The sequence below is a fragment of the Mus musculus genome, chromosome 7 (genome assembly GCF_000001635.26).
Source record: "Mus musculus strain C57BL/6J chromosome 7, GRCm38.p6 C57BL/6J".
In the NCBI taxonomy this organism is placed as follows: domain Eukaryota; kingdom Metazoa; phylum Chordata; class Mammalia; order Rodentia; family Muridae; genus Mus; species Mus musculus.
The window spans coordinates 86,886,151-86,987,415 of record NC_000073.6 but is presented as its reverse complement, the minus strand read 5'-3'; the positions used below and the strand labels follow the sequence as shown (position 1 = coordinate 86,987,415).

Genomic DNA, 101,265 nt, shown 5'->3' with positions numbered 1-101,265 from the left:
TGAGGTGCTGAGAAGAAGGTATATCCTTTTGTTTTAGGATAAAATGTTCTGTAGATATCTGTCAGGTCCATTTGTTTCATAACTTCTGTTAGTTTCACTGTGTCCCTGTTTAGTTTCTGTTTCCACGATCTGTCCTTTGAAGAAAGTGGTGTGTTGAAGTCTCCCACTATTATTGTGTGAGGTGCAATGTATGCTTTGAGCTTTACTAAAGTGTCTCTAATGAATGTGGCTGCCCTTGCATTTGGTGCGTAGATATTCAGAATTGAGAGTTCCTCTTGGAGGATTTTACCTTTGATGAGTATGAAGTGTCCCTCCTTGTCTTTTTTGATAACTTTGGGTTGGAAGTCGATTTTATCCGATATTAAAATGGCTACTCCAGCTTGTTTCTTCAGTCCATTTGCTTGGAAAATTGTTTTCCAGCCTTTCACTCTGAGGTAGTGTCTGTCTTTTTCCCTGAGATGGGTTTCCTGTAAGCAGCAGAATGTTGGGTCTTGTTTGTGTAGCCAGTCTGTTAGTCTATGTCTTTTTATTGGGGAATTGAGTCCATTGATATTAAGAGATATTAAGGAAAAGTAATTGTTGCTCCCTTTTATTTTTGTTGTTAGAGTTGGCATTCTGTTCTTGTGGCTGTCTTCTTTTTGATTTGTTGAATGATTACTTTCTTGGTTGTTCTAGGGCGTGATTTCCGTCCTTGTATTGCTTCTTTTCTGTTATTATCCTTTGAAGGGCTGGATTCGTGGAAAGATATTGTGTGAATTTGGTTTTGTCGTGGAATACTTTGGTTTCTCCATCTATGGTAATTGAGAGTTTGGCCGGGTATAGTAGCCTGGGCTGGCATTTGTGTTCTCTTAGTGTCTGTATAACATCTGTCCAGGCTCTTCTGGCTTTCATAGTCTCTGGTGAAAAGTCTGGTGTAATTCTGATAGGCCTTCCTTTATATGTTACTTGACCTTTCTCCCTTACTGCTTTTAATATTCTATCTTTATTTAGTGCATTTGTTGTTCTGATTATTATGTGTCGGGAGGAATTTCTTTTCTGGTCCAGTCTATTTGGAGTTCTGTATGCTTCTTGTATGATCATGGGCATCTCTTTTTTTATGTTTGGGAAGTTTTCTTCTATAATTTTGTTGAAGATATTAGCTGGCCCTTTAAGTTGAAAATCTTCATTCTCATCAATTCCTATTATCCGTAGGTTTGGTCTTCTCATTGTGTCCTGGATTACCTGGATGTTTTGAGTTAGGATCCTTTTGCATTTTGTATTTTCTTTGACTGTTGTGTCGATGTTCTCTATGGAATCTTCTGCACCTGAGATTCTCTCTTCCATTTCTTGTATTCTGTTGCTGATGCTCGCATCTATGGTTCCAGATCTCTTTCCTAGGGTTTCTATCTCCAGCGTTGCCTCGCTTTGGGTTTTCTTTATTGTGTCTACTTCCCCTTTTAGTTCTAGTATGGTTTTGTTCATTTCCATCACCTGTTTGGCTGTGTTTTCCTGCTTTTCTTTAAGAGCCTGTAACTCTTTAGCAGTGCTCTCCTGTAAATCTTTAAGTGACTTATGAAAGTCCTTCTTGATGTCCTCTATCATCATCATGAGAAATGTTTTTAAATCTGGGTCTAGATTTTCGGTTGTGTTGGGGTGCCCAGGACTAGGTGGGGTGGGAGTGCTGCGTTCTGATGATGGTGAGTGGTCTTGATTTCTGTTAGTAGGATTCTTACGTTTGCCTTTCGCCATCTGGTAATCTCTGAAGCTAGCTGTTTTAGTTGTCACTGTTAAGAGCTTGTTCTTCAGGTGACTCTGTTAGCCTCTATGAGCAGACCTGGAGGGTAGCACTCTCCTTAGTTTCAGTGGGCAGAGTATTCTCTGCAGGCAAGCTCTCTTCTTGCAAGGCAGGTACCCAGATATCTGGTGTTCGAACCAGACTCCTGGCAGAAGTTGTGTTCCACTCACTAGAGGTCTTAGGATCACGTGTGGAATCCTGTGTGGGCCCTTGCGGGTGTCAGGCGACTCAGCCGGCAAGGTAGCCGGGGCTCGAGTGGAGTGGAAGGGGTTTGTGCCCCAGATCAAGCCCGGGTAGCCTGCTTCCCTATGTACCGCAGTCTCAAGTTCCACGCGATTGGATTGGGGTAGGCGCTGTGTTCCACTCACCAGAGGTCTTAGGGTCCCGTGGGGAGTCCCGTGTGGACCCTTGCGGGTGTTGGGCAAGACTCTGCTGGCAAGGTAGCCCGGGGCTCGAGTCTCGAGTCGAGCGGAAGGGACTTGTGCCCCAGATCAGGCCCGGGTAGCCTGCTTCCCTATGTACCGCAGTCTCAAGTTCCGCGCGATTGGATTGGGGCAGGCACTGTGGTCCACTCACTAGAGGTCTTAGGGTCCCATGGGGAGTCCCGTGTGGGCCCTTGCGGGTGTTGGGCAAGACTCTGCTGGCAAGGTAGCCCGGGGCTCGAGTCTCGAGTCGAGCGGAAGGGACTTGTGCCCCAGATCAGGCCCGGGTAGCCTGCTTCCCTATGTACCGCAGTCTCAAGTTCCGCGCGATTGGATTGGGGCAGGCACTGTGGTCCACTCACCAGAGGTCTTAGGGTCCCGTGGGGAGTCCCGTGTGGGCCCTTGCGGGTGTTGGGCAAGACTCTGCTGGCAAGGTAGCCCGGGGCTCGAGTCTCGAAAATTCTTATATAGGCATATAATACATAGTATAGTAGGTATAATTTATATTATAGTATATAATTTATAAGATGTATATAAGTATATATTATAATATTTTTCTTACCTTATAACACATGTCATACTTATATTAATATCATGTTGTTACATGCTGAAAAGTTTTGATAAAATACAAAACACAATATTTGTGCATGTTAAAATTACTGGAGAAAGCCGGGCATGGTGGCACATGCCTTTAATCCCAGCACTCAGGAAACAGAGGCAGGCAGATTTCTGAGTTCGATAGCAGCCTGGTCTACAAAGTGATTTCCAGGACAGCCAGGGCTATACAGAGAAACCCTGTCTCGAAAAAACAAAAACAAAAACAAAAAAAAAAAAAAAAAAAAAACAAAACAAAAAAATAAAAATAAAAAAAAAATAAAGGTCTTTAGATGAAATCTCCTAGAGTGTGTAGCGTGAACTTTTAGATTTTACAAGTTTTCAGTAGAAAGACAGGGAATCAAATGCAGTGATGAGGTTGCCAAATGTTTTAGATCAATACCTGGGTAGTTTCTCTTTATTCTCTAAACTAATCTGGCTACAGGTGGGAACTAAAAAGGGGGCAGAGGGAAGAGGGGGAGGGAGGAACCATGACCAGCCAGAGTTCCACCTATGCTCTGGACAGGCAGATGCTGGAAGGCTGCCAGAAGCTTTCCACTCAGCCCCAGGTGGGCATCCAAGCCTCTGACCCACTCAACTGGGGGTGGACAAGGGGCAGCCCTGACCTAGGGGACCAGGGACACACCCTGTAGCACCAGGGTTATGGGAGAGAGGGAAGAGGGAAGAGAGCTTCACACACTGGTGAGAGTGAGTGCAGCCTTGGTGAGCAGAGACTATGGTTTTAGAGCTTTATTATAGAAAGGCAGGGCGAAAGAGAAAAGGTAAAAGAGAGAGAGAGAGGAAAGGCTAGAGAGAAAGAGAGTAAGAGAGTTAATGGAGAGGAGAGGAGAGGAGAGGAGAGGAGAGGAGAGGAGAGGAGAGGAGAGGAGAGGAGAGGAAAGGAGAGGAGAGGAGAGGAGAGAAGACAAAGAGAGGAAACAGAAGTGAGAGAGGAGTGAGAGAGAAGTAATGGAACAGCAGAATGAGAGAGCAGTGAGGGGTCAAACAACCCCTTTTAAAGTGATTTGCTATCTTTTCTGTTGCTAAGTAACTGGGGAGGAGTTTATCCTGATTGTCAGAAGCTTGGGACATTGCCTATGTGACTTCTAGCCATGCTTCTCTTTTGGGGGCTGGGGGGGGGGGCAGTAACTTAAACAGGAGCCAGAGTTCCAGGAACGTGAGGAAACTTCTTCTGTCCCATGTAGGTAAATTATGACCACTGGGTCCTGGGGTTCAGTATCTCAGCTCAACTGGAAACCAGCGTGTCTGTGCATAGCCTGATGCCCCACAGCTATCTTCCATAAAAAATCTCAAGATATTTGTATTTTATTATGAGTTTGACTTTCTGTGTTTCAGATGTGTTTTCATGACCTCTCTCTGCATTCCTTGGTCATGACTTCATACTCTAACCCACCTCTCCTCTGTATTCCCTCACTGGTCAAAGTTCCATCCTACTATCTTTTCTGCCCAGCCATTGTGTTTTCAGCTTTTATTGACAAGTTAGAGAATAAATGATAAAAATGTTTATACATACCTGAGACAAGAGATTCTTGATTAAGCATTACAGTCCCATGTCCTGATTGTAATAAGAGTGGAGGGCAAAGAAATCAGAATTTGAATAATACAAGGATAACTTTTATTTGGTGCATGAAAATTTTATGGATATACTTTCCTCTTTTTGTCCCTATAAAGTTTCTTTTTCTTATAATAGTAATCTATACAAAATAAGTGCAATTATTAATAATATAATGTGATATTTACAGTATCATATATATAGAATAAACATATGGAAATTCTTTTGTCAATCTTGTCTTTGGGAGAGTAGAGTTGGTATCTAATTCATTTTCTATCCTAATATGTATTACTAACATAAATGATATTCTTATAATTAAATGTCTAAAAAAGCCTTTTCAAATCCTAAACAAATTAATTATGAGACTATAACTATCTAGTTCTGAAAACCATGAGAGACCCAAGAGGAATAATTATTTGAATATACAAGAAGTATATGTAAGCAGCATTCAAATTACTGAAATGACAGACAGAGTTGGGGCAAACAATCCCAGTGAAATATCTCTATAATGTTAGAGCATCTATCTTTTTGGGATTGAGTGGCAATCAACTTTGCCTACATACAGGTTTTGTCTTTTTGGATAGCATTAGACATACAGATGAAGTTACAGTTTTTTATTTGCACAATGGCAAGCTTGCCATAATTAAAGTGATCTCCAAATGAATGTTGTTCAGTGTTCATCATCATTTTAGAGGTGAATTTTGGGGACTTCCAGAAGTAAGCCTGTCACATTGTCGAAAAAGATATTTTAGTAATGAAAGAACTTTAAATGCCATATTCTGTGGATCTATGAGACCCTATACTACTCTTTCTTCTTGAGACAGGAGATTCTTGAAATAAGCATTACAATGCTATGTGCAGATTCACACTAGGTCTGTGGACAGAGAATTCAGCATTTAGATAGCATAAGTATAACTTTTACACAGTGCATAAAAGCACTAAGATTTTATGTCTCTAAAGAGATTTAAATGCCAGGAGGCTTGCATTGATGTACTGCATACTCTACAACAACAAAGATGTCAGCCCATATTACTACACCCAGAAAAAATTGCAATAACTCTTGTCACAGCCATAGACCCTGGAAAAGGTGAGAGTCATGAAGCCAGAAGAGTTGCTTGACACAATTACTGTATGTCTGAGCAGACTGCAATAATTATATTTCTTCTATCTCTAAAAGATTGTCCTTTGGTCTTTTCTTGTTGTATTCTTGGAGATATTCTTCATTATAAATCACTTCATGTCTTTTCTTCAGGATGACATAACATGTCTAAATGCATTTTTAATTAGATATTTTCTTTATTTACATTTCAAATGCTATCCGGAAAGTCCCCTATACTCTCCCCCTGCCCTGCTCCCCTACCAACCTACTCCCACTTCTTGGCCCTGGCATTCCCCTCTACTCGGGCATATAAAGATTGCAAGACCAAGGGGCCTCTCTTCCCAATGATGGCCAACTAGGCCATTTTCTACTACATATGCAGCTAGAGACACGAGCTCCGGGGATACTGGTTAGGTCATATTGTTGTTCCACCTATAGGGTTGCACACCCCTTTAGCTCCTTGGGTACATTTTCTAGCTCCTCCATTAGGGGCCCTGTGTTCCATCCTATAGATGACTGTGGGCATCCATTTCTGTATTTGCCAGGCACTGGCATAGCCTCACAAGAGACTGCTATATCAGAGTCCTTTCAGCATAATCTTGCTGGCATATGCAATAGTGTCTGCATTTGGTGGCTGATTATGGGATGGAGCCCTGGGTGGGGCAGAAGTCACTTGATATGCACTCACTGATAAGGGAATATTAGCTCAGAATCCTAGAATACCCAAGATACAATTTGGAAAACACAAGAGAAACAAGAAGAAGGAAGACCAACACATGGATACTGCATTCCTCCTTAGAATAGGGAACAAAATACCCATGGAAGGAGTTATGGAGACAAAGTTTGGAGATAATTTGAAAGGATGGTTAAATGCTTTTAGAAAAATCCTAAAGTGACCTTTATCATGTCACTGTTTGAAAATCATCCTTATATCTTAGAGATCATTAAGTACAGATTAGCACATAGGTAGATGAGGCCGGTATTACCAGAATCTTAGTGAAGTATCTGTTCATGAGCAAATTCTAAGACCGGAATTGCTATGGGGTAAATAGATGAGTAAAAAACCTCTTACTGGCCAGAAAATTAGGTTACAGATTTAATGGTTTTTTGTTTGTTTGTTTGTTTTGTTTTTGATTTTTTGTTTTATTATAGATCAGAAATCGTTGAAAATGTAGGTTAAAGATATAGTGTCATAGAGTCTATCTCCCTCAGGGAAGAAAACTCATTAAATAAGATCGATTGAGTAAAATACACTTTTTCTGCTTTATAGCATAGATGATGAGACAAATAGTAAGATTGGCACTACTGTTTGCTACTTGTAGAAAGACTTGTTTGTATATATTTTGTTTGTCAGGAGTGGTTTAAAACTGCAAATATTGGCAGCACAAAGGTAGGCTGTCAAATATTGAATGTTTGCTTTGGTGAAGACATTACTTAGATTACTTAAATGGAGGAATAGGGATAACAATGATAATATAATCTGTTCTGTTTGTATTTTCTCATTGGAACTTAACCTGTAATCATGGCCATATCATGAAAAAAATCAAACACATGCACTCTATCACTTGAGAATCTCCTCTTTCTGTGACATTTGTATAATGAAGAAGCACCTGTGTATTAGTCAGTATCACAGAATCTGCCTGATTGGTAGTATCACAGAGATGCTAAATTCACTAGACCGTCACCTCACTCATTCTCTACCGTCTCTTAAATCTCATCTCCTTTGAAGCCATGCTGATAGAAATAATCCCAAGAAACTTTGCTAGGAACGGACCCCATAGAAATTCTTCCTGTACATTCTGGATGAAGAAATTAAAATATTGCACAATAAATTCAAATTTCAACAACATATATCTAGAAATTCAGTCCCACAGAAGATGTTAGAGAAAAGGCTATAACAATACAGAGAAATTACAGCAAATAAGTAAACTTACACAAACAGAACCAAAGGAAAACACGTAAACACACACACACAGACACACACACACACACACACACACACACACACTCCACAGCACTACCAACATGAACAACAACAAGAAAATAATAGAAAGTATCAATCATTGGGCCCTAAGAATTGATACCTTTCAGAAACAATGGACACAATTCTACAATTGAAAGACACAGATGAATGGGTTAGATGTGAAATCAGGATCCACCCTCTCCTGTATACAATAAGCACACTTCAAAATCAAGAAGTTATATTATCTCAGAGCAAAGGATTCAAAAAATGTATTCCATGTAAATGGCCCTATGAATTAAATGTTATTTTAAAAAGGCTAACAACAAAAATTTGTCAAAAGATATGGGCAAGGCCAGCTCCAGGCTGCCTTAGGCAAAAACTCAACAGAATTTTCACAGTCCTCAAAGGACTCAACAGGCAGCAAGCAGGCACCATAGCACACCAAGGATCTTAGGATCACTGGTGAGTGGAACACAACATCTGTTCCAAACTAATCATGACCGGCCTGTGCCAGCAGCAGGGACGCAGGAAACCTGCTTGACCAGGGGCACAGATCCCTTCTGGTGGGTGCCAGCTCCTGGCCACCTTGGACTCAAACTCAGCAGATGGTCCCATGGTCCTCAAAAGACTCTGCACACTGCAGGCACCCTAGCACTGCAGGATCTGAGGATCACCAGTGAGTGGAACAGAAGATCTGTTCCAAAAAAGCATGACAGGCCAGTGACAGCAGGAGCAAGGACATGGGAGCCCTGCCTGGCCAGTGGCTTATGATCCTTCTGATCTGTGTTGGTATATGTTGGTTTCAAACACACAAGACAGCCCCACAGTCCCTAAGGAGACACCACTTCCAGGAGTTGTAACACGCCCAGGATCTTACGATTTCAGGATACCAGGACACCAGGGGCTTGTTCACACCAGGATCTCAGGGTCCCAGAGGAAGCTTGACTGCCAAGAACCCAGATACACCCAGAATCTCAGGTTCACAGGATCCCAGATTCATAGGATCACAGAGAAAGCTAGACTCTGAGGAGTCCTGAATCAACTGGGATTATGGGAAGGACAGGCTCTAATCAGATATGTTGAGGGCAGCAAGCACTTGAGATAATCAGATGGTAGGAGGTAAGCTGAAGAACGTGGCACATACCTTTAATCCCAGAACTTGGGAAGCAGTGGCAGGCAGATTTCTGAGTTCAAGGCAAGCCTGGTCTACAGAGTGAGTCCCAGGACAGCCAGCTACACATCGAAACCCTATCTCAGAAAAACAAACAAACAAACAAACAAACAAAAAGAACAAAACAAAAAATAAAACAAACAAACAATAAAAGAACAGAAGCAACAGAAACCAAGGTTACATGGCATCAGAAACAAAATCACCCAGCATAGCAAGTCCTGGATACACCATCACAACAGAAAAGCAAGATATTGATCTAAAGTCATTTCTCATGATGATGATAGAGGACTTTAAGAAGGAAATAAATAACTCCCTTGAAGAAATACAGGAGAACACAGGTAAACAGCAAGAAGCACTTAAAGAGGAAACACAAAAAATCCCTTAAAGACTAACAGGAAACACTACCAAAGAGGTAAAATGGACAAAATTCTAGACAGATACCAGGTACCAAAGTTAAATCAGGATCAGATTAACTATCTAAACAGCACCATATTCCCTAAAGAAATAGAAGTAGTCATTAATAGTCATCCAACCAAAAAAAGCCCAGGACCAGATGGGTTTTGTGTAGAGTTCTATCAGACCTTCAAAGAGGACCTAATTCCAATTCTCCTCACACTATTCCACAAAATAGGAACAGAAGGTAATCTATCCAGTTCATTCTATAATGACACAATTGCTCTGATACCTAAACTACATAAATACCCAACAAAGAAAGAGAACTTCAGGCCAATTTCCCTTAGGAATATCAATGCAAAAATACTCTATAAAATTCTCCGTAACTGAGCCCAAGAACACATCAAAGCAATCATCCATCAAGATCAAGTAGGCTTCATTCCATGGATACAGGGATGGTTTAATATATGGAAATCCATCAACTTAATCCACTATATAAACAAACTCAAAGACAAAAACCACATGATCATCTCATTGGATGCTGAGAAAGCATTTGACAAAATCCAATACCCATTCATGATAAAAGTCTTAGGAAGATCAGGAATTGAAGACCCATACCTAAACATGATGAAAGCAATACACAGGCAACTAGTAGCCAACATCAAACTAAATCGAGAAAAGCTGGAAGCAATCTCACTAAAATCAGTGACTAGACAAGGCTGCCCACTTTCTCCCTACCTATTCAGTATAGTACAGGAAGTCCTAGCTAGAGCATTTAGAAAACAAAAGGGGATGCAAATTTGAAAGGAAGAAGTCAAAATATCACTATTTGCAGATGATATGATAATATACATAAGTGACCCTAAAAATTACACCAGAGACCTCTAAACCTGATGAACAGCTTCAGTGCAGTAGCTGGATATAAAAATAACTCAAACAAATCAGTGGCCTTTCTCTACACAAAGGATAAACAGGCTGACAAGGAAATTAGGGAAAGAACACCCTTCAAAAGAGTCACAAATAATATAAAATACCTTGATGTGACTCTAACTAAGGAAGTGAAAGATCTGTATGATAAGAATTTCAAGTCTCTGAAGAAAGAACTCAAAGAAGATCCCAGAAGATGAAAAGATCTCCCATGCTCATGGATTGGCAGGATTAATAGAGTAAAAATGGCTATCTTGCCTAAAGCAATCTACAGATTCAATGCAATCCCCATCAAAATTCCAATTCAATTTTTCAAGGAATTAGTAAGTGCAATTTGCAAATTCATCTGGAATAACAAAAACCCTAAGATAATAAAAACTCTTCTCAATGATAAAAGAACCTCTGGTGGAATCACCATACATGACCTAAAGCTGCACTACAGAGCAATTGTGATAAAAACTGCATGGTACTGGTACAATGACAGACAGGTAGATTAATGGAATAGAATTGAATACCCAGAAATGAACCCACACACCTATGTGTTGGGAACAAAAAAAGGGCCCTGGGGAAGAGGGGGTGATCCCACACCCTGCCAGAGTTCCATCTATTCTGTGGTCAGTCAGGCGTGGGAGGGCTGCTAACTACATTCCACTCATCCCTGGGTGGGCATTCATCTATCCTACTCTTCAGGGGGTGGCCAAGGGGCAGCTCTACCTGGGATTCCCAGAGCTATCTTGTTAAAGCCCTGGGGTTATAGGAGAGAGGGATGAGGGAAGAGGTTCCCAACACGTGTGAGAGTGTGTGCAGCCTTGATGAGCAGAGACTATGGTTTTAGAGCTTTATTATAGAAAGGCAGGGAGAAAGAGAGAAGAGAGAGACAGAGACAGAGACAGAGAGAGAGAGAGAGAGAGAGAGAGAGAGAAAGAGAGAGAGAGACAGAGACAGAGAGCGAGAGAGAGACAGAGACACAGGCACAGACAGAGAGACAGAGAGAGACAGAGAGAGCAGCTAGAGAGAAAGATAGATGAGAAAGGAGAGGAGAAGACAAAGAGTGAGGAGAGAAGACAAAGATGAGAGAAAACAAAGAGAGGAGAGATAGAAGGTGATAGGGAGACAAGTAAGAGGCTAGAGGAGAGCAGTGAGAAGAGAGCAACGTGGTACTGAACAGCCCTTTTTATGGTCTTCACTGTTGCTAGGTAACTGGGTAGGAGTTTAACCTGAAGATCAGAAGCTTGGGCCATTGCCTACCTGACTACTGACCTTACTTCTCTCGTGGGGACTGTGGGTGGCTGTAACTTAGGCAAGGGCCAGAGTTCCTGGAGCATAATACCTTGTCATATAGGTGAACTATCACCACTCTTGGAGTTCAGACCTGGGCTCAGTTGGATACCAGCATGCAATTCCCCACACCTATGGTCACATGATCTTTGACAAGGAAGCTAAAACCATCCAGTGGAAAAAAGACTGCATTTTCAACAAAAGGTGCTGGCACAACTGGAGTTTATCATGTAGAAGAATGCAAATTGATCCGTTCTTATCTCCTTGTATTAAGGTCAAGTCTAAGTGGATCAAGGAACTTTACATGAAACCAGAGACACTGAAACTTATAGAGGAGAAAGTGGGTAAAAGCCTCAAAGATATGGACACAGGGGGAAAATTCCTGAACAGAACAGCAATGGCTTATACTGTAAGATTGAAAATTGACAAATGGGACCTCATAAAATTACAAAGCTTCTGTAAAGCAAAATACACTGTCAATAAGACAAAAAGGCCACCAAGAGATTGGGAAAGAATCTTTACCAATCCTAAATCCTAAATCAGATAGAGGACTAATAACCAATATATATATATATATATATACAGATCTCAAGAAGATAGACTCCAGAAAATCAAATGATCCTATTGAAAATGGGGTACAGAGCTAAAGAAAGGATTCTCTACTGAGGAATACTGAAGGGCTGAGAAGCACCTGAATAAAAGTTCAAAATCTTTAACCATCAGACAAATGCAAATCAAAACAATCCTGAGATTTCACCTCACACTGGTCAGAATGGCTAAGATCAAAAATTCAGGTGACAGCAGATGCTGGTGAGGATGTGGAAAAAGAGGTACACTCCTCCATTGTTGGTGGGATTGCAAGCTGGTACAAACACTCTGGAAATCAGTCTGGTGGTTCCTCAGAAAATTAGACACAGTACTACTGGAATATCCACCAATTTGTCTCCTGGGCATATATCCAGAAGATGTTCCAACTTGTACTAAGGACACATGCTCCACTATGTTCATAGCAGCCTGATTTATAATAGCCAGAATCCTTAAAGTCCCCAGATGTCCCTCAACAGAGAAATGGATACAGAAAATGTGGTACATTTACACCTTGGACTACTACTCAGAAATAAAAAAATAAAAAAAAAACTGAATTCATTAAATTCTTAGGCAAATGGATCCATCTGAAGGATATCATCCTGAGTGAGGTAACCCAATTACAAAAGAAGTCACTTGCTATGCACTCACTGATAAGTGGATATTAGCCCAGAAACTTAGAATACCCAAGATACAATTTGCAAAACATAAGAAAGTCAAGAAGATGGAAGACTAAACTGTGGATTCTTGGCTCCTTCTTATAATGGGGAATAAATTACCCAGGGAAGGAGTTACAGATACAAAGTTCAGAGCAGAGATGGAAGGAAGGACCATCCAGAGACTGTTCCACCTGGGGAACCATCCCATATACAACCTCCAAACCCAGACACTATTGCATATGCCAGCAAGATTTTGCTGACTGGACCCTGAATTAGCTCTCTTTCATCAGGCTATGGCAATGCCTGGCAAATACAGAAGTGGATGCTCACAGTCAGCTATTGGATGGAACACAAGGCCGCTAATGAAAGAGTTAGAGAAAGTACCCAAGGAGCTAAAGGGGTCTGCAACCCTATAGGAAGAACAATAATATGAACTAAACAGTAACCCACAGAGCAGTGTCTCTAGTTGCATATGTAGCAGAGGATGGCCTAATCAGCCATCAATGAGACGATATGCCCTTGGTATTTCGAAGATCATATGCCCCAGTACAGGAGAATGCCAGGGCCAGGAAGCATGAATGGGTGGCTTGTTGAGCATGGCATAGGGAGGGTATAGGAAGCTTTGGGGATAGTATTTGAAATGTAAATGAAGAAAGTAAAAAAATAAAAACCAGAGACACTGAAACTTATAGAGCAGAAAGTGAGGAACAACCTCAAAGATATGGGCACAGGGGAATGATTCCTGAACAGAACATCAATGGCTGGTGCTGTAAGATTAAGAATCAACAAATGGTACCTCATAACATTGCAAAGATTCTGCAAGGCAAAGGACACTGTAAATAAGACCAAAGGCAAACAACAAATTGGAAAAAGATTTTTACCAATTCCAAATCTGATGGGGGCTAATATCACACACACACACACACACACACACACACACACACACACACACACACATATATATATATAAAACTCATAAAGTTGGACTCTAGAAAACCAAATAACCCTATTAAGTAATGCAGTACAGAGCTAAACATATAATTCTCAACCAAGGAATATCTAATGACTGAGAAGCACCTAAAATTTTTTTCAACATCCTTAATCATCAGGGAAATGTAAATCAAAATAACCCTGAACTTCCACCTCGTAACAGTCAGAATAGCTAAGATCAAATCTCAGGTGACAGCAGATGTTGGTGAGGAAGTGGAGAAAGAGGAACACTCCTCCACTGGTGGTGGAACTGCAAGCTAGTGCAACCATTCTGGAAATCAGTTTGGCAGTTCCTTAGAAAATTGGACTAGTTCTATGAGACGATCCAGCAATGCCTCTCCTGGGCATATACACAGAGAATGTTCCAACTGCTAATAAGGACACATTCTCCATTATGTTCATAGCAGCCTTATTTATAATAGCCAGAAGCTGGAAAGAACCCAGATGCCCCTCAACAGAAGAATGGATACAGAAAATGTGGTACATTTACACAATGGAGTACTACTCAGCTATTAAAAAGAACGAGTTTATGAAATTCCTAGGCATATGGATGGATCTGGAGTATATCATCTTGAGTGAGGTAACCCAATCAAAGAAGAACACACGTCATATGCACTCACTGATAAGTGGATAATAGCCCAGAAGCTCTGAATATTTCTTAGAAGGGGGAATAAAATACCAATGGAATGAGTTACAGAGACGAAATTCAGAGCAGACACTGCCCCACTTGGGGATCTATTCCATAAACAACCACCAAACCCTGACACTATGGCAGATAACAAGAGCCTGATGACAGGAACCTGATATAGCTGTCTCCTGAGAGGCTCTGCCGGTGCCTGAAAACTACACAAGTGTATGCTCACAATCATCCATAGGACAGAGCACAAGGTTCTCAATGAAGGAATTAGAGGAAGTACCCAAGGAGCTGAAGGGTTCTGAAGCCCCATAGGAGTAACTTCAATATGAACTAACCAGTAACCCCAGAGCTTCTTGGAACTAAACCACCAATCAAAGAAAAAACATAGTGGGACATGTGGCTCTAGCTTTATATGTAGATGATGATGGTCTAGTCAGCCATAAATGGGAGGTGAGACCCTAGGCCCTGTGAAGTTTCTATGCCCCAGTATAGGGGAATGGCAGGACTGGAAATGGGAGTGGTTGTGTTGGGGAGCAGGGAGAAGTGGGAGGGAATAGGGGATTTTTAGACAGGAAACTAGGAAAGGGGATAACATTTGGAATGTAAATAAAAAATAATAAAAAAGAAATGAGTTTTAATATCTGAGCTAATATCCATACAAATAGTGAGGACAGAATTCTGTTTCAGTAGCTATGCTGATGAATTTATATCTAATACTTAACTTATGAGCATGCTATTCCAAGAGATTGGCTATGATTGTCACTATGATGGGTCTAAAATAAACTTAGTAAACTCTGGCTGTTCCTTCTTTGAACATATTAAACCATTAATTTAGAGAGTTCTGCATAGTTTTATGTAGGCTTTTGGCAACTCAATTATGACTGCCCATGTGCCTTATATAGATTTAAAATCCCAAGAAATATCTATCTGTGTAAAATTATTCTTTGGGACTGAGAGATGTCTTATCCTACAAAGTGCTTGCCAAACAAGCACAAGGACCCATATTTGCAATTTCAAACACAGTATGAATTAGTTATAAATAGAATTTCCTTTTTCAGTTATAGCTAAATTTACACATACTCTAAATCAGTAATGGAGCATAGAAGAAAATACTTTTGAGTTTTCATACCCAAACTGGCCTCCTCAAACTGCTGCAAAAGGCTCACTGCTCATAATAAAATTGGTAGCAGATACACTATAAGGATAGACATATAGATGACAACACTAAAATTGGATTATTACATATATGAGTTCAATGTGGTATGACAGCTACACACACGACCTATTCCCGAAAAAGCCATACAAAATACAGTTTGTAGATTGAGGCATAAACAAAGCCAATCATGCATGAGAATATTTTTGGAATAATAACGGGATTAATTGTCAGTTTCCTTAACTATATTTTTGCAGCAATGTTGCTAGAATAAAGTATATAGAGTAACATTAATACAATTTGATTGTTTAAAGGAAATGATAAAACAAAAATTAGTGGGCATGTAAAGAGAGCAGCAACTGAAGGAACTGAAAAATATTTTAATATGACTAAGATTAATGTTTAAGATTTAACATAAATGTTTAAGTAATTCATAATTTTGAAACTACAAAATTATTTCGTTCTTTTCCCATTCCCTTTCCTTCTTACAATGTCTTTCCCACATATCGCAATGTTGTCTTTCATATTAATGGCATCATTTAAAAAATATTTTAAATATATATATACATATGTTTCTAAATATACCAATATAATTTGCTCAATCTGTATATAATAGTTACATGTATATATGATTGTAGAGCTGTATGTTTGGTATTGAATAATACAATTTTATATACCTATATTAGATGGATCTATTTCTCCTGCTTTCAGTACTCTCAGTAGATGGTAGATATTTATGTAACATTGAGGCCTGTTGGCCTTATTTTTCAGCACTTTTTTTATGCAGTCATGTTGGTAAAACTTCATGGGTACAGCTTCTGACATTACCATGAGATACTGTCTCAAAACGAACAGCATGATGCTCTGATTTTTACAATCTTTCTCTTCCTTCTTCTACAAAGATGTTGTGTGTACAAGAGTACATATACAAATGTTGCTTTTGGTGAAATAGAAACAATCGCAACTCTGGAACTCTTTAGTGACTCATCCTAAAATAATGAACAGTCCTTAACTTCTGTGAAAGACAAATTTTCAGCAGTAGAGTGAAGAGTCATTGAGGAACTCCCTGAACATAGGCCTCCAGAGTTATATTTACATGTGTCCACTGGCACAAATACATTAAACATACACAAAAACACATGTCTATTTTGTTACATATTTGAATGAATAGTCCAGCTTGTTACTTGGGTACATTTGCTTGCAAAACTGTTTCCAGCTCTTATCTCTGAGCTCCTGTTTATTTTTCTTGCCATGTGTTTCTTATATGCAGCAAATGAAGGATCCTGTTTTCATATCCATTCTGTTAGCCTCTGAAATTTTATTGAGGAATTATGTTCATTGATGTTGAGATATTAATGACCAGTGACCTGCATGTATGTGTATTTGTGTATGCTTCCCATGTTTTTGGTAGCATGGGATTACTTATTTTATGTTTCTTGGATATTGTTATTTTCCTTGTGTTGGAGTTTTCATTTAATTATTTTGGTTAGGGCTGGATTTCTGGATAGATATTGCTTGAATTTGGATCTCATTTGAAATGTGTTGTATTTATTCAACTATTAAAATCAATGAATTTATAAAATTCCTAGGCAAATGCATGAATCTGGAGGGTATCATCCTGAGTGAGGTAACCCAATCACAAAAGAACTCACATGATATGTACTCACTGATAAGTGGATATTAGCCCAGAAACTTAGAATACCCAAGATACAGTTTGTAAAACACAAGAAAATCAAGAAGAATGAAGACCAAAGTGTGGACACTTCTCCCTGTCTTCGAATTGGGAAAAAACACCCATGGAAGGAGTTATAGAGAAAAAGTTTGGAACTGATAGGAAAGGATGGACCATCCAGAGACTGTTGCATCCGGGGATCTATCCCATAACCAGACACCAAACACAAACACTATTGCATATACCAGCAAGATTTTACTGAAAGGACTCTGATACAGCTGTCTTTCCTGAGGCTATACCAGTGCCTGGCAAACACAGAAGTGGATGCTCACAGTCATCTATTGGATGGAACACAGGGCCCCCAATGGAGGAGTAAGAGAAATTACCCCAGTAGCTGAAGGGGTTTGCAACCCTATAGGTGGAGCAACAATATGAACTAACCAGTACCCCCGGAGCTCGTGTCTCTAGCTGCATATGTATCAGAAGATGGCCTAGTTGGCTATCATTGGGAAGAGAGGCCCCTTGGTCTTGCAAACTTTATATGCCCCAGTACAGGGGAACACCAGGGCCAAGAAGTGGGAGTGGGTGGGTAGGGGAGCAGTGGGGAGGAGGGTATAGGGGACTTTAGGGATAACATGTGAAATGTAAATGAAGAAAATACCTAATAAAAATTGGAAAAAGAAAAAAAGTAAAATAAATGTGTTGTATTCACCATCTATGGTTATTGAGAGTTTTGCTGAGTATATTAGCCTAACATAGCATCTGTGGGTTTTTTTGTTTGTTTGTTTGTTTGTTTGTTTTGTTGTTGTTGTTGTTGTTGTTGTTGTTTTTTGAGGCTGCTAGAAATCTGACTAGGCCATTTTTGTGTTTTGTTTAGGGTAAGGCATAAGGATTTTCTTTGCTGGGCAACACTACTTTGTATTCCATAGGCTTCATGAATGTTTATGGGCATCTCTTTCTTTTTTTCTTTTTTTTTCTTTTTTCTTTTTTCTTTTTTCTTTCTTTTTTAAACGTACTACATTTAAAAACAATTTAATAAATATTTTCTTCATTTACATTTCAAATACTATCCCGAAAGTCCCCTATACCCTCCCCCTTCCCAGCATCCCTACCCACCCACTCCCAATTCTTGGCCCTGTCGTTCCCCTGGACTAGGGCATATAAAGTTTGCAAGAACAAGGGGCCTCTCTTCCCAATTATGGCCGATTAGGCCATATTCTACTACATATGCAGCTAGAGACACGAGCTCTGGGGCTACTGGTTAGTTCATATTATTGTTCTACCTATAGGGTTGCAGGCCTCTTCAGCTCCTTGGGTACTTTCTCTAACTCCTCCTTAGGGGGCCCTGTGTTCCATCCAATAGCTGACTGTAAGCATCCACTTTTGTATTTGCCAGACACTGGCATAGCCTCACAAGAGACAGCTATATCAAAATCCTTTCAGTAAAATCTTGCTAGCGTATGCAATAGTGTCTGCATTTGGTGGCTGATTATGGGATGGACCCCCAGGTGTGGCAGTCTCTGGGTGGTCCATCCTTTCGACTCAGCTTCAAACTTTTTCTCTGTAACTCCTTACATGGGTATTTTGTACCCTATTCTAAGAAGGAATGAAGTATCCATGCGTTGGTCTTCCTTCTTCTAGATTTTCTTGTGTTTTGCAACTTGTATCTTGGATATTCTAAGTTTCTGAGCTAATATCCACTTATCAGTGCATATCAAGTGACTCCTTTTGTGATTGGGTTACCTCACTCAGGATGATATCCTCCAGATACATCCATTTGCCTAAGAATTTAATGAAATCGTTGTTTTTAATTGCTGAGTAGTTCTCCTTTGTGTAAATGTGCCACACTTTCTGTATCCATTCCTCCTTTGAGGGATATCTGTTTTTTTTCCAGCTTCTGGCTATTATAAATAAGGCTGCTATGAATATAGTGGAGCATGTGTCCTTATTAGCAGTTGGATCATTTCTTGGTATATGCCCAGGAGAGGTATTGCTGGATCCACTGGTAGTACTATGTCTAGTTTTCTGAGGAACCTCCAGAATGATTTCCAGAGTGGTTGTACCAGCTTGCAATCCCACCAGCAATGGAAGAATGTTTCTTTTTCTCCACATCCTCACTAGCATCTGCTGTTACTTGAATTTTTGGTGTTAGCCATTCTGACGGGTATGAGGTGAAATCTCAGGATTGTTTTGATTTGCATTTCCCTGATGATTAAGGATTTTGAACAATTTTTTTCAGTTGCTTCTCAGCCATTTGGTATTCCTCTGTTGAGTATTTGAAAAGTTTTCTTCCAGGATTATGTTGAGAATATTTTCTGGGCCTTTTACTTGGGACATTCACATTCTTCTATTCCTCCTATTGTTAGGTTAGTTCTTTTCATGGTACCATTGACTTTCTAGATATTTTGTGTTAAAAATAATGTATTTAACATTTACTTTGACTAATATATCAATTTCCTCTACTGTATTTTACATGCCTGAGATTCTGTCTTCTATCTGCTTTATTCTACTAGTAGTGCTTCCATCTGTTGTTCCTCTTCTCTTCACTGTTCCCCATTACCAGCATTTCCTCGGTTTGCATTTTCCCTACTGCTTATTTTTCCATTTTCTGGTTTTGCACAGTTCTATTTATTTCCTTCATATATTCAATTGTATTTTCCTGTATATCTTTAAGGGATATATTCATTTCTCTTTAAAGGATTCTTTCATCTTTATAGGATTATAATTATGGTCTTGTGTGTGTGTGTGTGTGTGTGTGTGTGTGTGTGTGTGTGTGTGTGTGTGTGTGCGCGCACGCTTTAGATGTGCTAGGGTATCCAGAGGTTGGTGTAGTAGGATAGCTGTGCTCTAAATGTGTCATTTTGCCCTCACTTTAGTTTACTGTGCTTTTTACAGGGACTTTACCATCTTTAGTCTCTGGATTAGTAGGTATTGGAATGGGAGTTAGCATCAGCTTTCCTGTTTGGCAAGCCTGTGATCAGTATCCTTGGGCTGTTCCTTGTTCCAGAGCAGCAGGTCTAAATTTGTCAGTATTATTCAGGATCTGCATGTCTGATTAAGGTGGGTTGAAACATGGCATGTGAATGGAGACCTGCCTGTGAAAGCAGGCTAGTCAGCATGCCACAGAGGACTCAGCAAACATCAAAGATCAATTGGGAAAATAATGTTAACATGTATGCTTCAGGATCTATGGGTCTTGTGATGTAGGCAGAGAATTTGGGGGAAGAGAGATTGGAGTTCCATCAGGAATAACAGACTGCTGTGGGTGAGACTTCCATTCTCAATGTATATAATTTGATGTATGAGAATTAATGTTTTTTTTCTAATTGATTTCTTATACATTTAACCATAGTCACACTCATTTTCCTATCCCCTCATTTCTACCATTTAAACTTGCAATGTCACTCCAAAAATATAACACACACACAAATAAACAAAGAAGTTTAACAACAATTACCAACAATAAAAGCATAATATACTTCTCATCATGAGAGCTTTAGTATATCATAATGTTTCTCAAAGGATTTCCCTCTGTCCATATTTATACTTGCAAATGCTTATTACAATGAGTCATCAGTCTAGTCCTAGATTTCTGGTACTTGTGACAATATTAAAATGTATTTTCACTAGGACCCCTTCATTTCATTGAGATCCTGGAGCCCTGAATTAGGAAGACTTTGGTAGATCCAGGTTTTTCTGTGGTTCTCAGTACTTGTGTCATCTCTGGATTTTGGGGTAGTGGTATAATATTTGCATATCCATGTACCAGAACTGTCTCTGATAGAACATGGGTTTTCTTCTGGATTTGTGGGACAAGATGTGGAGACAAGTGGACAAGGTTCAAGTGGAGAAAGCTAGGTGGCCTATGAAGAAACATTGAACTCTAAGGATAGGGTCTTTTTTGGAGTTCAGGGATCTGGTGTGCCCTCTGGTTTAGTACAATATCTTAATCACAATTCAGAGTCATGGGGTTATGAAACTGAGGGGAGAGAGGTTCTTGGGAGACACTGGGCAGATTTTGACCAAGTGTTGTTGGTCTCTGTACAGGTCTTATCTGGGTTTTTAATAAGCCATTGCCTCTGGTAATGCAGATGATATTTATCAGATTCGTAGTCTGGGATATGAAGATGAGGGGAATGTGTGATGTTGAGAGAAACTGCATGGGATCTAAGCCTAATATTTTTATAATAATTGTATTCAAGCATCAGAAAATGCTATTTCTATCACATATAATTTAAAATGTTCCCAGCAGTGGTTGTATATGCCCAACTTCAAACTTTTAGGCCCATACCAAAACATAATAAATGCAATATAAAGGTCCTTAGATGAAATGTCCAACAGAGTGAAGAGTGAACTTTTAGATTCTACACGTTTTCAGTAGAAAGACAGGGAATCAAGTGGAGCGATGAGTTTGCCAAAAGTTTTAAATCAATACCTGGGCAGTTTCTCATAATCCTCTAACTTAATCTGGCTACCTCCCACCCAAATTCTCAAGATAATTGCATTTATTATTGTTCTGGCTTTCTGTGATTCAGATGTGTTTCCATGACCTCTGTCTGCATCACTTGATCATGGGGCCAAACTCTAAACCACCTCTCCTTCCCTGTTTTCCTAACTGGTAAAAGTTCCACACTATTATCTTTTCTACCCAGACACTGTGTGATCAGCTTTTATTGACAAGTTAGAGAGTAAATGATAAGAATGTTTATTCATACCTGAGACAAGAGATTCTTGATTTAAGCATTACAATGCCATATCCTGATTGTAATAGGATGGGGGGGGGTGGCGGCAGAGAAATCAGAATTTGTACAATACAAGGATAACTTTTACACAGTGCATAAAATCATTGTGCCTACACTTCTCTTTTTGTCCTGATAAAGATTCATCTTCTTATAATAATAACCTATATATAATAAGTACAATTCTGAATACTATAAGGTTATATTTACAGTATAATGCCTATAGAACACATATATTGCAATTCTATTGTCAATACTATCATGAGGACTTTGAAGTTTGGTATCTAAATAATTTTCTATCATAATTTGTATTGCTAACATAAAAAATTCTTAGTCTTCAATGTAACATCTAGATTTAAAACAAACAAACAAACAAACAAACAAACAAACAAACTTCTTAAATCCTGAACAACTTTAAGATCAATTGTGAGACTATAACTATCTAGACTGGAAACCCATTAGAGACCTGTAAAGGAATAACTATGTGAACATGAAAGATGGGTAGGTAAGTAGCTTCCAAATTGCTGAAATGACAGACAGTTTTTTGTCTGAAGAGTCCCAGTAAAATATCTCTATAATGTTACAACATCTATCTTCAACTTTCTGGCCCAGTATAACTTATAAACATATCTGTAAAGCAGCATTTATGAAGAACTTGCTTAACAGGTCTTGGCAGAGCCTGGCAATCAACTTTGCCTACATGTATGTTTTATCTGTTTTGGAAACATCCCATCTACTGATGAAGTTATGGCATTTTATTTATCCAATGGCAAGCTTGCCATAACTATAGTCATGTACAGACTGATGTCCTTCTTTTCTCATCATCTTCATAGAAGAAAATTTTGGGTACTTCCAGGACTAAACCTGTCACATTATTGAAAATTATATTTTAATATTTAAACAACATTAAATGCCATATTTGGTGGATCTTTGATTCACTGCCCCTTTCTTTCTTCTTGAAACAGAAGATTCTTGACATAAGCCTTACAATGCCATGTCCAGATTCAAACTAAATACAAGAACAGGGAAATCAGCATTTGGAAAACAAAAGATTAACTTTTATGCAATGCATAAAAAATTATGACTGCATTTCTTTAAGGAGATTTAAATGCGTGGAGACATGCATTGGTGTGCTGTAGACTCTACAGGATAAAAGATTCCAGCCCATATTATAATATCCAGGAAAGTTTTCAAAAAGCCTTGGCACAGGCATATCCAATGGAAATGTTGAGAATTATGAAGCCAGCCCAGGTGCTTGACACAATTCTTGCTTTTCTGAGCATATTGCTATAATCACTCTCCTCCTATCTCTAACATTGTTTTTGCTCCTTTCCTATTGTATTATTGGTAAATTTCTGCATTAGTATTTACTTCTTGTCTTTTCCTGAACAAGAAGTATTATGTTTAAATGTTTCTGGGAAATCCTAAATAACCTTTATCTAGCAAATGTTAAAAATTTTCCTCATATCTTAGAGATCATCAAGCATAAAGAATCACATAGGTAGATGAGGCCATTACTAGCAGGATCTTAGTGAAATATCTGTCCATGAGCAAACTCAAAGAGAAGAATTGGTGTAGGATAAACAGAGACAAGTGACAAAACTCTGAGTAATCAGGAGAATAAGTTACAGAATTAAGGTTTCTTTTTATTATAGCTCAGTTTGAAATGTAGTTTAAAGATGGGGTGCCATACAGGGTACATCCTGGAGGAAGAAAGCTCATTAAATAAGATAGATTGAGCAAACTACACTTTTCCTGCTTTATAGCTTAGATGGTGAGACAAATAAATAAGTTAGGTACTACTACTTGTTAATCATAATGAAACTTGTTTATACGTTTTCTGTTAGTCTGGAGTACTTTAAAACTGCAAATCTTGCCAGCATAAAAGCAGGCTGTTAAATATTGAATGAGCTTGCTTTGAACAAGACATTTATTAGACTCCTTAAATTGGAGGTATGGGGATAATAATGATAATATAATTTGTTCTTAACCCTGGACATAGAATGAAAACTCAAACACTTAAATTCTACTACTTGGATAATAATTAGCCTCTCTTTGTCCTGTGACTATTCTGTAATTAAAAAAAAATCTAGTTTGTTTATTCATTAGTTAGGTCCACAGAATTTACCTGATTGCTAGTGACACAGAGATGCTAAATTCACTTGACCATCATCTGACTCATTCTCTTCCCTCTCTGACTCTTTATGAGACTTTGTTAGGAATAGTTCCCATAGGAAGGCTCCATTTTCATCATGGAAGAAGAAATGAAAATATTCCACAAAAATTCAAATATCAAAAATATCCATCTAGAAATTGAGTCTTATGGACATGCTAAAGACAAATATATAATATGGGTGTTAACAATACACATAAAAATTGTATCAAATATATAAACTTACACAACCAAAACCGAAAGAAAACATAAACACGCGTGTGCATGCACACACACACACACACACACACACACACACACACACTACAGAAAACTCATAGCATTACCACCATAAACAAGTATAAGAAAATAATAAACTGGGTGTGGTGGTGCACACCTTCAATCCCAGCACTCAGGAGGCAGAGGCAGGCGAATTTCTGAGTTCGAGGCCAGCCTGGTCTACAGAGTGAGTTCCATGACAGCCAGGGTTATACAGAGAAACCCTGTCTCAGAAAACCATAAAAAAAAAAAGAAAATAATAAAATTTAACAATCAGTGTGCACTGGGCACTGATATCTTTCAATAACAATGACCTCAGTTCTACTATTAAAAGACATAGATTAATGGGCTGGATATGAAATCAGAATCCATTGTTTACTGCATACAACAAATACACTTCAATATTAAGAGGAGATATTTTCTCAGATGAAAGGGTTCAAAAATATATTCTATGCTAATGGTCTTATGAAGCAAATGCTATCTAACAAAATAGACTTAAAAAATCGTCAAAATATATGGGCAAGGACACTACACACTTGTGAGAGGAAAAATTCACCAAGAAGAAAAACCTGAAATTTCAGTTTTCAACATCTGTTCATTAAATTCAGGGAAAGTCAAATTTTAATAGAAACACTACTTCAGCTTAAATAATGTACTGAACCTCACACAATTATATTGGGGCACTTCCATACTCAACTCTATTAATGTATAGTTCATGCAGTTAATTTAACCTGAGCATTGCTGGAGCTAATTGGTGTGGAAACAAAATAGTCCTAACAAGTAATTATAGAACATTACATTCAAACACAAAACTGTGGTCATCTCCTTAGATGCTGAAAAGTACTGGAGAGATCAGGAATTCAAGATACATACCTAAACATAATAAAAGCAATATACTGAGTCATTAGATAAAATGTTCAAGAGTGGATAGAGGAAACTTGTGGAGTCCACCTTCAGTAGAAAGACATTGCATTGAGGGGGAGGGATGGGGTTTTGATCCCACTGTCCAAAACTCTGACCTAGAAATGTTCCTGATTTAAAAAGCTGCAGGGACACAAATGTAGAACAGCCTGCAGGTAAGGTGATTCAGTAACTGGTCCAAATTGGGATCCATCTCAAGGAGAGGCTACAAGGCCTGACACTATGATTGATGCTATGGTGTGTTTACAGACAGGAGCCTAGAATGGCTGTCCTATGAGAGGTTCAACTGGTAAGATAACAAGGAAGGGTGGCTGGGTGGATTTCAAGGAAGAATGCAGAAATTAAAAATGATGTTACTGTGTTATAATCTCAAAACTAAAAGAAGCAAAAATAAAATAAAATAAAAGCATTGATAGTATAAAAGAAGGCAGAGCTAAGATGAAAAACATACTACCAAAATTATATACATGTTGAAAATATCACTTTCCACATTCTAACTCAATATGTGAATTTTCATAGGGCCCATTATCAGCCTTTCTTACTCATTACTGTAACATATAATTACCCAAGATGCACAATGTTGTGGTCTTTATTGAGAAATATCATGCTCAAATTAGTGATTCTAATATCTATTATACAAAATTATTTTTCATTATATTTTATTTAGTTACATGCCAAAAGTTTCCTTCTCCCATTCACACCTTCCAGATACCTTCACCCTATCACAATTCCCTTCACCTCAGAGAGGGTGCTCCATAACTCCAGGGATCCGCCTTCGTGGGGCATCAATTCTCTACAAGATTTGGCATATCTTTTCCCACTGAAGCCTGACAAGGCAGTCCTCTCCAACATATGTGCCTGGGACCTCAGAGCAGCCCATGTGCTCTTGGATTCATTTCTTAGCCTTTGGTGCCTCCACAGGAACCAGATTATTTGACACTCTTAGTCTTCCTATAGCGATGTCATAACCATTAGATCCTTCAAACCTTCCCCTAACTCTTCCATATGGTGCCTTACCTTTGTATTGTGGCTTGATGTAAGTACCTGCATTAATCTCAGTCCACTGCCTCAAGTAGACAGTCATGCTAAGCTCCTGTCTGCAAGCACAATGTAGTATCAGTAATAAGTGCCTGTTGATTGGGTGGATCTCAAATTGGTATGGTCACTGATGGGCCTTTCCTCTCAGGGTCAGTTTCATTTTTGTCCCTGCATTACTTTTAAGCAGGAAAATTTGGGGGCCAAAAATTATGAAGGTAGATTGGTATCTCCATCCCTCCACTGAGAACCCTCTCCAACCACCAGAGGTGATCTTTTCAGGTTCCATCAAACCACATTGGATATTTCAGCTAAGGTCACCTGCAAGGATTCCTGTGAGTCTCTTAAATCCAAGGTCTCTGTGATTTTTCTAGTGTCTGCACCCGAAACCCTGGCAGCCAAAATTTCCATTTATTCTCTTGGTCTTTTGGGCTACTCTTGTGCCTCCTTCATATCTCATCCAACACACTTTCTGCTTCTCCTCCTCTCTCCAATTCAGGTTTCTCCCTTGCTCTTCCTCCTCTTATTAGGTTGTTCCTTTTCTAAGTGGGATTGAAGCATTCTCATATGGCCTTTCCTTCTTTTATAATGTTTTAAGGTATGTGGGGTGTATTATGAGTATTCTGTATTTCACTGTGTAAATAAACCACATTTTTGTATCTGTTCTCTGTTAATGGATATCTGGGTTGTTTCCAGATTCTGGCTGTTACAAATAAGGCTTCTGTGAACATAATGGAGCATGTGTCCTTGTGATACAGTAACATCTTTGGGTATAAGCCTGATTTTTCAGGTAGATCTGTTTCCAGTTTTCTCAGGAACCTCCAGATTGATTCATAAAATGGGTGAACAAGTTTGCAATCCCACCAGGAATACAAGAGTGCTCCTTTTTCTCCACATTCTCATCAGTATCTACTGTTGCCTGAGTTTTAATCTTGGCCATTCTGGTTTGTGCAAGGTAGAATCTCAGTGTCACTTACATTTGCATTTCCCTGAAGACTAAGGATGTTCTTAATAGCCATAATCTCCATCCTACGAAAAGCAATCCAAAGACAGATTCACCGCACTCCTGAACAAAATTCCTTCTCATTTCTGTGAAGAATTGAGTTGAGCAATTCTCAACTTTATATGGAGTAACAAACAAAAATATGGAATAGCAAAAACAATTCTCCACAATAAAAGAACTAAGTGAAATCATCATGCCCTACCTCAAGCTGTACAACAGAACAATAGTGATAAAATCTGCACAGTACAGAGGACTCTCCATGCTGCAGGCACCCTAGAACACCTAGGAACTTATCATCACTGGTGAGTGGAGTGCAACATCTGTTCCAAAACAACCGGTGGGGGAGGGGGAAGGTCTGTGCCACAAAAACAGGGACAAAGGAAACCCACCTAATCAGCGAATGGGGTTCTTTCCAGTCAGCTCCAGGCCTGGGCCACCTTGGGCACGAACTCATGGGACAGTCCCAAGGTGCCCAGAGGACTCTCCATGCCACAGGCTCTATAGCACACCCAGGATACGAGGATCACTGGTCTGGGTAAAAGACTAAGCTTCCTAGAAAACCAAGAAGACAGAATTATAAGAAATGTTGACTGAGGATTACTCACCATGTAAACAAGCAAACAATCAAACAAAGATACATGTTGAAAAGTCTTTGTGGGTGAAGAAAGCAATCACCAGAGTGGAGGAGAGAGGGAGGAGACTGAGTGGGAAAGGGGACAAGGAAGAGAAGAGGGAAAAATGAACAGGTATTGGGTGGGGAGAACAAAACTGAAGTGCTGAGGGACAGCAGAAAAAATGGAAACATGCCTTGGAATGTAGAAGTTTGGGGGATACTACCATAAACAAGGTACTCAAAAAATAATGAGTTTTTCTGACATAGACATCTTTTACTGCCTTTGGCTTATTAGTATGCTTAGGGATCCCCAAGAAGATCTCCTGAGTGTTTGTTAGGATTAGCACTTTTTAGTCTTTTACAGATTTTTTTTTAGTAATCAGAACTCCAAGTGCAGTATTATATTATAAAGATAGCATTTTACAGCTTTCCTTAGTCACTAGCTATTAATTTCTTCAACATCCTATTCAAAGAATTTACCTAAGTCTTGATGGTTGGGGATTTTCTTAGCTATTGTATTAAAGTTGGATTGCCTAGTCTGTTACTTTTAGTACAATCAACCATTTTTGCTGCCAAGTGTCTAGATTAGTTGTCTCTGTGTGACTTCTGGAGGCCATGAATCATCTAGGTGTCTCACACTTTCCTGCAATTCTTTCAGAGAACACCCTGATCTGTGCCCAAAGTTTAGCTGTGGTTCTGTTCATCTGTTTCTGTCAGTTGCTGAGTGGAGCATCTCAGAGGATAATTATGCTAGGTTTCTGACTGCAAGAACAGTAGATTAGCTTAAGTAGTTTTCGGGATTGGTTCCTGCCCATGGGATAAGTCATAAGGGGACCCAGCCATTGGTTGATTATTTCCGCAGTCTCTGCTCCATCATTGTCCCTGCATTCAATGTGGTCTTCAGGACAAATTAGGGGTTGAAGGGTGTTTTTTTTAAGTTGGTGTCCACTTGGAGTCTTGCTTTTCTACAGGAGGTAGCTATTATATGTTCTGAATCACACAATTCCAGATTCTCAGCTAAAATGCCTCTACTATACTCTTTGGAGCCTCTCCCATCCCAGGTCTCAGATACATGATTCAGATGCCTCCTCCTCCTGCTAAGTTTTGTTTAATGACCTGGCTCTTTCACCCTTGCTGTCCCTATACCTGATCTCCCTAATCCTCACCCCATTCGCTCTCACACACAATTTCCTCCCTCTTCTTAGTCTGGGTGAGATTCAAGCATCCTCTTTTGAGCATTCCATTTTATGCTTATCATTGCAATTCCAGGGATACCTCATTAAATAAAAAAATTATGTTTTTTACATTTCCTTGTACTTCTAGATCAAAATATAGGTTTTGCTCATTAAATTCTATCTATATATACAATCTACACATCTTGCTTGTGCCCTGACTCGCCAGCAAGAACGATGCTGCAACAGGATCCTTCTGTACACGTTTATTGGGAGTGCTTGATTGCAGAGGCGAAGAGACCCCAAGCCCAGAACGGGTGCTGCTTATATAGGCCTAGGAGAGGCGTGTCTCACATCCGGATTGGTTGTGCATGGGTTATGCTTACCACCTCATTTGCATGCCTACATCTGATTGGTTAACTTCTCTCTCATCTGATTGGTTAACTTTTCTCTCATCTGATTGTTTAACTTGTCTCTCATCTGATTGGTTAATTTTGGTTAATTCTTAAAACCTCATCTTGGCAGAAAAAACTTTACTGCCTATGTATGCTTGGTGGCCAGTGGTAGCCAGCGCCACCCTGCAACGGCACATGTGGCTTCCCACATCTCCCCCTTTTTGGTTTAATAAAATGAGGCTGGACTAGGCCTGTGCAAATATGTCCATCCCCAGCGGCTCCTGTTTTAGGTAGTTTCTCTAATGTCACAGCCTTACAGCCTTACCCTATCGCCACCAGGCCATGTGTCTTAGGTTTGTCTGTGCATGAGGAAAGTTGCCCGTCTCTGGATACCACAGTGTTGTGTGACAGTAATTGCTAAATGACCTAGGGCGAACTCTACAAAAGAGGCCAGCCAAAAAATGAATTAGTGGGGAAATCATGATCATCCTATCGAGTGCAATGAGGAAACCTCAGTGATGTGCAAGGACTGATCAATGATCATTGAATCTCTCTCATCCCAGTGCAATGGATCCATAAATCCATGGTGTGCAAGAGCAGAGAACTCAGATGCCGACTAATTCTTATGCATAGATAACCAAACTTCAGGGGAGGCACCGTTTTCAATAGCTAAAAGTGTCTGAGTTATAATCACCTTGTCACGTTTTTGTTGGGTTCTGAATTTGTATACCAACCAGAGCATGAAAACCAGTCCACAGCATATGGCAGCACCAAACAAAATCACTCCCACCCATTCCTTAAAGTAAGATAAGGCAGAGGTAAGGCAAGAGGTAAAATTGCCAACAATGATGGGTTCTATTCGAGTTCCATTAAGGCTTAAAATCTGGCATTAGATGTAAAGAATGGAGGAAACACCCGAATTAGTCAATGGCATGGGTTCAGGAACACAGAGCTCTTCAGTTCTCACTAGCAGGAGCACCCCCAGCCACAGGAACATCCACATCCTCATAGCTCTGCTTGTTTTGAATTGCTCTGGTCAGCTGTTATGGGACCCACAGCTGTTGTCGGTGATCCTAGGGAAACACACAAACAGACCCTCTCGCCCATGTCAACACCATCAACATTGGTGGGCAATGATTTCCACGCCCTTATGGCAATCTGATTCACCTGCTCAAACACTTGCACTGGATATCCTGTCTGTGGTTGTGCAAAGCACCTTGACCAGGCAGCATATCCCTATCCCATGCTGGATTTCCTGCAGCGAGTTAGCCACTTCCTGTTCATTTGCAAATTCAATAAGGAAGGCTTTCCAATCTAAATACTGCCCAGGTGAAAGGCATGCCTTCACCAAGACTGCCCAATCGGATGGCGTCATGCAGTGTCTATTCAAGGCCTCTACTTGAGCCACAGTATAGGAGGCAGTTAAGCCTTATATCCACACGGACTCAGCCAAATTCCTGATTACTTTGAAATCTAGAGGCTCATGATATCTCTGCCCTGCTTGGTCAGTGAAAATAGGACATCCCAGCAAGGAGAATCTAACCTCTCTCCAAACCTCCAAACAGAAGGTCCGCCTATAGGTGGCTGCCGAGGAGGCATAGGGAGGGGTCACAGAAGCTAATTTGCCTTCTTCCTCTGCTTCGGCTCTTTTATTTTGTCCTTTCTGTCCACCTGATAACACTGTGTCTCCTTTCTTTTTCTTTTTTCTTTTTAAGCCCTTCTCCTCTTCCAACATACTTTCTTGTTGCTCTGTAAGTATTTTCTGACCTGTCATGACTGACTCTACACACAGTTTCAAACAGTAACAGAGTCCATATATCAGAACAAACAAGACAAAAACTATCAGACCTACCCACAAAGGGTCAATGGGAGAAAAAAAGCATAACTCATGAGCCTTAACTTGTTCCAAAGCCGGGAACCTTATTGTCTCAATCCTTTCTTTCCTTCCTTTCCTTTTTCCTTTCCATTCCTTTTTTTTTCTTTCCCTTTTTCTTTATTTTCCCCTTTCTTTTTCTTCACTATTTCCTTTTTTTTATCACTGATTCCTTTTATTTTTCCTCCCTTTTCTTTTCCTTTTTATCCCCCTTTAACCCAGGGATCAATTTGGGAGACTTACTGGTACCACAGTTCCTCAGCTGAAGAGTTCTGAATCCACGCAGTCGGATCCTTCTCAGCAGTCTGTTTTTCAGGAACACTTCATTACCACCGTTCCCCAGCTGAAGAGTTCTGAATCCATGCTGGATCCTTCTCAGCAGTCTGTTTTACGGGAACACTTTATTAACCGCTCCTTCCCTGAGATGCAGTTCTGAATCCTCCCTGTAGCAGGGGTCTTCGCTCATGCCTGAAGGTGTTTTTTTTTTCCTGGGTTTCAGCACCACTTCTTGTGTGCGCCCTGACTCGTCAGCAAGAATGATGCTGCAACAGGATCCTTCTGCATACGTTTATTGGGAGAGTTTGATTGCAGAGGTGAAGAGACTCCAAGCCCAGAACTGGTGCTGCTTATATAGGCCTAGGAGAGGCATGTCTCACACCCGGATTGGTTGTGCATGGGTTATGCTTACCACCTCATTTGCATGCCTACATCTGATTGGCTAACTTGTCTCTCATCTGATTGTTTAACTTGTCTCTCATCTGATTCGTTAATTTTGGTTAATTCTCAAAATCTCATCTTGGCAGATAAAACTTTACTGCCTATGTATGCATGGTGGCCAGTGGTGGCACATGTGGCTTCCCACATACACACACACACACACACACATATATATATAATCTAATAACAAGACACAATTGGTACTAGACAATAGGTATCAAATGAAATATTTTGAACACAAAAGTAAAAATCTTCAGACATTAGACTATCCAATGATAAAAGCTTGATTATATGGTATGATTCAATAGACTGATATCCAAGTCGTATGTTAGATATTTATTGTCCAGCTTGTTTTCTACATTTTTTAATGGGATAAACTCACATAAGGATATAATACATAGTAAGCAGTATGGTGATCATGCTGATATGTTTGGTGTAATAGTAAACAGTTACATTCTGTTAATATTTATAGATTTAGCATGTATTTTCCTAAACTCATGAAAAGAATTTATTTGTGGTCTCAACAAAATAAGGTAGCACTTTGGCACAAATATGCAAAGAAGCATCCCTGCACTGGAGGCCAATATACAGAAGACCTCCACAGCAACCATAGCCTTGCCCTTAGTGCTATGATAGACAGGGAGGAAGGTGACCCAGACACTGCAGAACACCAGCATGCTGAATGTCAGGAGCTTGGCTTCATTGAACGTGTCAGGGAGATTCCTGGCTAGGAAAGCCACAGTGAAACTTGCAAGAGCAAGAGAGCCCATGTATCCCAGGACACAGTAGAAGGCAGTCACTGAACCTTTGTTGCAAACAATGATGATGTGTTCATGTATCATGTGTAGATCAGCATCAACAAATGGAGGAGAAGTTCCCAGCCAGATTCCACAGAGAATCATTTGTATTGTGGTGCATATGGGAATGATGTAATTAGGTGCCCCTGAAAGTAGCAGCCACCTCAGTCTTCTTCCTGGAACAGTGATCTTAAATGCTAAGACTACAGTAATTGTCTTGGCTAAGACACAAGAGGCAGCCACAGTGAACACAAGGGCAAATGTGGTCTGTTGCAGGATGCAGCTAACCATAGTGGGATAACCAATGTAGAGCAAGGAACAAATAAAACAAAATATGAGGGAGGTGAGTAGGACATAGCTGAGAGTTTCATTATTGGCCTTGACTATGGGAGTGTCTCGGTGTTTCAAGAAGACACAGAGTATAATAAATGTAAGAGAAGAAAAGAACACAGCCAAGACAGCCAGAGCCATTCCCAAGGGTTCTTTGTAATCCAGAAAGGTCACAACTTTCTTGAGGCAGTTAGTTTGATCAGTGTTGGCATACTCATCCTCTGGACACTTCACACATTGATCCATGTCTAGGGCAGGAAGGGAAGAATTGTCAATTTGATTTTTTTTTTTTAGAAAAATAAGAAGATATACCAAACCTATGCTTTAGAAAATCATAATTATATTAGACTGACATCTTGTTTTAGATGCAAACTTAAATAAAGGAACTTCATAAAATGTGATCTTAATTTCCAATGCTCCAAATCATTATACAAGCTTATGTTCATATTTATCTAATATACTCATTGAATTTTTCAAAAACAAAATTGAATTGTTGCATAATTTTTGTTTCCACAGTAGAATGTCTTAGATTTGTTGTTCGTCACATTACACTTTTTTTTCACTTATAATTGTGTATATTTTTCAAGAGAAGAACTTAGAAGGAGATGTGTCAGTAAATCTATGTATCAGTAAAATATGTGGTCCTACATGTGGTCTTAAGGAGAATTTACAGGCAAATTTTACTAAACCATTATAATCACAAATTCTAAATATTTGTCTTACATATACAAATATTTACAGCCCTTATCATTTATTATAGAAACTTACCTTTTAAAGAGACAGACATAGTCACAGGAACCAATAGTTAATAAAAAGTTAGATTTTTGGAATCTAGTCAAATGGATTCATCTACAAAACCAATTCCTCAGCTAAGGCTAGAAAATTACAAAAGAAAGGGATTAAAAAGTGTAAGAGCTTGAGGATAAGAGAATTATATGAGTATGTATATGAGCCTGATGTAGCTGTCTCCTGAGAGGCTCTACAAGTGCCTGACAAATACAAAAGTATATGTTCTTAGACAACCATTGGACTGAACAAAGGGTCCCCAATGGAGGAGTTAGAGAAAGGACCCAAGGATCTGAAGGGGTTTGCAGGTCCATGGGGTGGGGGGACAACAATGTGAACCAAGCAGTATATCCAGAGCTAGACCACCAATCAAAGAGTACACATGAAGGGCCCCATGTCTACAGCCACATATGTAGCAGAAGATGACCTTACTGATCATCAATGGGAGGAAAAGCCTTTGGTCCAGTGTAGGGGAATGCCAGGACCAGGAAGAGGGAGTCGGTAGGTTGGTAAGCAGGGGGAGGGAGGAGCAGATAGGTGATTTTCAGATGGGAATCCAGAAAAGGGGATATTTGAAATGTAAATAAAGAAAATATCTAAGAAAGAACAAAAAGAAAAAAAAAGAGTGAAGAACTAGAGGAAAAGAGATTTTATATCAGTGTGTTTTTTCAAGTCTACCCATAAACATCTCAGAAAAGGGGTTTCTTAAGCCAGGCAGTGGTGGTGCATGCCTTTAATCCCAGCAATTGTGAGGTAGAGAAAGGCAGATTTCTGAGTTCAAGGTCAGCCTGGGATAAACAGAGAAACCCTGTCTTGAAAAACAAAACAAAACAGAACAAAACAAAACAAAACAAAACAAGAGTAAGGAGGGGTATTTGGGGTTTTTGTAGAAAACATAAGGAAAGAAACAGTGCAATCATTATAATTTCCAAAATAAATGTATTATAAACAACTAGGATAATTTCAAGAGTGGATGTGACAACATGAAATGCCATTTCCCAAATTCTTCATATGTCAGAAATATCACGTTATGTTTTATGATTCAGAAATTTAACTGTGGCAGGGCACAGTATATGCCAATTTTAATTATTTATGGAAGATCTGACTATTCGGTACTCCCTAGACTTTAGTGCTTATCAAAAAATACCATGCTCTAAATAATAGTAAATGCCTCAAAAATAATCTTAACAGATTTTCATAGTTGGAGGTTTTAAATATTCTTTCCACTCATATAAGGTAGTTTGCACAATAGAATATTCAGTTTTCTCAATCAAATTAAGCCAACAGATCCAAGTGAAATGTGGTGCTCTTTTCCTAGTACTGACTCTGTATTCAAAGATGTACATTTGTGTTCATTTTCTATTTCCTTTTTGATTTTTGCTGAACAGTGTTATCTAAATTGGTGAGTAGAAGTTCAAATACTCCGAATTTTACCCACTTAAAAATGATCAATTAGTTTTTGTATTTTCTTCATATCTCTTAAATATAGTACTTAAAGTTCTACCTAGGATAATAAGACCTCCAAAGGAAACCATGGGATACAAAATGTAAAGGAAGTGCCCAAAATATTTTCAGATGATATGATAATATATATAAAACTGATTCCTAAAATTACACCAGAACTCCTATAGCAGATGAACAATTTCAGCAAAGTGGCAGGATATAAAATTAACTCAAACAAATTAGTAGCCTTCATGTATACAAATGATAGTCTGAGAAAGAAATTAGGGAAACAGCACTCTTCACAACAGCCAGGAATTCTATAAAATATCTTCGTTTGATTCTTACCAGGTAAGTGAAACATCTTTATGACAAGAACTTCAAATACTTGGAAAAAAGTAACTGAAGTCCTCAAAAGATGTAAAGATCTCCTATGCTCATGCATTGGTAGAATTAACATAATAAGAATGGCCGCCTTATGAAAACAATGTACAGATTCAATGCAACACCCGTTGAAATTACAACAAGATTCTTCACAGACATTGAAAGAGCAATTTTTCAACTTCATGTGGAAAAAAACAAACAAGCAAACAACCAAGGACAACCAAAACAATTTTTAACAATAAAAGAACATCCAGGGGAAATTGCCATCCTTGACCTAAGGCTGTACTACAGAGCAATAGTGATTTAAAAATCCATGATATTAGTACAGATACTGACAGGTTGATCAGTGGAATAAATAAAAGTAAACCCATACATCTATAGACACTTGGTCTTTGACAAAGAAGCTAAAAAGTACAGTGGCATGAAGAAGGCATCTTCAGTATATGGTGCTGGTCTAACTGGTGTTCTGTATATAGGAGAATGAAAATAGGCATATCTTAATCACCTTGTACAAAGCTCCATTGAAAGTAGATAAAGGATCTTAACCTAAAACCAGATACACTGGATCTAATAAGAGAGAAAGTTGTAAAGAGCCTTGAATTCATTGGCATAGGGAAAATATTCCTGAACAGATCAACAATGGCTCAGGCTCTATGATCAAGAACTGACAAATGGGACCTCATGAAACTTACATGAATGCTTCTGTAATTTAAATGACACGATCAATTGGAAAAATCAGAAACATACTGATTGGAAAAAAAATCTTCACTAACTCGCCATTTGATGGGAGGGCTAATATCAAAAAAATATATAAAGAACTCGAGATGGTAACCTCCAAAGTACCCAATAACCCAATTATAAAAAGGGGTACAGAGCTTAACAAAGATTTCATAACAGAGGAATCTTGAATGGCCTAGAAGCAATTAAAGACTATTTCAAAGTACTTAGTTATCAGGGAAATGGAAATCAAAACGACCCTGAGATTCTACCTCAACTAATCATGGTGGCTAAGAACTATTCTCAACTATGTCAACACTTGCTGGCAAGAATGTTGAGAAAGAGGAACATTCTTTCATTGCTGATGGGATTGAAAACTGGTACAACCACTGTGGAAATCAATATGGTAATTTACTCTGAAAATTGGAAATAGTTCTACCTGAAGACTGAAATAAACTACCCTTGTGCATATAACCAAAATATTCCATACCATACCACAGGGACATGTGCTTCATGATGTTCATATCAACCTTATTTGTAATAGCCAGACAGTGGAAACACCCCAGATGACCCTCAAACAAAGAATGGATATAGAAAAATATGGTTTATTTATACAATGAAATACTAATTATCTATTAAAATGAAGATATCATGAAATTTACAGGCAAATGGATGGAACTAGAACATATCATCATGAGTGAGGTAACTCAGAAACAAAAGAACACATATGGAATGTACTCACTTTTAAGTGGATATTAACAAAAATGTACAGCACACTTGGGAAACAACCTACAGCACATAAAAAGTACAGGAAGAAGAAATGACCAAGTGAGGATGTTTCAATTGCACTTAGAAGGGAGAATGAAATAATAAAAAGAGGCAGAGTTTGGGAGAGAACTGGATGGAAAGGGGGGAGGTGAAAAGGGGAATAGGATCAGATTTGTGAGTCAGGAGAGAAGCACACAAACCAGATAATTTGAAAAGAAATAAGCAGCCTTGGGTGTGTTGGGGGGAGGTGAGAGACTCTACAAAGTACTAGAGACCTAGGAGATAAAATGCTCTCAGGATGCATTTGGCTTGACCTTAGCAAAAATGGCCAGCACTGAGGAGGAAGAACTCAAAGAGTCCACCTTCAGTAAATAGTGGAGTGACAAAATTAGTAACCCACAGTCAAAATTTCTGACCCAGGATTATTCCTGTGTAAAAGAACTGTAGGGACAAAAAGGGAGAAGAGAGGGACAGAAAGACACTCCAATGACTGGCCCAACTTGGGATGCATTTCTTAGGGGAGTGGGGCATAAATGCCTTGCATTATTACTGATGTTATGATGATATGCTTACACAGGGGAGCCTTGCCTGTCTGTCCTCTGAGAGGGCCTATCAGCAGCTAACTGAGACAAAGGCAGTCACTTATGTCCATTCATTATACTGAAATCAAGGGCAAATATGTTTGAATTACGGGAAGGATTGAAGAAGCTGTTAGGGAGAGCAACTCCATAGGAATACCAGCAGACTAAACTAAGGAGACCCCAGGGAGCTCCCAAAGATTTAGCCACCAACCTGCAGCATACATGGGCCAGTCAGAGGCCCCTTGCACATATAGTGCTTAGGTCTGCCTGTCTGGCCTCAGTGGGAGAGCATGCACATACTCCTCTAGAGACTTCAGGCTCCAGAGAAGGGAGTGGTCTGGTGGTGTTGGGGAGAATCCTCTAGGATGCAAGTGGGTGGATGAATGGGATGAGGAACTGTGGCAACCTTGACTGAAGATGGGGTAGGCAACAAAACAAAAAATCAACTATTATAAAAATGTCTTATTTTAAATCTTCAAGAGTGACACTTGCTCTTCCACAGGGCACACCTGCCAGAAGACCAGGTAGGATATCTGTAGACCATTCCCACTCTGCCTATTTCCTCCTATACAATTCTCAGGGCCTACCATAATCTTGCAACAAAATTACAAGGGATGCTTCTACAGGACATTTTATCCTAAAACAAAAGGATATATCTTCTTCTCAACAACTCATGGTACCTTCTCCAAAACTGACCACATAATTGGTCACAAAACAAGCCTCAACATAAACAAAAATATTGAAATAGTCCCATGCATCCTATCAGATCACCATGGACTAATGCTGATCTTCAATAACAAAATAAATAATAGAAAGCCAACATTCACGTGGAAACTGAACAACATTCTTCTCAATGATACCTTGGTCAAGGAAAGAATAAAGAAAGAAATTAAGGATGTTTTGGAGTTTAATGAAAATGAAGCCACAACATACCCAAACTTATGGGACACAATGAAAGCATTTCTAAGAGGAAAACTCATATCTCTGAGTGCCTCCAAAAAGAAACCAGAGAGAACACACATTAGCAGCCTGACAACACACCTAAAAGCTCTAGAACAAAAGGAAGCAAATTCACCCAAGAGGAGTAGAAGGCAGGAAATAATCAAACTCAGGGGTGCAATCAACCGAGTGGAAACAACTATTCAAAGAATCAACCAATCGAGGAGCTGGTTCTTTGAGAAAATCAACAAGATAGATAAACCCTTAGCCAGACTCACTAGAGGACACAGGGAAAGCATCCTAATTAACAAAATCAGAAATGAAAAGGGAGACATAACAACAAATCCTGAAGAAATCCATAACAACATCAGATCCTTCTACAAAAGGCTATACTCAACAAAACTGGAAAAACTGGATGAAATGGACAAGTTTCTAGACAGATACCAGGTACCAAAGTTAAACCAAGATCAGGTTAATAATCTAAACAGTCCTATATTCCCTAAAGAAATAAAAGCAGTCATTAATAGTCTCCCAACCAAAAAAAGCCCAGGACCAGATGGGTTTAGTGTAGAGTTCTATCAAACCTTCAAAGAAGATCTAATCCCAGTTCTTCACAAATTATTCCACAAAATAGAAACAGAAGGTACTCTACCCAACTCATTCTATGAAGACACAATTACTCTGGTACCTAAACCACAAAAAGATCCAACAAAGATAGAGAATTTCAGACCAATTTCCCTTATGAATATCGATGCAAAAATCCTCAATAACGTTCTTGCTAACCAAATGCAAGAACACATCAAAACAATCACCCATCCTGACCAAGTTGGCTTCATCCCAGGGATGCAGGGATGGTTCAATATATGGAAATACATCAACGTAATCCAGTATAAAAACAAACTCAAAGTCAAAAACCACATGATCATCTCCTTAGATGCAGAGAAAGCATTTGACAAAATCCAACACCCACTCATGATAAAAGTCTTGGAAAGATCAGGAATTCAAGGCCCATACCTAAACATGATAAAAGCAATGTACAGCAAACCAGTAGCCAACCTCAAAATAAATGGTGAGAAGCTGGAAGCAATCCCACTAAAATCAGGGACTAGACAAGGCTGTCCACTCTCTCCCTACCTATTCAACATTTTACTTGAAGTACTAGCCAGAGCAATTAGACAACAAAAGGGGATCAAGGGGATAAAAATTGGAAAGGAAGAAGTCAAAATATCACTTTTTGCAGATGATATGATAGTATATATAAGTGACCCTAAAAATTCCACCAGGAACTCCTAAGCCTGATAAACAGCTTCAGTCAAGTAGCTAGATATAAAATTAACTGAAACAAGTCAATCACCTTTCTGTACACAAAGGATATACAGGCTAAGAAAGAAATTAGGGAAACAACACCCTTCTCAATAGTCACAAATAATATAAAATACCTTGGCGTGATTCTAACTAAGGAACTGAAAGATGTGTACGATAAGAACTTCAAGTCTCTGAAGAAAGAAATTAAAGATCTCAGAAGTTGGAAAGATCTCCTATCCTCATGGATTGGCAGGATCAATATAGTAAAAATGGCTATCTTGCCAAAAGCAACCTACAGATTCAATGCAATCCCCATCAAAATTTCAACTCAATTCTTCAACGAATTAGAAAGGGCAATCGGCAGATTCATCTGGAATAACAAAAAACCTAGGATAGCAAAAACTCTTCTTAAGGATAAAAGAACCTCTGGTGGAATCGCCATGCCTGACCTAAAGCTGTACTATAGAGTAATTGTGATAAAAACTGCATGGTACTGGTATAGTGACAGACAAGTAGACCAATGGAACAGAATTGAAGACCCAGAGATGAACCCACACACCTATGGTCACTTGATCTTTGACAAGGGAGCTAAAACCATCCAGTGAAAAAAGACAGCATTTTCAACAAATGGTGCTGGCACAACTGGCAGTTATCATGTAGAAGAATGAGAATTGATCCATTCCTATCTCCTTGTACTAAGGTCAAATCTAAGTGGATTAAGGAACTCCACATAAAACCAGAGACACTGAAACTTATAGAGGAGAAAGAAGGGAAAAGCCTCGAAGATATGGGTACAGGGGAAAAATTCCTTCATAGAACAGCAATGGCTTGTGCTGTAAGATCAAGAATCGATAAATGGGACCTCATAAAATTGCAAAGCTTCTGCAAGGCAAAAGACACCGTCAATAAGACAAAAAGACCACCAACAGATTGGGAAAGGATCTTTACCTATCCCAAATCGGATAGGAGACGAATATCCAATATATATAAAGAACTCAAGAAGGTGGGCTCCAGAAAATCGAATAACTCCATTAAAAAATGGGGCTCAGAGCTGAACAAAGAATTCTCACCAGAGGAATACTGAATGTCAGAGAAGCACCTGAAAAAAATGTTCAACATCCTTAATCATCAGGGAAATGCAAATCAAAACAACCCTGAGATTCCACCTCACACCAGTCAGAATGGCTGAGATCAAAAATTCAGGTGACAGCAGATACTGGCGAGAATGTGGAGAAAGAGGAACACTCCTCCATTGTTGGTGGGATTGCAAGCTTGTAAACCACTCTGGAAATCAGTCTGGATGTTCCTCAGAATACTGGACATAGTACTATGGGAGGATCCAGCAATACCTCTCATGGGCATATATCCAGAAGATGTCCCAACCGGTAAGAAGGACACATGCTCCACTATGTTCATAGCAGCCTTATTTATAATAGCCAGAAGCTGGAAAGGACCCAGATGCCCCTCAACAGAGGAATGGATACAGAAAATGTGGTACATTTACATAATGGAGTACTACTCAGCTATTAAAAAGAATGAATTTATGAAATTCCTAGGCAAATGGATGGACCTGGAGGACATCATCTTGAGTGAGGTAACCCAATCACAAAGGAACTTGCACAATATGTACTCACTGATAAGTGGATATTAGCCCAGAAACTTAGGATACACAAGATATAAGATAGAATTTGCAAAACGCATGAAACTCAAGAAGAATGAAGACTAAAGTGTGGACACTGTGCCCCTTCTTAGAATTGGGAACAAAATACCCATGAAAGGAGTTACAGAGACAAAATTTGGAGCTGTGACGAAAGGATGGACCATCTACTGATTGCCATATCCAGGGATCCATCCCATAATCAGCTTCCAAACGCTGACACCATTGCATACACTAGCAAGATTTTGCTGTAAAGACCCAGATATAGCTGACTCTTGTGAGACTATGCCGGGGCCTAGCAAACACAGAAGTGGATGTTCATAGTCAGATATTGGATGGGTCACACGGCCCCCAATGGAGGAGCTAGAGAAAGTACCCAAGGAGCTAAAGGGAACTGCAACCCTATACGTGGAACAACGATATGAACTAACCAGTACCCCGGAGGTGTTGTCTCTAGCTGCATATGTATCAAAAGATGGCCTAGTAAGCCATCACTGGAAATAGATGTCCTTCAGACTTGCAAACTTTATATGCCCCAGTACAGGGGAACGCCAGGGCCAAAAAAGAGGAGTGGGTGGGTAGGGGATTGGGGGGGTGGGTGTGGGGAACTTTCGGGATAGCATTGGAAATGTAAATGTGGCAAATACCTAAAAAAAGAACTCAGAAAGTAGCAGCCAGGGTAATATATCACTACCAGATCCACTTATTCTACCACAATGGGTCATGAACTTCCAACATAGTTAAAATACAAGAAAAAGGCCTTAAAGCTAAAAATATCTATGAATATTATAGTGGTTTTAAAAGGACATGAATAAATCCCTTAAAATACAAGAAAATGGAAATATTTATAAAATAAATAATTTCCTCTTAGAACGCCATGAAAATGTAAACAATTGGAGTAAATTAATAAATACCTAAAGAAGATCAAGAAGCAAAAAGAGCAAGCAATTCATTGAAGGAAACCAATAAAATATTTAGGATCTGATAAAGGGAAGAAAGGTGAAGTGGAAACATCTAGTTTCTTTTGACATTTAGTTGTGTAAAATGATATTTTGTTGGGGCACACAGGAGAAAAGATGTCCTGCTAAAGCTAACAAAAAAGAAAGTTTTCTTGATGCACATACAGGTGAAAGTATGTTTTGCTGGAGCAGACATGAAGGAATGTTTTCCTGAAACAGATGCAGCTAAAAGGATGTTTTGATATAGTACTGACATGAAAGATCACATCATAAGGGAGTCTACATATATTCCCCACAGACAGTGGGAGCCTAGAACTGAGCATTGTTTGGTTTGCTCTGTCTCACTATTTGTTGCCAACAACAAATGTGTTGGTTTTCCTTACATTCCATTATTGATGTAACTTGTTATAATTCAGACACTGAAAGAAACTTAGCCATGAACTGCTCCTGAGTTTCCTGCAGCAGTTTGTCACTTCAGCATCTTGGTCTCAGGCTAGTTATTGAGCCTTGTGGTTTCTTCAGGATTGAACTACAGATGCTGGTTTGTGTCTCTCTGCCTAGAGGACTGGTCTATATGTAGCTGCTAAGTCATTTTTGGTGTTTACTATGAGACTGAACTGTTGAGAAAGAGGATGACCTTGCCTAGAAAGAACTATTGGTGAACAGATACACTTTCCCCATATCCTAATAACTTTTGTTTTCAACTACATCTGCTGGTTAGTTGTCTAGAGGAGAGGTTGAACCCTTGTTAAAAGTAAGTTGAAAAAAATTTAAAAAATAAAATAAAAAAAGAAACTACACATAAAACACAAATTGAGGGAATACCTGAATATAAATGTTGGGGATGAAAGCTGGAAATTTAGAGGGAAGCTTCAACAACAACAACAACCACAACAAAAACAATAACAACAAAAACAACCAAAATACAAAAGATAGAGAAGTGGTTCTTGTGCATTGAAGGCATGATAGGAGAAATGCTCAAATGTCTCAAAGATGTTGTTATATATACAAACTAATCAATGAGAGAAAATATTCAGATTTCTGTGATACTATCAAAAGTGAAGATTTAGGAACAAGCTGTTTTACCCATGTTAATATTTAACAAAATTGGCATTAAGCCAGCATTAATCAAAAGAAACATAAAAGGACAAAGCATATAGAAGAAAGAAAAAATAAGATAACATGCCAACTACTGATAACTATGCTACAAAGAGACAGACAACATACTTTGTAAAGAAAACACTAATACTGATTAAATAACACCATAAGTTTCATGTACTGATAGTAGGATTCTTCAACTCCCTACTCTCCACAGTGGACAGGTCATTGAGAAAAAACTAAAGCAGTGAAATAATTACTGGAGCTAACTGAAGTTATAAACCAAATCAATTTCACAAATATCTATAAAACATTCCACCCAAAACTACCCAGAAACAAAGCAAATCTGAAAGCTACCAGAAAATTGAAATAACTCATCATCCTATAAGACACTGTGGATTAAATCTGGACATCATCAAAAACAGCTAAGATCAGAAAACTTTCATTCTCTTGGGAAACAAACAAGATTGAGTTTAATAAAATAATTGATCACAACAATAAATTAAAAATTAAAAACCTTCAAGCATTTTGCTTGAGGTTAGAACTCACCTCCTGCCTGCTGAGTCCCATCAGTCATGCTAATTTGCTTCTGTCCTACCTGTTTAGGAATCACTCTAGGGACTTTATTCAATCCAGAGCTTTCTTTCACTCACCAATATCCCTGACACAACAGGACAGGAGGGTGAAGCTCCTGAGCCCACAGCTGGATAAGAATTTAAAGAATGTGGGAGCAAGCAAGGTGGTTTCTAGCTTGGCAAGCATCTAACTGAATGTAAGCTTACAGGTGGGTATTCTGAAGTAAAACTGAATAATCACAAACACTCTGAAAGTACACCTGGAAATAACAGACAAATACTTATTGACTTTTACTAGGGAATAGCTAGCAAGTAACTCTGGTAACAGGTCAGAGACAGGCTATGTGGTTTCTTCTGGTTGAAGCTTAGGTTCAGCTACAGGTCAAGTTATCAGATAGTTTTTCTTTTAAAGTGGAGGCTGATCCCAAGATGGAGTAGATGTGACCTCTCACCCTAAGCCAGCTGATTGCATGCCTGTGAGTTTCATTGTCTGACCACCATTCAGCTGGACTCCACCAGCAATCCTGTACATGCAACATCCAGGGATACAATACATGAACATCCAGTATTGAAAGACCCACAACATGAGGACTCCTCCACATTCTGACTGAGGAGATGCGACACCCCAAATCAATCAAGAGAAACTGTCTTGATGAAAACTGCAAGAGGACTTTTATTTCAAGAGCGCTCTCTGGCCCACAGTCATACACCACGCAGGGGTAGAGGACTGTGGCACCCCTAGTAGCTGGGTAAGGGAGTATTTAAACACAACTCAAATGAGTGGGGAGAGCGTTGTTGGAAAATATTAAAATACCAATTAGGAGTCACAAAGAAGAGCAAAGTCACAAGAGTCACAAGGAATACCTGGTAGTTGTGCGTGTTATTTCTCAAGATAGTTTCTGTGAGCCCCTAATAATATAGCACATTTGTATTGCAGGTTCCAGCAATGGTCAGGGTGGGTCAGGGTGACTTTCTTTGAAGGAACACTCCCTGAACCCAGGAAGCAGGTGGGTGGAGAAATGTTGCTATATGCTTTATGATTAGCATGCCTTGGAGCATTGAATCACAAAGGGCCTAAAGGCCTAGAATTTTTTGTTTTTTATGTTTCACTTTTTCATTCCCCACTTCTGCTTGTTAGTAGTTCTAATCTTAGAACTAGACAATATCTTCTCTCTGATGCACTTGATCCTTTAGGGCATGGTATTGTTGTCTCATGAATAAGAGTTGCACTGTACTAAGTCTTTATCTAATAAAGGCTAACTAGTCTATCTAACACACCTGGACCTATAATTAAAAGCAGAAGCAAAATTAAAAGGGGTCCTATAAGGGTAGAAAGTAGAGTGGTCAAGCGTACAAGATAAGGGCCTTTCCACGGAATCTCAAGGTTTTCTGCATGGTGGCATCTAATGTAGACCGAATCTCTAACTTGGAAGCAATGTGGGGCTTGCAGGACTCCTTCTCTTGAGTAGGCTTCCTGGAGCTGCTTCCACGCTCACTGTCTCACCCACTCAAGTGCCTTGAGCCTAGAGAACAAATACTGGGAAAGCAGCACATCAGCGTTATGTACAGACACAATTTTTACTAGTGGAGGGGGCCCCCTGTAGAGTAATTCATAGGGGGTCAGTCCAAACTGTCCAGGAGTGTTTCTAACCTTGTAGAGCACAAAGGGTAAGAGAGCTATCCAATTATTAGTGCCAGTAACTGCTGTCAATTTGTTAATGGTCTCTTTAATGGTTTTATTCATCCTCTCTACCTGTCCTGAGCTTTTGGGCCTGTATGCACAATGAAACTTCGAATCAATCCCCAATATCTTGGCCAGTCCCTGACTTACCTGTGCAACAAAGGCAGGTCCATTATCAGACCCGATTTCCTTGGGTATCCCAAACCTCAGGAAGATTTCTTCTAGCATCTTCTTGGCCATCACATTGGCCGTCTCAGTCATGGTAGGAAAAGCATCTACTCAGCCTGAAAAGGTTCAATATAAACTAATAAGTAGTTGTTGCCATATCTACCTGGCTTAGACTCTGTAAAATCTACCTCCCAGTAGGCTCCAGGCCGGTTGCCCCGGGCCTCTTCCCAGGAGTATACATGGAGTTTCCTGCATTAGTCATAACACAGGCCTTGCAGCTTTTGACTATTTCTTCTACCAAGTCAGAGAGTCCTATAACATAGTTGTCAGAGGACATAACCACACCTTTTAATTTCTTGGCCCCCAAGTGGGTCAAGTAATGTAAGTTGGTAACATACTTGTGTCGTTCTTCCTGTTGGGGGACTAGTTTTCCTTCTTCTGTTTCTACTACCCCATACGGGGTTTCTTTTACCAGTCTTAATTTATCCATAACTTGATAGTCCTCAGGGATGTATGTAAAGCTGATCTGTCTGACATCATAATATCTTTAGACTCCTTAACTGCCAGGATCATTGATCCTTAGGCTTCCTGTTTGGCGGTTATTTCTGCCACCTGATTCCCTTTAGCCACAGCATCTTATGTCTTTCTCTGAAGATGTCAACAGCCTTCTTTGTATATTGCTCCGTGCAGTGGCAAAAGCATACCTGCTGTCAGTGTAAATGTTGATAGACTTTCCCTTTTCTATTCGTAGAGCTTGTATCAAAGCCACAAGTTCGCTTTCTGGGCTGACGTCCATCCCTTCAGGGAGGATGCTGGCCCAGATCACTTGCTTCCTGTCCACCACTGCTGCCCCTGCCTTCTGCTTACCTTCAAACACAAAGCTAATGTCATCTGTGTACCAGCTCAGACTCCCAGGCCAAGGCTGATCCTTCAGATCATTTTGAGTACCAGTTTCTTCTGTCAGAATGTCAGCTCAGTGATGACTAGGTGAAGAGTCATTAGTCTTGGGCAGTAGGGTAGCAGGGAATTAAGGACAGCAAGGGGAGTGAAGGTTACTTGTTCAGTTAACAAAAGGCTCTGATAATGTGTCATAAGAGCATTGGTCATCCATTGGTCAGGGGGCTGTTGGATAATGCTTTCAAGAGTGTGGGGTGTCACTACAGTTATTTTGATGTCTCAGAGTGAGCTTATCAGCATCTTTGACAAGAAGAGCTATGGCAGCAATAGCTTTCAGGCAAGAAAACAACCCACTGGCATTGGGGTCTAACTTCTTGGATAGGTAAGCCACTGGTCTTTTTCAAGGTCCTAAAGTCTAAGTAAGGACTCCTCTGTCAACCCCTGCTCTCTCTTCCACATAAAGTGTGAAAGGCTTGATTAGGTCAGGCAAGGCCAAGGCTGGCTGTCACTAGAGCCTTTTGAACTTCTTCAAAGGCTTTCTAATGATCTGGGGTCTACACAAACACCTCCACTTCCTTGGTTAGGGCATACAATGGGGCAAATAAGGTCACAAACCCAGGCATCCAGAGCCTGGAGAAACCAGTGGTGTCCAAGTATTCTCCTACTTGCCTTGGTGTAGTCAGGGTGGGGGTTTGAGTTACAATCCTTTTTTCTGACTTCCTTTAGCCACCACTTCCCTTCTTGAAGGGTGTATCCCAAATAAGTAACTTCAGTCTGACACAGCTGAGCCTTTTGAGGTGAGGCTCAGTATCCCAACTCACTTAACTCTGTCAAGCCCATTGGTATTCTGTTGCTCAGGTTCCCTATCTGTCTAGGTCCTCTCTTTTCTTTTTTTTCTCTCCTTCCACTGTGGCCAAAAGTCTAGTTAAATTTCTCTATTGTCTATGATCCCTCCTGTTCTCTTTCTTCTGCCTCCTGCCTCTTTCTTCTGTCTCCTGCTCTCTCTTTTGTAATACACCTTCTCTGCCTCCTTCACTAGGTCATGTAACTGTCTCCCTCTTGTAATGCACCTTCTCTGCCTCTTTCATTAGATCATGTAACTCAGCCTCTTGTAACCCTTCCAATCTCTGAAGTTTCTTTTTGATATCTGGGGCCAACTGCCTTATGAAGGCCAGAGCCACAGAGGCCTTATGGGTTTACGAGGTAAGATCAAAGGGAGTAAACCGTCTGAAGGCTTCCATAAGCCTTTCAAGGAACACGGAGGGAGGTTCGGTAGGCCCCTGAATTACCTCTCTTACCTTAATCAAATTAGTGGGCCATCTTGAGGTGCCTCAGAGACCAGAGCCTGGCGATAGGATTTCAAGCTCCCCCTACCTTTAGCCATGCTGTAGTCCCAACCGGGGTGAGTCAAAGGGAATCCCATGTCGATCTCATTTTGTAGCTGTGTAGGCCGCCCGTCGGCCCCCGGGATATTTTTTTCTAGCCTCTAACAGAATTCTCTCTTGCTCTTTAGTTGTGAAAAGCATCTACAGCAGCTGTTGACAATCATCTCAAGTAGACTGATGAGAGAACATAGATATTCCACCAACCCTGTGAGGCACTGGGGATCCTCTGAGAAAAGGGGGTGGTTAATCTTCCAGTTATAAAGATCAGCAGAGGAAAATGACCAGTACTGAAGGTGTTGAAGTTTGGGCAGGTCCACCTGAGTCTGTCCGGACTCTGAGCTCTGTGGCTCAGTGTACCCTTAGCAGTCTGCCTCCCGCTGCACCGAGGGGTTCGGGGTTCCCCGGTGGCGGGTATTGAGGCTGTGGATAAGGGAGAGATAGTTGACTAGGCTACTCAGGAGGCTTCTCAGTCTCGGGATAGATTATAGAGGAGCTGATGGCTCTGATTTGGGAGAAGCCTTTAATTTCTCTTGTAACATGGGAGTACAACCACAATTTTGGGAAGCAAAACCCAATTTTAACAGTGTAAACAATCCATTCTTTTTAAAAATCAACACCAAAAACATTACTTTCTACAAAGTTTGGTTGCCTGTTCCTGCACGCAAACGCAAGAAGGTGTAGCCCCCAATACTTCAAAGAGACACTGCCCTAAATCATATCTTTTATAAGTCTGGTTTCTAGGATAAGAATTACATACAATATTACCCAATTCAGGCATATCTTAGAGACCTGTTTCCTTGGGTTGTCTCATGCTGCATGTTGTAGTTCTAAATTTCTCCAACCCAGAGTCACCAGTTTTAAGCCAACTTTCTGTTACCAATGGTACAAATTTTGAATCATAACCAATAACTTATGAGCCAATAATATATAACCAAGACATATAAAACATATTTATACCTTTAAAGGTATTCAGAAACAAAAATAAAATGGCTGTATACATTTGCTTACTTAAACCAAACAAAATTCTTAATTTTTTCTAGCTGTAATTTCAAGAGAGGAGCCCCTTGTTACCTAATGAATTCAAAAATCACATGCACAGAGATTTTTGTAGGAAAAACAGCCATCAGTTTCCTTACCATAGAACTTGAGAAGCTGTTGGTCTTTTTAAGAGCAGCGTTTACAATCGGTTTCTATAAGGGCTTCTTCAGCCACAATAGACTCCTAACTACAGGTGCAGAACTCCAAAGACCAATTGATACTGTCTATTTTTTTTTCTTTTTCTCTTTCACCAAATTATCTCCAGATAGTTGGAGAGTACTGCATTTCTCAAACCTGTTCTCTCATGTGTAAACTATCTCTAGTCAGGGTATAAAGCACCTATGAGCATTACCTTCACTTCTCTAGATTTTCACATAGTTCTAAACACATACACAAAAACACATAAAACAGAAACCAACAGATCCAGACACACACGACCCTTTCTCATCCTCCACAAGCAGGCAAAAGAATTAGAGGATTTCTGAGAGGGAAGCTCCCACTGCAAGAACAGAACTCAGTCCCTGTGCCTGATATCCTGAGAGTACCAGGCTTCCCTGGCTCTCCCCACTTCCCAGGGCATACCCCAGGGCAGCAGCCTGTGGTCCTCCTAGCATGTTTGCTGACCACAGTCCTCCAGTCCTCACCGCCTGAGAGGACAGCTGCAAATACAAAGCGTGCATTTCAGAAAACCCCATTGTCTACAAACATAGTCACAAGGTCTTCTGCTTCCACTAGGACGACCAAAACCAGAGAAACCAAACTCAGGCGGATCTAAACTCAGGCTGATCAGAATAAACTCAGGACAATCAGAATCCAAAACTGAGGCAGATCAGTATAAACTCAGATGGATCCAAACTCATGCTGTGCCGTGCTTCTGAAACAAAGGATGAGACACAGAAACACACACACACACACACACACACACACACACACACACACAACAAGCACATGTTCATTTCAGAAAACAGAAACAGACACTCAGAACAGAGACACTGGCCAGCATGCACACATTCTAGAGGGGATCCCCATACCTCCAAGTCGGATCTCAGGTGTGAGGGGTGATCACGTTTCCTGGCCTACACACCAAATAAAGACCCACAAAGTGATGACTCCCCCACGTTCTGACTGAGGAGTGGTGACACCCCAAATTGCTCATGAGAAACTGTCTTAAAGCAAACTGCAAGAAGACTTTTATTTCAAGAGTGCTCTTGGGCCCACAGTCATACACTACACAGGGGTAGAGGACCATGGTGCCCCTAGTAGCTGGGTAAGGGGTTATTTAAAGGAAGAAACCACAACTCAAAGAGGGTAGGGGAGGTGTTGTTGGAAAATACTAAAAATACCAGTTAAGAGTCACAAGGAAGTGCAAAGTCACAAGAGTCACAAGGAATACCTGGTAATTGTGCGTGTTATTTCTCAAGATAGTTTCTATGAGCCCCTAAAAATACCACATTTGTATAGCGGGTTCCAGCAATGGTCAGGGTGAGTCAGGGTGACTTTCTTTGAAGGAACACTCCCTGAACCCAGGAAGCAGGTGGGTGGAGGAATGTTGCTATCTGTTTTATGATTAGCATGCCTTGTAGCATTGAGTCACAAAGGTCACATTCTTAAGTCTGGGCCTAAAGGCCTAGAGTTTTTTGTTTTTTATGTTTTAGTTTTTCAGTATAAGGCTGCCCAAATGAGGCCTGCTGCACTAGGAACATCTATGGACAACAAGATGTATAAAGGCAAGCTAAAGAAAACAATCAACAAGAGTCATGGCAATATGGTACCTTTACAATGAACCCATCCTATTACAGCATGCCTTGTATATTCTAAAACAACCCCAGCACTAGAAACATCAACTATTTCCAACCTTAATATGATAAATCCCTGTAAAGAGGAAATGAATAAATCCCCCAAAGTAATACAAGAAAATACAATCGAACATGTAGAGGCCTTTAAAGAGGAAACAAATAAATTATTTAAAGAAATACAGGAAAATGCAATTAAAGTGGTAAAGGAAATAAATTAAACAGTTCAAGACCTGAAAATAGAAATAGAAGTCCTAAAGGCAACACAATCTCATGGAGTCCCAGTAATCAATCAACTTATGAAAGAGAACAGGATATACAGATTCAAATGTTACTAAAAGACTATATTAGATGGAAGAGTATATCAGAGGCAGGCATAGAAGATATAATAGAATAAATTGATATAGTATTCATAAAAAATGCTAAATTTAAAATTTTCCTGACATATAATATCCAGGATTTCTGGGGTACTATGAAAACTCCTAATCAAAGAAGAATGTGAATTAAGAAGATAAAGAGTTCCAGCTTTAATATTTTCAAAAAATATTTTCAGCAAAATCATACAAAAAAATTTCCTACCTAAAGAAACAGATTTATATAAATGTAAAATATGCTTATGGAACTCCAATTTAATTGTACAAATTAGAAAATTCTCCTGCCACACAATAATTACTACACTAAATGCACAGAACAGAGAAGATGTTTTAAACCTACAAGAACAATACATTAAAATATTTACAATGCAGACCTATCAGAATTACACCAGAATTCTTCACAGAAACTCTAAAGGTAGATGATGGACAGATGTCCTACAGCTTCTTAGAAACCATAGATGGCAAACTAGGTTACTATACCCAGCAAGACTTTCTATCTACAAAGATGGAAAAAACAAGATATTCCAAGGCAACGCCAAATTTAAATAATATCTATTCCCAAATCCAGTTCTACAGAAAATTCTTTAAGAAAACCTCCAAACCAAGAAGGTTAAATACACACATAAAAGGATAAGGAAAAGTAATTCCATACTAGCAAAAACAAACTATAGGGAATGCCCCACCACCATGAACACAAACATCAAAATAACAGGTTTAACAATTGGCTGTTAGACTCTCTCACCATCAATATACACTATTCCCTCAATAAATACTGAGGCTCTCAGAATAGATATGTAAACGCATTCATCATTCTGCTGCATTCCAGAAAAACACGTAAGCAAAAAAGATAGATATTACCTTAGATTAAAGAGCTGCCAGAACCTTTTTCAAGAAAAGGAAGCTAAGAAGCAACCTGGAGTAGCCATTATAATATCCATTAAAATAGATATTTAACCAAAGATAATGAAAAGTGATGGGAAGCTACACTTCAATACTCATCAAAGAAAAATCCACTAAGATGATACCTCAATTCTGAATATCAGTGCCCCAAATGCAGGTGAAACCACATTTGGAAAAGAACATTACTAAAGCTTAAACAATTCGCCGAACCCTACACATTAATAGTGAAAAACTCAGCTCCCTACACTCAAGAATGGACAAGTTATGTAGTGTGGCCTGAATTGGGCACAAGATATGGTTCCAAATTCAGATTTGCTGCAGGGAAATATGAAGTCTGCTCAGACAGATTAAACATGGGAAGCTAAGGTGCATTTCAACAAACACCTCTGTCTGTTCCTTGGGTTTTAAGAAGTGTTGATAGACTTTCAAGGGTAGCAAAATGCAGTCTAAGTTAGGAACCTCAGCCTGACTAAAAAAAAAAAAAAAAAAAAAAAAAAAACTACTAAGGCTTAATCCAAAGCTAGGGTCCTCTAAGTTCCAGATATCTAGTCACACCTGGAAACCATGTAGAGTCAGGAATGGAGGGGAGCATGCAGGCCCATGAAGATGAGCCTGGGGCTGCAGTGTATAAGCAACTCCAGTTTAGCTCAGGGGGTAAATGTCTGGAAGTGAAGAGGGGCCTTCTGTGGGAGACTAAGGCAGCAGTTCTGTACAAAGAATTTTTCTTCCACACTCCCCACAGCAATTCTTGATGAATGAGAGTCTTGCTTGCACATGTTGCTTATTGGTAGTAGAATATGGGTGCATAAAACATCCTCAGGATGGACCAGAGATTAAATTCCTTATGCAGGAAAGAAGGTACAAGAGGGAAGGTTATTGTATAAACCCTCAGTGTCTATCTAGATACTTCATCAGCATAGAGAACTCTATGTTCTTGCTAAGCTACCACTAGTCTTGTTCTTTTTATGTGGGAAGTAGTGGTCATAAGTTCCAGAGCAGAAATTTTGTCAGGAGTAGGTGAAATCCCTACCATCCTCATGGAAAATGCAAAGTGCTATCTGAACTCACTTATCTTTACCAAGTGTCATGACACAATCCACTGACCCACAATGCAGACCAAAAGTGAACAGAGAAATAATAAAATTAAAAAGGTTATGTCGGGCGGTGGTTGCGCAGGCCTTTAATCCCAGCACTCAGGAGGCAGAGGCAGGCAGATTTCTGAGTTTGAGGCCAGACTGGTCTACAAAGTGGTTTCCAGGACAGCCAGGGCTCTACAGAGAAACCTTGTCTCAAAAAAAACAAAAACAAAAAACAAAAAACAAACAAACAAACAAGCAAAAAACAATAACAAAAAACAAACAAAAAACTGAAAACAAAAAACAAAACAAAGAAACAAAAAAAGGTTATGAAAAAATGGACTAAACATATATATCCAGAATATTTCAACAAACACAAAGGAATACAGTATCTTCTCAGTACCTATGGAAATTACTCTGAAACTGACATAAATATGGTGACCAAGCAAATCTCAACAGATATATGAGAATGAAAGGATCCCTTATATAATACCATAACTCCATGGATTAAAACTGGACTTCAAAAAGAACAGAAAGCCTACAAATTTGTGGAAACTGAACAAATCTAATAACTGATTGCAGGATCAGGAAAAAAAATTGATTACAGACTTTGTATAATTCAGCAAAAATGGAGACACAGCATACTTAATATTATGGAACACAGTGAAAGCCATTATAAATGTTCATGGAACTAAGCACCTTCATAAAGTAATTGAAGAGCTTATTAATAGCAATTTAGAATACACTTAAACCTCTAGAAAAATACAGAAAAAAGTACTAAAGGGAAAAAAAACAGTAGGACACAATCAAATTTAGGGCAGAAATCAATAAACAAGAAACAAAGAATGATATATAATAATCAACAAAATCAATAGATGGTTCTTTGAAAAAATCAACTAGGTATACAAATTCTTAGCCCTACTAAATTTGAGACAGACAATGTCCAGTTTAGTAAAGTACAAAATGAAAAGAGAACTTAAGTATGAGCAAAATTCCTGAAGAGAACACCAATGGCTTATGCCGTAAGATCGAGAATCAACAAATGGGACCTCATAAACTTGCAAAGCTTTTCTAAAGCAAAAGACATTGTCAATAAGACAAAAAGGCCACCAACATATAGGGAAAAGATTTTTACCAATCCTAAATCCAATAGAGGACTAATGCCAGCATCAGCCATAAAATAGAAAAGATGGAAGATAGAACCTCAGGTGCACAAGTTTCAATAGAGAACATGGACACAGCAATCAAAGAAAATGAAAAATGCAAAAAGATCCTAAATCAAAACATCCAAGAAATCCAGGACACAATAAGAACACCAAGCCTAAGGATAATAGGTATAGATGAGAATGAAGACTTTCAACTTAAAGGGCCAGTAAATATCTTCAACAAAATTATAGAAAAAATCTTCCCTAACATAAAGAAACAGATGTCCATGAACATACAAGAAGCCCACAGAACTCCAAACAGACTGGACCAGAAAAGAAATTCCTCCAGACACGTAATAATCAGAACAACAAATGCGCTAAATAAAGATAGAATATAAAAAGCAGTAAGGGAAAAATGTCAAGTAACATATAAAGGCAGGCCTCTTAGAATTACACCAGACTTTTCACCAGAGACTATGAAAGCCAGAATATCCTGGACAGATGTTAACCAGACCCTAAGAGATCACAAATGTTATTTACAGTACCCAGTAAAACTCTCAATTACCATAGATGGAGTAACCAAAGTATTCCATAACAAAACCAAATTCACACAATATCTTTCCACAAATTAAGTCCTTCAAAGGATAATAAAGGGGAAACACCAACACACGGACAGAAATTATGCCCTAGAAAAGACAAGAAAGTAATCTTTCAACAAACCTAAAGAAGACATCCATAAGAACAGAATCCCGAATTTAAAAACAAAAATAACAGGAAGCAACAATTATTTTTCTTTAATGTCTCTTAATATTAATGGACTCAATTCCTCCAATAAAATGCATAGACGAACAGACTGGCTACATAAACAGGACTCAACTTTTTGCTGCTTACAGGAAACCTACCTCAGGGACAAAGACGGACATACCTCAGAGTAAAAGTCTGGAAAACAATTTTCTAAGCAAATGGTCCAAAGAAACAAGCTTCAGTAGCCATTCTAATATTAGAATAAAATTGACTTCCAACACAAAGTTATCAAAAAATACAAGTAGGGGCACTTCATACTGATCAAGGTAACATCTTCCTAGATGAACTCTCAATTCTGAATTGAGCAAGGGCATCCACAGTCATTAAAGAAACTACAGTAAAGCTCAAAGCACACATTGCACACAATAATAGTGGAAGACTTCAACAACCCACTCTCATCAATGGAATGATCCTGGAAACAGAAACTAAACAGAGACACAGTGAAATTAACAGAAGTTATGAAACAAATTGATTTAATAGATATTTCCAGAAAATTTTATCCTAAAACAAAAGGATATACCTTCTTCTCAGGACCTTATGGTACCGTCTCCAAAATTGACCATATAACTGGTCAAAAAACAGGCCTCAATAGATTAAAAAATATTGAAATTATCCCATGTATCCTATCACAACACCATGGACTAAGGCTGATCTTCAATAACAACATAAATAATAAAAAGCCAACATTGACGTGGAAGCTGAACAACACTCTACTCAATGATAAATTGGTCAAGGAAGAAATAAAGAAAGAAATTAAAGACTTTAATAGAAATTAGAAATTTAATGAAAATGAAGCCACATCATACCCAAACTTATGAGACACAATGAAAGCAGTCCTCAGAGGAAAACTTAAAACTCTGAGTGCATCTAAAAAGAAACTAGAGAGAGCATATACTAGCAGCTTGCCAGCACACATAAATGCTCTAGAACAAAAGGAAGCAAATTCACCCAAGAAGAGTAGACTTCAGGAAATAATCAAACTCAGGGCTGAAATCAACCAAGTGGAAACAAAATGAACAAAGAATCAATCAAACCAGGAACTGGTTCTTTGGAAAAATCAATAAGATAGATAAAACCTTAGGCAGATGAACAGAAGACACAGGGACAGTATCCTAATTAACAAAATCAGAAAGGAAAAGTGAGACAACAACAGAACCTGAGGAAATCCAAAGCATCATCAGATCCTACTACAAAAGGCTATACTCACCAAAACTGGAAACCTGGATGAAATGGACAAATTTTTAGACAGATACTAGGTGCCAAATTAAATCAGGATCAGATTAATGATCTAAACTGTCCCACATTCCCTAAAGAAAAAGAAGCAGTCATTAATAATCTCCCAACCAAATAAAGTCCCAGGAAGAGATGGATTTAGTGCAGAGTTCGACCAGACCTTCAAAGAAGACCTAATTCCAATTCTCCTCAAACTATTTCACCTAATAGAAACAGAAGGTACTCTACCTAATTCATTCTATGAAGCCACAATTGCTCTGATTCCTAAACCACAAAATGACCCAACAAAGAAAGAGAACTTCAGACCAACTTCCCTTAGGAATATCGAGGCAAAAATACTCAATAAAATTCTTTCTAACTGAATCTAGGAACACATCAAAAAGATCATACATCATGATCAAGTCACTTCATCCCAGGGATGCAGGGATGGTTTAATATATGGAAATCTGTCAACATAATCCACTATATAAACAAAATCAAAGACAAAAACCACATGACCATCTCTTTAGATGCTGAGAAAGCCTTTAACAAAATCCAACACACATTCATGGTAAAACTCTTGGAAATATCAGAAATTCAAGGCCTATACTTAAACATAATAAAAGCAATACACAGCAAATCAGTAGCCAATGTCAAACTAAATGTAGAGAAGCTGGAAACATTCCCACTAAAATCAGGGACTATACAAGGCTGACCACTTTGTCCCACCGTATTAAATATAGTGCTCAAGTCCTAGCCAGAGCAATTTGACAACAAATGGGGGCCAAGGGGAGACAAATTGTAAAGGAAGAAGTAAAAATATCACTATTTGCAGATGATATGATAGTATATATAAGTGACCCTAAAAATTCCACCAGAGAACTCCTAAACCTGATAAACAGCTTCAGTACAGTAGATGGATATAAAAGTAACTCAAACAAATCAGTGGCCTTTTTTTACACAAAAGAAAAATAGGCTGAGAAAGAAATTAGGGAAACAACACCCTTCACAATAGGCACAAATAATATAAAATACTTTGGGGTGACTCTAACTAAAGAAGTGAAAGATCTGTTTGATAAGAACTTCAAGTCTCTGAAGAAATTGTAGAAGATCTCACAAGATGGAAAGATTTCCCATGCTCATGGATTGGCAGGATTAATATAGTATAAATAGCTGTCTTATCAAAAGCAATCTACAGATTCAATGCAATTCACCTCAAAATTCTAACTCAATTCTTCAACAAATTAGAAAGTGTGATTTGCAAATTCATCTGGAATAACAAAAAACCTAGGATAGCAAAAGCTCTTCTCAAGGATAAAAGAACCTCTGGTGAAATCACCATGCCTGATCTCAAGCTGTGCTACAGAGCAGTTGTGGTAAACACTTCATGGTCCTGGTACAGAGACAGACAGGAAGACCAATGGAACAGAATTTAAGACCCAGAACTGAACCCACACACTTATGGCCTCTTGATGTTTGACAAGGGAGCTAAAAACATACAGTGGAATAGAGACAGCATTCTTTTTAAAAAAATTTATTTATCACAAAATCATTTCTTTTATTTATTTTTTCTTTTTTTATTAGATATTTTCTTTATATACATTAAAAATGCTATCCTGAAAGTACCGTATACCCTACCCCCTTCCTGCTCCCCTACCCACCCACTCCTGCTTCTTGGCCCTGGCATTCCCCTCTACTGGGGCATATAAAGTTTGCAATACCTAGGGGCCTCTCTTCCTAGTTATGGCAAAATAGGCCATTTTCAACATATGGTACCGGTACAACTGGCGGTTATCATGTAGAAGAATGGGAATTGATCCATTCTTATCTCCTTATACAAAGCTCAAGTCTAAGTGCATCAAGGAATTCCAAATAAAACCAGAGACACTGAAACTTATAGAGGAAAAAGTGGGGAAAAGTCTCAAAGATATGGCACAGGACAGGAGGGGTTGGGAGTAGGAGTGGCTCCTGAACAGAACAGCAATGGCTTGTGCTGTAAGATCGCAAAAGAACACACCTGACATGCACTCACTGAGAAGCAGATATTAGCCTAGATACTTAGAATACCGAAGATACAATTTGCAAAACAAATGAATCTCAAGGAGAAGGAAGACCAATGTGTGGATACTTCATTTCTTCTTAGAATGGGGAACAAAATACTCATGGAAGGAGTTACAGAGACAAAGTTCAGAGCTGAGACTGAAGGAAGGACTATCCAGAGACTGCCCTGTCTGGGGATGCATGCCATAGACAACCACCAAACCAAGACACTATTACATATGCAAGAAAGATTTTGTTGGCAGGACTCTGATATAGCTCTTTATTGTGAGGCTGCCTGGAAAATATAGAAGTAGATACTCATAGTTGTCTATTGGATGGAACAGAAGACTCCTAATGAAGGAGTTAGAGAAAGTTCCCAAGGAGCTAAAGGGGTCTGCAGCCCTATAGAAGAAACAACAATATGAACTAACTAGAACCCTCACCCCCCGAACTGTGTCTCTAGTTGCACTTGCAGCAGAGGAAGGCCTAGTCGGCCATCAATGAAATGAGAGGCCTTTTGTCTTGGGAAGATCATATGCCCTAGTATAGGGGAATGCCAGGGCCAGGAAGTGGGAGTGGGAGGGTTTTGGATCAGAGCCTGGGGAGGATATAGGGGAATTTCGGGATAGCATTTGAAATGTAAATGAAGAAAATATCTAATAAAAAAGAAGCAAAAAAATGACAGAAACAAGAACAAAATCAACATGGGAACATTATTAATGAGTATCGTTGCTATAACCATCATGTACCTCAGGATCTGCTGTCCTGTAAACAAACAAAAAATAAAACAAAGAAAAAACAACAACAACAAAAATAAAAAACAAACATAAAAAACCCATTAACATAAATTTTTACAGACCTTGATAGATTATTACTTAAAGTCAAGAGATACACAGGATATCTTAAACAATAACAGAACTGCAGGATGAGTCACCATTTCTGATTTCAAATTGTACTATAGATCTATAAAAGTTGCATGATTTTGAAATAAAACTGGGCACATTGATCAATGGAATAGGATGGATGATGAGAGATAAATTGCATACCTATGGACCTTGATATTGCATCAATAATCCAGAAATAAACACTTCTTTAAGAATTAGTGTGTGCAAGCTTTATCTGCCTCAGGACAGGGGAACGCCAGGGCCAAGAAGTGGGAGTGGGTGGGTGGGGGAGCGGGTGGGGGAGCGTGGGGGGGACTTTTGGGATAGCATTGGAAATGTAAATGAAATAAATACCTAATTTAAAAAAAGAATTAGTGTGTATTAAACTGGATGTCTGTATGTAGAATATAAATAGATTCACATTTATCTCTGTACAAAATTCTCCTATTTATTTGGATCATAGACCTCAACATAGAATTAGATTTATTGTACCTGAGCACAAAGGAATTGTCTGTATGTAGAATATAAATAGATTCACATTTATCTCTACATACAATTCTTCTGTTTAATTGGATCAAAGACCTCACCACAAAATTAGATTCATTGTACCTGAGTGCACGAGAATGGTCAGGGAATACATTGACACAAGACAATGTTCTGAACAAAAGACATGTAGACCAGGCACTAACACCAACAACTTATCATTGTATAACTGAACATCTTTAAAGTATAGAATACCAAAAATTAAACACCACCATGTCCTAAGTATTAGAAAATCATTTTAATACCTTTGCATTCATAAGAGGGCTAATATCCAAAATGTAGAATTACCTAAGGAAATTAGATATCAAAAATACAATTTAAAAAATACAATTTAATAGATACAGAATTAAATGGAGAATTCTATAGAGAGGAGTATCAGATAGTTGTGAAACAGTTAAATAGAGATTCATCAACCTCAGCCATTATGGAAATACAATTCAAATACATTTTGAGATTTCATCTTTACATGTCAATATGGCGAAATTCAATTAACACAAGTGATAGCTCATGTAAGCATGCATGTAAGGCAAGGGGAACATGTCTCTGCTGCTGATAGGAATACAAACTTATAAAAAAAACTATGAAATAAATATGGCAATTTCTGAGAAAACTGGGAATAGATCTATTGCCAACTCTGTCTATACCACTCTTGTATATTTGCCTAGTGCTTTCTCATACCACAAGGACAGTCGTTCAACTATGTTTTTGTGTCTATAGTCAAAATCGACAGAAACTGCAAAAAAGTAGATGTACTTCAGCTGAAGCCTGCATAAAGAAAATAGCATATATTTATACAAAATAGTATTACCCAGTTGTTAAAACAAAATGATACCATCAAATTTCCTGACAAATGGATTGAACTAGAAAAGGTCATCCTGAGACAGATAAACCACATATAGAAAACAGATGTTGTACTATTCACTTAAAAGTTAATATTAGCTGCTAATAAATGATAAATATAAATAATGCACTGAACTAGAGAGGCTAGATAATAAAGAGGTCTAGGGCCATGGAACATGAGTCTTTTTGGGAAAAGGGACTAGAATAGGTCCCTTTTGTTGTTGAGAGAAGAAAACAGGAGGGCAAGTGGTCTCTTGTGGGTTACAGTAGGAGAGTGGAGAATGAACAGCTGGAATTTGAAGGATTTCAGTTGACCATGTGGAAATATAGTACAGTATAAACGTTTTGAAAACTATGAGAATGGTCCTAGTGAACACTTCCAATAATGGAAATTACAGAGGTTAAACTTGTGCCCTTTGGCAACCAGGAATGTTGTGTAATGGGTTAAAATTGATTGTGTAGTGGACTGAGAAGCTTAGAAAAAAATCTGTAAACAATCCTTGTTGATAGTTGGTCAGAATGTAACCATCAGAATCCTGATAGCATAGCCATTGCAAATGACAACTTCAACTCTGGTTATTGAGTATGGAATGGTATAGTTGGTATAGGCTAGAAATCTTATTCTACAGGCTATGCAAAGATAACATAGATGTTACAAATTCCACTAAACCATCCCCCTACAATATGTCCAGCAAGATGTGCTGAGGAAATGGTAGCACATAACTTGTTGAAATGAACAACGAATGACAGATTTAACTTGATACCTACTCGAAAAGGAGTTATGCCCAACCTTACTAGTATGGTTATACCCTGGAAAATGGATATTCCAGAAAATTAGCAAATTCCAAATAGTACAGTACTACCTGAGGATGCAGCTATACCACTCGTGGGCATATACACAGAAGATGCTCCAGCATGTAATAAGGACTCATGCTCCACTATGTTCATAGCAGCCATATTTACAATAGCCAGAAGCTGGAAAAACCCAGATATCCCTCAACAGAGGATTGGATACAGAAAATGTGATACATTTACACAATGGAATACTACTCAGTTATTAAAAACAATGATTTCATGAAATAAGCAGGCAAATGGATAGAACTTGAAAATATCATCCTGAGTGAGGTAACCTAATCACAAAAGAACACACATAGTATGGACTCACTGATAAGTGGGTATTAGCCTAGAAGTTCAGAATACTGAAGATTCAATTCACAGACCATATGGAGCATAAGAAGAAGGAAGACCAAAATGTGCATGCTCTAGTGCTGTTTAGAAGAGTGAACAAAATACTCACAGTAGGAAATATGGAGACACTGTGGAGCAGAGACTGAAGGAAGGCCATTCAGAGACAGGCCCACCTGGGGATCCATCCCATATACAGCCAACAAAACAGACACTATTGCTGATGCTGGGAAGTGCTTCCTGACAGGAGCCTGGTATGGCTCTCTCCTGAGAAGCTCTGCCAGAGCCTGACAAATACAGAAATAGATGTTCACAACCCACCATTAGACTGATCACGGGGGTCCCTTATGGAGGACTTCGAGAAGAGACTGAAGAAGCTGAGGGAGTTTGCAGCCCCATGGAGGGAGCAACAATGTTAACATGCCAGAACCTTTGGAACTCCCTGGGGCTGGACCACCAACAAAAGGACACAGATGGAGGGACCCATAGTGCTCGCTGCATGTGTTGGGAGGATGACCTTTTTGAACATCATTGGGAGGAGAAGCTCTTTTACCTGATGGTGTTTGATGCCCCAGAGTACAGGAATGCCAGGGCCCAAATGGGTGATAGGTGGGTGGGTAGGGGAGCACCCTCACAGATAAGGGGAGGGAGAAAGGGATAGGGGTTTCCGAAGGGGAAAACATTTGAAATGTAAATAAAGTATCCAAACAAAATTATCTATCTATCTATATATTTGTGTGTGTGTGTGTACAACTATGTATTTAGATCAGTGCCCTATCCCAGCATCAGGAGAGAAGCTTTTCTAAGTAGAAGATAGGAGCAGGTGTATAGACCCTAGCCAGGCATGCAGAGAGAGACTAAAATAGACATCTTCATCATGTCTCTCTCTTCAGAAGAATAGGATAGGAAAAAGTGAAAAATACAGGAGGATTGCAGAACACCAGAAGAAAAAATTTTCTTCCAATTCAATTAGGCAGAACCCTCACATTAGAGTTACAAAAACAAAAGCATCTAGAAAGAAGCATGAGTTGGTCTGCACCAGGTCCTCTGAATATATGGTTAGCTTGAATTTCTGTGGAACTAGTAACAGTGGGAGCAGATATATCTTTGACTGCTTGCTAGCCTTTGAAACTCATTTCCTCCTATTGGGCTGCCTTGTCCATCCTTGATATAATGAGTCTTGGCTTATCTTATTGTGTCTTCTTTTGTCATGTTTTACTATGTTCTTTTGGATGTCCAAACTTTTCTGAACATAAAATAAAAGAGGAATGGTTCTGGGAGAGAGGAATATGGGAAGAAGAAAAGAAAATTAGAGGTATTGGAAATGTGGCTGTATTTACAATGAAGAAAAACATATAAGAAGGAGACAAATTTAATAAAATTTATTTTAGCATCCTATATTCAACCAACTGAAAAGTCTATAAATTTGACCATTTATTTGATTTTGATACATGTGCTAAAATATAATTTCTATCAATAAAAATGTATTAAGTTCATTTTATATATCATTTTAAGTATTTTAGATTCTTACTGTAGTGTCTGGGTTTTATGGTGAAATTTTGTTAATATTATAGTGCAGTTTTTGAAACATGTACTTCATCTTTATAATCCTCACATGCAAATCATGTCAAGCCATTTACATACTGTCCTGGCTCTTTAAATTTCAGTTCTTTGCTTGGCTATTTCTAAACCCTGCAATCTTTTTAATGAACTACTACTTTGCAAAATCAATTTCAAAGCTATTATTATCCTCAATATAGATAGCAATACCTATAAATTATGAAATCTCTGTACATACTAGATGTGAAACTTAGAATAAAAGTTGTTATTCAGATTTCCTCATGTTGGATGAAAAAAGTCATCTGTGAACATGACAATTGAAAATGAAAACTGTCAAAGATACTTTTGGTCTACCATAGGATAATTTAAAAACTCATATTTCTAAAACATGATATAACACCAATTAACATGTACTGATTGTTATAAAACTCAAAAAGGCAAAGTATCTAAACCTTTAATAAGTTTGAAACATGCAACCATATGAAATGTGTGATCTTTAATATTCTAAAGATAATTGTTTTCATTGCTTCTGGAATTATGAAACAAAAATATAGTTGAAGAGACAGGGAGTTTAATACATTTATATTAGTGTTACTGTTTTTTTTCACTTTTATTTATCTTTTTATTTTCACAAGGACTTTAGTGTGCATATGGGAGATATAAGCAATTTTATTACTTTGAGAAAACATAGCCTCACCTGTCATGTTGGAAATTTCGTTTTCTGGGCAGGGGTAACAATCAAAACAGCAGACGGCCTTTCCCTCCTGAAAGTATTTTCTGAGTCCTGGTCTGCAAGGTACACTACATGCGGAGGCTAGAGTCTGAAGAAAATCGGACACATTATAGAAATAAACAGTTTAACATATGTTTCAAACAATGCAGTGATTCACAAGAGAAAGCCACCGAACGATCTCCCTTTACATAATATATCATGTTATAAAGCAAAAATTACATTGATTTGTTATTTAATGATAAAATTTTATAAATATTTAGTGGTTTTTATATCATGAAACATGAGTGAGTGAATGAGTGATTAGGAGAGAGATCAAATAGCTGGAGAGATAGAGAGATACAGAGACAGAGATAGACAGAGAGAACAAGACAGACAGAGAGAGAGAGAGAGAGAGAGAGAGAGAGAGAGAGAGAATCTAGGATGGTGGAAGTCAATAAATAAGGAAATGTTAAAAATTTTATTCCATAACAAAACAAAAGTAGATAAGATTATAGGTTTTTTTCTTCACGTAAAGTATTAAAATTAAAACTAAATTACCTGCTTGATATCTGTAGCCCACTCTATCATTTCATCAGACATAAACAGTTGTTGACCATTTGGAAAATGACCAGAAAATCTTCCTATTTTCATTTTAAGTCCTTCGTGTTTTAGGAAATCCATGATATAGAAAATGTCATACTCTGTATCCCGTTCTCTATTCTGGTTCATATTTATTAGGTCTCCAGCAGGGTTTACAAATTGAATGGTCTTCAGAAAATAGAACATCTAATACACATTTGTCATTTTAGTTTCAAGTATGCATATACATTAATACAGAAATCATAAAGATTGGAATGCCACTCATATCCATTATCCACTCCTAATACCCAAATTTATCTGAAGTATTCAGTGCCGAAAAAGTAAAATATATTACATATACATTTAAAATTTCACTATGATTTACAAATTCCATTTTCTCTCAGTATTTTCTGATACGTTCGCACACGAATTTTATGTTTAGAGAGTATTGATGAGTTATCCATTTTCTTTTTGTGAACACTGTTATTTGATCATAAGACAGGGAAACTAAATACTCAATTTCTTAAAATATGGAAAAAGTAATTAAAATTATTTAAGATCTATTCATTACATAAATTAGAAACATTCTGTTCAAATAAAAGACAGATCATTTTCTTAATTCTCTTTATTAATTTCATGAAAAAAATTGCAAATGGTGAACTCATGAGATGCATGTATGATGGAAATGTGGGAGGAAACTTCATGACTACGATTGTGAAGTGCTGGCTTGGTGGCAATGTTGGCTGTCACAAAAATTATGAAACTAACATGATATGCCTCTTATGCAGTGGCAGAGTATGGAAATAGATGCATTTAGGATAAAGGTTACTTATTTACATTGATTTTTAACATTAAGATTCCCATTATGAATGCCATCTCTATGATGTATATGCCATTCAGTGTAAGAATTATTACCTTCCAGGAATTAAATTCCATTACCGTTCCATCATTCTCTGAGCATGTGTCTACTTGTTGCAGAAGCATCTCATGAAGTGAGTGGGCCACAGCATACACAGAATTGTATAAGTTGTAACATGTTTCACTCATAGACATTCCAAGAGGTGGTACAAAAAACCATTTAAATAGGGTTTTGGTTGGACAATTCTTCAGTGTTTTACAATCAGGTGGTTTCAAAGAACACTTAAAGTATGTCCACCACATTTTAGCCAAAGAAATGTCATTACTGTAGTTAGATGGGTGCACTGTCTGCATAAATTGTTTAAAACCAGATATCTCAGACTGCTGATGTGAAAAAATAAGAGTTCCATGCAAGGAGTTAAGCATGAAATCCCTTATCACTGTGATCATATCAAATTGTGACACACTGACCCAAAGTCTCTGAATGTTTTCAGATTTCCATAGTATGAAGTTAAATTGTAGAGGAGATTCTTTATCTCCATAGACAATGACAACTTTTGCTGATGACATTGTGATTTGGTGATAATATTTATGATACATTTTAAGGTATAACATCCTATTGTATGTGATAATAGTTACAAATGCTAAGCAGACAGTGTTACTTTCCATTCCTGTTCTCAGTTCAGAAAGGAACTGAATTCCATGGTCATCATCTGTAATGATGACTCCTACCCAGTTCCATCTGAAGTGAACGGCTAGGGACACCATGCCTTGTGGTAGAGATGTGTCCTTGGGAGTCATCTGGTAGAGATGAGGAAACTGTTCCTGGTCATTTAGGAGAAAATGAAAATGACCACAGTAAAGCTGAAAGATATTGACCAGAAGCATCACTATGAAGCAATGGAATGCATAGAGCTCAGTCTAAGATCAAAATGTGCTATGGAATATTCTAGAACTGTGAGAAAATGTGGATTCTTCATCTTTTTATTAACATCATATCCAACTTCTTGTGAATTGCTCTACAAGTACAGATAACTAAATCGTCTGGTAAAACATCTAACATTATGTTGTTTCTCCTGCCCATTTGTCATAAAGTTTTTGTTTTTGCCAAAGAAAGTATATAACCTTTATGCTTGATAGATAAGAATATATATAAATGAATTTCTTCCTTTTAGTCAACTCAGAAACTCAGACTGTGGTAAGATTGTATTTCAGTAAATGTAACCCTCTCTGACTTACCTCTGGAGTTTGGGAGAAGTACAGGAATGGTCCAAGTATGTAAGATGTTATCCATATAGGTCCAGTCAGTACAATTAAATACCGTCTCTGATTTTTACAGTAGTAATTAGGAATAATTTCCTTTTTTTTCAAGGACCAAATTCTTTTCACATTATCCGCAATTAGGTTACATTCAATCTTAACTATTAGGGAAATGTTAGGTAGAATATAAATGTTCTTATTGATTTCTTCAGCAGCAAAATAAACAGAGGAAATCAAGTGGATGGTCTTAAGGGTCACCCTGAAAACAGAGCACACCAATCATGGGGTTATTGGTTGTAATTATTGTAATCTTAAATAAAATTCATTGTGGGTTAAGCAAAGATTTTTTTTGATTTTTTGTGACCCATTCATATGTTGACACAGTTCCTTATAGTGCTGTATTATGGTGTGAGTCATTCAAAACAATTTAACTACATGAAATTTTTAAAAATTTGATGAATTGAACATTATTTCTGTTCTGAAGTCTTGAGCCTAATATAAATAAATGTATTAAGCATTTATACAGTTTTTTGTTATATTCTTCTTCGACTTTTTCTTTAACTGTGTTCTAAAATAAGATACCATGTACTTTTTTCTTTCAAGCTTTTAATAAAGTTTTTAATATGAATTTTATGTTAACAGGATTCTGTCATTCATGAAATTTTCTAGTCTCATCTTGGTTTTCTTGAACATGGTGAAATATCCATGTGTCATCAATGAATATGAAAAGATCTATGAGCAAAGATTGAATCTGCCCATGCCTTCATCTTATAACTCTTATACTTAATATGTGGGGAAAGAAATGAGAATTATCTCCTATCTTGAATGTTACATTTCTTTACAGAATCAGCACTAGAAAAATTTCATGATACTCATAATAGAATTAAGAGTAGGGAGACAAATTTGTGTGTGTCAACAATTGCCAAATCCTAAAGAATACTTAGATAATGAAAATACCACAACAATTCTTACACTCTTTTCTTCATTCCACACAGTTCATTTCTTTTTATTTTCCATTTGAGGCTGTACAAAATTGAGTGATATAAACTTGGTTATAACTACAGCATTCCCTTGTTCTGATTGAGCTCCTCTCGCTTCACATGCTCCTGTCAATTGTACTAATTCATTCTGTCTCTACAGTCCCTGGCTATCACATAACTGGCCTTGGGTTCTATTTGTTTCAAATTTGTCCAGATAATTTCTGTTTCTAATATGTTCATTTAAATTTTTCTATTTTATTAAACACATATTAACTGGATTTTTCTGCTTTGATATATTGCATACAGTTTGGTAATCTTATTTAACAATTACATATTTCAGTATATTGTACATAAGCTTTTTTACTTTTGCCTCATCTGTATTTTCTGTAGTGCTTTGTGACTACAGTAAATATTTTTGTAATTGGACACAACTTTTGGCTCTGAAGCTTTTATTGAATGGACTTAATGTTTTATGTTCTCTATTATTTACTAAATTTTATTTTTAATCAATTTTTTCTGGTTTTATTCCCTCATTTACTAGATATTTTCTTTCATCCAGAAATACCTGAAATTGTGCCATACTTTTTAAAGGGATTTCCACTAATGTCAGATATACATTTTGAGAACTGAGTTCTCCAATTAATCCACTTCAATTGCTGAAGTATTAAGGTTTACTTTGTCAAGAAATATAGAATTTTCTTTACAAAGTTCAGTTTAGAATTAAAAAAAATAAAAAATAAAACAATCTTAAATACTGAAATAACTAATAGGAGCATCTCCACTTCTGAAACTTACTTTGCACTCCACACTTTTATAAGAAAATGGGCTTAATGGGGGTGGTAGTTGATCAATAGAATTACTAAAGACATCAATAAATGCATACCTTTGTATATATGATTTTTTAATAATGAATACAGAAAAGTGCACTAAAATAAAGAAACCATCTTGAATAATAGTATGGGCCCAACTTTATGGCTTCATTGAGAAAAATAAAAATACATCCATGTCTACAGTTGTGAAGAAATCTCAACTCTAAATTTTGTATTCCCCCTGGGGTGGGAAAAACTCATTGTGATACAGTTTGAAGGGTATACTTAATGCCAACTACATGAAAAATATAAGATAAACTCTGTGATATATTGGAAATTCTTTGTCTCATTATATTTTATCAGGAGATTAGCTTTTGAAGTTTAGAGGTTTTTATGTTTATGATATAGTTTCTGAACTTTTCTTTTTATGGGCTTCTTGTGTGTAAAGAGGCAAATGTCTATTTTTACATTTGAATAGTATGTTTCTTATGCCTTTTTTGTTTTTGCAGGGTCTTATTTTCTGCTTGTTTGAATGTATTTTATAGTCTGAAATATTTGTTTACTCTTATTTTATTACTATTCTTTATATGACGTTTTTAATGGGTGAAGGTAATGATGTAGGTCCATATGGGAGGTAATTAGTAAATGTTTTCTCTGCAGTTGAGGGAGGTAAAGTCACAATTTGAGCATATTTTACTAAAAGTGTACTTTATATAAACAATGATGGGGACATAAATTTGATTTATGCTGTAAATTTAGAAGTACTTGGGAAATAGTATGCTTATTAAAAAGCACAATAGTGCACAAGGCATATTATATTAAATTATATTAATATATTTCAATTATATTAAAAATTCAAATAGAACAGAAAGTAGATTTTGTAATAGGGTTGGTATGAGTTTATTAAAAGATAAGAGTTGAGGATAGAGCATTCCGGATTCCCAGTGAAATATTCTAAGTATTTTCAGCATGACTGTGGTGTTGGACACACACAAACACACATACACACAAACATATGTTGTATTCATACTTTAAAAAAACACACATGGATAATAAATTATGTTACTACAAAACCTAAATTGAAAATCATAACCATCTAAATCAAATTAGCTATAAGAAATTTTGTGTTTCATTTTATCAAATCATATACTTTAATTTACATTAACCTTTTATTATACAATTATATTATAGTCAAAGATTTCTTCAAGAAATATTTAATGCTTTACATTTTTAAAATATTGTTGGTTTTGTTCTGCCATTATCAATGAAACCGCATTTTATGTTGTGCTTGGTGAGTGTCTACTTATCAGTTATGGGATTTCTTTTTAATCTGTGCAAATTCTGAAGTTTATCTGGTGAATATTTCCTGTTCAGTGGAACACAATGTCTTCCACTTCTAAGTATGAAAGTGAAGTGACATTTTGAGTTTTCAAAATTGAAGGTTCTAGTTATTATTATTATTATTATTATTATTATTATTATTATTAATAATTTCATATAAACCTAATATATACACATATGAGAAATAATTCACTCCATATATATCTGTGCCTAAAATATAATTAATGTATGGACTTATATAGGCAATGAATAGATGCTGAATGAGAAATAATAGTAATTGTTTAAACTATATCCCCTTGGTAGTTAAACTGCATGCAATGGAAGTTCATCTATATAAGAACATATCTGTGGTGCAAAATAGACTTGATTGTTTCCTTTTTTTTTTTTTTTTTTGAATGATTCCACATAGTAGCATGGAGGAATGCATAAATCTGGAAGAATTATTGGAAGGGATTAAGTATGTTGATAATGCATTCTATGCTAACTTCAAGTGGATGATTCATTTTTAAAAATGGTAACACTGGGTAAGGTCCTTTGTGAGAAAATAGGAAAACATTTATGCATAGTTCACAGACAGTCATTTGAATTATTGTCTGAGTTATTGTAAATGACTCTGTAGATGTACATCAAAGGAAAAAATAACTCTCATATGATGAAGGTCTAACACTTATTAGTGCTATAGTAGAGTTAATTTAAAAACCATCCTAGGGATGCATGGTGTTTTCACTATATGAAAATCCATTAATGTGCTCTACCATAAAACTAACTCAAAAATTCACATGGTCATCTCAGATACTGAAAAGAAATTTGACTAAACCAAATACCTCATCACATTAAAAATATTGGAGAGATCACGAATTCAAGCATCAGTTCTAAACATAATAAAACAATATAAAGGATCCTTAGATGAAATGTCTAACAGTGGGGAGGAGGAACCTGTATAGTCCACCTTCAGTACAAAGACAGAGTATAATGTGGATGGATGGGGTTGCCATCCCACAGTCAAAAACTCTGACCCAGAAAAGTTTCTGTCAAAAATAACTGCAGTGACAAATATGGAGAAAAGATGAAGGAAAAGGAGATCCAGTAACGTAGCCAAATTGGGATCCATCTCAAGGAAGGCTCTAAGAACAATTACTGATGCTATGGTGTGCTTAAATACAGGAGCCTAGCATTGGCGTCCTCTGAGAGGCCCAATAAGCAGCTGCAGATACTTTCACCCAACGATTGGACTGAATTTGAGGATCCCTGTGGTTGAATTAGAGAAAGGCTGCAAGAAGCTGAGGAGAAGGGAAACCCCATAGTAAGACCTTCAGTCTGAACTAACCTGGACCCCTAGATGTCTCAGACACATAGCCACAAACAAGGCACCATACACATACACTAGCATCACATGAGACCATAAGATATAAATTGCCATATAAAGGGCATCTCTCTAAGAGCAAAGTCAATAGTGTGATTTATTCATTCTGCATCTAACTAGTTTGTGATTCGAAAATGACAATAAACAATCTACACAATAAACTACTATAATTGGAAAAATGACCAGCTGTGGAACATAAAATATGTTTTAGTTTTGTGCCAGAGAAGGACAGCCAGAAGGCACATAGGATTTTATCTCTCACTCACTGTCCCTGGCATGTGTTATGTGCATTTATGCATAAATGAAACATGGACTTACTTCTTGTCTAGATTCTCACTGAAGTAATCATTCTTCACATAACCACGCTTTGTATAAATGGAAAAGAAACAATCAGTCTCCTTATCTCCTAGATCATTTTCTCTGTCTTTTATTCTCCAAAAGCACCTGGGGTCACTTAAACTGCAAAAAAGAAAGGAAAGCTTCAGAAGCAAGAAGACGACAATCAAAGAAAACATCTTTGCCACATCACCAAGATAGGTGCCTGAGAAAAATGCAGCATGAAGTGTCAGGCGGGCAGAATGTCACATATCAAATTTCCATGAACACATTCAGTTGTCACTTTTTATTCCTGTAGTTACTATTACAGAACACATGTACTTCTCACAGCATTTACTTTTCAGTTCACTGTTTGCCTCTGGAGGATTCAGAAGCACTCTCTGCCCTTGGGCTCTGCATCTGAGATCCTATGTCCAGGTGAAAAAGAGGGAAAATAATTTTGGTCAGGATTGTTCTTCTCTATATATACCGTATGATTTCATTCATGTAAGTAAACATAAAGGTTCCAGACATGATTTCTTTGGGGACTATTTTCTCACAAGCACCGTTCATTCTAGTTTTCTGAAATCATTTGTAAGAGTTCACTCTGATTACATAGGTTATTCCTATAAGTTTTACAAGCAATTATGTCAAGGAATCCAACCAACTGAACCCAATTGACATTAGTAATAAAATGATTTTTAAAAGTAAAGAATACCTTTATGCATCTTAAACACTGGTAGACAATAACTTTATATGGGTGCTTTCTGTCTGATTTTTGTTTCTTGCACTTATTATGAAGTGAATTATATTAGAACATGGTAATGGAAAATACATAATTTGGATGATGTTATTCATAAGCTGTTAAATGTGAAATCCAAGGCAAGCAAATTTTTTATTTCATTGTTCATTAAAAGGCAGGTTAAATAGCAAGCTGAGTGCACATAGTATAATATGCACTGTCTTATGTAACCTCAAGGTGTATTAATTTTATTTTTGAGGTTGACTAAGAAATCCATTCTTTAATATCCAAGAATGATTTACATAATAATGTCTCATTAAAATGAACAGATGTCTTGTATTATTTTATTTGACTTACAATTTTTTATTAGATATTTTCCTCATTTACATTTCCAATGCTATCCCAAAAGTCCCCCATACCCTCCCCACCACTCCCCTACCCACCCACTCCCACTTTTTGGCCCTGGCATTCCCCTGTACTGGGGCATATAAAGTTTGCAAGTCCAATGGGCCTCTCTTTCTAGTGATGGCCGTCTAGGCCATTTTTTTTTTTACATATGCAGCTAGAGTCAAGAGCTCCGGGGTAACGGTTAATTCATAATGTTGTTCCACCTATACGGTTGCAGATCCCTTTAGATCCTTGCGTATTTTCTCTAACTCCTCCATTGGATGCCCTGTGATCCATCCAATAGCTGACTGTGAGCATCCACTTCTGTGTTTGCTAGGACCCAGCTTAGACTCACAAGACAGCTATATCAGGGTCCTTTCAGCAAAATCTTGCTAGTGTATGCAATGGTGTCAGCGTTTGGAGGCTGATTATGGGATGGATCCCTGGATATGGCAGTCTCTAGATGGTCCATCCTTTTGTCTCAGCTCCAAACTTTGTCTCTGTAACTCCTTCCATGGGTGTTTTGTTCCCAATTCTAAGGGGCAAAATGTCCACACTTTGGTCTTCATTCTTCTTGAGGTACATGTGTTTTGCAAATTGTAATTTATATCTTGGGTATTCTAAGTTTATGGGCTAATATCCAATTATCAGTGAATACATATCATTTGAGTTCTTTTGTGATTGTGTTACCTCACACAGGATAATGCCCTCGAGGCCCAACCATTTGACTAGGAATTTCATAAATTCATTTTTTAATAGCTGAGTAGTACTCCATTGTGTAAATGTACCACATTTTTTTGTATCTATTCCTCTGTTGAGGGGCATCTGGGTTCTTTCCAGCTTCTGGCTATTATAAATAAGGCTGCTATGAACATAGTGGAGCATGTGTCCTTCTTACCCGTTGCGACATCTTCTGGATATATGCCCAGGAGAGGTATTGCTGGATCCTCCAATAGTACTATGTCCAATTTTCTGAGGAACCACCAGACTGATTTCCAAAGTGGTTGTACAAGCTTGCAATCCCATCAACAATGGAGGAGTGTTCCTCTTTCTCCACATTCTCACCAGCATCTGCTGTCACCTGAATTTTTGATCTTAGCCATTCTGACTGGTGTGAGATGGAATCTCAGGGTTGTTTTGATTTGCATTTCTCTGATGATTAAGGATGTTGAATATATTTTTCAAGTGCTTCTCAGCCATTCGGTATTCCTCAGGTGAGAAATCTTTGTTTAGCTCTGAGCCCCATTTTTAAGGGGGTTATTTGATTTTCTGGAGTCCACACTCTTGAGTTCTTTATATATATTGGATATTAGTCCCCTATCTGATTAAAGATAGGTAAAGATAATTTCCCAATCTGTTGGTGGCCTTTTAGTCTTATTGATGGTGTCTTTTGCCTTGAAGAAGCTTTGCAGTTTTATGAGGTTCCATTTGTCAATCCTGGATCTTACAGCACAAGCCATTGCTGTTCTACTCAGGATTTTTTTCCCTCTGCCCATATCTTCGAGGCTTTTCCCCACTATCTCCTCTATAAGTTTCAGTGTCTCTGGTTTTATGTGAAATTCCTTGATCCACTTAGATTTGACCTTAGTACAAGGAGATAGGAATAGATCGATTCACATTCTTCTACATGATAAAAACCAGTTGTGCCAGCACCATTTGTTAAAAATGCTGTCTTTCTTCCACTGGATGGTTTTAGCTCCCTTGTCAAAGATCAAGTGATCATAGGTGTGTGGGTTCATTTCTGGGTCTTCAATTCTATTCCATTGGTCTACTTGTCTGTCACTATACCAGTACCATGCAGTTTTTATCACAAGTGCTCTGTAGTAAAGCTTTAGGTCAGGCATGGTGATTCCACCAGAGGTACTTTTATCCTTGAGAAAAGTTTTTGCTATCCTAGGTTTTTTGTTATTCCAGGTGAATTTGCAGATTGCTCTTTCTAATTCGTTGAAGAATTGAGTTGGAATTTTGATGGGGATTGCATTGAATCTATAGATTGCTTTTGGCAAGATAGCCATTTTTACAATGTTGGTCCTGCCAATCCATGAGCATGGGAGATCTGTCCATCCTCTGTGATCTTCTTTAATTTCTTTCTTCAGAGACTTGAAGTTTTTTATCATACAGCTCTTTCACTTCCTTAGTTAGAGCCACACCAAGATATTTTATGTTTTTTGTGACTATTGAGAAGGGTTTTGTTTCCCTAATTTCTTTCTCAGCCTGTTTATTCTTTGCGAAGAGAAAGGCCATTGACTTGTCTGAGTTAATTTTATATCCAGCTACTTCACCGAAGCTGTTTATCAGGTTTAGGAGTTCTCTGGTGGAATTTTTAGGGTCACTTATATATACTATCATATCATCTGCAAAAAGTGATATTTTGACTTCATCTATTCCAATGTGTATCCCCTTAGTCTCCTTTTGTTGACAAATTGCTCTGGCTAGGACTTGAAGTACTATGTTGAACAGGTAGGAGAAAATGGGCAGCCTTGTCTAGTCCCTGATTTTAGTGGGATTGTTTTAAGCTTCTCACCATTTACTTTGATGTTGGCTACTGGTTTGCTGTAGATTGCTTTTATCATGTTTAGGTATGGGCCTTGAATACCTGATCTTTCAAAGACTTTTATCATGAATGGGTGTTGGATCTTGTCGAATGCTTTTTCCGCATCTAATGAGATGATCATGTGGTTTTTGTCTTTGAGTTTGTTTATATAATGGATTACATTGATGGATTTTCATATGTTAAACCATCCCTGCATCCCTGGAATAAAACCTACTTGGTCAGGATGGATGATTGCTTTAATGTGTTCTTGGATTCAGTTAGCGAGAATTTTATTGAGTATTTTTGCATCAATAGTCATAAGGGAAATTGGTCTGAAGTTCTCTATCTTTGTTGGATCTTTCTGTGGTTTAGGTATCAGCGTAATTGTGACTTCATAGAATGAGTTGGGTAGAGTTCCATCTACTTCTATTTTGTGGAATAATTTGTGCAGAACTGGAATTAGATCTTCTTTGAAGGTCTGGTAGAACTCTGCACTAAATCCATCTGGTCCTGGGCTTTTTTTGGCTGGTATACATTAATGCCTGCTTCTATTTCTTTAGGGGATATGGGACTGTTTAGATTGTTAACTTGATCCTGATTTAACTTTGGTACCTGGTATCTGTCTAGAAATTTGTCCAATTCATCCAGATTTTCCAGTTTTGTTGAGTATAGCCTTTTGTAGAAGGATCTGATGGCGTTTTGGATTTCTTCAGGATCTGTTGTTATGTCTCCCTTTTCATTTCTGATTTTGTTAATAATGATGCTGTCCCTGTGCCCTCTAGATAGTCTAGCTAAGTGTTTATCTATCTTGTTGATTTTCTCAAAGAACCAACTCCTCATTTGGTTAATTCTTTGAATAGTCTTCTTGTTCCCACTTGGTTGATTTCACCCCTGAGTTTGATTATTTCCTGCCTTCTACTCCTCTTGGGTGAATTTTCTTCCTGTTTTGCCAGAGCTTTTAGATGTGTTGTCAAGCTGCTAGTGTCTGCTCTCTCCAGTTTCTTCTTGGAGGCACTCAGATCTATGAGCCTCCCTCTTAGGAATGCTTTCATTGTGCCCCATAGGTTTTGGTATATTGTGACTTCATTTTCATTAAACTCTAAAAAGTCTTTAATTTCTTTCTTTATTCCTTCCCTGACCAAGGTATCATTGAGAAGAGTGGTGTTCAGTTTCCACGTGAATGTTGGCTTTCCATTATTTATGTTGTTATTGAAGATCAGTCTTAGGCCATGGTGGTCTGATAGGATGCATGAGGCAATTTCAATATTTTTGTGTCTGTTGAGGCCTGTTTTGTGACCAATTATATGGTCAATTTTGGAGGAGGTACCATGAGGTGCTGAGAAGAAGGTATATCCTTTTGTTTTTGGGTATAATGTTCTGTAGATATCTGTCAAATCCATTTGTTTCATAACTTCTGTTAGTTTCAGTGTGTCCCTGTTCAGTTTCTGTTTCCACGATCTGTCCATTGATTAAAGTGGTGTGTTGAAGTCTCCCACTATTATTGTGTGAGGTGCAATGTGTGCTTTGAGCTTTACTAAAGTGACTTTAATGAATGTGGCTGCCCTTGCATTTGGAGCATAGATATTCAGAATTGAGAGTTCCTCTTGGAGGATTTTACTTTTGATGAGCATGAAGTGTCTCTCCTTGTCTTTTTTGATAACTTTGGGTGGAAGTCGATTTTATCCAATATTAGAATGGCTACTCCAGCTTGTTTCTTCAGACCATTTGCTTGGAAAATTATTTTCCAGCTTTTCATTCTGAGGTAGTGTCTGTCTTTTTCCCTGAGATGGGTTTCCTGTAAGCAGCAGAATGTTGGGTCCTGTTTGTGTAGCCAGTCTGTTAGTCTATGTCTGTTTATTTGGGAATTGAGTCCATTGATATTATGAGATATTAAGGAAAAGTAATTGTTGCTTCCTTTTATTTTTGTTGTTAGAGTTGGCATTCTGTTCTTGTTGCTGTCTTCTTTTTGATTTTTTGAGGGATTCCTTTCTTGCTTTTTCTAGGGCTTGATTTCCATCCTTGTATTGGTTTTTTTCTGTTATTATCCTTTGAAGGGCTGGATTCATGGAAAGATAATTTTTTGAATTTGGTTTTGTCATGGAATACTTTGGTTTCTCCATCTATGGTAATTGAGAGTTTGGCCAGGTATAGTAGCCTGGGCTGGCATTTGTGTTCTCTTAGTGTCTGTATAACATCTGTCCAGGCTCTTCTGGCTTTCATAGTCTCTGGTGAAAAGTCTGGTCTAATTCTGATAGGCCTTCCTTTATATGTTACTTGACTTTTCTCCCTTACTGCTTTTAATATTCTCTCTTTATTTAGTGCATTTGTTGTTCTGATTATTATGTGTGAGGAGGAATTTCTTTTCTGGTCCAGTCTATTTGGAGTTCTGTAGGCTTCTTGTATGTTCATGGGCATGTCATTCTTTAGGTTTGGGAAGTTTTCTTCTATAATTTTGTTGAAGATATTTGCCGGCCCTTTAAGTTGAAAATCTTCATTCTCATCAACTCCTATTATCTGTTGGTTTGGTCTTCTCATTGTGTCCTGGATTTCCTGGATGTTTTGAGTTAGGATCTTTTCACGTTTTGTATTATCTTTGATTGTTGTGCCAATGTTCTCTATGGAATCTTCTGCACCTGAGATTCTCTCTTCCATCTCTTGTATTCTGTTGCTGATGCTCGCGTCTATGGCTCCAGATTTCTTTCCTAGGGTTTCTATCTCCAGCGTTGCCTCACTTTGGGATTTCTTTATTGTGTCTACTTCCCTTTTTAGGTCTAGTATGGTTTTGTTCATTTCCATCACCTGTTTGGTTGTGTTTTCCTGTTTTTCTATAAGGACTTCTACCTGTTTGGTTCTGTTTTCCTGTTTTTCTTTAAGGACTTGTAACTCTTTAGCAGTATTCTCCTGTATTTCTTTATGTCAGTTATTAAATTCCTTCTTGATGTCCTCTACCATCATCATGAGATATGCTTTTAAATTTGGGTCTAGATTTTCAGTTGTGTTGGTGTGCCCCGGACTAGGTGGGGTGGGAGTGCTGCGTTCTGATGATGGTGAGTGGTCTTGATTTCTGTTAGTAGGATTCTTAAGTTTGCCTTTCGCCATCTGGTGTTCTCTGGAGCTAGTTGTTATAGTTTTCTCTGTTTAGAGCTTGTTCCTCAGGTTATTATGTTAGCCTCTATCAGCAGACCTGGGAGACTAGATCTCTCTTTAGTTTCAGTGGTCAGAGTACTCTCTGCAGGCAAGCTCTCCTCTTGCAGGGAAGGTGCCCAGATATCTGGTGTTTGAAGCTGCCTCCTGACAGACGTTGTGTTCCACTCACCAGAGGTCTTAGGATCCCGTGGTGGATCCTGTGTGGGACTTTGTGGGTGTCCAGAGACTCCCCTGGCCAGGGACCCTGGTGCTGCAGCGGGCCTGGGAGTGACTTGAGCAGGATTGAACTTTTAATATGTAAAGACTGTGGGACTTTTAAAGTTGTTTAGTTCTTGGAGATGAATAAGAAACTGTGGGTTGAGAGTTACCAGTGATATGTTTGTGTGTCAAGTTGACAAGGGGTCAATTGTACTGGCTAGTTTTGTGTCAGCTTGACACAGGCTTGAGTTATCACAGAGAAAGGAGCTTCAGTTGGGGAAATGCCTCCATGATATCCAGCTGCAAGGCATTTTCTCAATTAGTGATCAAGGGGGCAGATCCACTTGTGGGTGGTACCATCTCTGGGCTGGTAGTCTTGGTTCTATGAGAGAGCAGTCTGAGCAACCCAGAGGAAGCAAGCTAGTAAAGAACATCCCTCCATGGCCTCTGCATCAGCTCCTGCTTTCTGACCTGTTTGAGTTCCAGTTCTGACTTTCTTGGTGATGAACAGCAGTATGGACGTGTAAGCTGAATAAACCCTTTCCTCCCCAACTTACTTCTTGATCATGATGTTTGTGCAGGAATAGAAACCCTAACTAAGACAAATTGGTGGACATCAGGATAGCAGCTCTGGAAGCCATCATTGACTACAATAAAGTGGACAGGAGTTATGAAGAACTTCAGTGGCTACTTAATATTATTTAGACTGTTCCTGTTCCCTATGTGAGACCTAAGATTCTATACATGTTGAATAAAAAATCTGCCATTTACAAAAAACATGGAATCTCCTTTATGCAACGAATCCCTGGTAGATTAGCTCTGGAAGCTGATGAATTCTGGTACTGCACATGACTGGAGGTTACAGTATGGTGCTGTGGACTTGTACTTCACACTATTTGGTCTCAGCAGACCTTCTTGCTTACCCTTGCCAGAGATCAGGCTTGTTCTTAACCTAAAAGAAAAGAAAGCTGTCTTGAATTCTACCATTATTCCAGAAGGTGGAGTAGGCAACCAGTAGCCCAGGATGCCACACTGAGCTAGCTGGATTCCAGAACCCTTTTTCAAGTATTCAGGATGAGGATGAGGTTGATATGGATACTGTTCACGATAGTCAAGCCTTCATTTCCCATCATCTGAACATGCTCGAAAGGCTGTCCACTCCAGGACTCTCTAAGTTCCAATCATCCAGCTCCAGATCTTCCTTAATGCCACAGCATTCATTAGACTGTGACATCATACCAACCACAAAATCCCAATGGAGTATGGAACTGTCCTGAAAAGGGGGCAGGTAAAGAGTAACATTTGGAGATGGGTCTGCATTTCATGGTGGTAGCCCCACTCACCATGTTTGCTAAGGAGGCTCTGTCATCCCAACACAGTGAGTACCATCACCACCATCATCATGAGAAGAAGAAGAAGGAGAAGAAGAAGAAGAAGAAGAAGAAGAAGAAGAAGAAGAAGAAGAAGAAGAAGAAGAAGAAGAAGAAGAAGAAGAAGACACAAGCAGGACAGCAAGGACAAGGAGCCCTTCTCCTTCTCCAGCCCTAAATACATGAGAAACTGTGTCAGAAAAGGAAAATGACAAAAGTTACTCTAGCATGATACTTTGAAAGGGTATCTTTATTTGCTGTTTACTAGCTTGGACATAGATAATTTGGCACACACTGGAGTATACCAGCAACAGTTTAAAATACATGTGCCATGCTTTGGTTTCATATTTTAACAGTTTGTATGATTGTATGTTTCGGTTTTGATTTTAGGTCTTTGGTTTTCTGAATTTATCAGGTTCTGTGTTAAAAAATATTTTCATATCTATTCAGTTTTATTATTTCTTTTGTTACTAAATGTTTGACTCAATTCTTGATCTCAGAATAAATATTTCAAAAGGGATCCAATAATGCTGGACTGTTAAGTATACTTTTAGTTGTATTTAACTTGTTTAATGAATAACTTTTTAAGTTGAAAAAAATCAAATACTGTTGTCTTAGTTAGGGTTTTACTGCTGTGAACAGACAACATGACCAAGGCAAGTCTTATAAAAAGCAACGTTTAATTGGGGCTGGCTTACAGGTTCAGAGGTTCAGTCCATTATCATCAAGGTGGGAGCATGGCAGTATCAAGGCAGGCATGATGCAGGAGGAGCTGAGAGTTCTATGTCTTCATCCAAAGGCTGCTAGTGGAAGACTGACTTCCAGGAAACTAGGGTGAGGATCTTATATCCACACCCACAGTGACACACCCATTCCAATGAGGTCACACCTATTCCAACAAGGCCACACCTTCAGATGGTGCCTCTCCCTGGTCCAAGGACATACAAACTATCACAACTGTTTTCATATTGATTCTGTTAGTGTGTGCCTTTTTATTGAGGGAAGTAAGTCCATTGATGTTGAGATATTAATGACCAGTGACTGTTATTAATGTGCATTTGTGTGAGCTTCCCTTGTTTTTGATGGTATGGGATTACTTATTTCCTGTGTTTTCTTGGATGTTGTTATCCTCCTTGGGTTGGAGTTTTCATCTTAGTACTTTGTGTAGGGCTAGATTTGTGGAGAAATACTGTTTGAATTTATCTATCTTAAAATGTCTTGTTTTCTCCATTGATGGTGACTGAGAATTTTGGTGGATATAATAACCAAGGTTAGCATTTGTGGTTTTTTTTAAAGGTTGTAAGAAATCTCACTAGACCCTTCTAGCTTGTAGAATCTCTTTTGAAAAAAATCAGATGAAATTTGGACATGTTTGCCTTTGTATGTTACGTGGTTAATTTCCATGGCAACTTTTAATATTCTTTCTTTGTTCTGTATATTATGTGTTCTGATTAATATATGGTGTGAAGCTTGTTTTTTCTGTCCCATACTAATTCGTGTTCCATAGGCTTTTTGAGTGTATATGGGCATCTCTTTCTTTAAGTTGGGAAAGTTTTCTTCCAGGATTATGTTGGATTTCTGGACATTATAGTTTAGACTTTGAAATTCTTACCTTCTTAATATTCTTAGGTTAGTTCTTTTCATGGTATCACAGACTTCCTAGATAGTTTGTGTTAAGATTATTTTCGATTTAATATGTTCTTTAACAGATGTTGTAATTTCTTCTATTGTATCTTGAATGCCTGGGAATCTCTCTTGTATTTACTGTATTCTGTTAGTAATGCTTGCATTTGTTGTTCCTCTTCTCTTTGTTAGTTTTTCTGTCTTCAGAATTCACTCAGTTTTTGCTTTCTTTATTGCTTCTTTTTCCATTCTCAGGTTTTGCAGAGTTCTATTTATTTCCTTTACCTGTTGGATTATATTTTCCTGTATATCTTTCAGGGATACATTTATTTACTCTTTAAAGGATTCTATCATCTTTATAGGATAGGATATAAGATCTTTTTTATTGTGCATTGGTTGTGTTAGGATATCCAAGGCTTGGTGTAGTAGGATAGCTATGATCTAAAGGTGTCATTTTGCCCTCACTTTAGTATGACTATGCTTTTTTGAGGGCCTTTAGCAATCTATATGTCTTTAGACTCTGGATATTTCTGATTTAGTAGGTATTAGAAAGGGAGTTAACATCAATTGTTCTAGTTTAGCAGGTCTGTGGTGGGTATCTTTGGGCTGTATGGTTCCAGAGCAGCAGGTCTAAATGTTTCAGGATACACAGGTATTGTTCAGAATCTGGAGGTTTGATGAATGTGGGTAGAAATGTGTCATGAGAATGGAGGTGTGCCTGTGCAAGCAAGGTATTCAACACTGCTTGGTATTCCCGGAGGACTCAACAAATAGGAAAGATTGGTTGGAGGAGGGAGGTTAACCTATATGCTTCAGGATCCATTGGTCTTTGGTTGGTTTTGTGGACCAAGATATGGAGACAAGGGGAGAAGGTACTGTTGGAGAAAACTAGGTAGGCTGTCTTCACTGCCCACCACTGGATTCTATGGATAGGGTCCAGTTTTGAGGTCAGGGATCCTGTGTACCCTCTGGTAGAGTAGAATATTTCAATGAGATTCCAGAGCCCTCTGGATATGAAGCTTAGGGGAGAGGGTGCTTTTTGTAGAAGCTGGGCAGGTTTTGACCAAGTATTGGTGGGCTCTGGACATGTATTATTTGGGTTCTGAGTACACCAATTGTATTTGTGTTCTGGGATATGAAGATGAGGGAATGAATGCTCTTGAGAGGAAGTGGGTGGACTCTAATATTTTTTATAATATTTTATACTGGTGTCAGAAATTCTATTCCTATCACACTTAATTTAAAATGTTTCTGCCATTTGTTGGGTATGTTCAACTTCAAACTTTTAGTATTTATAATGAACTAAACTCATGTTTTGTATGATTTGCTCATGTACCCTCTTTTAGAATCTAACAGCAGGTGAATCAGTTCAGAGGAATGTACACATTAGGACAAAAATTGAGATTAGTTGTTAATATCTATGCATGAAATTTAAAGCAGAACATAACATGACTAGATATAGATAGCAATTAATATCAGGAAAGAGAAGCAATGAGAAATTGTGGTAGGATTTTTTTGTGTGTATCTCTATCAAACATATCTTTCAGAATACTAGACTTTGTAGAAAGTGAAGACAAGCAAACCTATCATTATATTGTTTAAATTTATGAAACAATATTCACAGTGAAAAAAGTAAGGAGAAAAATGATACACAGAGCTAAAAGATCAGATATTGATGAGTAAGATCTAAGATGGAGTGAAACAGAATTTGAACATAAAATCTTCATGGAAAACAAAGCTTCACAAAACCATATCTTCTAAGGTCTTGTGTCACTCTTTATGGTATAGAGAGCATCTTAGTCTACCTGGAAGTTAAGTTGAGAATATTTGATTTTCTTTCTTCTATCAAAAATTAATACTCACTACTTAATGAACTACAGTGTATCAGTTATGCAAACTCTCTTGATAAGGGTATGGGACTTTTTATATTTCCAATAGACAATGTTGAAATTATCAGTCCCTCCTACACATGGACTTATATTATTACAAAGCACAAGGCAATAGAGGTCTAGGAAATTTTTTATGCCAATATAAACACACAAACACAGATACATATACTATATATATATATATATATATATATATATATATATAATATTATACATATAAGAAATTTGTTATATAAACATATAATACATATTATATAACGGTATATAGAGTATATAATGATATATAATTATACATATATATTATAAGAATTTTATTATCTTGTAATAAATGTCATACTTATACAAATGTCATCTATATGGATGGTGATAAAACATCTGATAAAATAAAACTCTTGTTCGTATTAAAAGTATTGGAGAGATCAGGAATTAAAGGTCCATACTCAAACATAATAAAAGCAATATATATACTATATGGGAGATATATATATATATATCTATCTCAGTCGTTAGAGGGACCTTGTAGAATCTACCACCAGTAGAAAGACAGGGAATCAAGTGGAGTGCTGAGGTTACCAACGATTTTAGCTGGGTAGCTAAAATATGGCTGGGTAGTTTTTCTTTTTTCTCTAAGCTAATCTGGATACCTCCCATCTAAAATCGCAAAATACTTGCAGTTCACTATTGGTCTGGCTTTCTGTGATTCAGATGTGTTTCTCTGACCTCTCCCTACACCCATTGGTCATTGCTCCAAACTCTAACCCACATCTCCTTCTCTGTTTTTCCAACTGGTCAAAATCTTTTCTGCCCGGCCATTGTATTATTGACAAGCTTTCATTGACGAGATAGAGAATCAATGGTAAGCATGGTTATAAATACCTGAGACAAAATATGAGGGCAGAGAAATCAGAATTTGAATAATACAAGGATTAATTTTACACAATGCAAAAAAACATTATGCTTACACTTTCTTCTTTTTGTCCTGATAAAGTTTCTTATTCTTATAATAATAATAATCTGTATATAATAATTACACTTGTGAATACTATAGTATACCATTTTCCATCCCAACTTGTATTAGTAACATAAAAAAAATTCTTAGTCGCAAATGCATTATCTATACCTAAAAAAAAAAAAAAAGAAAGAAAGAAAGAAAAAAGAACCTTATTATAGCCTAAATGACTTAAGGATTAATTGATTAATTGTGAGAATATAACTACCTAGTTTTGAAAGCCATGAGAGACCAGAGAAGGAAAAAAAAATATTTGACTATGCAGGAAGTGTGGGTAAGCAGCTTCAAAATTACTGAAATGACAGATATAGTTGGTTGTCTGAACAGTTCCAGTGAAATATCTCTATAATGTTAGAGCATCTATGTTCAACTTTCAGTTCCAGTTTCACCACACCCAGCCATGAAGCAGGAATTATGAAGGACTTGCTTAACTGGTCTTGGAAGAGCTTGGCAACCAGGTTTGCCTATATACTAATTTTGTCTTTTTTGACAGTATTATGTCTACAGATGAAGTTGGGGTATTTTATTTATTTTATTTTATTTAGGTATTTTCCTCATTTACATTTCCAATGCTATCCCAAAGTCCTCCATACACTCCCCCCCACTCCCCGACCCACCCACTCCCACTTTTTGGCCCTGGCGTTCTCCTGTATTGGGGCATATAAAGTTTGCAAGTCCAATGGGCCTCTCTTTCCATTGATAGCCGACTAGGCCATCTTTTGATACATATGCAGCTAGAGTCAAGAGCTCCGGGTACTGGTTAGTTCATAATGTTGTTCCACCTATAGGGTTGCAGATCCCTTTAGCTCCTTGGGTATTTTCTCTAGCTCCTCCATTGGGGGCCCTGTGATCCATCCAATAGCTGACTGTGGTATCCACTTATGTGTTTGCTAGGCCTCCGCATAGTCTCACAAGAGACAGCTATATCAGGGTCCCGGTATTTTATTTGCATAATGGTAAGCTTTCTATAATTAAAATCACCTCCAAATGGATGTTGTTTAAAGTTCATCACCTTTTGAGAAGCGAATTTTGGGCACTTCCAGGAGGAAACCTGTCACATTGTCAAAAAAGATATTTTAATAATGAAACAGCTTTAAATGCCATATTCTGTGAATTTGTGAGGCCCTACACTACTCTTTCTTCTTGAGACAGGAGATTCTTGACATAAGTATTACAATGCTATGTCCAGATTCAAACTAGGTATGAGGGCAGAGAAATCAGAATTTGGATAGCATAAGGATAACTTTTACACAGTGCACAAAAACATTATGACTTAATTTTTCTAAGGAGATTCAAATGCCAGGAAGCTTTCATTGATGTATTGCAGACTTTACAAGAAGAAAGATGCAAAACCATATTATTACATCCAGGGAAAATTGCAATAACCCTTGACACAGCCATATTCACTGGAAACGGTGAGATTCTTGAAGCCAGCAGAGTTGCTTGACACAACCCCTGCATTTCTGAGCAGATTGAAATAATTGTTTTCCTTCTATCTCTAACATTTTCTATTAGTCTTTATAGTTGGTATTCTTGGGGATATTCTAGATAATAATTCACTTCATGTCTTTCACTGAGTGGGCTATGTCTACATTTTTTTAGGAAAATCCTAAAATGACCTTTATCATGCCACTGTTTGGAAATCTTCCTTCTCTTTGAGTTCATTAAGGACAGACTAGCACATACATAGGTGAGGCCTTTCCTATCTGAATCTTAGTTAAGTATCTGTCATGGGCAAATTCTAAGACAAGAATTGGTGTAGGGTAAACAGACAAGCAAAAAACCTCTGACTGTCTAGGAGCATAGGATACTGATTTAAGGTTTCTTTTTATTATAGCTCAGAGATCTCTGAAAATGTAAGTTAAAGATAGAAAGTCATAGAGAGAACATCCCTGGAGGAAGAAACTCACTAACTAAGATAGACTGAGTAAAATACACTTTTCCTGCTTTCAATACATAGATGATGATACATATATTATTTGCTACTCATTTCAAAATCTTGTGCATACCCGAATCGCCAGCAAGAATAACACGCTGCAACAGGATCCTTCTGCACACGCTTATTGGGAGAGCTTGATTGCAGAGGCGAAGTGACCCCAAGCCCAGAACTGGTGCTGCTTAGATAGGCCTAGGAGAGGCATGTCTCACACCCTGATTGGTTATGCATCGGTTATGCTTACCACATATGCATGCCTACATCTGATTGGTTAACTTGTCTCTCATCTGATTGGTTAATTCTCAAAACCTCATCTTGGCAAAAAACTTTACTGCCTATGTATGCATGGTGGCCAGTGGTGGCCAGCACCACTGTGCAATGGCACATGTGGCTTCCCACATCTCCCCCTTTTTGGTTTAATAAAATGAGGCTGGACTAGGCCTGTGCAATTATGTCCATCCACCATGGCTCCTGTTTTAGGACGTTCCTCTAATGTCACAGCCTTACCCGTCATAGGGTAACCCTATCGCCACTGGGCCATGTCTCAGGTTGGTCTGTGCATGAGGAAAGTTGCCCGTCTCTGGATACCGCAGTGCTGTGTGACAGTAACTGCTAAATGAATTAGGGTGAACTCTACAAAAGAGGCCAGCCAAGTTTTAAAAATGAATTAGTGGAGAAATCATGATCACCCTATCACGTGCAATGAGGAAACCTCAGCGATGTGCAAGGGCTGATCAATGATCATCGAGTCTCTCTCATTCCAGTGCAATGGATCCATAAATCTGTGGGGTACAAGAGCAGAGAATTCAGATGCCGACTAATTCTTGAGCATAGATAACCAAACTTCAGGGGAGGCGCCGTTTTCAATAGCTAAAAGTGCCTGAATTATAATCACCTTGTCACGTTTTTGTTGGGTTCTGAATTTGTATACCAACCAGAGCATGAACACCAGTCCACAGCATGTGGCAGCACCAAACAAAATCACTCCCACCCATTCCTTAAAGTAAGAAAATGCAGAGGTAAGCCAAGAGGTAAAATTGTCAACAATGATGGGTTCTATTCGAGTTCCATTAAGGCTTAAAATCTCGCATTAGATGTAAAGAATTGAGGAAACACCCGAATGTGTCAACAGCATGGTTTCAGGAACACAGAGCTCTTCCATTCTCACTAGCAGGAGCACCCCCAGCCACAGGAACATCCCCATCCTCATAGTTCTGCTTGTTTTGAATTGCTCTGGTCAGCCGTTCTGGGACCCACAGCTGTTGTCGGTGATCCTGGGGAAACACACAAACAGACCTTCTCACCCATGTCAACAAAGTCAACACCGGTGGGCAATGATTTCCATGCCGTTATGGCAATCTGATTCACCTGCTCAAACACCTGCACTGGATATCCTGTCTGTTGTGTAAAGCGACCTTGACTAAGCAGCATAACTCTATCCCATGCTGGATTTCCTGCAGCAGAGTTAGCTGCTGCCTGTTTATTTGCAAATTCAATAAGGAAAGCTTTCCAATCTAAATACTGCCCAGGTGAAAGGCATGCCTTCACCAAGACTGCACAACTGCATCATGCAGTTTCTATTCAAGGCCTCTACTTGAGCCACAGTATAGGAGGCAGTTAAGCCTTATATCTGTACGGACTCAGCCAAATTCCTGATTACTTTGAAATCTAGAGGCTCATGATATCTCTGCCCTGCTTGGTCAGTGAAAATAGGACATCCCAGCAAGGAGAATCTAACCTCTCTCCAAACCTCCAGACAGAAGGTCCACCTATAGGTGGCTGCCGTGAAGGCATAGGGAGGGGGCGCAGAAGCTAATTTGCCTTCTTCCTCTGCTTCGGCTCTTTTATTTTGTCCTTTCTGTCCACCTGATAACACTGTGTCTCCTTTCTTTTTCTTTTATCTTTTTAAGCCCTTCTCCTCTTCTGACATACTTTCTTGTTGCTCTGTAAGGATTTTCTGACCTGTCTTGACTGCCTCTACACACAGTTTCAAACAGTAACAGAGTCCATATATCAGAACAAACAAGACCAAAACTATCAGACCTTCCCACAAATGGTCAATGGGAGAAAAAAGCATAACTCATGAACCTTAACTTGTCCCAAAGCCGGGAACCTTATCGTCTCAATCCTTTCTTTCCTTCTCTTCTCTCTTTCCCTTCTCTCCTTCCTTTCTTTCCTTTCCTTTTTTTCCCTTCCCTTCCCTTCCTTTCCTTTCCTTTCCTTTCCTTTCCTTTCCTTTCCTTTCCTTTCCTTTCCTTTCCTTTCCTTTTCCCTTTCCTTCACTATTTCCTTTTCTTTATCACTGATTCCTTTTATTTTTCCTCCCTTTTCTTTTCTTTTGTCTTAAAAAACATATCCCCCTTTAGCCCGGGGATCAATTTGGGAGACTTACTGGTACCACCGTTCTTCAGTTGAAGAGTTCTGAATCCACGCAGTAGGATCCTTCTCAGCAGTCTGTTTTGAAGGAACACTTCATTACCACCATTCCCCAGCTGAAGAGTTCTGAATCTATGCCAGATCCTTCTCAGCAGTCTGTTTTACGGGAACACTTTATTAACTGCTCCTTCCCTGCTATGCAGTTCTGAATGCTCCCTGTAGCAGGGAGGTCTTCACTCGTGTCTGAAGATGTTTCTTTTCCCAGGTTTCAGCACCACTTCTTGCGCGTGCCCGACTCGCCAGCAAGAACGACAAGCTGCAACAGGATCTTTCTGCACACGCTTATTGGGAGAGCTTGATTGCAGAGGCAAAGTGACCCCAAGCTCAGAACTGGTGCTGCTTATACAGGCCTAGGAGAGGCGTGTCTCACACCCAGATGGGTTATGCATGGGTTATGCTTACCACCTCATTTGCATGCCTACATCTGAGTGGTTAACTTGTCTCTCATCTGATTGGTTAACTTGTCTCTCATCTGATTGGTTATTCTCAAAACCTCATCTTGGCAAAATACTTTACTGCCTATGTATGTGTGGTGGCCAGTGGTAGCCAGCGCCACCATGCAATGGCACATGTGGCTTCCCACAAAAAAAAAAAAGGTGTTTGTATATTTTCTATTCGTCTGGAATGCTTTAAAACTGCAAATATTGCTCACATACAGGTAGGCTGTCAAATACTGAATGTGTTTGCTTTGCTGAAGTCATTGATTAGATTACATAAATTGGAGGTGTAGGGATAATGAGAACATAATCTGTTCTGTTTGTATGTTCTCAACGTAAATCAAACTGTAACCCTGGCCATATAATAAAAAATGAAACACCTAAATTCTACCACTTGGATAATTATTAGAATCTCTGTGTTCTGTGATTCTTGTATAATAAAGAATCACCTGTTTCCTAGTTAGTTATGGCCTCAGATTTTTCCTGATTGCTAGTGACACAGAGATGCTAAATTCACTTGATCATCACTTGACTCATCTACTTCTCTCTATGACTCCTTATCTCCTCTGAATCCATGCTGATAGAAACAACTCTAAGAGACTCTTCAAGGAAAGGCCCCAATAGTAAGACTCCCTGTACATCCTGCAGGAAGAAATTAAAATACTGAATGATAAATTCAAATTTCAGCAATATGTATTTAGAAATTTAGCCCCACCGAAGATACTAGAGAAAAAGTTATGATAAGGGGGTTAACAACACACATCAAAAATTACAGCAAATAAATAACCTCACATAAGCAAAACCAAAAGAAAACACACATACACACACACACACAGAAAACCCATAACAATACCATCAACAACAAGAACATAATGAACATAATAGAAATTAGCAATCAGTGGGCACTGGGCATTGATATCTTTCAATAACAATGGCCTTAATTCTATTATTAAATGACACAGATTAATGGGTTGGATGTGAGGTCAGGATCCATCCTTTACTGAATACAACAAACACACTTCAATATCAAGATGTGATTTTTACCTCAGGTTAAAAGATTCAAAAAGCATGTTCCATGCAAATGGTCCTATGAATCAAATGTTATGTAACAAAATAGACTTAAAACAAAATTTAGTCAGAAGATATGAGCAATGACACTACACATTTATGAGAGGAAAAATTCACAAAGATGAAAAATCTGAAAGTTCAGTTTTAACATCTGTTCATTAAATACATGGATGGACACTCACTCTTGTATTTGAAACACTTCTATAGCTTAAATAACACACTGAGCCAAACAAGGATAATGGGATACTTCCACACCCCACTTTAATAGCTTATGCAGACAAATTAAACTGAGCAATGCTGGAACTGATTGACATTGAAAACCAAATAATCTTAACAGGTATTTATATGACATTCTACTTAAACATAAAAGCTCAATCATCTCCTTAGATGCTGAAATTGTATTTGTCAAAATACAATACCCCTTTAAGTTAAAAGTATTGGAGAGATCAGGAATTCAAGACCCATTCCAAATCATAATAAAATAAATATACAGTGTCTTTAGATGAAATGTCCAACAGTGGTAAGAGGGAACATGTAGAGTCAACCTACAGTAGAATGGCATTGCATCAAGGGCAGGAGGATGGTGTTGCCATCCCGTTGTCAAAAACTCTGACCCAGAATTGTTCCTGTCTAAAAGAACTGCAGGGACACAAATAGATTATAGTCTGAGGGGTGGGAGATCCAGTGACCTGCCAAAATTGGGATCCATCTCAAGGGCAGGCTCCAAAACCTGACACTGTTACTGATGCTATGCTGTGTTTACAGAGAGGAGCCTAGAAAGGTTGTCTAATGAGAGGCTCAACTGATAAGATACCAAGGAGTCTTGGTTGGGAGCATTTGGTGAAAGAACTGAGAAAATATCACTTTCAATATTCTAATTCAATATATGAATTTTCTTAGGCATCATTATCTGCCAGTTTTACTAATTACTGTAAGATATAACTACCCAAGATTCACAGTGTTATAGTATTCATTGAGAATCATCATATTCAAAATAGTGTTTCCTACCTCTATTATAGAAAATTATTTTTCATTATATTTTATTTATTTACATGCCAAATGTTGACCCTCCCTTTCATTAATCCCAGAGATCTTCAACTCATCCCAACTCTTGTCACCTCAGAGAAGGTATCCTCTGTCTCCAGGGATCCCCCTTCCTGGAATATCAAATCTCTACAGGATTTGGCACATCCTCTCCCACTGAAGACAGAAAGGGTAGTACTCTCCTACATATCTGCTTGGGGAGTTGGGCCAGCCCATGCATGCTCTTCGATTCATGGCTTAGCCTTTATGAGCACACCAAGGACCAGATTAGTTGACACTGTTGGTTTTCCTTTGGCTTTGCCATGACCTTTAGATCCTTCAACCTTCCCCTAACTCTTCCAGATGGGACCTTACCTTAGTCCTATTGCTGGATGCATATATCTTCATGAGTCTTAGTCCACTGTAGTAGATCCTCCCATAGGATAGTCATGCTGAGCTTCTGGCTGTAAGAACAACATAATATCAGTAATATGGTCAGCTATTGGTGCCTGTTGATGGGATGGATCCCAAATTGGGCAGGTCATTAATGTGCTATTCCTTCAGTGTCTGCTTCATTTTTGTCCCTGCATTTCTTTTAAACAGGAACATTTCTGGGCCAAAAATTTTGCATGTTGACTGGTGTCCCCATCCTTCCCGTGCGAACCCAGTCCAACTACTGGAGCTGATTTCTTCAGGTTTTATCAATCCACCTTGGTCATTAAAGCTAAGGTCAACCTCAAGGAATTCTGGGAGTCTGTTACATCCTAAATCTCTGGGACTTTCTAAATGGGCAGCCCTGAAACCCCTTGAGGTGAAAGTTTCCATTCATTCTCTTGGTCCTCTGGGTTTCTCTTGTGTCTCCTCTATACCTGATTCTGTCCCCCTTTTCCCATCAACTTCCCCTCTCACACCCAGGTTTCTCACTTTCTCTGCAGTCTGTCATTGTTTTATTCCCATTTCTAAGTGGGATTGAAACATCCTCCCTTGGGCTGTCCTTCTTCTTTAAAATTTTAGGATATGTGTGGTATATTATGGGTATTCCATTGTGTAAAAGAACCACACTTTCTGTATCCATTCTTCAGTTGAGGTACATCTGTGTTGTTTCCAGCTTCTGGCTATTACAAATAAGGCTGCTATGAACATAGTGGCGTGTGTGTCCTTGTGATACAGTGAAGCATCTCTTGGGTATATGCCCAACAATGGTATCGTTGGGTCTTCAGGTAGATCAAATTTTCTGAATAACCTTCAGATTGATTTCTAGAATGATTGTACCAGTTTGAAAACCCACCGGTAATGCAGGAGTGTTCCTCTCTCTCCACATCCTCTGCAGTACCTGCTGTTGCTTGAGATTTTAATCTTAGGCATTCAGATTTGTGCACAGAGGAATCTCTATCATTTGTATTTGTATTTCGCTGATGACTTCAGCTGCTGAATATTTCTTTAAGTGTATAATAGACATCTTAACAAAAGCAATCTATAGACAGATTCAATGCAATTCTCATTAAAATGCCAACTCAATTCTTCACAGAGATGGGAAGAACAATTCTCAATTTCATATAGAATTTAAAAAACGGAATAGCAAAACTAACTCTCAACAATAAAAGAAAGAACTTCTGGAGTAATTGACATCCCTGACTTCAAGCTGTACTACAGAACAATAGTGACAAAACCTGCACAGTATTGATTGAGTTACAGATTGATCAATGGAATACAGTTGAAGACCCATAAACACACCCACAAACCTAAGGAAACTTGATCTTTGACAAAGAAGCAAAAAACTTACAATGGAAAAAAAAAAAGAGAGCATCTTCAATAAATTGTTTTGGTCTTTCTGGCAGTCAGCATGTAAAATAGTGCAAATTGATCCGTGTTTAGCACCTTGTACAAAGGTCAAGTCCAATTGAATCAAGGGCCTCCACATAAAACCAGATACACTGATTATAACAGAGGCGAAGGTGGGAAAGAGCATCAAACACATTGGCACAGAGGAAAAGTTTCCTTAACAGATCATCAGTGGCTCAGGCTATAAGTCAAATGTGACTGAAAATCTTTTGTAAAGCAAAGGACTCTCAGTAAGACAAAACAGCAACATACAGATTGGGAAAAGTTTGTTACTAACTCTCCATCTGACACAAGGCTAATATCCAAAATATACAAAATACTCAAGAAGCTAGCCCCCAGAAAACCAAATAACCCAATTAAAAAATGGGTTACCAAGATGAACAGAGAAATCTCAACTGAGGCATCTTGAGTGTTGAAAAGCACTTAAAGAAATGGGTGAAACATTCAGTAGATGTGTGTTAGGTCCATTTGACTCATAATATTTGTTAGTTTCATTATTTCTTTGATTATTTTTTTCAGGATTACCTGTCAATTGATGAGTGTGGAGTATTGAAGCGCCCCCCTACACACACACACACACACACACACACACACACACTATTAATGTGTGCTCCTCAGTGTGCAATATAAGCTTTAACATGTTCCTATTATAAATGTGGAAACCATTGCATTTGGGATCTAGATGTTCAGAATTGAGATACAACCTTGTTAGATTTCCCTTTGACGAGTATAAAGTGCCTTTCTCTGTCTCTTTTGATTAAATTTTTGAAAGTCTATTTTGTTAACTATAAGAATGGATACTCCATCATCGTTTCTTTTCAGGGCATGGGAGAGAGGAGATTTGGATTGGGATATAATGTGAATAAATAAATCATTGAGAAAACATATAATGTTTCAAATTATTCTGTACCTATATACCAAATCCAATTAAATGTTCATATTATTTAAGTTTTAAATCCCTTTAACACAAAGATACCAAATTAAATTTAAATCTTTTTTGTTCCAATGTTTACCATCCCATGCACCAGGGATATAAGTTTCCCAGGACCTAATGGGGATGGCCTTAGAAGAAATTTCAAATAGTGAGGAGATGGAACTACCACCAGTAGAGAGACATGGCCCCTAGTTGAAAGATGGTTCCGCCCACCCATTTTCAGAAATTTTGACCTAGGGTTCTTCCAGTCTTATGGGAATGCAGGGACAAATATGTAGTAGAGACGGAAAGAAAGGCCAGCCAGTAATTGTCCCAACTTGGGATACATTCCTTGCACAGGCACCAAACCTTGAAGCTATTGCTGATGCCATGTTGTGCTTGCAGACAGGAGTTTCATATGGCTGTCCTCTGAGAGGCTCTATGAGCAACTGACTGAGACAAATTTCAGTTAATTACAGCCAAACATTGGACTAAGCTCTATGAAATAGTTAGGGGAAGAACTGAAGGAGTGGAAGAGTATTGCAACACCATATTAAGAACAACAGAATCAACTAACCAGAGCCCTCAGGACTCCCAGGGACTAAACCACCAACCAAAGAGCATATATGGACTGGTCTATGGCCCCTGCTACTTATGTAACATAGGACTGCTTTGTCTACTCACAATGGGAGCAGAGGCACTTTGTCCTGTGGAGGCTTAATTCCCCAGACAGGGAGGATGCTAGAGTGGTGAGATGGCAGTGAATGGGTTAGTGAGGGACCACCATCTTAAAGGAAAAGTGCAGGGAGAATGTGGTGGGGGGCTTGTGGAGGAGGGGCTGGGAAGGGGGATAACATTTGACATGTAAATAAATAAAATATTCTTTAAAAGAGTATTTTACCCAAACACAAAAGAATATTTCTTCTTCTCAGCACCACTTGTATCATTCTCGAAAATTGAACATTTATTCAATCACAAAGGAAGTCTCCATAGATAAAAGAAAATTAAAATAATGCCTTGTTTCTTAACACCCCACCATGAATTAAAGCTGGACTTCAACAAAAACAGAAACAGAAGAATCTAGACACACGCATGGAAACTGAACAACTCTTTACTCAAGGATCTCTAGGTCTGGGAAAACATACTAAAAACATTAGACTCTCCTAGAATTAAATGAAAATAAAAGTACAACGTACCCAACTTTATGAAATACAATAGAAGTTATGCTAGCAGGAAATTTCATACCACTAAATGACTACATTAAAAAAAAAAAAAACCGCACACACATACACAAAGTTCTCAAACCAGCAATTTAAAAGGAGAACTGAAAATTTGGGAAGAAAAAGAAGCAATCACACCAAAGAGAAGTAGATGGAAGGAAATAATCAAAGCAAGGACTGAAATCAATCAGTTAGAAACAAAGAAACAATGCAAAGGATCAATGACACCAAGTCACTAAGTGTTGGTTCTTTGTGAAAATTAACAAGGCAGACAAATCCTTAGCCAATCTAAGCAAAAGACACAGGTACATGATCCAATAAACAAAATTAGAAATGAAAGGGAAGACATGACAGACACTGAGGACATTCAAAGATTCATTAGTTCTTCAGAAGCCTTTATTCCACAATACTAGAAAATCTTTTTTTATTGATTATTTTGTTTATTTAAATTTCAAAAGTTTTCCCCCTTCCAAGTTTATCCTCCACAAACCATTTATTGCCTCCCCTCCTTCCTGCCTGTAAGAAAGTGTTCCCCATCTGACTACCCACCTGTGCCTCAGCACCCTAGCATTCCCCTCTGTGTGTCATTGAGTCTACACAAGATGGGTGGCTCTCCTCTTAGTGATGCATATGCATATGCTGTAAAGTCTTTGTGGGAGAAGAAAGCAATTACAGTATGGGGGAGGTCAGGAGGTATCTGGGTATGAAAGAGGACTGGGAGGGAAAGAGGAGAACACAAGCAGTTATTGGATGGGTGGAACAGAACTGAAGCCCTGAGGGCCAACAGAAAGAATGGAAACAGGCAACCTCAGGAGGTAGGAGGTGGGGGAACTCTCTAGAATGTACTAGAGACATGGGAGGTGAGAGAATCTCAGGACTCAATGGGAGGGACTTTAGATGAAATGCCCTAAAGTTGGGAGAGGGAACCTGTAAAGCCCAAGTCCAGTAGAAAGACAAGGCATTAATTAGAGGGAAGGGATTGCCATCTCACACTCAAAAACTCTGACCCAGAATTGGTCCTGTCAAAAAGAAATGCTGGAAAAAAGGGAGAAGAGTCCGAGGAAAAGGAGCTCCAGTGACAGGTCCAATTTGGGGATTCAGCTCAAGGTGTTGCCCCAAGGCCTGACACTAATACTGATGCTATGGCATGATCACAAAAAGGCACCTTCGTAACTGCCCTCAAAAGACCCAACAAGCAGCTGAAAGAATCAGATGCAGGTATTTACACTCAACCAATGGACAGAAGCTGGTGACCCCCGTGGCTGAAATAGGGTAAAGCTGTAAGAAACTGAAGAGGAGGGAAACCCTGCAAGCAGTCTCAACAAACCTGGAGCCCGGAGTTCTCTCAAACTGGGAGCCATCATCCAGGCAGGATATACCAGTTGATATGAGTCCCCCGACATATATACAGCAGAGGACTGTAGTGTCTGGACTCAGAGAAGTTGCAACTAACACTCAAGAGACTGGTGGCCCCAGAGAGTGGGGAGGTCTGGTGTAGTGTGTGTGTGTGCAGGGTGGTGATATCCTCATGGAGAGTAGGGTAGGTGTTATGAGATGTAGATCTGTCAGAGTGTGGACTGGGACTGTGATAAAACTGGACTGTAAAGAAGATTAAATTAAAAAATACAGAAAAAAGGAAAATACTTTGACATGTTAAAAGTATTAGAGAGAATAGGGAAACAAGGTATATGTTTTGGGAAATATTTAAAAAACAGCAAGTTCCCATGGCACACCCAGCTACTCTGCCCTAAAGGGCTTGGCCAGCCACTCACTTGGGAAACTGTTTTTATCTTGTGTAGACACTCTGGCCTGGAGCTTCTGAAATGTCTCCACCCAGCTCACTAGGCTCCCACTAGCGGGTTGTTACCATACCAACTCCATGGTTTAAATCCCCCTCTGCCTTTGTACTACACCTCAAGATAACTCATGCTTTGCCTCCATATCTTTCTCTCTTGATTCCACAGAAGCTGTGTGCATGAAAATGCAACACAAACTTAATTAAGAAACAATAGTAACTCAATTGCTGGGCACAACAACTAAAATCCAACAAGTGGTTACTGACAGGATCCTGATAAAGCTGTCACCTGATAGGCTCTGCTAGTGCCTGGCAAACACAGAGGTGGCTGCTTGAAACCAACCATTGGACTGAGCACAGGATCCTCAATCCAGAACCTAGAGAAAGGACCCGAAGAGCTGAAAGGACTTACAGGCCCATAGGAGGAACAGCAACATTAACCAATCAGTACCCCCAGAGATCCCAGGGACTAATAACCAACCAAAGAGTACACATGGAGGGATCCATGCTCCTTTGTCAAAGATCAAGTGACCATAGCTGTGCGGGTTCCTTTCTGGGTCTTCAATTCTATTCCATTAGTCTATCTGCCTGTCACTCTACCAATTAAAAAACAAAATGAGATTTCCTCCTGTAGGCATTCTTTACTGCCTATAGCTTATAGTATACTAGGGGGTCACAAAGCAGATCTTTTGAGTATATGCTAGGATTTTCACTTTTTAATCTTGTATAGATTTTTTTTAGTAATCAGAAATTCAAGTGCAAAATCATATTATAAAGATACCATTTCACAGCTCTCCTTTGTCACTGGCTATCAATTTCTTCTGCCTCCTATGCCAAGACTTTCCCAAAAGAATGATGATGAGGGAAAATTGATTAGCTATTCTATTTAAGTCTGTTTCTCTCAATACAACAAACCATTTTTCATTTCTCAATTGACTTTTGGGTATCATATTAATGCATTTTTGTGAATATGTTTGATAGAAATCTATGTCTCAGACATAAACATAATTACTTTAAATGACATATGGTACTATGACTATATACCAAAACACAACACTATATTATAGGCTCATTACTATCCTTAGTCATGAGCTCTTTAATAACATTACAATATAAGTCACAAAATATCTTCAAATTATGAAGTCTTCATATTAATAGAGGAAACATTAATAATGGTACAACACCATTATTTTCTTCAAGGAATTTCTAGTAAGTAAATTTTTAGATGATTATTACATAAGGAGATTAAAAAAAACATAAGGACACAATGTTATGGTATCTATTTGTAGATGGAGGAATTTTCTTTATTGGGTTTTCATTCCTTGCTTATATTTTAATTTACATAATGTTTTCTTCTTGGGAACAAGAGCTCAGATGATTCATTCATTTTTCCAATTAAAGTATTCATTGAATTTACATGCTGGTCACAGCCTCTCCTCTGATTATTCACATGGTGCTTCCCCATTTTCTATTCTCCACTTCCTTTCTGAGAAGGAGTGAACCCTTCGCCTCCAGGTACCAACTCACAATGAGACATCAAGTCACTGCAGGACCAGGAACATGTTCTCCCATTGAGACCAGAGATGGTGCCCAGTCATGCGGACAAGTTACACAGGCAAATAATAGAGACACAGACAGCTTCTGTTCCAGGTGCTTGCAGTAGGTTAAAGTGGTGGCCCAAAGCTGGGTGGTGGTGGTGCACACCTTTAATTCCAGCACTTGGGAGGCAGAAGCAGGCGAATTTCTGAGTTCGAGGCCAGCCTGGTCTACAAAATGAGTTCCAGGACAGCCAGGGCTACACAGAGAAACCCTGTCTCGAAAAAAACCAATAAATAAATAAATAAATAAATAAATAAATAAATAAATATTAAATAAAATGGTGGCCCGAGTCTGCTCATGGAGGAGGGATGCAGGAAGTTTGACTGAGCGCATCCCAGCAAACCCACGGGACTGGTTTCAGGCTTAGAGAAACTACAGGACCTCATCTGGGGGTGGGGAGGCACAGTGTGAGGTCCCTGTGAAGCTGCCAGAGTCAGGCTCTGGGTCCCCCTGTCTGCATGGAGGCATGGGACAGTAGGTTCTAACTTTTGGGCAAAGCAGATGATACTGGATGCCACAGAAGAGCTGAGAATGTAGTGTGGGCCAGTGGTTGGTCTCTGGCTCAGAGCCAAAGGGAAAGGGGTAGGACCAGAGAGCTTTGGCTGGGTCCCTTGGGTACTAGAGTCTTTGGCTTGCTTGGGCAGGTGGCTTGACTCATGGGAAACCTTGGCTGAGAAAGCAGAGAGGCCTTCTGCAGGTGGTTAGATGCAGCTCTAGAGGAAGTCCTGCTCCATTGCTCCAGCATGGCAGATCCAGATGAGAAGAGGCAATCCATGGTTTTAAACCATTTATTGCTATGATGGAGAGTTGTGATGAGTGAAACTTTACACCCTTTTCTCAGTATTGGCCTGAGGTTATGGAAAGGGAGCAAAGAGGGTAGGAGAGGCATAGAAAGGTGGAAAGAGGGAGAGAGTGGAGAAGTAGAGGCTGGCCCTGGCCACATGGAGAGCAGAAGAAAGGAAAATGCAGAGAGAGGGGTAACAAGAGGTCAAGAAAGAGAGGCAAGACTAAGAGAGTAAAAGAGAGAGGAGGGGGCAAGCAGAATCTTTTATAGTGGGCCAGGCTTAATTGTGGTGGTGGAGTCCAAACAAAATACCAGGGGCTTGCCCTATGTGTCTGAAGGCCACACAGTTATGGAACTGAAGTCTCATGTCAAGAGCCTGGTGTCTGGAGGGGATGGCAAAAACCTTCTCTCCCTTGGAGGAACACTGCTGGGTCTCTGGGGTATAAACCTAGCTCAACCACAAAAGAGGCTGCCTTTGACTGTCCCACAGACCTACATAAATTCCATGCTGCACTTCTGCTACATTTGTGCAGTCATCTTAGGTCCACCTCATGTATGATCGATAGCTGATAATTCATCTCTGGGAGTTCCCAAGGGTCCAGGTCAGTTGTCTCTTTTTAATTTCTTCTGGAGGCCTTGAGTCATTTAGGTCTTTCAGTCCTTCCCACAATTTTTCATAGGACACCCAGAGCCATGTTCAATATTTATCTATGATTCTGTGTATCTCTTTTTGTCAGTTGCAGAGTGGACCATCTCAGAGTATAACTATGCTAGGTGTTTGACTGCAAAGATAATAGAGTAACTTAAGTAGTTTCAGGGATTGGTTCTTGCCCGTGGGATGAGTCTTAAGAGGGCCCAGTCATTGGTTAATTATTGCCTCAATCTCTGCTCCATCACTGTCCCTGCAATTCAATGTGGTCTGAAAGACAACATATTGTTTGAAGGGTTTGTGGTTGATTTCCACAGACTTCCCTGATATTCTATAGGTGATGGCCATTTCAGACTCCAAATCCTACACTGCCAGGAGTCTCAGCTAAAATCCCTCTCTTAAATTCTTTGAATCCTCCCCCACCCCAGGTCTCTGATACATGATTGAGATGCCTCCTCCCACTCTTAATGCCTTTTTTTCTGATCTGGCTCTCTCTCTCTCTCTCTCTCTCTCTCTCTCTCTCTCTCTCTCTCTCTCTCTCTCTCTCTCCCTACACCTGATTCTCTTAATCCCTAACCCATTCCCTCTCCCATGAAATTCTCTCCCACAATCCACATTCAATGATTATTCTACTTAGTCTGAGCATCCTCCTTTGAGCCTTCCTTGCTATTCTTATCCTCTCAAGTCCTGTGATACCACCTCAAATAGAAAATATTTAAATGTTTTAGAGATTCCCTTGCAGATATATATATGTGTGTGTGTGTGTGTGTGTGTGTGTGTGTGTGTATACATATATAA

The 101,265-nt window shown here is 38.6% G+C and overlaps 1 protein-coding gene, 1 long non-coding RNA gene and 1 pseudogene across 2 annotated transcripts; 1 reads left to right on the top strand and 2 right to left on the bottom strand.

Moving 5' to 3' along the window:
* Positions 1–32,238: 32,238 nt before the first annotated feature.
* Positions 32,239–72,067, bottom strand: Vmn2r78 (vomeronasal 2, receptor 78). The gene is made up of 6 exons (NM_001105189.1): positions 71,871–72,067; positions 67,039–67,318; positions 65,857–66,663; positions 64,921–65,148; positions 64,348–64,471; positions 32,239–33,164 (listed from the first exon to the last, which is right to left on the bottom strand). Exons 1-6 carry the CDS (start codon positions 72,065–72,067, stop codon positions 32,239–32,241), a joined length of 2,562 nt encoding a protein of 853 aa, NP_001098659.1.
* On the top strand, positions 79,462–80,420 carry Gm19203 (predicted gene, 19203; annotated as a pseudogene).
* Positions 89,678–97,118, bottom strand: Gm39047. The gene is made up of 3 exons (XR_869783.1): positions 96,968–97,118; positions 92,041–92,129; positions 89,678–90,661 (listed from the first exon to the last, which is right to left on the bottom strand). It is a non-coding gene; the product is annotated as a predicted gene, 39047 (long non-coding RNA).
* Between the last annotated feature and the right edge of the window lie 4,147 nt (positions 97,119–101,265).

Excerpts from the sequence above, each read along its gene's own strand:
- Vmn2r78 (NM_001105189.1), bottom strand. The coding sequence starts at position 72,067 with ATGTTTTCTTTGATTGTCGTCTTCTTGCTTCTGAAGCTTTCCTTTCTT. Across the intron at positions 66,664-67,038 it reads ACTTCTCCCAAACTCCAGAG|CTTTACTGTGGTCATTTTCA; the intron begins GTAAGTCAGAGA and ends AATATCTTTCAG. Across the intron at positions 64,472-64,920 it reads GGGCTACAGATATCAAGCAG|ACTCTAGCCTCCGCATGTAG; the intron begins GTAATTTAGTTT and ends GATTTTCTTCAG.